At 36.9% G+C, this 115,561-nt stretch overlaps 3 protein-coding genes and 1 long non-coding RNA gene across 8 annotated transcripts; all 4 read right to left on the bottom strand.

Annotated features, from left to right (window-relative positions):
- Positions 1–3,771: 3,771 nt before the first annotated feature.
- On the bottom strand, positions 3,772–64,857 carry LOC114529923 (deleted in malignant brain tumors 1 protein-like). Its single transcript, XM_028551490.1, has 18 exons — positions 64,774–64,857; positions 57,590–57,674; positions 55,615–55,935; positions 42,970–43,323; positions 41,799–42,119; positions 40,998–41,333; positions 38,203–38,553; positions 36,798–37,130; positions 33,514–33,849; positions 32,297–32,632; positions 31,653–31,985; positions 30,948–31,283; positions 10,153–10,488; positions 9,528–9,860; positions 8,842–9,177; positions 6,741–7,067; positions 5,637–5,903; positions 3,772–5,146 (listed from the first exon to the last, which is right to left on the bottom strand). Exons 2-18 carry the CDS (start codon positions 57,657–57,659, stop codon positions 4,863–4,865), a joined length of 5,310 nt encoding a protein of 1,769 aa, XP_028407291.1. The 5' UTR covers positions 57,660–57,674; positions 64,774–64,857; the 3' UTR covers positions 3,772–4,862.
- A 4,996-nt stretch (positions 64,858–69,853) lies between these two features.
- On the bottom strand, positions 69,854–85,031 carry LOC114529972 (deleted in malignant brain tumors 1 protein-like). 3 transcript variants are annotated; one of them, XM_028551546.1, is made up of 11 exons: positions 84,442–85,031; positions 84,274–84,316; positions 80,625–80,711; positions 79,569–79,889; positions 78,877–79,212; positions 76,243–76,584; positions 74,770–75,105; positions 74,147–74,470; positions 73,332–73,670; positions 72,918–72,959; positions 69,854–71,463 (listed from the first exon to the last, which is right to left on the bottom strand). In XM_028551546.1, exons 3-11 carry the CDS (start codon positions 80,686–80,688, stop codon positions 71,180–71,182), a joined length of 2,388 nt encoding a protein of 795 aa, XP_028407347.1. In that variant the 5' UTR covers positions 80,689–80,711; positions 84,274–84,316; positions 84,442–85,031; the 3' UTR covers positions 69,854–71,179. The 3 variants fall into 3 exon arrangements, with proteins under 3 accessions (XP_028407347.1, XP_028407346.1, XP_028407348.1); XM_028551545.1 differs by lacking the exon at positions 84,274–84,316; XM_028551547.1 differs by lacking the exons at positions 84,274–84,316; positions 84,442–85,031 and adding an exon at positions 82,320–82,405.
- A 3,668-nt stretch (positions 85,032–88,699) lies between these two features.
- LOC114529971 (deleted in malignant brain tumors 1 protein-like) lies at positions 88,700–108,758 on the bottom strand. 2 transcript variants are annotated; one of them, XM_028551543.1, is made up of 10 exons: positions 108,422–108,758; positions 96,359–96,442; positions 95,065–95,385; positions 94,032–94,367; positions 93,059–93,400; positions 92,550–92,876; positions 91,579–91,902; positions 90,526–90,849; positions 89,716–90,054; positions 88,700–89,477 (listed from the first exon to the last, which is right to left on the bottom strand). In XM_028551543.1, the coding sequence occupies exons 2-10, from the start codon at positions 96,423–96,425 to the stop codon at positions 89,206–89,208; spliced, it is 2,652 nt and encodes an 883-aa protein (XP_028407344.1). In that variant the 5' UTR covers positions 96,426–96,442; positions 108,422–108,758; the 3' UTR covers positions 88,700–89,205. The 2 variants fall into 2 exon arrangements, with proteins under 2 accessions (XP_028407344.1, XP_028407343.1); XM_028551542.1 differs by having other exon boundaries at positions 108,490–108,758.
- Positions 108,759–108,860: 102 nt separating this feature from the next.
- Positions 108,861–110,320, bottom strand: LOC114529973. 2 transcript variants are annotated; one of them, XR_003687715.1, is made up of 4 exons: positions 110,152–110,320; positions 109,964–110,042; positions 109,411–109,571; positions 108,861–109,090 (listed from the first exon to the last, which is right to left on the bottom strand). It is a non-coding gene; the product is annotated as an uncharacterized LOC114529973 (long non-coding RNA). The 2 variants fall into 2 exon arrangements; XR_003687716.1 differs by lacking the exons at positions 109,964–110,042; positions 110,152–110,320 and adding an exon at positions 109,729–109,748.
- Positions 110,321–115,561: the final 5,241 nt, after the last annotated feature.

Here is a 115,561-nt window from a genome sequence, read left to right as displayed (position 1 = left end):
AAAGAAACATGACTAAAACCAAATATGGCGTCTTAATTGACGAAATTGTTTTATATAACATTGCAAGAGCGGCCATAACCGCCATATTGATAAAATATCTATATCAGCGTAGTAGCCTCCGTATCAGCACTATTAAGGGTTTGAGGTCTGTTGGTGCATCAAAAACACTATAATTATACTTTATGTATGATGCTCTAATACAGTCTCACTTTGACTATTGTTCGTAATGCCGTGTGGGGAAAACTTAAGCTAACCAATCCCAGAAGCTATAAGGGGCTTATTAGATGGAGTGGTTTCAGCCCGGGCTGAAACTTAGTGTTGTCGTGCATGTAATCGTATATAAACTTAAACTCGGACAAAAAAATTCGCCTTGACAATGCTTTTTCGTTTCTTTATTTCATTTATTATTACTTATTTCATTTTGTTTACAGCCTGCACTATTGCGGATATTGTTACGTTCAGGAAGTTAGTATTGTTCTGCTCAACTTTCTGGGAAATCTGTATTAATTTCTTACCCGCAGCAAATAACTGCTTTCAAGCAGTTAATCGGAAGTAAAGATAAACAAATTTAGTTTGAAATCTTGGGCAAATATTATAGCAAATATTGTGAAATAGAAATCAGGGTCTTGTCGGGCCAACGTAGAGATCTCCAATTACGGAGAAACTCAGATACCGCCATGCAAATTTGTGACATGAAAATTTGCGACTCTTATTCACTTTTAGAAAGATATAATGAATTTAAGTCTAAACGATTAACAAACGAACGAACAAATGCATAAACGTAAATATTAATATCTACTTTGAATTCCCGAATTACTGTCACAGAACCCTATCGCAAAATGTTTATAATAATTAACACATTAACACATTCTACACATTCCACGAGCAAGGACGAACTCAAAGGAAAACAACGACCAATCTATCAAGCTTCAATAGATTTTAATAACCTGGAACATGAACTAAAAAACGGTATTTCATTACCTAACTTTAAGAACCTATTGAAAAGACGGTGATCGAATATACCATTTGGCTATAGACTTTCCTTCTTCATTCCTTTCCATTTTACCATTTTCTACTCAATATCTTTCCTCCACATCATAACCCAATTTCCTCATTGTATTGCATTATATATAGTATTATATTGTATTGCGAACATGTTACAGTATTGTATTGTTTGGCATAATCATGGGATGGTACCGTTCAGTATTGTATGGTATTGTGTTGTATATATGTGTTGCTGTAAATAATGCATGTTTAAATTTTGAAATTATGTAACATAGATGCAGGACCCCTGGTTAAATATGAACTTAATAATAATAATAAATTAGGCATCATTATATTACATACTTTATTCTTCTGCACCTCTCAGCTTTTTCTTCATATAAAAACCAACAAGAAAACTAACGGAAGCGTTCGGAGAGCTTCTCAATTACCTACAACATAGAATCGATAGAAGCAGCAATTTACATGCAATATTAATAAAATAAGCCGCCCGTTCTTACAATGTTTTAGTAGGGCGCGTCTGCTGTTGTTATGATAATTAATGTATTAGCGTTGTTATAAATTCCACATACGTCCGGAAAAAGTACCTGCTCATGTTAATATTAGTTGCATTACTCTAATTCTACCAAATCGAAATGACGTACTTCCGGTTAACATGAAATTTAGATTGGCTTCAATTTTTGTGAGTGGATACTACTTTATTAGGTTTTGTCTTTAAGGATAAATGCCATTGTTGATGAGCACGTTGCAGTTGTATTTTCTAAACTCTCTGCAACTATATCTAAGGCGGGGAAAACGTATCGTATCGGCAATACGTGCTGGCTTTTTAGCCTGAGCAGGGAAGGAAGCATGAGGAAACAAAACCTATTACTTTCCCTTCGCTTAAATGAAAATGATGAATGGAAACTAATCTTACTTTCCCGACATATCGACGCTTTTAAAGACGAAAGAAAATGTAAATTATGTTGCATTTAACCTTGCACATCGCCGTGGTTGTTGACAAGTTTACCAGATTACTGAATAAATTAGCCAAATAATATTACCATAATCTTTTTTTTTTCTTTCAAACAATGAAATCAAAGAGCCGACTATAAACATGTTTGGCTTCTTTTTTTCAGTAATCCGGCAACCCTGGTTGCTGAAACGATAACGCTGGCTTACGCCAATATCACGGTGCATCACCACGCGGCAGTTAATGTGTTTTATGTTGCTTAGGGGCTGTTCACATGAGCCCGCGGTTACAGAGATTTAACGAAGCGTAAAATGTTCTGTTTCAGAAGCACTTAATCAATACTTCAAACGAAGCATAAAATGTTATGCTTCGTTAAATCTCGGTAACCGGCCTCATGTGAACAACTCTTAGTGTGCTTGAAGCAAATTTGCTGATCGACTTGAATCTTATGCCCTGAATATGTAGTTGTAAACAGAACCTATGTATTAAGGTTAAAAACATTTTGTTTGCTTGTTGAATAAAACGATAGACTTGCTCTACTTTGAACTTAACCACCGCTTAAGCTAAGCGGGCTTGATACAGCCTGCCCCTGAAGGGTGTCGCTAAACTGGATCGGATTTAACTCCAGCTGTAAAACAGGCCATGACTGGCATGATCAGCGAGATGATGGTAAATATGCATGAGAATTATAGCAAAGAAATTAGACGAACACATTATGGACAATGAGACGAATTTTGATCGTGCTGAACCACCTCCTTCACAGGGCCTTTTGGGACTGTGTATGGGGGCTGGGAGCGAGAGGAGAGAAGACGAAAGGCCCTGGGACCGTATTTTGAATAAGCATAATTTATCATAAAATTTTCCCTAACATTTTCAAAATCGCGGCGTCACGTAGAACGGATAATATTCTCGCAATAAAGCATATTAGATTTGTACTATTTCGGAATAATTACAAAATATTACGCTAAACATAAATTAGAAAAAATCATTTACTAAATCAGAAGTCAGAAGCGGCTGGCCTTTTACCCCAAACCAGAATCAAGGTAAAAGGCCCTGGGACTGAGGTACGTTGCATGTTGACACCAATGAACTCAAATAAGATCGCAAGGCTAGCTCCGCCGGAAGTTTGAAGCCAAAATGGCGGACACTGAAGCCCGTCTTGTAGGTATGATCCAGTCCTCCGACCTCCGGCGCCGGAATTTTTATTAGGTAAAATGTAGGCAATATATGACTGAATATTTAAAATTCGTCTAGGTTCAATTTACAGACATTGTCGGCCATCTTGGCTTCACTCATTAATGAGGGAAAGTCGGAGATCTAGCGTTCCAGTTTTATTTCATTGAGTTCACTGGATGACACACTTGATCAGACATCTAATGAGCTCAGTGCATGGGTCGTCTACAAATCCGTTCTCTCCAAAGGCACAGAACGATCTCGTTGACAACTATTTAATGGAGCCAGAATGTTTGCCGACTTTCTGAGACGAAGTCACCCAAGAATTTTACGAAAACGAGTCCTGCTATTGAAGAAAAAGTTGCGAAATTGGTAAATGGTCTTGTAGGCGAGAAGTTGTCAAAGACTGACGACTGATGTCATTAAATAATACCGGCAGGCAGAAAAATTTCCTCTGTTAGTAGCTCCGAGATGTAATAAAGCAGTTTGGCATCCATGCTGAAATGTCAAAGGTTGGTTATACACATATGCGCTGATTCAAGCGGCCATGCATGAAGGTCATGCATGAGAGCACAAAACCAGCTACCATGTTCTAGTTCTCGCATTATCTGCTAATGCAGAATTTAATCAGAAGCACCAATATTTCTTACGTCCGCATCTTAATGGTTGAATGCACTATTGTTACATATTTTCCACTGTTTTTAGGACTAGCTGTGATTAACAAATTAGGGTCGAGATATTATAATACAACGTGTTTGTATTTTAGCTTACAGATGATATTTTATGAGTAAAAATTAGGTATAATAATTATTGATTTTTTACCTCGTCGTCAACTAAAGTTTTTTGAAATTGGTGGCAACCTCCCATCCGGCCACCAAGCCGAAATTTACTACCCGTTTTCGAATTTTACTATACGAGTTACATAGGGCTAAATTAGGTTTGCATAATTACGTTATAATTTATGTTATTTTCCACCCCCTATCTTTAGAAAATTTGTTGTAGTCAGTTTAGTATTTAGTTTACTTAAAAAATGCTTGACATGCAGTTCTGGGAATTCGTTACCGTGAATTCTATCGTATTACTGTGACTAGTTATTTTAGAGTTTGATAAGTGTTGTCTGTAACTCTTGCCTTATCTAAAGCAGCATATCTCGAGTATCCATCGTTTACGGAGCCCTTCGGTGACTGGTAGCGGAATTTTTGCAGCACAATTTTAAGATCAATCTCTTCGTAAATTTGATTTGCATTTGTATCTTGAACACCGGTACTCGATCCACCATTTCTGTTTCCTAACCATCGTCGACGACAATACACAACAGCATATGCAACACAAAGTACAACAATAATTACAGCCACGACGATGATTAACGAAATATACCATTTAGTTCCGTTCTTCGACCTTTTCGAGTGTGATTTTTCTGAAAATAAAGTCGCATTACTGGGATTTTAATCTCGAGTATCCATCGCTTACGGAGCCCTTCGGTGACTGGTAGCAGAATTTTTGCGGCACAATTTTAAGATCAATCTCTTCGTAAATTTGATTTGCATTTGTATCTTGAACACCGGTACTCGATCCACCATTTCTGTTTCCTAACCATCGTCGACGACAATACACAACAGCATATGCAACACAAAGTACAACAATAATTACAGCCACGACGATGATTAACGAAATATACCATTTAGTTCCGTTCTTCGACCTTTTCGAGTGTGATTTTTCTGAAAATAAAGTCGCATTACTGGGATTTTAATCTCGAGTATCCATCGCTTACGGAGCCCTTCGGTGACTGGTAGCAGAATTTTTGCGGCACAATTTTAAGATCAATCTCTTCGTAAATTTGATCTGCATTTGTATCTTGAACACCGGTACTCGATCCACCATTTCTGTTTCCTAACCATCGTCGACGACAATACACAACAGCATATGCAACACAAAGTACAACAATAATTACAGCCACGACGATGATTAACGAAATATACCATTTAGTTCCGTCCTTCGACCTTTTCGAGTGTGATTTTTCTGAAAATAAAGTCGCAATATTGGGATTTTAATATCATTAAGGTAGCGCTTAGAGAATTGTGCTGTATATTAGCCATTTTCCAATCGAGCAGGGCACTGGCTCTAGTCGCGAACCGCAAAGCATCTATTAACTCTTTGGAGGGACTAATGATTACAATTACAATTTCTTGTCTCTTCAAACAGTCCATAGATACTTTACCATTCGCGACCAAACCCAGTACTCTGCTCGATTAGGAAATGGCTAGTTAATTTTGCACAGGAAATTGATAGTTTTTAAGCATATGTTTTTTAAAATCATATTTTGTATTTTACACTATATCTGCTTTGGTTGTTAACTCGTTGGTGGTTGTCATGCGCACAGCAAGTTTACTGGTCGATTTACTCTTGATGTCAATTACAAGGGCGATATTTCTTATATAGCTAAAAAATTAAGAATTATTTCGTGTTTTTCTCATAATATCGTAATACTGTATTGACCTAAATTGTTTACCGTAATTAAAATCAACCTCAATTGATTTCTCATCCGTGAGAGTGTGGCTTTTTCCAACACATGTGTATGTTCCATTATCTGTTTCACTGACATTACTGAGATTCAACACGTTTTGTTCCTGTTCTGTGTCGCCAAACTGGACGCCATCTTTATACCATGTCACATTGGCTGGAGGTTTTCCACCTTTTCCTTCACACAAGCATGTTATATCATCACCAAGATTTACTGCGATGAAACTGGAACAATTGACTGTTACATTTGGTCTCTCTGAAATGTTAGGCAATAGAAATAAGGTTTTTAATGACACGTTTTTAGACTCGAAGAAACATCGAGTAAACACGTTAAGCCCATGAATATATCATATAAATTTATAAACTTAATTACTGAGGAATTGAAAGATTTCGAAACTTATTATAATATTATTGCATGAATGCATATAATCACAATCCTTTCATTCCTTTGAAAACAGGTCACTGAAAGGCTATCATGCATAAATATGTTTAAAAGAAAATACTAAATATAAGTATAAGTACAAAGGTGATAATTGAAAGTTCTGGCCTCTGATTAGTGGAATGACCTCGGATTCATACGCGATAATCACCTAAGCGGATTTTTAAACAGGATCTATCTCGCAAAATATAGCATTATTTATTTCTTCAGTATTTAACATTTTATAAGTAGTATTTTCAGTAACACTTGAAATCGATATTCTCAAGGCAGATTTATGGTAATTTCAGGCGTTTTCAAAATTGCTTTAAGAGAAAACTAATAATAGGCTTACCAATTTCCTATTATCGAAGTTTTACTTGCACCTTACTAATAATTTTATAGGCAAAATGTCATAAATTGAATCTAAATGCAATTGCCTGTACATTTTCAGTGGATATTACAAATGAAACACCTCTAGCAACACATTTTTTAATTGTTTTTGGAGACATGTTCAGATCTCAGGAAAAATTCTTATTTGCATGGTCAGCGACGCGGAATTGTGTGAAGCGACTAAGAAACAACATGCAAAGTTTTTATCGCCATCGGATAATTTTCGGTGTCAAATTAATTCATCTGATATTCTACACTACATTTAGTTGAAATAATTTTACCTACCAGTCGCAGAACATTGTACTCCGGCGTCTTGATTATGGTGGCAAGAATGAACTCCCCAACCATTATGAAAACAACTTGCAATATTTTGTTCTTCCCCAGTGCACGAGACGGCCATCAACCATATTCTTCCTGAGCCAGAAGGAACGCTGTTCCTTTCAAGAGCCCTGACAGCATCAGGATAACCAAGCTGACGACAAGCAACCCTAGCATCTCTCAAATCCCATCCAGAATCGCAGATTGTTCCCCATTTTCCATTGTAGAATATTTCAACACGACCAATACCCTCTTTACGTGATGGCCCTTCCAACCTGATTGGCGCAGTTATAGCTGTAACAAAGATATAAGAACGCAAGCGTGTGAACAAAAAATACGTTTTTTTAGACAGTAATGGCGTACTGCCGATTGAGTTGACAATACTTTATTACTTAAATTTAGCTAATAATAAAGATTATCTAATATAACGTTTTAGATCATTTTACGCAGAAAATAGCAGAACTTTCGTAATTTAACTAATGCAGAAAATAGCAAAACTTTCATAATTAATCTAACGTTATTTCAAATTTATATTTTGATTATTTTTTATTATGTTAATTACATATTATGTTTTTATAGTATTTTTTTTCAATTAATAATGTGAAAGCTCTGCAAAATCTAATATGACAATTTTGCGAGCCCTGAGTGAAATCTGAACGCACTATTCAAGTATTTGGCAAATCAACACTTGCACTGACGTAGAGAGGACGCGCGGAAGATCATTAATGTGGCTTTCCTTCTTTAGGTAAAAACGACCAGACCGGTTTTTCAGTACAGACAGAATACTGATATTTTAAAGTTTTTCTATCACTCTCCATTCGAGTATATCTTTATTTCCATCTTCCTATAGCACAGGAAAAGCAGTTTCATCACCATATTCCTAACAAATCTTCTATTTCAATTAAAAATATGACCTTTTAGCCGCCAAAAGGAAAGCGCCCTTAGTAGAGCAAATATTCATTTATTTTGCGTCTTGAACCTGATTGTTCTTTCGTTCTGTCAATTAAGATGAAGATTTGACCTTTCTGAATACGTATGTGCCAAATTTGAAGCCTGAACTAGGAAGAAAACTTGAAGAAATCTTGATGGATAAAAACCTTTTTAAGCCCAAGAAAAGAAGCATCCCTAAATGCTAATTTTTGTAGAAATGTTGTCACGCGGAATCCTAATTTGTCCTGTCGTGGTCCGTGAACGGTGGATGGTGCATGGACGGGCGACGCTCGACCGTTTTGTTAGTTTTGCGCATGCCCGACTAACGACTGGTAATCAACAACGTTCTGATTGGCTAGGACAGAAAGTTAGCATTTCAATGAGAACGTCGACGTCAGCATTCAGCAAATAAAACTGCATGTCATTTCAGCAAACTCTTTTTTAATTAAAAAGCGCTTCATAAACTTTGGGCAAATAAAATCAGAAGAAGCAAAATAGATGATGACAGATAACATAATTCATAATCTGCAAACTTATAAGTGTTTTAAAATGGTACGTGTTTACTTTTTATTTGTATATTTGCTTCGCAGTAAGGATGCCGTTTTTTTCTATAACTTTCAGCTTTGTATGCCGTTTTGCAAAGCCATAAACCAACTGCCTAGTTGAAATTGTTCAATCTTAGAATTATCTGCAATTCTTAAAAAGACACCAGATACTCGCGTGACCTAGCTACGACAGTGAAGATGGTTTACAGTCCGTAATATAAAGATTAAATCTGTATATTTCTTCAAGAAATTTCCGAATATTTGACAGGCTTGTACGTCGCTATACTTCTAAATGAATATCAGAAAGATTTTATGTTTAGACATTCGAAACAACTAGGTTGCAGAATTGAAATCGGTTTAAGTCTATTTAAAGATTAACTACCAAAGAATGAAATTCCAATCTCAAGTTTGAAATTTCCCTTACAATCAAAGTGCGCAAAAATCCTGAACATAAACCTAAATTTTTCCCTCTTAATAACATATATTTTTAAACTATGATTATTTAAAGAGAAGTGTTTGATATGTTATGGCACACGTAATGCGCCGAATAATCTCGTTTGAGGTAATATGAATGGCGCATTTTAAGTACCGACCTGTTGTAGAACATTCCACTCCGACGTCGTTATTATGAGAGCAATAATGATCTCCCCACGGTCGATGTGAACAACTTGTTATATTTTGCTCTTTCCCAGTACAAGCGACCTGACTCAACCATATCTGTCCGGAACCTGGAGGAAATTCGTTCCTTTGAAGAGTTTTAACAGCGTCAAGATACCCAAGTTGACGACATACAACCGTAGCATCTCTCATACTCCAGCTATAATCACAGATTGTCCCCCAATATCCATGATAGAGTACTTCAACACGACCAGCTCCTTTTTCACTTACTGGGCCTTGTAACCTTAGCAACACAGGGGTAGTTGAAAAATCTAAAAGGGATATTCACAACTATAGAAGCTTTGCTACCTCACATGACTATAATTTCTAAAATCCTATATATGAAGTGAAACCTAAAAGGATAGCTGTTTAATATAATTATTTTCTATTTCCATAGTATAAAATGGAAACTGCAAGCCTTCTGTAAAATTTCGAACTAACTTAATTTAAACTGCAGCCTCGTATTCTATATTTACTGAATATTAAGCGAACTTTAATTAACTTCAACTTCAATTTCAGAAATTTTAAAGCTAAGAGTTTCCTTTCCGTTAATTGCCATTCTAGTTTGGGACTGATCAAGTAGTAGCATTGCGGAAAAACCGAAATATTCCACAACCTTTACCTATTCTACTACATTCGACTCCGACGTCTTTTGAATGTTTGCAATCATAAGATGTAACACCCCAACCACTATGAGAACACCTTGCTATATCACGCTCGGAACCTGTACAATCAACAGATTGTAACCATACTTGTCCAGAACCAGAAGGAAACTGTCCACTACGAAGTTCCCTAGCAACATCTTTAAAACCAAGTTGACGACATATAACCCTGGCATCTTTCATATCCCATCCATTATCACAAATTGTTCCCCATGTATCATTGTAAAATACCTCAACTCGACCAGTGCCGTCTTCACTTAATGGCCCTTGTAACCTGAGCGACACAGTTATAACTGAAAAAAAAAGAATGGGGAGTAGATATGTCGTATGAATATACATAGATTTAGATTTAGAATGGTATGCTGTTTTTCTAATTTTTCAATATTTTTCATAGATTCAATATACATGCTATGATGACGTTTGGGATGCGTATTTTTAAAGTGAGCGTTTCTTTTAATTCATTTTTTTTTCTTCCCAAGTGTAATTCAAATAGCTACATTAAGCAGTTCGCCTTTTTCACTCAACCAGAATTTCGGTAAGCCTTTTTTCGAATTGAAGTTGATGTCGTACGGCTAGAGATAATACCTGTCCTTGAACATTCTACTCCGGCGTCTTGATAATGAGAGCAAGAGCTCTTCCCCCAATTGTTATTTGGGCAGCTTGTAATATTCGGTTCTTTCCCAGTGCAAGCGACGTGAGCTAGCCATATTCGTCCAGAACCAGAGGGGACCAGATTTTTTTGAAGAGTCCTAACAGTATCCGGAAAACCAAGTTGACGACATACAACCTTGGCATCATTCATGTCCCATCCATCATCGCAGATTGTCCCCCAATATCCATGATAGAATACTTCAACACGACCTATACCATTTTTACTCAATGGTCCTTGCAGCCTTACCGCCACAGATGTAGTTGAAATATCTATAAAAAAATACATACTATATAAATTCTTATGATTCTTATGATAAGTCGTTCAACTCTATGTAATGAATGGTTGACTTGGTTGTTTTTTTTGGTTATGCGCATGACTCGTGCAAGACTCGTGCTGAACGCAAAAGGAGAAAAGTTGTTATTTCAACGAGAACGTCAGCAAATTGTCATGATTTTACTACGAGAATGTAATAAATATTTTAAGTCTTTAAACATATTTTTAATATTATAATCAGTTAATAAAAATCATACTTTAGAAATCTGTAAATACCTCGCGTAGAGTATTACACGAACATTTAGTTAAGTGTCCCATACCCCACAGTTGAAAACTTCATAACATGTCATGAGAAAAGGGCTGATTTATAAAAACTGGAAGCGGAACAGCTTCAATAAAAAACAATTTTAAAATGCTGCTGTTGCATATTCAAATATTGATTTCCATTTGGCTGTATCATTTTATACCTATGATAACGCACATATGCATGCTCTTTACGTGGAAACAAAGTTGTGTCTCCTACTTGCATTGCAGTTTACATTACACTCGGGATTTCGGCACGCACAGTTAAAATTGGTACCCATTGGTCGTGTTCAGGCTATGAATACAAAAGCCTAGCACAGATGAAATTTGCACGGGTATCCATCTTAGGGGCTGTTTACATGAGCCCGGTTACCCAAGATTCAACGAGGCGTGAGATGATTTTGAGATATCAAAATGAGCAGATAATTATTATGATCCTGGCAGTCGTATAATCACCACAACAATAGCATGTGCTTGTTTGGTGTCATAAAGACTTATTTCAATACCTCAAAGTCCTCTCACGCTTCGTTGAATCTCGGGTAACCGGGCTCATGTAAACAGCCCCTTAGGCGAGCTGATAACCGATTGAAGAGAAACGGAGCTTTAGTCTGTTTGGTAAACGGTTTTAGGACCAAATGATTTCCAAAATAAGCCTGGAACAGACGAACTAATGACTGAATTGCAACCACATAGTAACTTTAAAAAAATGTACGTTTCGTTGAATACAGCAACTGCATGTTCATATTCTATTTCAAGAAATTATATCCTTAAAATACTGGCATTTTCTAACATTCATAAGACGACTTTCTGTATGATGAATTTCAAATACCTGTTGTAGAACATTCCACTCCGACGTCATTATGATGAGAGCAATAATGTTTTCCCCAAGGACTGTGAGAACAACTAGTTATATTTTGTTCTTCGCCAGAACAGTCTACAAGATTCAACCATATCTGTCCAGAACCTGAAACAACCTCGTCCCTTCGAAGAGTTCTAACAGCATCGAGATAGCCAAGTTGACGGCATAGAACCATAGCATCCTTTATATCCCAGCCGTGCTCGCAGATCGTTCCCCAAATTCCATGAAAAAATACTTCAACACGTCCAGTACCATTAGAGCTTTGTGGTCCCTGCAACCTGACTAACACGGGCGTAGCTGAAAAATCTTTGAAAAGAATATAGTATAATGAAAATACGGCTAAAAATATATAGCCTATGTATAAACTCGCGTGAAGAACAACGGCGAAATAGTATTGTTGAAAATTATGCTTGCGAGTTGCGAGAAAAGATACAAACAGATTTTACTTTTTAGGAAAATCTTTTAAATAAAAAATCTTGTTGGCTGCTGCGCCTTTAATGTCTGCTTTAGACGTGGAACTTAAAAAAAGATTTTAGCTGATTAACATCAGGTTCGGCAGATGAAATATTCGACGTCTGAAACGGGCCTAATTTTAGCATGCGCCGAGCTAGGGTACTGATTCGACTGGGAGATTTGAATTAGCAGCATACGCGTATGCCATGAGGCATGCATGGGCCTTGTTTACGCTGCACTCAATATATTGCCAACGCACGACAAGCTATAGGTGCTCGGCCATATTAATGTCGATTGTGCTCGGGTTTTTTAGTAGTAGCCTGCACTCTAATAAAATTGAGACTGTCTACAGCTTCGTAATATATGCCATGCACAATGAGACTGCGGTAGTTTAATTAGAAAATTAATTTTGATCTTATAAACTTAAAATTTCGAATGTGATTCACGCAATGTTTACGTCAGCTGAGTGTTACTTTAAATATTCTGTTTTACTATTTTTTTCCATCATCCTAAAAAATTGTCTAAATGGAAACAGGTCTATTTTTCGTATTTATATTATTATATTTTGTATTCTTGTTCATGGGAATTTATCCCCGAGCCGGTGCGGAACACCGTGCGAGGGTACTAATTCCGCTCGGAGATTATGACTACACCCCGGTATTCTACAGAACATTGCGGAATCCGAAGTTGTTCAAATTCTATGTCATGGACCTTGGATGGTTTTGTAAGTTTTTAAGAAATTTAAGTGAATGAGTGGAAACCGTCGATCAGAAACTAACTGATTGGCTGAGTCGGAAATTTGTATTTATACCACATTAAATACGATGTTACTTAAAGTATTGTTATTTGCAAGGAAACATGCATCATGATAAATTATGGAGTCAAAAATATTCTGGAATACAAATAGCAAGTTGTTTAAAAAGCTTCGGAGGAAATCACTGAAAGGTATACCTTCTGTAGAACATTCAACACCGGCGTCCCTGTCGTGATTGCAAAAAAAGTGAATAAACCACGATGGCCCATCGTGAGGACAGCTTAAAATACTCTGCTCTTTCCCAGTACATGCGACGCTAGATAACCATGTAATTCCAAAACCAGAAGGTGTCTCGAATCCTTTAAAAGCCCTAGCAGCATCTTTGTAACCAAGCTGACGACAGATAACCCTAGCATCTCTCAAGTCCCATCCAAAATCACAAATCGTTCCCCAACGTCCTTTGTAGAATACTTCGACGCGTCCAGTACCATTTGAACTTAATGGTCCTTGCAACCTTACCAATACAGCTGTAAGATATTAATAGATTTTCTCACTCAGCTAGAATCATATATAAAGTCCCACACACATTTAAACACATGTATTGATCATTTCAGATATAAATATATATAAAAAATATATAAAAATTATATTTATAACAAGAAATTTTACATTGCCAACTATTTCGGTCTATTCTGTGTCTGTACATATGGCAGCAGAATTACAGCGCCGGAATTTGCATATGAAAATTAGCTTAAAAATTGCCAGCTTACTAGTAAATGAGGCGAAAATGAACATATTTTACTTGCTTTAGGGAGAGGGTTATTCCTCGAATTTCTTCTTCATATTTTGGGTATATTTCAAGAAGTATTTATAATTTTGTACATGATTTTGGAAAAGGTTGGTAGATTTTCAATGAGAATTAATGTTGAGATGAGAATTAATGTTCCAGTGAACTTCAGTGTTTATAGCATACACGTCTACAGTGCTTACGCTGGAAGAACCAATCCTTAAAAGGAAAGGTAAATTAAATTCATTAGCACCTAATTTTTAAAGAAGGCCATATAGATCTTCATATCAGCAACATGGTCCTATTTTGGCAAACGTAAAGAGGAACGCTTATTTTATGAATTTCACCATTTTTATTTTTTACAATTATGCTATATAAGTTTATATTGCAAGGTAGTTTGTGTTCATTGGTGCATCCACTATCTAACAGTAACGTATATCGCGGTCGCATTGACCAAAATAGTTGGCGATGCCTCAAGATACTGTCCTTCGTTATAGGGACGTTAAGCATGTAGGACGCGAACGGGCAGACGGCGGCTATCAATACAATGGGTCATTGAAAAGAAATGAATAATTAAAGACCCATCTTGACTAGTCCTCTAATTTTCAGTTTTTAAAAATCGATAAGATTGATGTTGTTTTGAACGTGAACAAACAAGACTTCTCAATTGTGGGTTGCAGAGAAAGCAAATTTTAATAATAACCTTTTAAATTAGCGCTAAATCACGCATGCTTGGCATCCATAATGGCCTGCATTTCTTGCCAAGATTGTATTACACGAAAAATTTTGCGAAATATATAGTGTAATATACCTTTCGAATTACATTTTACTCCAGCGTCTTGATTATGAGAACAAGAATGATCCCCCCAACCACCATGAGAACAACTTGTTAGATTTTGCTCATCACCAGCACAAACTATGTTCGCTAGCCATATCTGACCAGAACCAGAAGGAAACGAGTTCCTCTGAAGTGTGCGTACATGTAAATTATCAGGATCATAACCAAGTTGACGACAAACAACCCTAGCATCTCTCATATCCCATCCATTATCGCAAATTGTTCCCCAATATCCATGATAGAATACTTCAACACGACCTGCACCATTTGCACTGTGAGGTCCTTGTAATCTTAGTTTCACGGACTTAATATCATCTGGGTAATCTTTAAAAAAGTTGTGTCAGTCTGTTTTTAAAATTAGGCTGGGCCATATGTAATAAGTATCATCTAATTTTGAAAATAGCCCATGCAGGCCGTACAAAGGGAGTCAGTCGATCATGGGACGAATATATGAATATGAACACCCGCCCTAATTCAATTAAGTTTCTAAAAAAACATGCAAGACATGTAAATTAGCAATTAGTCAAAAACAGAGATATATTTCTCTATATATATATATATGAATATTTAAAAAAATAGATAACATTTAACTCTTGTCTGTTCAGCTATAGAGACACGGTACGGTCATTTGCGATAAGAAAAAAAACGTCTCATCACAAATAACTTAATACCGCGTATCTTTAACTGAACGGACAAGGGTTAAATGTTATCTATTTATTTTATAAATAAAATCGAAAAGTTCCCAAATTAAACGTTCAAATAGTTTTTTTTGTTTCTCCCAAGACACGTACGAAAATATAATTGGCTGACAAAATAAACAAGCGATGATTGACAAAATTCGGTAAAATTTTCTGTGACGTTTTCCGTGCGTCTATCCTCTTAAAGATCATGGTTCTCGATCAATGAAATTGGTTGGATTCTTTTAACCCTAAAACGTTATATTATATAAATTAATTGGGGCATCAAGGAGATTAGGACATCCATACCGGTTTTGGAACATTTCACTCCAGCGTCTTGATAATGAGAGCAATAATCAACTCCCCAAGGGCTGTGGGAACAACTTGCGATATTTTGTTCCTCCCCCTTACAAGCGACATAAGCTAACCATATTTGTCCAGAGCCAGAAGGAAAAGTGTATCTTTGAAGTGGTCTGAAAGCATCTCTATACCCTAGTTGACGACAGGCTACCCTAGCATCCCTCAAATCCCATCCATCATCACAGATTGTTCCCCAATGGCCGTTGTAAAATACTTCAACACGACCAGTACCATTTTCACTTAATGGGCCTTGTAACCGGAGCGACACAGGTGAAGCTGGCATATCTTAAAAGAACATCGTCGCGCGATTAACGTTTGTATTACTAATCTGTTCCCATATCATGTGATATCTTCCCAGATAAAGTCAATGAGACAATGACACGTTCGTTTTATAGAGGGTCATAAATTATGGACAAATTTTTCCGAATATTGAGTCAAAGCTTTTGGATGGTCTGTACTAGTCGACAGTGATGTTGGGCCTGTTTACATGGAGCAAGTTATCCCGGCTAGGCCAGGTGAGAACTACATAAAAATTATAATGAAAGACAAATCAGTTTATGCCATTGATGTGATGCGCCTTCGCTCTATGTAAATAGGCCCTTCGGCTTATGTAAACACGAAATATGAAATAAATTTATCTTATTTACTCTTTTTCAATCCTAATCTTGGGACAACCAGACCTAATCAATGTCCACCAATTCTGCTTTGTCTTTGTTGTACTGACGCCATTTTCGAACGCCAAAGTTCTCAGCTGAGTCACGCGGGACGAAAGATAACATTATTTTGAGGTTTAGTCTGTTTTGAAGATTTTGTACTATTCTGATGGTTTCAAGCTTGGATTTTAAACATTTATTCAAGCTTCAAGAGTCCACCAACAGCTTCCTTTATGGCATAATGCAGCAAAGAAGCCAGCAATGTACACTTTTCTGTCTACTTTTGTATCGAATGACAGAAACATTATTGAGCTTTGAGTCATTTGATAACATAAGTTCCGATTGGGCTAATTCAGGAAATTGGGTGTTTGCTTTTAAATAGCGAGTCGTTGCATCATGCATCTAGTTGTCGTATTAGTACGGCTTTTTTCAAGACGCGCGGTCGACGAAAAGAAGTGAATATCCTTGTTCTCAGCGCAATTTAAAGTGAAATTTAAAGTCGGTTATAAATACAATAAGTCTGAAATGAATTTCATCGGGAACTCTGTCATACCTGTTGTAGTACATTCAACTCCAGCGTCTTCTCTGTGAGAACAATAATTAACTCCCCATCCTCTGTGATGACAACTTGTTATATTTTGTTCCTTTCCATTGCAATCGACGTAACCCAGCCATATCTGTCCAGAACCAGAAGGAACCTGCCCACCATGAAGTGCCCTAGCAGCATCTTTATAACCAAGTTGACGGCATACAACCTGGGCATCTCTTATGTCCCACCGATTATCACAAATCGTTCCCCATTCATTATTGTAGAATACTTCCACACGACCAGTACCATTAGCACTTATCGGTCCTTGCAATCTTATCAATACCTCTTGAAGGTAATGAAAATAGTATTTCAATTACAATAATAAAGAGTTATTTTATAATATGAGTTCTATCTTTTAACAATCTAGCACTTTTCCCGTCCAATCCTGGGGGATTTTTATTTTCTCGCGAGGGTACTAATTTGCCTTAATAGTATAATAAAGTGAAGGGCAATTTTGTTATGTAGTGCTACCATGATAATGATATTACCTGTGCTTGAACACTCCACTCCGGCGTCTTGAGAATGAGAGCAATAATTAACTCCCCAACCATTATGAGAGCAACCTGTAATATTATATTCCTTTCCATTACAAGCGACGTGGGCTAACCATATCTGTCTAGAACTTGATGGAACAGATGGGACCAGGTTTCGGTAAAGCGTTCTGGCATGTACACGATTTAAATCATAACCAAGTTCACGACAAACAACCCTAGCATCTCTGATATCCCATCCATAATCACAAATTGTTCCCCAATATCCATGAAAGAGAATTTCAACACGGCCGATGCCATTCCGGCTTAATGGTCCTTGTAACCGCACTCGTATGGGGTTAGTGTCGAAATCTAAAAGGAATTTCGGATGCCATACGAGAACCAATGGGTTAGACCCTAATTAATTCTTGGCGTATAGCACAATATAATATAATAATATATTTCCCAACCGCACTTAGTGGAGTAAATTATTCTGGGAGTTGTTATGTTATAACAATATATATTATACATTATAATTATCAGCGGCCTTTATTTCTGTATATTGAGGTGGCTGTCTAGAGTTTTAATTAGGTTGCACACATAATATTCTTATAAGTTTCATTAGTGTCCTCGAATAAGTAAATTTGCGTAATAATTTAATCAATTGCACTGATGAAGGCCCGGGATAACGTACCGAAAGCTTTGCAGTATTTGCATATTAGTTTAAATTATAGCATGTAAAAAAATCGTAAGAGCACTTAATTTGTAATCCTCAAAAGAAACTTTTTTAGGACAAATAATAATTTTATTGTGCGAAAACACGTGTGTATGGCTATCTAACCACGTTTTGGTGCAAAAATACTTTATTGGAATTCGGATTTTAATTCCTGCAGGGGCGGATCTGCGCTAAGTCCAGTCAGTCGCGCGGCTTACGTATTTTTGGCAATAAAATGACAATCAAATATGCAAATCTATCCGCCCCTGATTCCTGCCCCAAAATGTTGCTAACATAAACACTAACATTATTTCATTTAATAATGATTTTGTAACATAAAACTGTAGAGAGCCACCTTAAGCAAGTGTGCGTGTTAAAATTTCATTCCAAGCTTCGAAATTAAATTATTAAAATATATTAATACTCATAGGTACACCGCGTAAGTATTTAATAATGCAACACTTTTGGTCCGTTAACCCAAGCTGCAATAGGCCCGTGTTAACAGACCGAAAGCTTTACGATATTAAATACCAACGTGGTCTACCTACAAAGTAATTTACTTATTTATTGTTGTCATAATGAAAAATTACAAAAATATTATTATATTTATACCCGTTGTAGAACATTTCATTCCAGCATCTTGAGTATGGTAGGAGCAAGAATGAATCCCCCATCCATTATGATAACAGCTTGTAATATTTTCTTCCTCTCCAGTACAAGCGAGAGCAACTACCCAAATATTTCCAGAACCAGAAGGAACCTCGTTCCTCTGAAGAGTTCTTGCAACATCTTTATAACCAAGTTGACGACATGCGACTTTAGCATCTTTCATATCCCATCCATCATCACAGATTGTTCCCCAGTGTCCTTTGTGCAATACTTCGACACGGCCAGCACCATTTCCACTTGATGGCCCTTGTAACCTTAGCGACCCATCTATAGGAATTAATATGAACTTTTGGAATGCATTTGCGCCATTACACATTTTGTTTGCGATGTTTTAAGCCAAAGGATATTCCTACTTCGCAGCATAAAACGTGTTATACATACAAAAAATTAGTCGCTATAGCCGGCCTAGCGACCAGTTTCCACTCACCGAGCATGCGCCAAATTAGCCGCACTGACAGTACGTGGAAGGTATTATTTCCAAAAACGTCTTTTTGTGATTGTGTAAATCAGGCGTTGTAATCCGTATCTCTTCCTCTTATTTTAAATTTTTCTTTCTTTGAATGTGTATTCCAGTGTGTATAACCCTGTACTTATTACCCGAAGCCTGCCGCACACGAGAGCTTTGTGCTGAGTTAAAAGTCAAGCGTGAAGATTAGCTTAAGCTAGGGCCTTTACAGACCGCGGTGCGATGACGCGAATTTTCAGTTTTCAGAAGTATATAAATAAAGTTCTGGAAGCAAAATTTGGTGTCATCAAATTTTAATGTCAAAAATGAAGGACCAGTTTGGTATTCGTGAAAATGAATTGAACTGGTTTACCTCCTACTTAACTGCATGATCGTCAGCAAGTTTGCTGAGTGAGTCCTACTTAACAGATCGTCAGCAAGTTTGCTGTGTAAATGACTGTATATCGGCTTCTTAATCTATAAAAAGTGGTGTCATCGGCCGCAGGAGTCCATTCTTGGTCCCTTGATGTTTTTATTATACATTATTATGATTTGCCGCAATACTTAAAATCCACAACTCTGGGTCTGATAATATAATATGCAAATTTGTAAAACATTTGCAAATTATTCAATGTGTCTAATATTATAGGCGTAAATGGCGCGCGTGAACAAAAACTCGCAAAACGTTGCCGCACACTGCATGGAAGAACTCGAGTGACTTTTAGTTCGGCATGTATATTTCTGCCACCGGCTTTAGTTTCGAGGCCTTTTATCGTAATCTCGCTAATGCTTTACCTTGACATTGATGTGGTACAAATTGATTTAAAAGGAAAATCGCGCCAGTTATAAAGGAAAAGCTCGTCATCTTGTAAACAGGTAACTGAAACAAAAAAATATACTGAGTTGGTTACCATGATAGTTTCAAGGCTTAATAGAGTGTTTATGTGAATAATCCACGCGTTGTTTATTATTTAGTGTTCTTTATATTGAATTTCTAGTTGCTTTCCACTTGTCGAAATATTCGCGAATTAAGGAGTGTCATTTTTCTTCTTACTATTATAGCTTTGTCTGAGCGCTAAAAATTTAGATTTAAGTAAAACAGAAACAGAAATGAAATGTACTAAGTCAAATTTGACATCAGCAGCAATTCATTACCTATAGCTAGTGCAATGGGATATTCTTCCTCGCGAGAAATATTCTTGTTCACAGCAAGGCTAACAGATTTTCTGAACTGAACCCATGCAATTTTTGTCACTCGTATGTATGCAAAAAATACTTTTTTTCTGACAAGAAGCAAGGATATTTTCTTATTTTTACGATTTGCTATATCTGAAAAATATACCATTACTTACGATCACGATTAATAACATAATATACAACCATAGTTAATAGAATATACATGGTTTAAAGACTACATAAAAGGACAATAGAACTCATTAACTATGTCGGAGAACATTTATGCAAAAAATTGTTCCTTATTCGTCACGTGTCTACAGAGACATCAGGAAGACTGTGGATGTTTGTTTGCGAAAGCTCTGTGGTTCTTATCCCATGATTATCCCATTGTGATCGAAATTCAGTTAATGAAGCATTTATACGTGGAAGGTAGATGTAATGAAGTGCACACAAGTCAACCTCGCTTTAAGAATCAAGAAGCCCAGAGTTTTCCATAAACTGAAATAAGTCAATACATGAATGTATCACAAATCTTTGTGATATTAATTTGTGGTTGAAGTCAATGTGCCAGAGATGATTAGGACCTTGCACATTATAAACTCTTCGACAAATTGCATAACGTCTCCTAATGCTTCTTCCAATAGGATCAACACGATACATGCTTTGTCTTATCCGCTCTCCTTGAACAAATACACGCCTAACTCTTGAACCTCCTCTAACATAGCTTTCACCACTGTACGAGGTTAGGCAAAGAGTTTATCTTACTTGCTCATCTAAACCCTCATTACTGACTTTGGAAAACATTGGATGTATTCCATATTCGTCTCTTCTTCTAAGTAGAGTTCTCTCTGAAACAGCCAGAAAATTTGAGGTTGCTTTCCAATTTATACCAGTATCTCTCAGTGCTTCAATTTGGTCTTTTCAGTCATATATCGAAAGCAGGTCTTCCCCCTGGGCTTCGCATAGTCCTACACATGTTCACATCACTCGGGTTTTTTACAGGGAGTGAACCTGTAACGCCTGTCAGTTTTACAAGCTCTTGTTCCATTGCTGTTAGTAATTCATTAAGCAAACGCAATAACCTGCCTTCGTTGTGTTCTTGGAATGCCGCCGATGGTGTTTTAGACAAAGCAGAACACATAGCCGTCACAATTGAAATATAGTTTTTCCACTTTATTTTGCAGTATTCTGCTCCCATTGTGTCATTATCTTCTATGATTTGTTGAGTACGGTCAGACAGTGTCTCACAATCAAGAAAAAAGGCTCTCAGTTAATCTGTGTGATTCGCCATTTTGAAAAATGAGACTGAATGAGCATTGTGATTTTGAAGAGTTACATGAAGTGTCTCGCAATTTTAAATCAACCGCTGTACATTTGTACTGTCAAAAATCTCGACCCGATATATAATTCTCGACTGTAAATGAAATATTCGAGCACAGTGTGAAATTCTCAACCTGTGTAGTTAATTTATCTCGAATATCGGTTGATATTCTCATACGTAGGTTAATATTCTCGACTACCGCTTTGTATTCTCGATACAATTTTGTCACGTTTCGCTTGCCATAAAAAAGTCGATATATTAAACAAATAATACGAATAAAATGAATTTGATTAGCGAATCCTTACAGTCGCCCACCATACGTACGCTACAATAAATCACTTCCTGATATCCTCTCACTGAATTGTATCGCATTTTTATCAAAGTAAGTACCTTACATAATACGTACTTTCATTCTTCGACACCTTTCAGCTATGGTTCAAACGATACCCAACGCCAAACTCTCAAAATCTTTAAAGATAGATCATTATATGATACGCGGATTGCAGTATCAAGTTCGATATACGTCTTTGAATACTGCTTTTGAATAAACATAACACCGGCTGTTGTTATGATAATGTACCCCTTGTCCCCTGGTGTTGTTATGCATTCGTTATAATTATTTAGCATCGAAAAACAAGCAAACATATGCCACTATCCACTGCAAATACTTATCGTCACTGCAAAATACAGCCGGCAAGAAAGCGTTTGTGTTCTGCGATTTAGAGATATTGGTGGCATTGATCAACCTTGTATAATTGTATAGGACATACATGTACGCAAATGTAAAGAAATAGCGACTTTTCGGCTATGGTTTCACTCGTCACAAGGGATGAACTAGCTAGGTTATACATCAAATCCTTTTTATACCAAGAGATTAGTGATTTATAGTAAAGCCGGAATACCTAATTCTTTGGAAGCTTCAATTCCATGATTAAGCTGTAAATCTCTGAGGGCGAAAGGCATAATATAGACTTATGTGTATCAGACATTGCTGAACGGTCGAATAGTTTAACTTCCTGATCGGCTAAGTTATTGCTCAATCATAAAACAATAATAAATATCAAAGAAACATGACTAAAACCAAATAATTATGGCGTCTTAATTGACGAAATTGTTTTATATAACATTGCTAGAGCGGCCATAACCGCCATATTGATAAAATATCTGTATCTGTATCAGCGTAGTAGCCTCTGTATCAGCGCTATTAAGCGTTTCAGGTCTGTTGGTGCATCAAAAACACTGTAACAATAATTATACTTTATGTATGATGCTCTAATACAGTCTCACTTTGACTATTATACGTAATGCCGTGTGGGGAAAACTTAAGCTAACCAATCCCAGAAGCTATAAGGGGCTTATTATATGGAGTGTTTTCAGCCCGGCATGAAATTTAGTGTTGTTTTAATGCATGTAATTGTAAATAAACTTAAACCCGGACAGAAAAATTCGCCTTGACAATGCTTTTTCGTTTCTTTATTTCATTTATTATTACTTATTTCATTTCGTTTACAGCCTGCACTATTGCGGAAATTGTTACGTTCAGGGGTCGGTTGTATCAAGCCCGTTTAGCTTAAACGGTGGTTAAGTTCAAAACAGAAAGCAATTAGTCTATCGTTTTACTCAACAAGCAAACTAAATGTTTTTAACCTTAATACAAAGCTACTGTTTACAACTGCATATTCAGTGCATAATATTCAAGTTCACTCATTCAGGAGAGATGTAAGAGTGTTATTTAATTTTGACTTATTCACCGTTTAAGCTAAACGGGCTTGATACAACCGGCCCCAGGAAGTTAGTATTGTTCTGCTCAACTAATAATAATTAAACTCCAACACAACACATGTTCAAAACGTAAGTACTTTCTGGGAAATCTGTATTAATTTCTTACCCGCAGCAAATAAATGCTTTCAAGCAGTTGATCGGAAGTAAAGATAAACACATTTAGTTTGAAATCTTGGGCAAATATTATAGCAAAGATTGTGAAATAGAAATCAGGGTCTTGTCGGGCCAACGTAGAGATCTCCAATTACGGAGATACCGCCATGCAAATTTGTGACATGAAAATTTACGACTCTTATTCACTTTTAGAGGGATATAATCCATTTAAATCTAAACGATTAACAAACGAACAAACAAGTGCATGAACGTAAGTATTAATAGCTACTTTGAATCCCCGAATTACTGTCACAGAACCTTATCGCAAAATGTTTATAATAATTAGGCATCATTATATTACATACTTTATTCTTCTGCACCTCTCAGCTTTTTCTTCATATAAAATCCAGCAAAAAAACTAACGGAAGCGTTCGGAGAGCTTCTCAATTACCTACAACATAGAATCGATAGAAGCAGCAATTTACATGCAATATTAATAAAATAAGCCGCCCGTTCTTACATATTATTACATATGTTCTTACGTATTAGAGTTGTTATGAATTCCACATACATCCGGAAAAAGTACCTGCTCATGTTAATATTTGTTGCATTACTCTAATTCTACCAAATCGAAATGACGTACTTCCGGTTAACATGAAATTTAGATTGGCTTCAATTTTTGTGAGTGGATACTACTTTATTAGGTTTTGTCTTTAAGGATCAATCCCATTGTTGATTAGCACGTTGCAGTTGTATTTTCTAAACTCTCTGCTACTATATCGGCGGGGAAAACGTATCGTATCAACAAAACGTGCTGGCTTTTTAGCCTGAACAGGGAAGGAAGCATGAGGAAACAAAACCTATTACTTTCCCTTCGCTTTAATGAAAATGATGAAGGGAAACTAATCTTACTTTCCCGACATATCGACGTTTTTAAAGACGAAAGAAAATGTAAATTATGTTGCATTTAACCTTGCACATCTCCGTGGTTGTTGACAAGTTTACCAGATTACTGAATAAATTAGCCAAATAATATTACCATAATCTTTTTTTTTTCTTTCAAACAATGAAATCAAAGAGCCGACTATAAACATGTTTGGCTTCTTTTTTTCAGTAATCCGGCAACCTGGTTGCTGAAACGATGACGCTGTATATATCACGGTGCATCACCACGCAGCAGTTAATGTGTTCTATGTTGCTTAGGGGCGGTTCACATGAGCCCCTTTATTTATCATAAAATTTTCCCTAATATTTTCAAAATGGCGGCGTCGCGTAGAACAGATAATATTCTCGCAATAAAGCATATTAGATTTGTACTATTTCGGAATAATTACAAAATATTACGCTAAACATAAATTAGAAAAAATCATTTAATCAATCAGAAGTCAGAAGCGGCTGGCCTTTTACCCCAACCCAGAATCAAGGTAAAAGGCCCTGGGACTGAGGTTGCATGTTGACACCAATGAACTAAAATAAGATCGCAAGGCTAGCTCCGCCGGAAGTTTGAAGCCAAAATGGCGGACACTGAAGCCCGTCTTGTAGGTATGATCCAGTCCTCCGGCGCCGGAATTTTTAGGTAAAATGTAGGCAATATCTGAATGAATATTTAAAATTCGTCTAGATTATATTTACAGACATTTTCGACCATCTTGGCTTCACTCTTTAATGAGGGAAAGTCAGAGAGCTAGAGTTCCAGTCTTATTTCATTGAGTTCACTGGTTGACACACTTGATCAGACATCTAATGAGCTCATTGGGTCTTTTACAAATCCGGTCTCTCCGAAGGCACAGAACAATCTCGTTGACAACTATTTAATGGAGCCAGAATGTTCGCCGACTTTCTGAGTCACCCAAGAATTTTACGAAAACGAGTCCTGCTATTGAGGAAAAAGTTGCGAAATTGGTAAATGGTCTTGTAGGCGAGAAGTTGTCAAAGACTGACGACTGACGTCATTAAATAATACCGGCAGGCAGATAATTTGCGCGCTTCTGTTAGTAGCTCCGAGATGTAATAAAGCAGTTTGGCATCCATGCTGAAATGTCAAAGGTTGGTTATACTGATATGCGCTGATTCAAGCAGCCATGCATGAAGGTCATGCATGAGAGCACAAAACCAGCTACCATGCTCTAATTCTCGCATCATCTGATAATGCGGAATTTAATCAGAAGCGCCAATATTTCTTACGTCCGCATCTTAATGGTTGAATGCACTATTGGTCGAGGTATTATAATACAACGTGTTTGTATTTTAACTTACAGATGATATTTTATGAGTAAAAATTAGGTATATTAATTATTGATTTTTTACCTCGTCGTCAAGTAAAGTGTTTGGAAATTAGTGGCAATCTCCCATCCGGCCACCATGCCGAAATTTACTACCCATTTTAAAATTTACTATACGAGTTATATAGGGCTAAATTACCTTTGCATCATTACGTTATAGCTAATTTATGTTATTTTCCACCCCCTATCTTTAGAAAATTTGTTGTATTCACGTATGCTGAGTATTATGTGATGAGCAAGTTTACTTAAAAAGTGCTTGACATGCAGTTCTGGGAAATCGTTACCGTGAATTCTATCGTATTACCGTGACTAGTTATTTTAGAGTTTGATAAGTGTTGTCTGCATCTCTTGCCTTATCTAAAGTAGCATAACTTGAGTATCCATCGTTTACGGCGCCTTTCGGTGACTGGTAGCGGTTTTGCGGCACAATTTTAAGATCAACCTCTTCGTAAATTTGATCTGCATTTGTATCTTGAACACCGGTACTCGATCCAGCATTTCTGTTACCTAACCATCGTCGACGATAATACACCACAGCAGATGCAACACAAAGTACAACAATAAATACAGCCACGACAATGATGAAAGGAATATACCATTTAGCTCCGCCCCTCGACCCTTTGGATGGTGTTTTTTCTGAAAATAAAAGCCGCATTATTGTGATTTTAATATAATTAAGGTAGCGTTTAGAGAATTGTGCTGTATATTAGCCATTTTCCAATCGACCAGAGTACTAGGTCTATTTGCGAACTGCAAAGCATTTATATGGACTGCAAGTTAGGCTTAACCAATCGGTGGTCATAATTATTTATAGCCCTCCTTGCATTTTTACGAAGAATTATTTCGTGTTTTTCTCATAATATCATAATTTGACCTAACTTGTTTACCGTAATTAAAATCAACCTCAATTGATTTCTCATCCGTGAGAGTGTAGCTTCTTCCAACACATATGTATGTTCCATTATCTGTTTCATTGACATTACTGAGAGTCAACACGTTTTGTTCCTGTTCTGTGTCACCAAACTGGACGCCATCTTTATACCATGTCACATTGGCTGGAGGTTTTCCACCTTTTCCTTTACACAAGCATGTTATATCATCACCAAGATTTACTACGATGAAACTGGAACAATTGACTGTTACATTTGGTCTCTCTGAAATGTTAGGCAATAGAAATAAGGTTTTAAATGACACGTTTTTAGACTCGAAGAGACATCGAGTAAACACGTTAAGCCCATGATCATGAATATCATATAAATTCATAAGCTTAATTATTGGGGATTGAATCATTTCGAAACTTTCTTTAATTTTTTATAGTACGAATGCGTATAAATCGCGATTCTTTGAAATTTATTTGCTATTTGGAAGTTTCTCAGGTTTTGGCAAAAGTAGACAATATTTTATTAACAAAGCTTGCCAACCTCGCCACGAGAACGAAACTATTTATGGGCAGCCTAAGGTGCATACTTATGTTTCAGTTCTGCCCGACGATTGAAACTGCATCTACATGCGACCAAGAAAAGTATCGGATAGAACTGAATACATGAATATCAGACATCTAATTATTGCAGTGTTTAAATAATCACCTGTCGGAGAACATTCTACTCCAGCGTCTCGATCATGAGAACACCAAGTACTTCTAACACCCCAACCATCATGTGAACAACTTTCAATATTTCGTTCTTCCCCAGTACAATCAACGTTGTTTAACCATATTGGTCCAGAGCCAGGAATAACCTCACTCCTCTGAAGAGTCCTCACAACGTTGTGGTAACCAAGCTGACGACATACAACCCTGGCATCTTGCAAACCCCATCCATTGTCACAGATTGTTCCCCATTGCCCGTTGTAGAATACCTCAACACGACCAGTGCCATCTTCGCTCAGTGGTCCTTGGAGCCTGAGTGACACAGTTATAGCTGTAAAGGTGTGAAATAATTTATAAACGAATAAATATCTTGGTGATACATTGTTCTGCCTCTGCAAACCAAACGCAAACTTATACACTATTGTGCATGCTTATTATTTTTATATAAAGATTGGCAGATAAGTCTTATTAAAGTATTGGCGCTTGATTTCTTATGCTCATTTCTTTAGTTATACGAACGTAGCTAACTAAATTAGGTCCAATTTTGTTTCAAATTAAATATGACATCTTTTATTCCAGCGCATAAGATTTGTAGGACTTCCTTGGAATCTCTTGAGCGCAAGAAAAGGAAATCAAAAGATGTAATTTTAATCAGAAGATGTAAAACACAGGAGATGCGTATCGAATCACCATTAGGCATATTTTCAGGTTGTACCCAACCTCGTTCCCAGGGGCTTTTGGGACTTACTCCAACCCAGAATCAAAGTAAAAAGCCCTGGAAACGAGGTTAAGGTTGTACCAAGAAACCTCAGTAAGGCTATTGAGATCACGCGTTATATAATAATTATATATAACGTTGCAATGTAGCATTTGGAGTTTGAATGTCTAAGCACCTATTAGGACAAACAGGCGTATAAATGTTTTACTTTTACAGAAGCTATTTTATGCATGATGACAGTAAAATTTGTTTCTACCCACAAATGCATTAATTTATTAAGAATATTTACTATTTACAAATATGGACAGTAATATCTAAATTTACTGCTGAAGCACAATGACCTTCGACATGTCCCCTATTTTGCAAAATATAGCATTATTCATTTTTTTAGTATTTAACATTGTATAAGTTCTATTTTCAGTAACACATCAACTCGATATTCTCAAGACAGATTTATGGTAATTTCAGGCGTTTTCAAAATTGCTTTAAGAGAAAACTAATGATAGGCTTACCAATTTCCTTTTATCAAAGTTTTACTTACAACGTACTAATAAAATTTTATAAGCAAAATGTCATAAACAACATGCAAAGTTTTTATCGCCATCAGATAATTTTCTGTGTCAAATAAATTAATCTGATATTCTATACTACATTTAGTTGAAATAATTTTACCTACCAGTCAAAGAACATTGCACTCCGGCGTCTTGATTATGGTGGCAAGAATGAACTCCCCAACCATTATGAAAACAACTTGCAATATTTTGTTCGCCCCCAGTGCACGAGACGTCCGTCAACCATATTTTTCCTGAGCCAGAAGGAACGCTGTTCCTTTCAAGAGTCCTGGCAGAATCAGGATAACCAAGCTGACGGCAAGCAACCCTAGCATCTCTCAAATCCCATCCAGAATCACAGATTGTTCCCCATTGTCCATTGTAGAATATTTCAACACGACCAATACCATCTTTACTTGATGGCCCTTGTAACCTGATTGGCGCAGTTATAACTGTAAAAAAGATGTAAAGCGTGTGAACACTAAATACGTTTTCTTAGACAGTAATGGGTTACTGCCAATTTAGTTGACAATAGTTTCTTACTTAAAATTCGCTAACAATAAAGAATATCTAATAGAAAATTTTAGATCATTTTTAGCAGAGCTTTCGTAATTTCACTAATGCAGAAAATAGCAGAACTTTCATTTCTTGATTTCTAATCTAACGGTATTTCAAATCAATATTTTCTACTTTTAAGGATCTCAGACAACAACTTTATCTCCATATATTGATCGGTCAACAGATCGAAAAGTATTTTAGTGATGTTGCCATAGACCTATTAAAGGAAGAGCAACATATCTGTAGCGAGTTACACAACGAGTTTTCTTCTGTCAAAATAAGTCCAAAAATATTTGTTTATTTCTGGGTTTTGATTGAAAGAAACATCGCTTTTGCAGCTTCTGAGAGTCCAGCTGAGAAATGAAAGTAAGCATGCATGATTTTGAGAACCTCGCCACAGGCTTCATAATTGCTCTTTTTCGAATAGGTCTATGGTTGTTCTTTTCACCGGTAAAGGAGAAGCATGGAGGAGGGGGGGGGGGGTTAGTGCGGATAGTTTATTAACTCCGAGGTTTTATTGACGTACAGTGATACAGCGATTGCATACAGCATGAAAATAAGTTTTTATAGTAAATTTTATCAATTAACATTGTGAAAGTGTCTGCAAAGTGTTATGTAACAATTTTGCGAGCCTTGAATGAAACCTGAACGCACCATTAAAGTATTTGGCAATTTAACACTTGCATGCACTGACGTAGAGGGGATGCGGAAGATCATTAAGGTGCTTTCCTATTTTAGGTAAAAACGGCCAGACCGGTTTTTCAGTACACACAAAATACTGATATTTTGAAGTTAGTTTCTTATAACTCTCCATTTGAGTATATCTTTATTTACATCTTCCTAGCACAGGAAAAGAAGTTTCATCACCATATTCCTAACAAATCTTGTATTTCAATACAAAATATGACCTTTTAGCCGCCAAAAGGAAATCGCCCTTAGTAGAGCAAATATTCGTTTATTTAGCGTCTTGCACCTGATTGTTCCTTCGTTCTGTCAATTAACATGAAGATATGACCTTTCTGAATACGTATGTGCCAAGTTTGAAGCCTGAACTAGAAAGAAAACTTGAAGAAATCTTGATGGATAAAAAACCTTTTTTAGCCTAACAAAAGAAGCATGCCTAAATGCTATTTTTTTGTAGAAATGTTGTCACACGGAATCCCAAATTGTTCTGTCGTGGTTCGTGAACGGTGGACGGTGCATGAACGGTCGACGCTCGACCGTTTTTTTAGTTTTGCGCATGCCCGACTAACGACTAGTAATCAACAACGTTCTGATTGGCTAGGACGGAAAGTTTGCATTTCAATGAGAACGTCGACGTCAGCATTCAGCAAATAAAACTGCATGTCACTTCGTAAACTTTGGGCAAATAAAATTATCTGCAATTCATAAAGACAACAGATACTCGCGTGACCTAGCTACGACAGTGAAGTTGGTGTACAGTCCGTACTATAAAGATTGAATCTGTGTATTTCTCAAGAAAAATCCGAATATTTGACAGGCTTGTACGTCGCTATACTTTAAATGAATATCAGAAAGATTTTATGTCCAGACATTCGAAACAACTAGGTTGCAGAATTGAAATCGGTTAAGTCTATTTAAAGATTAACTACCAAAAAATGAAATTCCAATCCCAAGTTTGAAATTTCTCTTACAATCAAAGTGCGCAAAAATCCTGAACATGCCCTCTTAATAACATATATTTTCCAACTATAATTATTTAAAGAGAAGTGTTTGATATGTTTTGGCACACGTAATGCGCCGAATAATCTCGTTTGAGGTAATATGAATGACGCATTTTATTAAGTACCGACCTGTTGTAGAACATTCCACTCCGACGTCGTTATTATGAGAGCAATAATGATCTCCCCACGGTTGATGTGAACAACTTGTTATATTTTGCTCTTTCCCAGTGCAAGTTATCTGACTCAACCATATCTGTCCGGAACCTGGAGGAAATTCGTTCCTTTGAAGAGTTTTAACAGCGTCAAGATACCCAAGTTGACGACATACAACCGTAGCATCTCTCATACTCCAGCTATAACCACAGATTGTCCCCCAATATCCATGATAGAGTACTTCAACACGACCAGCTCCTTTTTCACTTACTGGGCCTTGTAACCTTAGCAACACAGGGGTAGTTGAAAAATCTAAAAGGAATGAATGACTATAATTTCAAAAATCCAATGATTATATGAAGTAAAGCCTAAAAGGATAGCTTTTTAATATATTTTTTATTTCCATAGTATAAATTTTAGAGAATAAATAGAAAAACAAAAGTAAAAAGACGACAAGCTGTTTTAAATAAAATGGAACTGCGAGCCCTCTGTAAAACTTCAAACTAACTCTGAACTGCAGCCTCGTACTCTATATTTACTGAATATTAAGCCAACTCTAATTTCAACTTGAATTTCAGAAATTTTTAAGCTGAGATTTTCCTTTCCGTAAATTGCCATTCCAGTTTGGGATTGATCAAGTAGTAGCATTGCGGAAAGACCGAAATATTCGACAATCTTTACCTGTTCTACTACATTCGACTCCGACGTCTTTTGAATGTTGGCAATAATAAGATGTAACACCCCAACCACTATGAGAACACCTTGCTATATCACGCTCTGAACCTGTACAATCAACAGATTGTAACCATACTTGGCCAGAACCAGAAGGAAACTGTCCACTACGAAGCTCCCTAGCAACATCTTTAAAACCAAGTTGACGACATAAAACCCTAGCATCTTTCATATCCCATCCATTATCACAAATTGTTCCCCATGTTCCATTGTAGAATATCTCAACTCGACCAGTGCCGTCTTCACTTAATGGCCCTTGTAACCTGGGCGACACAGTTATAACTAAAATATTATTATAAGTGAAATATTATTTACGCCAGTTATGGTCAGAAAGCTCAATTTAGATTTAGAATGGTATGCTGTTTCTATAATTTTTCAATATTTTCCATAAATTCAATATACGTGCTATGATGACGTTTGGGATGCGTATTTTTGCAGTGCTAAACAATGAACGTTGATTTTATTTCAATTTTTTTCCTTAATAAGTATAATTCAAAAAGCTCCATTCAGCAGTTCGCATTTTAACTCAAAAAGAATTTCGGTATATTCCATTCTTCGAATTGAAGTTGATCTCGTACAGCTAAAGACATTACCTGACCGTGAACATTCTACTCCGGCGTCTTGATAATGAGAGCAAGAAGTCTTCCCCCAATTGTTATTTGGGCAGCTTGTAATATTCTGTTCTTTCCCAGTGCAAGCGACGTAAGCTAGCCATATTTGTGCAGAACCAGAGGGGACCAGATTTCTTGGAAGAGTCCTAACAGTATCCGGAAAACCAAGTTGACGACATACAACCTTAGCATCATTTATGTCCCATCCATAATCGCAGATTGTCCCCCAATATCCATTATAGAATACTTCAACACGACCTATACCATTTTTACTCAATGGTCCTTGCAGCCTGACCGCCACAGGTGTAGTTGAAATATCTAAGAAAATTATATAATTATATATAGTATAATTATATATACTACTCATTATATTTCAACTCTATGTAATGAACAGTCGACGTTGGCTGCTTTTTTGTTATGCGCATGCCAAAATTTTTACGAGTAAAGACTCGTACTGAACGCAAAAGGAGAAAAATTGGTATTTCAGGCGAGAACGTTAGCAAACTGTCATGATTTTACTACGAGAATGTAATAAATATTTTAAGTCTTTAAACATATTTTTTAAGATTATCATTAGTTAATAAAAATCATATTTTAGAGATTTGTAAATACCTCGCGTATAGAGTATTACGAACATTTAGTTAAGTGTCCCATACCCCACCTTGAAAACTTCATAACATGTCACGAGAAAAGGGCTGATTTATAAAACCTGGAAGCGGAACAGCTTCAAAAAAAACAATGTTAGAATGCTGCTGTTGCATGAATCTCCTATATCGTCTTTTAAGTATATTCAAATATCGATTTCCATTTGGCTGTATCATTTTATACTTTATTTCAAGAAGCTATGGATTAAAACGAGTCTCTATTGGTCGTGTTCAAGCTATCAATACAAAAGCCTAGCACAGATGAAATTTGCACGGGTACCCATTTTAGGCGAGCTGATAACCGAGTGAAGGGAAACGGAGCTTTAGTCTGTTTGGTATACGGTTTTGGGACCAAATGATGCCCTAAATATAAGGCTGGAACAGACGAACTGATGACTGGGATGCAACCGCATAATAACTTTCAAAAAATGTACGTTTTGTTAAATACAGCAACTGCATGTTCATATTCTATTTCAAGAAATTATGTCCTAATAATATTGTCATTTTCTAACATTCATATGACGACTTTCTGTATCATGAATTTCAAATACCGACCTGTTGTAGAACATTCCACTCCGACGTCATAATAATGAGAGCAATAATTATCTCCCCAAGGACTATGAGAACAACTAGTTATATTCTGTTCTTCGCCAGTACAATCTACGAAATTTAACCATATCTGTCCAGAACCTGAAGCAACTTCGTTCCTTCGAAGAGTTCTAACAGCATCGAGATAGCCAAGTTGACGACATAGAACCCTAGCGTCCCTTATATCCCAGCCGTTCTCGCAGATTGTTCCCCAAATTCCATGAAAGAATACTTCAACACGTCCAGTACCATTAGAACTTTGTGGTCCCTGCAACCTGACTAACACGGGCGTAGCTGAAAAATCTATGAAAAGAATACAGTATAATGAAAATACGGCTAAAAATATATAGCCTATATAAACTCGCTTGAAAAAGAACGGCGAAATAGTATTGTCGAAAATTATGCTTGCGAGTGGCGAGAAAAGATACATACAGATTTTACTTTTCAGGAAAATCTTTTCAATAAAAAATCTTGTTGTCTGCTTAAGACGTGGAACTTTTCATGCGCCGAATCGAATGCAAATGAACTTAAACAAAGATTTTAGCTGATTAACATCAGGTTCGGCACATGAAATATTCGACGTATGAGACGGGCCTAATTTTAGCATGCGCCAAGCTAGGGTACTAATTCCACTGGGAGATTTGAATTAGCATACGCGTATGACGTATGCCATGAGGCATGCATGGGCCTTGTTCACGCTACACTCAATATATTGTCAACGCACGACTAAAATATAGGTTCCCGGCCGTATTAATTTCGATTGTGCTCGGGTTTTTTAGTAGTAGCCGGCACTCTAATAAAATTGGGCACAGGTACCAATTTAGCCGTGCATGCATGCCAAGAGATCGAGTGTATACTGTCTATAGCTCCGTAATATATGTCATGCACAAGTTCAAGGCAAATGAGACTGCAGTAGTGTAATCAGAAAATTAAATTTGATCTTATAAACCTAAAATTTCGAATAAAGTTAAATTTAAATTTTGTTTCTTTTAAGTTGCGTATTTACCTCAGTTAAGTGCTATTTTAAAAATTTTGTTTTATTAATTTTTTTTCCATTATTCTAAAAAATTGTCTAAATGGGAAATGGTCTATTTCTCGTATTTATAAATATATATTTTGTATTCTTAAGCACCTAGGTATATTTTTGTTCATGGGAATTTATCCCAGAGCCGGTGCGGAACACCGTGCGAGGGTACTAATTCCGCCCGGAGATTATGATTAAACCCGGGTATATATTGTGACAGAACATAGCGGAATCCAAAGTTGTTCAAATTCTATGTTATGGATCTTTGATGGGCTTGTGAGTTATGCGCATGCACGAAATTCAAGTGAGTGGAAACCGTTAATCAGCAACTAACTGATTGGCTAAGTCAGAAATTTGTATTTAAATATAAATAACGCGTGAGCAATTTAATTGGACTGAAATTCTCTATCTTTTTTCCTCAAACAGTTTTTAAAAGTTACACCAATTAAAAAAAGAAACGATTTATACTCAATAAATATAGCTTTCAAATGTGTTAAAACTGTACGTGTCTAGACTAAATTACAGCTGTTTAAGGATGCAGTTTATTAATTTATATATGAGCTTGATACATAGTTTTCATAGTTATAGTTAAACTTTGAAAGGCTAAATATCATCCCTATAGCTTTAAAAACGGTTTTTGAAAGCGTAAATTTGTATTTTAATGTAAACTGTGACTTCAAAATCAAAGCTGAAGTCTTAAATATTGAAATTTTAACAGTTACTTAAGCTGGTAGGGTCTAGTATAAAACGCCTGTAGAAAACAGGTGACATCAACTTCAATGTTATCACTATATTTTGCAGCAAATGGTAAAAATATTAGCAGCGTGGCAGCGTCTTCAAACAAATTCGCGCATCACTGTTGTGGTATAATAATATATCTGCCTAAAATAGAGAAAAAAGAACCTCTCGATGCTTCTATCCTTCGTCAGGAGAGTAATCATATGTATACATATATAGAAATACATGCATGCAGCAACCCCTCGCTATTTCAAACCAAGTACACAATTTCCTGAGTTAACCTGACCTAAACTTATATTATGAAATGACACAAAACTCAAATCAGTCTTATTATATTTTAGCGAGCATATTATAGCTAATGTTTCCATCATTCAATACAAAAATATTCAAAAGCTAGTGTAAACATTGCCCGTTCAATTTTGCTGCATTATACCATGCCAGCAATTAAGTAACGGTTTAAAATCGAAGTTTCAAACGATTAAAACAGTACAAAATTTTCACAGACAAAGAAAAAACTTCAAATGTTATTTTATTCTGTATTTTGCAGTCGACTCCGGCGGCTAAAAGTTTTATACTTTATAAATATAGTGTGTATTTTTTATACCAAAATTCAAATTACACTTTCAAAAACACTTTTTGAAGTTAAAGCAAAGGTGTAATAGCCTTTCACAGGTTTATGCGTTTGCATAAAAAGCTGAAAATTTAACAAATAAACGGCATACAAAGCTGAAAAGTATAGAAATACGGCTCATTCTTATCGCGAAACAAATATGAAATAAACAAAGTAAACACGTACCCTTTGTCTTTGAGAACATTTATAAGTTTGCAGATTATGAATTATTCCTGTTACACGGCTTTGTCTTGACCGTATCCACGTTCATCTTTGCTAACTGTCATGCTTCATATATCTTGTTTCTTCTCGTTTTACTTTCTTTGCACAAGTTTATGAAACGCTTAGCTTTTACAAAAATGTTTACGAAATGACAGTTAATATAAATTGCTCATTGAAATACAAACTTTCTGTCTTAGCCAATCAGAACGTTCGTTGATTACCAGACGTCACTCGCGCATGCGCATAACTTACAAAACCACCCAACGTCGACCGTCCATGACAAAGAATTTGGACAACTTTGGAGTCGCCTATGTTCTACCGAGTTCCGGGTGTAATTCCTAATCTCCGAGCGGAATTAGTACCCTCGTAGGCGCTCCGCGCCCGCTCGGGGATAAAGGGTTGGTATCACTGCATACAAGTGTTAGTATAGAAAGTTAGTAGCTATGTATAAAGTACTGATTTATAGAGTTAATATTATATCGAAGTATCGAGAATTTCTTTGTGTCTTTTAGGCTGTTCGTATACCACATTAGATGCGATGTCACTTCAAGTATTGTTATATGCAAGAAAAACATCGTGATATGGAGTGAAAAACATTCTGGAAAACAAATAGCGAGTTGTTTAAACAGCTTTGGAGGAAATCACTGAAAGGTATACCTTCTGTGGAACATTCAACACCGGCGTCCCTGTAGTAATAGCAAAGATAGTGAATATGCCACCATGGCCGATTATTGTGAGGACAGCTTAGAATACTCTGCTCTTCCCCAGTACATGCGACGCCAGATAACCATGTTCTTCCAAAACGAGGAGGTGTCTCCCAACCTTTGAGGGCCCTAACAGCATCTGGATAACCAAATTGACGACATACAACCCTGGCATCTGTTATATCCCATCCACGATCGCAAATTGTTCCCCAAATTCCATTTAAGAATACTTCAACACGACCAGTACCATTTGAACTTAATGGTCCTTGCAACCTTACCAATACAGCTGTAAGATATTGAAAGATTTTCTTACTCAGCTCTGTATCATATATAAAGTCCCACACACATTTAAACACATGTGTTGATCATTTTAAATATAAATATATATAGAAAAAATATTTATAACTGGAAATCTTGCATTGCCAACTATTACATTCTATTGCGTGTCTCGGATTGCATATGGAAATTAGCTTGAAAATTGCCAGCTCATTAGTAAATGAGGAGAAAATGAAAAGATTTTACTTGCTTTAAGGAGAGAGTTATTCTTCGAATTTCTTAATTCTTCATATTTTGGGTATGTTTCAAAAAGTATTTATAATTTGGTACACGATTTTGGCTAAGGCTAATCGTTAGTAGATTTTCAGTGAAAATTTATGTTGAGATGAGAATTAATGTTCCTGTAGATTTCAGTGTTTATAGCATACCCGTCTACAGTGCTTACGCTGGAAGAACCATATCCTCAAAAGGAAAGCTAAATTAAATTCATTAGCACCTAATTTTTAAAGAAGGCCATATAGATCTTCATATCAGCAACACGGCCCTATTTTGGCAAACGTAAAGAGGAACGCTTATTTTATGAATTCACCATTGTTATTTCTACAATTATGCTATATAAGTTTATATTGCAAGGTAGTTTCTGTTCATTGGTGCATCCACTATTTAACAGCAACGTTTATCGCGGTCTCATTGACCAAAATAGTTGGCGATGATTCAAGATCTAGATACTGTCCTTCGTATTCGTAATGTAAATGTTTCAGTATATACCTCGTATATACCTATATATTACTCGTTAAATAAGAACGATACAGTAATATAAACAAAGATCAAAGATGAATAAATATAATATTCACATGTACCAAATAGTGTTCTTCTTCGTCCATTCTCCGTCGATATTTTTCGTGTCAAAAATAAAAGTGTAAGCTTGTTTTTGTTCAAAAATATGAGAGTTGGACCGTTACCACGGCAACGGTCTAATACTGGGGGATTCCAGACCGGCAAAGAACCAATCAGCGCACGCCATTTTAGTCACGAGACCGCGTGCCATATAATAAATAGTATATAATTATGACACTTTATACCTTTCGAAATACATTCTACTCCGGCGTCTTGATAATGGGAACAAGAATGATCCCCCCAACCATCATGAGAACAGCTTGTTAAATTTTGTTCATCACCAGTACAAACTATGTTCGCCAGCCATATCTGACCAGAACCAGAAGGAAACGAGTATCTTTGAAGTGTCCTTACATGTACATTATCAGGATCATAACCAAGTTGACGACAAACAACCCTAGCATCTCTCATATCCCATCCATAATCGCAAATTGTTCCCCAATATCCATGATAGAATACTTCAACACGACCTGTACCATTTGCACTGTGAGGTCCTTGTAATCTTAGTTTCACGGACTTGATATCAGCTGGGTAATCTTTAAAAAAAGTTGTGTCAGTCTGTTTTTGAAACTGGGCTGGGCCATATGTAATAAGTTTCATCTAATTTTGAAAATAGCCCAGGCCGTAACTATACATTTGATGTAGTTTAATTGGGGGGAGTGTATGTGGGCATATGAACAATAGCGTAGAAAACGAATCAGTCGATCATGAGACGAATAATTATATGAATATGAATTCAATTGAGTTTCTAAAAACATTATGCAAGACATGCACATTAGCAATTAGTCAAAAACAGAGATACAGATAACAACATGCAGTAGCATAGCAAAGCTAGCCTGACCATCATTACCAGAAATTTAGGACATTAATTATCATAATGCCAGGATTTCGCAATCAAATATGGCTGCCTTGTCATAATAGAAATATATAAGACACGAGATAAAATTTGAAATTAAAGCAACTTCTATCTTACATATTGCAGTTGAGAGCTTCGATTTAAGACGGTCTGAAACTCAGTACTTTTATGAAAATTTTTTTATATATCCATTTTTACATTATTATATATACATGCAATATAATGGTTAGTTGCTGAAATGACATTACTGGGGAACCTCTTAAAGGTATTATAGAAATATGAAAAAAAAATTATAAAAATGCTGAGTTTCTTCCCTTCTTAAATCGAAGTCCGCAACTGCTATATGTAAGACCGAAGTTGTTTTAATTTCAAATTTTGTCTCGTGCCTTATACAGGGTGTATCAAAAAAAATGTCCCAAATGTAAAAATTCCGTTTTTCAGGATATTTTGCAGAATTTGGCAAATTTTTGTGTTCCTAGAGATAGTTAAGACTTATCTGGTATACCTAGGCCAAGTTTGGTTTTTCAGTAACAAAATTATGTTACCGGGGGGGTGGTTCCTTTCCACTGATATTGAGAGGGCTTGCGCGCGATGTGAAGCTGAAATTGAGATATTATTTAGCTGTCTAAAAGTAGGAAAGCTTTTTAATAAACTGTCAAAGTTTCAGGAGAAATAATGCAAATTGGGAGCAACACGCGACCCCTAAATGTGACAAATATTTCATTGCGCGCAGTGGATTAAATGCATCGTTGATTTTAGCGTGACCGATCTCATACAAGGTGGGCAAATGAATAAATTAAAGCGAAAAACTGAACACAAAAACAAAGCGATTTATTCGTGATGTTAATCCTCAGCATGTCCACCATGTCATTCTAAGCAAATTGCGGCTTGTCTGAGCATACTAAACACTGAACAGCGAACCATTTGTCTGTCCATTCGCCTAGATTTGCCGGTAGTAGCGTAGGCGATTTGCAAGAAAGAATTTCGAACGAAATGGATAATTTGAGGCAGGACAGACAAATGTGGTTCGCCGTTCAGTGTTTACCATGCTCAGACGAGCCGCAGTTTGCTTAAAAAGAAATGGTAGAAATGTTGAGGATTAACATCAAGAATAAAAATCTTGTTATCAAACCGCTTCGTCTTCTTGTTCAGTTTCTCACTTATTACTCACTAATTTCTCACTAATTTATTCATTTGCACAGCCTTGCACGAGATCGGTCACGCTAAAATCAACCATGCATTTAATCCACTGCGCGCAATGAAATATTTGTCACTTTTAGGGGTCGCGCGTTGCTCCCAGTTTGCATTATTTTTCCTGAAACTTTGACAGCTTATTAAAAAGCTTTCCTACTTTTAGACAGCTAAATAATATCTCAATTTCAGCTTCATATTTTCGCGCGCAAGCCATCTCAATATCAGTGGAAAGGAACCACCCCCCCGGTAACATAATTTTGTAAATGAAAAACCAAACTTGGCCTAGGTATACCAGATAAGTCTTAACTATCTCTAGGGACACAAAAAATTGCCAAATTCTGCAAAGTATCCTGAAAAACGGAAATTTTACATTTGGGACATTTTTTTTGATACACCCTGTATAATTCTGTTATAACAATGCAACCATCTTTGGTTGCGAAATGCTGGCATTATGAACTTTCATGGTAATTAATGTACTGAATTTCTGGTTATGTTTATTTTCTAAGAATATTTAAAAAAAAAGATAACATTTAACTCTCGTCTGTTCAGCTATAGAGACACGGTACGAAGTCATTTGCCATAAGAACAAAAACGTCTCATCGCAAATAACGTAATACCGCGTGTCTTTAACTGAACGGACAACGGTTAAATGTTATCTATTTGTTTTATATTAATAGAATCGAAAAGCTCCTAAATTAAACGTTCAAATATTTTTTTTCTCTCCAAGACACGTACGAAAATGTAATTGGCTGACAAAATAAGCAAGCGATGATTGACAAAATTCGTTAAAATTTTCTGTGACGTTTTCCGTGCGTCTGTCCTCTTTAAGATCATGGTTCTCGACCAATGAAATTGGTTGGATTCTTTTAAGCCTAAAACGTTATATTATATAAATTAATTGGGGTATCAGGGAGATTAGGACATCCATACCGGTTTTGGAACATTTCACTCCAGCGTCTTGATAATGAGAGCAATAATCAACTCCCCAAGGGCTGTGTGTACAACTTGCGATATTTTGTTCCTCCCCCTTACAAGCGACATAAGCTAACCATATTTGTCCAGAGCCAGAAGGAAAAGTGTATCTTTGAAGTGGTCTGAAAGCATCTCTGTACCCCAGTTGACGACAGGCTACCCTAGCATCCCTCAAATCCCATCCATCATCACAGATTGTTCCCCAATAGCCGTTGTAAAATACTTCAACACGACCAGTACCATTTTCACTTAATGGGCCTTGTAATCTTAGTCTCACAGGTATAGGTGAGAAATCTTAAAAGAACATCGTCGCGCGATTAACGTTTGTATTATTGTCTCTTTCCATATCATGTGATATCATCCCAGATAAAGTCAATGAGACAATGACACGTTCGTATTATAGAGGGTCATAATTTATGGACAAATTTTTTCGAATATTGAGTCTAGACTTTTGGATGGTCTGCACTAGTCGACAGTGATTTAGGGCCTGTTTACATGGAGCAAGTTATCCCGGCTAGGCCAGGTGACAACTACATAAAAATCATAATAAAAGACAAATCAGTTTATGCCATTGATGTGATTCGCCTTCGCTCTATGTAAATAGGCCCTTCGTTGTCGTATTAGTACGGCTTTATTCAAGACGCGCGGTCGACAAAAAGAAGTGAATATCCTTGTTCTCAGCGCAATTTAAAGTGAAATTTGAAGTCGGTTATAAATACAATATGTCTGAAATGAAGTTCATCGGGAACTCAGTCATACCTGTTGTAGTACATTCAACTCCAGCGTCTTCACTATGAGAGCAATATTGAACTCCCCAACCTCTGTGATGACAACTTGTTATATTTTGTTCCTTTCCATTGCAATCGACATAACCCAGCCATATCCGTCCAGAACCAGAAGGAACCTGCCCACCATGAAGTGCCCTAGCAGCATCTTTATAACCAAGTTGACGACATACAACCTGAGCATCTCTTATGTCCCACCGATTATCACAAATCGTTCCCCATTCATTATTGTAGAATACTTCCACACGACCAGTACCATTAGCACTTATCGGTCCTTGCAATCTTATCAATACCTCTTGAAGGTAATGAAAATAGTATTTCAATTACAATAATAAAGAGTTATTTTCGCCAGGAGACAAGTGTTTTGTCCGTTTTAGGCAGTAATATTAAATATATATATATATACACCCATTTGCAAAAACGTTGGCCGCAGATAGATAGATAGATAGATACTCCAAGTCTAATTAGAATTACATATGATTATATTTGCATGGGATTTCAATTATATTACACAACATATGCATTTCTAATTAGATTTCGAGTATCTATCTATTATCTATCTATCTATCTATTAATATATATATATATATATATATATATATATATATATATATATATATGATCTAGGAAAGGTTGCCTCAAAGCCTGTCTCATGATGACGAATATGCCACCATTTTTGGGGTACTTTCCCTCAAAACCGCAAGCATGAGACCTCATAACGGCATATGATCAGAACTGACAGATAATAGTTATATCGTTATATCATATTCTTATGCATTTACTATAGGGAGATTGACGTAAAAACTATAATTATGTCACTGATATCTGTTTCTATCCTGCTGCAGAGATTTAAGATGGCAGCATGCAAGGTTGTTTTGACAACCAAAATCTCGGTTAAATTTTTTTTCCACAAAACGATGTTTTCAGTTCACAGTTTATGGTTGAAATTGGTATTGAAAACTTAGATTAAAAACGTCAGTAGCAGAATAACCAACAACATTTTCGCGTGCCATTTAAATTGTAAACTTTTTTACAGGATGGGCCCAAAAGGCCGAGCTACTTTTTTTATAGACGCACCTTCACACTGTATAGTATAATAAAGTGAAGGGCAATTTTGTTATGTAATGCCACCATGATAAGTTTACCTGTGCTTGAACACTCCACTCCGGCGTCTTGAGAATGAGAGCAATAATTAACTCCCCAACCATTATGAGAGCAACCTCTAATATTATTTTCCTTTCCATTACATGCGACGTGGGCTAACCATATCTGTCTAGAGCTAGATGGATCAGATGGGACCAGGTTTCGGTAAAGCGTTCTGGCATGTACAAGATTTAAATCATAACCAAGTTCACGACAAACAACCCTAGCATCTCTGATATCCCATCCATAATCGCAAATTGTTCCCCAATATCCATGATAGAGAATTTCAACACGGCCGATACCATTCCCGCTTAATGGTCCTTGTAAACGCACTCGGATAGGGTTAGTGTCGAAACCTAAAAGGAATTTCGGATGCCATACGAGAAATAATGGGCTAGTCATTAATTAATTCCGTTGTAGCACAATAATATTATATAATAATATATTTCCCAATCACACTTAGTGGAGTACAGTATGTTATAAGGTTTCTTTAATTGATACGCGAGGTACGAGATCTTTACAATAGTTTTAACTAAAGTTCGCTAATGTTCTCTTCTTTCTCCGTTCTTCTCTTCTCTACTTCTCTATCTTCGTCGTTTTGCGTTCTTGTCTTTGGTCGTCTGTCCTGTAGGTTGAGCTTCTTAACGTTTCATAAGTTAATCTTTACTCCGCTAGTCCACTGAAGGTTCAGGTGCTGTGCACGCCCTTTTATAATGAGGGTTCAGTGACTCTTGCATACGTCATCAACCATAGTGGGCTGATCCTTATCCAGCCAATCAGCGTTGTACATGTAACCAGTGGGTTGGTCTTAGAAGCTCGTTCCAGCTCTCATATCTTGTTTATTTAAGGCGTTGTCGCACTAGTCGAGTTGGTCTTCTGCTCAATCGATCAATACTTAAAAATGTTCACAACTTAAAATATTCATCATCAACAACTAGTAAAATATACCAACAATACGTCTGTGAACAATATCTTTTAACTTAAACTATTTTCACTCTTATTTTATCGAATTGAACTTGTGATGACGTAATCTATTACATGCTTGACCGAGCAACATTTTTAACACAATTGATTGACATATGAACTTGAATGGCCTACAGCGCGCACACTTTTTTTAAAGAATGCGACCATTAAGATAAGTGACGACTTACGAATGTTTATCCAGGTATTAATTCTGAGAGGATTATATTTATTTTCACCTTATTACTTATTTAATCCCACGATATGTCATACATGAAAGGGAAAGGCGATTAATGGTTGCGAATGGGCCGAAATTATATTTACTCAGGCGTCTTGCGGCAAAAATTAATCACTAATCCCTGTCATGCTCTTGTTATTCCTATTTTTGCAGCTGTTTTTATACTATTTTTGTATGCATATAACTAAACATAATAAAGCCTTGCGTAACAATCCTCCTCACCTAGAATAAGCTGTCCCCAGCTTCGTGTGAGCTATAACGAACTTAAGTTAAATATATACCATACATATATGTGTCTACAATTTCCCAACTATTTTAATTTTCTTTTGAGCTCGGCGTGGCTATCACGGGCATATTACCAAATGCCTAATAACTGAGACTATACACATAGTACGTGTTGTTAAACTACGACAACACTACATACATAACTTAATTATGCCTATATGTACCTCAGGGGTAATCTACAATTTAGAATATTCCGTTTACTAAGCGTAGCACAATATAGACGAAAACAACTATTTACATGAAGGCAGGGGCGAAACTGCTTGCCTTCCTAAACGGATGACTCCTGGGACAAGTTGTTAGAAACGGATGGGCATCGGGGCAACCCACAGTCAACACATTCGTTCTGCATTGTCATGTCCTGTAACTCATATTGATCGTTGTTTATCTCAACGTCAACGTCACCTTGGTTAATGTCAGTTTGATCAACGTCAGCTGATGTATCAGATTTTTGAAAACAGTTCCGTTGTTTCAGTATGTATTGATAAAGGCAGAATACTGTCAAAAGTACGAGCGCACCCCAGAGTAGGGAACCACTTAAACCTCCCAAAACATCATGAAAGAGATCCACCTGCGCCACGGGCAGCGTGCTCAAATGCGCGACCGGATGAATCTATAACGTTTCTGTGGCTTGCCTAAGCTGGTAATGACTTTTTCATCGAGATTGCCAAGGCCCGTTAATCCGTCATGTAACGCTGATCCTACAGCCTTTATGATATGACTTCCACCGGAAGATATGCCTGATAGAGTAATACCGATTATTATTTTGCCTATTCCTAATGCGACGTTATTATCCTCGTCTGCTGCTCGAATGTTGTCTAGTTGTTCTATTGTTTCCTGAGTCTGCGCAAGAATATCAAGGAGCGAGAATGTTTCAAATGGCTCTGGAATATATCGTAGTAATCGTGGATTAAGATCGCCAAGTTTTAGTATGGAATTGGAGAAGGCCGGTAAATAAGTCTTGGTATAATTAGTTTTAAACGCAGTGCCATTGCGGTTGATATACCACAAAGTTCCTGAATGATCAGCAATATATGTGGCGTCCGGAATATTATCACATGGTATTGACTTAGAATGGCTATAAAGTCGACGTTCGGTAAGTGAGAGATACTGAATCTGATTGTTTGCATGAAGATAAACTGGAAACTTCGAATAACATGTACCGTTATAAGTCCGATTTAAAAATAAAGTGTAAGTTGGTTTCATTATAACATCGACTCAACAGATATGCATCTCCATTTGGGCTTATTGTGTGACCTTCTCTGCTAGAGAACCATCGGGAGCTACTGTGGGGGAAGTTTTCAATTGCCCACCTGTATATCCTAGACATTTGTTGGCGTTGGCGACATATGTTTCCCATGAACGAATCATATTTATACGTTCCTGTTCAGACAAGGCAGCTAAATGACTAACGAATAAGTTAACTTGTACGGAGAACACGCGTGCAAGACTTCTAGTAGCCTGACCAGCCATTTTAAGGTGCACATCCCTAACTTTTAATGACTTCAGTTTGTTTTCGAGTTGGGCTAGTGTGCCGTTACGATGTGCTAAATTAATAATATATCCGGTATCAAGAACCATAATTGTTTTTTCGCGGGTTTCTACAACTGTGCCGCTAATGCTCAGAGATGGAATGAGTATGTAATTATCAATGCGATGCGCTGTAAATTTACCAAGCGAATGATACAACCGGGTATCATGGTGCCTGAGTTTTTTCCAAACAATCGAACTTTTAGGTTTTTCGCGGGGTCGACAGTAATATCGAGAATAACGACAATGAGTATGTGTCAAGTGCTGTTGAATATACCTATCCTTTCCTGTAAGTCGTGCTAAATATTGAATCACTCGAAAATGAATATAAGTATTCGTCCTAGTTTTCAGCCACTTACAGCTATATGAATCAGGGGTATGAGTTCGCCATTCTCCATGTGAATGCTGTTTCAGTTTTCCATAGCGTGTCTTATGATGAATTACCGCTTTAATACATTCGCGATTAGAAACCGAAATTGTATGCAAGGTATGATGTCTGCTTTTGTGACCGAAAAAACTTCAGAACACGTCATCCGTAATCGTTGGGCAGTGCAATGAAAAATAGGCAAACTGGAGCTCCTTGGCGAATATTGCAAAACATCAGCTTCGAAATATTTAACTTTAGAATCACTTAGGTGCATATCATGTTCACAATGTGAATAATCGGTAAACTTATATAGTGCGGTATGGTATACGCGTGAACAGTCGTAAAGAGGTCCAAGATTAATGGGGTGAGCAGACCCTATTGTGATACATGTTACTAGTAATATCAATATTGCGACCAGATGATATACTGATCTGAAAATGCGTTGTGCTAACTTGGAATTCCGCTGCTGGTTCGATGTCAAGGTCAAGGAGTTGATAGAGGGTTGTTCTTGTGTTACCATATCAGATTCTGTCACCCACGAATTTTGTTCACTCGGAAAACCTAACCATTTTACTAGGTATTCTTTCTGACCCTTTCTTAAGCGTGTCTTTAAAACTTTTTCAATTTGGTATATTTCATCGTCATTAGAATGATCTGGCTGATTAGGCACATTTGAGGCATGCGTTTTCAACGTTATTTCTTGCGTTTCCTCGTCAGGGTGTGATTCAGTGTCGCTTGTGGTCTCAAAGCTGTCAAGTGGAATATCGTCTTCGCGCATACTAAAATCATCATCAACTAAGTCATTAGGAGGCTCAATTGGTCGCTCATTTGCGTCATAAAAGAGTTTCATACGATTGACATGTACTGGTGTCGCGATTAGGCGATTTGCTAAATTCCTCAACTTAAAGTTGACAGGTGATACTTTCTCCGCAATGCGATAAGGACCATGCCAACAATGTAACAATTTCTTTGACAAACCCTTTTGGGTCTTTGGGGTAAATACCCAGACTCGTTGTCCGATTCTATAGGTATCTGGTTTCGACTTTAAATCATAGCGGGCTTTCATTTGTTGTTGTGTTCGTTCTGTGTTTGCTTTAGCTAATCGCTGCGCTTCCTCTAACTGAGAGACGATACGGGCCCTGTGCTCCGCAATGGATGTCGAGAGCTTATCAGTTTGCGGCGGTAATATATTGACATCTATAGGTAAGCGTGGTTCGCGCCCATATAGGAGATAGAATGGGGAATCCCCAGTTGTCGCCTGTGGTGAGGTCCTATACGCGAACAATATTGATGGTAAAAACTCATCCCAGTCTTTTTGATTTGCCGACACATACATTGATAATGATTGTGAAATAATGCTATTAAATCGTTCGACAAGCCCGTCCGTTTGTGGATGATAGGCGGTTGTGTTCAGTTTCTTAATATCTAAGAGACCGCATACTTCACGGATTAACTTTGACAGAAAATTTTTACCTCTATCTGAAAGCAACGTTTTTGGCGCTCCATGTCGACAAAATATTTCATTCACAAGCAATTTAGCTATTACTGAGGCTTCAATTGTCGAAACTGCAAATGCCTCTGGCCAACGTGTAAGGTAATCTGAAAACACTACAACATATCGGTTGCCTGAATACGATTCCGGATATGGCCCTAAGCAATCCACAGCGACTCTATCAAACGCTCCGTCGACAGGAATTGGTAATAAAGGAGCCTTAATCCTATTTCGCGGTGTCTTACGCGTTTGACAATCAATACACGACCTTACCCAATGCTGTATGTCAGTGAACATACCGGACCAATAATAGTGCGTCCTAATTTTCTCGTACGTCTTTTCTAAGCCTAAATGTCCGCCTAGCGGGCTATCATGAAATGATTTTAATATTTCGAAACGCAAGGGAGTGGGTATGACTAGTTGAATTTTAGTATCGGGACGATTTCGCCCCGCCGGAGTCAACAAATGATGCAGTAAGCCATGTTCGTCTAATAGAAATTGGTCCGCTTGATGTAAAATAGTTCTGGAACTTTTCTCATCGCCTGGCAGTGTTTTTGTTTCTAGATATGTAATAAGTGGTGCCAAATCCGCATCTTTTCGTTGCATTTCATGAATTCGTGCTAGCTCAGTTGGGACAGGCTTTAAAGCAGCTAAGGTATCAGTGCTTGGATAAGCGCGTCGCGAAAGACCATCAGCATTGCCATTAGCTATGCCTGGGCGGTGTTTTATTTCAAAATCGAATTGCTGGATAAATAACGACCAACGCGCTAATCTTCCGGTGACATCTTTGACACTCATAAGCCATTTTAAAGCGTTATGATCTGTGTGAACCGTGAACTTATGCCCATACAAATACGGTTGGAATTTCTTTATACCGTCGATTACTGCCAACGCTTCTTTCTCTGTAGCGGAATACGAGAGCTCTGCCGAATTTAAACTGCGCCCTGCGTATGCAATGACAACTTCCCGGTGGTTTTGTATTTGTCCTAGAGTCATGCCTAATCCGTCTAAACTTGCATCCACATAAAGATCGAATGGTTTTGTGAAATCAGGGTAACACAGAATTGGAGCTGATATTAATGCCGTTTTTAAGATATCGAAAGCTAGTTGACAAGCATCGGTCCATTGGAATTTTACATTCTTATGGAGTAACTGCGTCAGTGGTTTGGCAATTTTTGAGAAGTCTTTCACAAAGCGACGATAATAATTAGCTAAGCCAAGAAAACTACGAATATCCTTAATCTTTTTTGGAACAGGAAAATCTTTTACTGCGCTGATTTTATCTGGGTCTGGCTGAATTCCTTCTCTCGAAACAATGTGGCCTAAGTATTTGACTTTAGAAAATGCAAAATGGCATTTAGTAGACTTAAGTTTAATGTTTGCTTGTCTTAGGCGCGAAAATACCAAATTCAAATGTTGTAGATGCTCTTGAAAGGAATGCGAGAATATAATTATGTCATCGATGTATATCAGACATATTTTCCAGTTTAGTCCGCGTAAAACGTTTTCCATCAACCGCTGGAACGTAGACGGGGCGTTACATAATCCAAAAGGCAGTACATTGAATTGGTATAGGCCATCATAAGTGGTGAATGCAGTTAATTCTTTGGACGATTCGTCCATTTCTACTTGCCAATAGCCAGAAAACAAATCTAAGGTGGTAAAGAATTGTGTTTGGCCTAATAAGTCCAATGATTCTTGAATGTGTGGTAAAGGATAAGAGTCCTTTTTTGTTACAGCATTCAGTTTCCTGTAATCAACACAAAAACGAGTTGAACCGTCTTTTTTCTTTACAAGCACTACTGGACTTGCCCATGGGCTGACTGAAGGTTCAATAATGTTGGCCTCAAGCATTGTCTGAATATGTTCGGTTATCGTATCACGTTGTGTTGGTGCAGTGCGATATGGTCTCTGTCGTATAGGTGGAGAACCATCAGTAAAAATTTGATGTCTAACAATGGAAGTTCTTCCTAAATCGTGTGTGCCTTGCGAAAAAATATCTGCATTATCTGATAAAAAGCCATGTAATGCATTCAATTGATCAGTCGTCAGGTCTGGTGAAATGTCAAATTCATCATCTGTTTGTTCAGCTAAAGAATTCTGCTCAGTGGATAAATCATGGTTATATGTTTGTTCTGCTGATAAAGACATAATATTGCTAATCTCACTTTGTTTAAAAAACGTGCCCAACGTAGTATACCTATAAATTTTAACCGGTTTTTCAGTAGGGTTTACCAACCGAAAGGGGACAAGACCTGATGGGGATACGTACACAAGCGCTGCGCGCCACAAATCATTAAATCGCTTCGGTAAATTTGAGTTAACCTCAATCAAACCCGTTATTTCAGTTATATAATTGTCCTTAAATGTTGCTGGGATGACACATTCTGAATTTGGAGGAATAACATGAGTATCAGCTGCATAAATGATATATCCTGAATTCTCATGAGGTTCAGTTTCTACATCTGCGAATGGTAATGGGTCTTTCGTTATTTCGACTGTTGGTTCGTGGTCGGTAGTCTCAATTTGACGCGTACTAGGTGTATTAAGCATAACAATATTGTCACGATCAATTTTGAAATACCCAGATTTAAAATCTATGATACAATCAAAGCGCTCAAGAAAATCCTTTCCTAAAATAGCGATGTAATGAAGCTTAGGTAAAACACATGTTTTTACCATATAACTAGTGTTGCCTATATGAAATTCCAGATTTACATCACCTAAAACCTGAACTATTTCACCACTCGCGGTCTGCGCTGTTTTACATTGCCCAGATGTTCCTAAAGCCAATCTCGAATTTTGTCGAATTTTCTCCCAGAAAGCTTGATTAATAACGGTAATAGCCGAACCCGTATCAATGAGAATATTAGTATCAATGCCTTCGATTTTTCCAGCCACAGTCAAATAATATGTTTTGCGAAGTTTCTGACAAATATATGTATTATTTGGATTTGGACGTTTCCGTGCAAAGAGAAAACAGGGTTCGTCGTGGTATGGATTAGAGGTATATGCAGCTTCTTGCTGTAATACATTCATCGGCGGTGGGGGTGGGGGAGGTGGTGGCAATGCTGGAAAGCGGGTAGGCCTTGCTGAATAAAGGTTTGATTTTGGGTGGTTTTGAAAGTTGTTTCTTACAGTTTGTCCCTGTGTGTAATGTTGCGGCTGAAATAATGAGCCTCTGGGCGCATTAAGATTTGTTCGGCCCTGTGAGAAATTTGGGCGGTTCAAATTTACAAAACATCGATTTGCAATATGCCCGACTCTATTACAACGATTACAAATTGGTCGCCCATCCGTAGTGCGACGATTACGTGAAGTATTGTAAGCATTTGAAACTAATTGTGCCGGTCCTACTCTCGATCTTGGAATCGGCGAAGTAGCCTGAACTTGATTTTGTAACCTCGTAAATTCTTCACGAGTAACGTAATTCGGAAACTGATCAGAATGGCTATGAGGATTACGTGTTGTTTGAACGTGTGCTGTTGAGTGCGACGAAACAAAATCTATAGGCGTTAAGGTACGCGAACTTGGGCTTGTTAGAGCTGCAGTTATTGGATGCGAAAGCGAATTTTTCAAACGCGCGGCATCAACAGCGGCGGCATATGTATCTGGTAGCTGCAAAATAACATGCTCTTTCAGATCTTGACGTAGTCCTTGAACAAAACATTGCATAGTTTCTGCATCTGTAAGCTGTAATCGCGCTGCTCTAGCGTCAACATCATCAAGGTAACTTTCAAGCGGCTCTACTGGACCTTGCGTGCGGTTATTTAGTTCTTGGCGCCGGAGGAACTGTTGATGTGGTGATACAAATACTTGTCTTAAAGCATCTTGTAACGCTTCTAAATCTGCGCGAACTTCATCAGTTTGACGCTGACAAACGCGTAGCGCGCTACCACCAAGAAACATTATAAACCCATTTAACTGTTGCTCAGGGGTCCACCCATTAAATGTAGCATAACTGTTAAATTTTTGTAACCATTCATCGTAGTCTTCAGTGGGGGAACCACGAAAAACTGGCGGTGGAAGACCACTAGCTCTGGGAGGCGCCCCTACAATTTGATTTTGTTGTTCCTGTAGTCTGTCGGTCATTTGTTGTAGTAATTCGAGGAGACCCTGTGGTAAGGCTTGGGCATGCTCATCCATTATTGGGGCCCTGGGAAAAGCAGGAAATTCGGTTTCTAAGTATGACAATGAAGAGAGGGAAGTATCTGAATCAGAAGTATCCAAAAGAACAGAAGGCTCGTTCCCACCCAAAGATGTACAGTTTCGTGTACACCAACGCGCAGGGTCCAACCCGAGAGAACTTAATGTTATGAGATCGCGTTCGCCTAGCAATTGGCTCGTCGTTTTCAGAACTAGATTCTGCTACGCTCATTAAACTGTAAAACTCTCTTTTATATGTAAAACATATTACTAGACTAGATATAGAGCAACGTTATTATATAGAGAAGAATATAAAGTATGTAAATTGATCGATTTAGTCAATATGCCAACTTACGACCAGCTCAACACTGGGAGTAGTTCGTCTTCCGAATCGTCTTCGTATCCAGCTGGAACTATACGATATTCTGGCTCACAGTAGCGGGACTTTGGAACTTCGAGTCGCAATTTTCGCATATACTCCCCAAATTCCAAACTTAACGGACTCTCCGTTTGGGTCGCCGCGTCTTTTGTTGTTGTCGTTGCTGTTTGGGTGGCGGCGGTTGTTACCGGGTTCGTTTCGGTTGGCGTTGGCACAAATACTACAGGGATGTATCGAACGTACGGTTCCTGCGGGTTGCTCATGAGGCCGTTCCTCCACCAAGTTGTTATAAGGTTTCTTTAATTGATACGCGAGGTACGAGATCTTTACAATAGTTTTAACTAAAGTTCGCTAATGTTCTCTTCTTTCTCCGTTCTTCTCTTCTCTACTTCTCTATCTTCGTCGTTTTGCGTTCTTGTCTTTGGTCGTCTGTCCTGTAGGTTGAGCTTCTTAACGTTTCATAAGTTAATCTTTACTCCGCTAGTCCACTGAAGGTTCAGGTGCTGTGCACGCCCTTTTATAATGAGGGTTCAGTGACTCTTGCATACGTCATCAACCATAGTGGGCTGATCCTTATCCAGCCAATCAGCGTTGTACATGTAACCAGTGGGTTGGTCTTAGAAGCTCGTTCCAGCTCTCATATCTTGTTTATTTAAGGCGTTGTCGCACTAGTCGAGTTGGTCTTCTGCTCAATCGATCAATACTTAAAAATGTTCACAACTTAAAATATTCATCATCAACAACTAGTAAAATATACCAACAATACGTCTGTGAACAATATCTTTTAACTTAAACTATTTTCACTCTTATTTTATCGAATTGAACTTGTGATGACGTAATCTATTACATGCTTGACCGAGCAACATTTTTAACACAATTGATTGACATATGAACTTGAATGGCCTACAGCGCGCACACTTTTTTTAAAGAATGCGACCATTAAGATAAGTGACGACTTACGAATGTTTATCCAGGTATTAATTCTGAGAGGATTATATTTATTTTCACCTTATTACTTATTTAATCCCACGATATGTCATACATGAAAGGGAAAGGCGATTAATGGTTGCGAATGGGCCGAAATTATATTTACTCAGGCGTCTTGCGGCAAAAATTAATCACTAATCCCTGTCATGCTCTTGTTATTCCTATTTTTGCAGCTGTTTTTATACTATTTTTGTATGCATATAACTAAACATAATAAAGCCTTGCGTAACAAGTATACAGGGAATAGTTATGTTATAACAATATATATTATACTGTATATATATATATATATATATATATATATATATATATATATATTATACTGTATATATATATATATATATATATATATATATATATATATTAATATATATATATATACACACCCATTTGCAAAAATGTTGGCCGCAGATAGATAGATAGATAGATACTCAAAGTCTAATTAGAATTGCATATGATTACATTTTCATGGGATTTCAATCATATTACACAACATATGCAATTCTAATTAGATTTCGAGTATCTATTTATATATCTATCTGCGGCCAACGTTTTTGCAAACGGGTGTATATATATATATATATATTGTTTTACACATGTTGTATATATATATATATATAAATATATATATATATAATATATATATATAATAATATATATATAATATAAAATATTATATATACTTGTATATATATATTATATATATATTATATATATATATATATAATATATATATAAATAAAAAAATTAAGTAAAAAACGTGATCACAATCACACAAACTTTAACTGCTGTAGAGTAATCATTCGCTTGATGATCGTTTCAGAAGAAACGTGAAACACAGAGTGTAGCGAACAATATATTCAAAATTTTGTAATATTTCATTGATTTTATTTTATATATATATATATATATTAATATATATATATATATATATATATATTTTCTGCATAGTTAAGGTGGCTGTCTAGAGTTTTAATTAGGTTGCACACTTGCACACATAATTTTATTGTAAGTTTGATAAGTGTCCTCAGATACGTAAATTTCTTAATAAATTAATTAATTGCACTGATGAAGGCCCGGGATAACGTACCGAAAGCTTTGCAGTATTTGCATATTAGTTTAAATGATAGCATTTAAAATATTGGTACGAGCACTTGATTTGTAATCCTGAAAAAAACTTTTTTAGGAAAAAACAAATCGGCTTGTACGATTTTCCTAAAACTGGCATATTTTACGCACCTCGATATTATAGAGGGAAGTCAGAGAAGTTTTAAAAATATTTACCGAAGGAAACACGAAAAATATACGATTATTTTTATATTCATGACATCACAAAAAATGAGGATTTTAATTTCATTGCGCGAAAACACGTGTGTATGGCTATCTAACCACGTTTTGGTGCAAAAATATTTTATTGGAATTCGGTGATTACAATTCCTGCAGGGGCGGATCTGGGGTAAGTCCAGTCAGTCGCGCGGCTTACGTATTTTTAGGCAATAAAATGAGAATTAAATATGCAAATCAATCCGCCCCTGATTCCTGCCCCAAAATGTTGCTGATATAAACAATAACATTATTTCATTTATTAATGATTTTGTAACATAAAACTGTAGAGAGCCACCTTAAGCAAGTGTGCGTGTTAAAATTTCATTCCAAGCATCGAAATTATTGAAATATATCAATACTTATATAGGTACAATGCTTAAGTATTTAATACTGCAACGCTTTTGGTCCGTTAACCCAAGCCTTTATCAATGCAATAGGTCCGTGTTAACAGACCGAAAGCTTTACGATATTAAATACTTACGTGGTCTAATGGACCTTTTGCATAATAGACCAACTTGTGATCTAGGTAACAAGAAGGAAATAAATCACCTCAGCTAAAAAGAGCATACCGAAATTATAGCATAATTGCCAAGTTTGGCCGCAAAATGTCAAGTATTCCGGAAAATATAGCCATGCAAAGTAGCCGATTTTGTATACTTTTTTACTACGGCCGGAAGCGTTTAACTAATTTAGTTACAAACTTCCGGCCATAGTAAAAAAGTATACAAAATTGGCAACTTCGCATGGCTATATTTTCCGTACTTTACAATATTTTGCAGCCAAACTTGGTAATTTTACTAAATTTAGTACGCACTTTTCGGAAATTTCCTTTTTGTTGCCTAAATCAAAAGTTGGTTTATTATGCAAAAGGTCCATTACTAGCTAATTTACTTATTTGTTGTCATCTTGGAAAATTACAAGAATATTATTATATTTATACCCGTTGTAGAACATTTCATTCCAGCATCTTGAGTATGAGAGCAAGAATGAATCCCCCATCCATTATGATAACAGCTTGTAATATTTTCTTCATCTCCAGTACAATCAAGAGCAACTAGCCAAATATTTCCAGAGCCTGAAGGAACCTCGTTCCTCTGAAGAGTTCTTGCAACATCTTTATAACCAAGGTGACGACATGCGACTTTAGCATCTTTCATATCCCATCCATCATCACAGATTGTTCCCCAGTGTCCTTTGTGCAATACTTCGATACGGCCAGCACCATTCCAACTTGATGGCCCTTGTAACCTTAGCGACCCATCTAGGAATTAAATTGAAACTTTTGGAATGCATTTGCGCCATTACACATTTTGTTTGCGATGTTCTAAGCCAAAGGACATTCCCATTTCATAAAGCCTTGGTCAAACGGCCGCAACATTTTGTTGCAACATCATGCAACATGGTTGGCACATGTTGCGGCTTGTTGTCATCATATTCGACCAGACTGGTCAAACCGTACCAACCTTCGTCATCTTTCACATGTTGCCAATCCCGGCATATGTTGCAAATCCCGGCATATGTTGCCTAGGTGAGCAACATGGCCGCCATCTTGTATTCAAATTTTATGCCAAGAACGTCTGATGCGCATGCCCAACGACAACAATGTTGTTTGCAAGTGGTCAAACGATCGCAACTCCAGAAATTGTGACAAAATGTTGCGTTAAAATTTCACTGGAGTCAAACTCAACGCAACATGTTCTAACATCATGCAACATTCTGTAAAAGGGTGGTCAAACGACCGCAACATTTTGCTGCAACATTGTTGGACGATGTTGCAACAAAATGTTGCGGCCGTTTGACCAAGGCTTAACAATAAACGTGTTATACGTACAAAGACGGCCAGCTTAGCGACCAGTTTCGAGTCACCGAGTGTGATTATGTAAATCAGGCGTTGTAAGCGTATCTCTTTCTCTTATTCGAATTTTCTTTTCTCCTTTGAATGTGTATTCCAGTGTGTATAACTCTATACTTATAACCCCAAACCTGCTGCACACGAGAGCATTCTGCTGAGTTAAAAGTCACGCGTGAAGATTAGCTTAAGCTAGGGCCTTTACAGACCACGGCGCAAAGCGGCAACGCGACGCGAATTTTCAGTTTTCAGAAGCATATAAATGAAATTCTGGAAGCAAAATTTGGAGTCATCAAATTTTAACAAGCAACGGTCTGTAAGAATAAATCATTAAAATGGTATAGATCTATAAAATGTTTAGGAGTTGAGTAAGATGAATACTTTAGTTGGGAAGTTGATATTAATGCAATCTGTGCAAAGGTTGGCGCTGCATGGTATAGGATTATATACGTACGCGAATCGCACGTTCCGGCGTTGACGGGCCGCCTTGAAAGTAGACTACAATTCTACTGTCGGCATCAGCGACCAGTTTCGAGTCACCCAGAATGCGCCAAATCGGCCGCACTGACAGTACGTGCATGTGGAGGCTAGGCTTAAGCAAGTGCCCCCAGTGTGCGGAGACGTTTTGCTGTCCGTGAATATTCAACGTTCAATAAGTGCGTAGAGTGTGGGTGCAGAGAGCAAATTTTTGTCATAGCAAGCTAATATGCATAGAAAAATGTTCAAATGTTATACAAATTTTGCATATGTTCATTATTTTTTTTCTGCAGGAATCTGTTATCTTTTCGTGCACACGTGGGGTAAGTGCGCACTCTTGCACCAATTTATTCCATGCGCCCAAAGAGAGCAAATCCCTGCAGTAAAAAAGAACATAATATGCAAATTTGTAAGACATTGCAAGTTATTCAACGTGTTGAACATTCGGCGTAAATGGTGCGCGTGAACAAAAACTCGCAAAACGTCACCGCACACTGGAAGGACTCGAGTGACTTTTAGTTCAGAATGTATATTACTGCGACCGGCTTTAGTTTCGAGGCCTCATATCTTAATTTCGCTAATGCTTTACCTTGACATTGATGTGGTACAAATTGATTTAAAAGGAAAATCGCGCCAGTCATGAAGGCAAAGCTCGTCATCTTGTAGACAGGTAGCTGTAACGAAAAAGTATACTGAGTTGGTTACCATAAGAGTTTCAAGGCTTAATAGAGTGTATATGTGAATATTCCACGCGTTGTTTATTTAGTGTTCCTTATACTGAATTTTCAGTTACTTTCCACTTGTCGAAATTTTCGCGAAGGGAGTGTCATTTTTCTTCTTACTTCTATAGCTTTGTCTGAGCATTAAAAATTTAGATTTAAGTAAAACAGAAACAGAAATGAAATCTACTAAGTCAAATTTGACATCAGCAACAATTCATTACGTATAGCTCGTGCAATGAGATATTCTTCCTCGCGAGAAATATTCTTTTTCACAGCAAGGCTAACACATTTTCTGAACTGAAGCCATGCAATTTTTGTCACTCGTATGTATGCAAAAATACAAGTTTTCCTGATCAAAGAAGCAAGGATATTTTCTTGCTTTTTATGATTAGCTATATCTGAAAAATATACCATTACTTACGATCACGATTGATAACATAATGAATTATACAACACAAAGTCCTTCATGCAAATTAAGTTTATTTATAGGTTACCCCTGGTATTAGCGAGGAATTAATACTTTTTGTCCTTTTCCAAACCGACGCACAAACGGTTAGTAAATTTTTCCTATTCGCCAAAGTGCACTTGCAACTAACAGATGATATGATTCACTTATAAAAAATTGCCTGTTAGCGAAAAAACAGCTTCTTTCGATTCTTTTAGATGCGATACTTTAATTCTATACTAACTATGTCAAAGTTTGTTTACTAACTATATTAATTTTCCTCTACTTTGCATAAACAGAAAGAGTCCTGATATGAATCAATATTTTGATATTCTTGAGCTGATAGTGAAAGCGAATCAAATTAATTTTACTGATCTAGGTAATTTCTTATCCGCTTAGTCCGCAAAGTCATTTGGACATCACGGCCAGTAGTGAAAATTTTGTTATCTTAAAACTGATGAGGAGAATAGCTGAGTGACGACGAATAACTTTCCTTAATAATAGCTAGACTTTCCTTAATAATAACTAGTTCCTGTGATTTAAGGATTAACCTGTGAATATGACTATTTATGTTGTACCTCCAGTTACAATTCTGTCATGACCGCTCAATATGTGACCTTCCACGGGAAAACATACGTTAACGCTATTTCGTTCGTTCGAAAATATCGTTCGTTATCCGTTCGTTTGCCGTTCAAACGCTTGAAGCGTTCGTTGAAACGATTTTCGAGATCGTTCATCGTTCGAAATTGCCCGTTCGAACGCTTAGGAAAAAACGTTTGAAAATTGGTCTAAAAGCGTTCAACCGTTTGATTTACCGTTCGTTGAAACGTTTGCCGGAATTTCGTTCAATCGCATTGGATTTGGTTCAACATATTAGATTAAACATTTGCAATGTTACAACTTTGTAGAAGAAGCGCAGAATGTGCTACACAGAAATACTCCCAGAAACGTATTCAGTTCCTTAGTAAAAGGCTTGTAAAGGAAATAGTGAGGTTATATCGTTTTAGCCTAATCGAATGCTATTTTGTGCGCTTCATGTTATGGTTTATGCTTAGCGTCATGCAGACAGAAGGCTATTAATATTCAGTGCATGCAATTATTCCATTAGCGTCAAATTTCACGTCGTAAGCTTTCTTTCAAAAATTTATCGTTTTTTGAATTCGGTAATGCACTAAATGGTTAGAATTTGTGCTTTACTATACTTCTGTAGCTTCCATAAGCGAAGTTTCACCGCGCATCCAAACAACGTCGCAAGCCATATATTAGCGTTTATACGAGCCATAATATGCCTTGGCAAGGTGCTAATTAAGTTGCATAATAGTCGGAAGTCTCTAAATGTATGTAAACAGACAAAACCAGATTTTAAAATGAATTGAGGGATTTTGCGTGTTACATATTAATATCGTACTTGTAAACCATGTGTATATAGCTAATTTATTTACATCTGATAAACTTATATAGCTGGGCCTCCGTACGAAGCAGCTACTGATTAAAATCTATTCAAAATTAAAGACCGCATCCTTGGACGGACATTTCAGCTTGAAATTCGTTGTCTTTAATGCAGTCTGACATAGCTACAAATTATACAACAAAATACCCTAGCTAATATTTGAAGACATAAATACAGTGACATAACGCGCGTTCGGTAGGGTTACGACAAGAACTAAGGGATCCCAATTTATTGGGGGCCAGGATAGATAACGAAACATCATAGTATAAGCAAAACGTGATTTATGACAAACAGCGAATTAAGGGACCCCGCAGTACCAAGTATACCTCAAGACCCCATCCTCGGCTCTGTTCGTTACGCCACTGCATGAATATCATAGCAATTTAAATATGTACGCGTGCATCTAGTCTAAAACTGGAGCCGGAGCAACAAGATCCTCAGTGCCCCGCTTACAAAATCACTAGATCTAAGCCATCTGGCTCGATCGTCGCTGGCATGTTGAAAGGTGGCAATTGCATAAATATAACTTATGGCATAAATATAACTCATGCATTGTAAATATTTATTTAGACTCTTAATTCACAAAAAAAAAACTTCATATATATTGATATATGCACATTTCAGCACAATTCACTCTCCATGTATATTTTGGTTGTAATTTGATTTCTCTCGACTTGCTCCTCGAATCGGAAACGTGGAACGCGGAAAAGGCTCAAATCGTATAAATGATAGAGACTGTATGAAAGTTATGAACCTATATCAATGATGTTCATTGTGTGACATTGTTTATTACAAAAAAATTCCGTGTTTTTGTGAGGTTGAGTTTTGCGCTATGTTTTAAAGTGCCTGCAGTCCTTCCTTGCGCACCACTGGGCTGACACAAGCCCAAAGGGCAAGTTGCCAAGCTAACGTTTACAAACATTTAAGTTTGACCTTTCAGATATTTTGCTACATATATTTCGCTATATATAATTCATCAGAAAAGGAGCATTGGAATTTATCTTGCTTGGACAACATATCAGCTGTTGGGCAACAGGAAAACTTTCACTAATTTTGATTTGGGTTCCCTTGATTAGAAATTACATTCCGGATATCAAATTGCAATTATGCATGGTCATTGCACCTTGACGCCTGCCAGCTAGAGCGGCAAAATGAGCAAATTTCAAATGGCGTCTATCAACTGTTTATGCGTACATGTGCACGCGGGTAAAGATCTTTACCAATAATTTCGCGAAGACTATCCCAAATATTTGCTGGATATTAAGATCAATGGAGAAGTCAAGGCGTTTTAACACGTGCATATAAAGGTATGAATACTAAATGAAACATTAGCTATGATACAAGGAAAGTCATGACTGGGCCACTTTATTAGGGGCGCTTGCAATTATTTTCCTCCAAGCCTTGAAATCAGGCTTATCGATGAAATCATCAACAGAATTCGTATAACGGTTGTCTCGATACAAACTAAAGTTTTTTTTCCCTTGAGTGTATTTGCTTGGCTAAACTGTAGCTCTCTATTGACCATGCATATATATCGAAATATGACACGCATTCGAAGTAAGATTTCATATAGATGATCATGCAATTGTATATAACAAGACGTTCTCAATTGCATTTTATGTATTGTTAACGCGAGTAAAATTATTCGGATATATTAAATGCGCACAGCAATATAACCCTTTAGATTGCTTATCATGGCCGGTGAAATCAAGTTGGGCCACGATCATCCAATCATTCCGAATAAACATGACATGAAAGGTTGCCAGACCTTCAAAATGGCTTGGCTGAGGTTAGAAAGTTGTTAGCTTGGGCCGTGGTGGTTAATACAATTTATAGGATGCATTTACTTACATTGAAAAAGCAATTGTTTACAAACTTTGCTGACATTTTTCATAAAAAAAGGGTAGATGCTACCTCGAAATATATATAATTATATGATGTAAAAAGATTTCGCCAGACAAAATGGATTAATGCTTTCATGCATGTCTTAATTAATCTTGATTAGTTAATTTTACTGTAAGCAGGAGGCACAAATTGTGTCACAAGTAGATGTCTCGAAGATGTTGAGATCGTTTGTTTCTTAAAATGGTGAGTATAAACTCCCCTGTGCATGCATTTGGCATTGTCGTTTCTATATGGGCGGCAGCATTGCTATATGCTTTGCAGAAAAAATTATTTGCACTCTGTGATTTAAAAACCCGGTTTCTATATGGGCCGTCTGCTATTGCTATATGCTTTAGTGAAAATACTGTGCAATCTCTTCTTGCTGCCGGGGTTGAGTATTAAGTTGTTTTGCAGGGCGGAACTGAATTCGGACCTTCGGGATTGCGGATTGCCGCGGTGGTTTGAAATGAAGATTTCGAAAATTATCCCATTAATTTACGCGTTCTATTTCTTTAGGTCACTATTGTTAGGCTCATGCAGGTAGCATAGGTATATTTACGCAGTTAACTATGTAAATGGTCGAATATTTGGGGGGGAAAAATATTTCCTGATGAATATAGTGTCCACCAAGAATTTAGTTAGCTAATTTAATATCACAAGTATTGATTAGCGATATACTGGTTCATAAGTCATAACACATGCATATGTGATCGTATGGTCACAAAACATATCACTTATATGAAAAAATATGGCGGCAGAAATAAGAACATTGCAGCTTTAGCTTTGCGAAGAAAATATGGCGATGGTGCATGCAGTCAATAAAATAGATTATTATCAAATTTTAAAATATTCTTAAGGTATAATGATGCCCATAGTTGCTACTGACAGTACTGTGTATAGGCGACATTCCGCGACAAGCTTGACCGCAGCTAGAGGCTATTGCCGCACGGAACATATTGTGTGCACTAGGTAAATATTCAAGCTTATACAGGGTGTATCAAAAAAAAGGTAATCCAACTTCAACAAGCTATTGTACGTGAACTACTCAGTGTATGAGCGAATTTTTTTCATATTCAGAAAGATCAGGCTTTTAACTATCGGGTGACATGTTTTTAATACCAAATGGTGGTGAAAAGTGAGCACATACGAGGCTGATAAAAAATGTTAGTCGCAATCGCATATTTTCACCTTTGAGCCTAATTAAAGCAGTGCATAACAAAAGAAAAAAACAATTAATCATGAACATGTCACAGCTTGCACCGGTTTTATGCCGCATTGCTTAGAATGCTCTCCTTATTCCTACTTAATATGCATATGCGGGTAGTTTATTCAAAAGCAAAATTCTTCAATTAAGTCCCAAAGAGAGTTAATTTTCAATGGTTTCAGTCCCAACTCTCAGAGGTGAAAATATGCGATTTCGACTAACACTTTTTATCAGCCTCTTATTTGCTCATTTTTTCACCATTTGGTATCAAAAACATGTCATTCGATAGTTAAAAGCATAACCTTTCGGAATGTGAAAAAAAAATCGTTAATAGAATGAGTAGTTCACGTACAATAGCGCACCAAAGTTGGATTACCTTTTTTTTGATACACCCTGTATTTTAAATATTTTATTACCGCCGCGCAATGCATTGCTAAAATTTAAATGTGGATTTTCACGTGTATAAATGGTTTGGATATTTAATGTAGTGGGCTATTTATACCAAAAAAGTTTTGACAGCATGCAAGCACACGTTACTAAGCTGGTTTGCATACAAACGAACTTTGCGTATGCGATATTCTGTATTAATGTCTGGTTATCATCTGTAAACAACTTGAACCTTGCGCTAATTAATTTAGTCGTTTGCGCGTCAAAGAGTATAAGCAATAGTGTACAATGGAATCTTGTGTTTAGTTTAACATAAAATATGTATCCAGTATATAGCTGAAACTCAACCAAACTGAGACGGTGACCAATGACATTGCCTATGATATTATTATCGAAGCCAGGCCATTTATGGCAATCTTCGTTTACTCTCGGTTTAAAGCCGTGTTAATAAAACGGATGCATGCATGATGTGTTTATATGTCCTTAACCACCCATCCATACATATAGTTTGTCCGTGGAGAGATTTACAAAATCTGTAACGTTGTTGCAAATAAACACGCGCTGAATATTTTGATGGGTATAGTTGCAGATGATGCATTGATTAATTTGACATAATGATGATAATTTGTACTAATAACTGAAGGCTTTCTAACGATTAATAAACCCGAATTTTGATGCAAAATGCAAATGTGTATATGTATATAAAGTATAAAATAATGTGATTTACGTAGTTTGGCTAATAAATTTAGTTAAACATTCAAATGAAGGCATAGGTTATATGTACACGCGCATACTTGCGCCAACACATGTTAGGTGTTTGAAAATATTTCCTATTCTTTTAATTACTCAATAATATCTTGCGTCAATCATACGCGCAACAGGCGTTCAGACTAATTTGTTAAAACCGTTCATAAACATAAATCGTTCAAACGGCTTCAGATTGAACGTTTATTTATCCGTTCGTATTCTCGACTTTAAACGTTCACATTTTTAGCTGAATTCGTCAAAACGTTTTTTGGGTTCGTTGAAACGTTATTACAGATCGTTCACTACCCGTTCGTTATCCGTTCGTTTTGCCGTTTCAACGAAATATCGTTAACGTACGTTTTCCCGTGGAAGGTCACATATAATGAGCGAATTGTACAGATTGTCAGTTAAAGCAGAGCCGCAGAAGCTAGATTGAGATTCTAAACTATCGTGCTTATTTAACTATGTTTTATAATTACGTATACCAATGAATTCTTGGATTTTGAAATGTCGTAGAAAGCGAAGTGGTAGAGCTTTACACATGTATTTTAAAAATTCGCTCGAAATTACCAAAGATAAATCACGGTGTTGCAAGTCGAACATGAATGCAGTGGCTTGTCAAGGGCGAAATCTTTTGAAAATAAAGACAACAGTCGCGTAAAAATGGTAGTCTTATTGTGATGAATATGTAACATATGAAATGTATAGGCGGTAATTAAATTTCAAAGAAAATTTTTAAATCTGATTTCCGTTTGGTAAGATAGAACTGATTAAAAACTCGATAAGTCAAACAGATAAAACAAATTAAATAAATTTGTTTAGTGAATCCTTATAGTCGCCCACCATACGTACACTACAATAAATCACTTCCTGATATCTTCTCACTGAATTGTATCGCATTTTTATCAAAGTAAGTACATTACATATTACGTACTTTTATTCTTCGACACCTTTCAGTTATGCCTTATGGTTCAAACGATACCCAATGCCCAAACTCTCAAAATCTTTAAAGATAGATCGTTATATGATACGCAGAATACGGTATCAAGTTCGATATACGTCTTTGAATACTGTTTTCAATAAACATAACCCCGGCTGTTGTTATGATAATGTAGCCCTTGTCCCCTGGTGTTGTTATGCATTCGTTACAATTATTTTGCATCAAAAAAACAAGCAAACATATGCCACTATCCACCTCAAATACTTATCGTCACTGCAAAATACAGGCAAGAAAGCGTTTGTGTTCTGCGATTTAGAGATATTGGTGGCATTGATCAACCTTGTACAATTGTACATGTATACGCAAATATAAAAAAATGGCGACTTTTCGGCTATGATTTCACTCGTCACCAGGGATGAACTAGCTAGGTTATACATCAAGTCCTTTTCATACCAAGAGATTAGTGATTAATAGTAAAGCCGGAATACCTAATAATTCTTTGGAAGCTTCAATTCCATGATTAAGCTGTAAATCTCTGAGGGCGAAAGGCATATAGACTTATGTGTATCAGACATTGCTAAACGGTCGAATAGTTTAACTTCCTGATCGGCTAAGTTATTGCTCAATCACAATAGAATAGTAAATATCAAAGAAACATGACTAAAACCGAATATGGCGTCTTAATTGACGAAATTGTTTTATATAACATTGCTAGAGCGGCCATAACCGCCAAATTGATAAAATATCTATATCAGCGTAGTAGCCTCCGTATCAGCACTATTAAGAGTTTGAGGTCTGTTGGTGCATCAAAAACACTATAATTATACTTTATGTATGATGCTCTAATACAGTCTCACTTTGACTATAGTTCGTAATGCCGTGTGGGGAAAACTTAAGCTAACCAATCCCAGAAGCTATAAGGGGCTTATTAGATGGAGTGGTTTCAGCCCGGGCTGAAACTTAGTGTTGTCGTGCATGTAATCGTATATAAACTTAAACTCGGACAAAAAAATTCGCCTTGACAATGCTTCTTCGTTTGTTTATTTCATTTTTATGTGCATGCAGTCATAGTCCCTTAAAGGCTGCTTTCCACTTACGCGTTTTTTATACACACGTGCACGTACGGAAAATTTTAAATGCTTTTAAATTTTCATTATTTAACATCTAGGTCAACTAATGCATACTAAAATAAGCAGGAAACTAAGTTCCTTCGATTCATTTACTTAGTTTTTTAAAAGATATCATGCAAAAGGATTTAGACTTTTACGTGCGTGTACGTGCGTATGAAAAACGCGTAACTGGAAAGCAGCCATAAAGGTCAAGTTATTGTCATTCGGGATTATTGGCTCATAGCTTTCAGCTCATATTTTAAAAAAAAGATATAAAATTGTTTTGCTTTATTTTCGACGTGTTACAGCCTGCACTATTGCGGATATTGTTCCGTTCGGGAAGTTAGTATTGTTCTGCTCAACTAATAAAAATTAAACTCCCACACAACACATGTTCAAAACATAAGTACTTTCTGGGAAACCTGTATTAATTTCTTACCCGCAGCAAATAACTGCTTTCAAGCAGTTGATCGGAAGTAAAGATAAACACATTTATTTTGAAATCTTGGGCCTATTGTAGCAAATACTGTGAAATAGAAATCAGAGTCTTGTCGGGCCAAGGTAGAGATCTCCAATCACGGAGATACTCAGATACCGCAATGGAAATTTGTGACATGAAAATTTGCGACTCTTATTCACTTTTAGAAGGATATAATGAATTTAAGTCTAAACGATTAACAAACGAACGAACAAATGCATGAACGTAAGTACTAGCATTAATATCTACTTTGAATCCCCGAATTACTGTCACAGAACCCTATCGGAAAATGTTTATAATAATCAGGCATCATTATATTACATACTTTATTCTTCTGCACCTCTCAGCTTTTTCTTCATATAAAATCCAACGCGAAAGCTCAGCAAGTGTTCGGAGATCATCATAATTATACAACACAGAATCGATTGAAGCAGAAATTTACATGCAATATTAAGAAAATAAACCGGTTCTTACAATGTTTTAGTAGTGCGCGTCTGCTGTTGTTATGATAATTAATGTATCACCGTTGTTATGAATTCCACGTCTTTCTAGAAACACATGCTATCAGCTAATGCAAATATTATCATTTGTCTGAAATATGAACCCAGAAAAAAGTACTAACGTGCCTGCTCATGTTAATATTAGTTGCATCGATCTAATTAAACGCGCTTTATTAAACTAAATAGGTCATACATCAAAGAGGTATGCTATTTATTTAGAGAGATTAGTGAAATGACACGTAAAGGTTTTATGTTACTGTTAACGAATTCGTAGGTGTCTTTGGATGGCAAGGGTTCCCCGTTCCCCGTGACTATACTAATTGATCGTGTCGCGTAGCGACAGCGATCTATAGTTTCGGCTTGGTTTTTTTTTTATTATTATTTTCCTCTCGGGTCGACCCCCAGCGTCGCTAGCTGCAGGCCATATCACCCTAATCGAGAACCTGCGCACAGGTAAGTTGCTAGTTATATCACGTGTTGTATTCACTTTGGGCATATTTCGTTTCACCTTCAAAGCAGTAAAGTAGAATCAATAAAGCGATAAAAATGCTAGCAAGTGCTATCTTTATCTTTACACTCATTACACATACAACTAACTGCACACGCCGAGCAGAGTAAGCCTGCACTAAAGGATTTCAAGCAGTTTCGAAATGGGCTGTTGTGTGTTTCTCCTGCTTTCAACATGCGACTATACAGGGTGTATAAAAAAAAAGTAGACAATTTTGAAATGTTAAGAAAACTATAAATTTATCAAAATATCTCATAGATTTATGCTAGTATGGGTACTTTACCATCTTCAGGTCATTCTAACACTAAAAACAAACAGAAAAATTAACATCGAAAAATGGAAGAGCGGTTTGTGAAAGCATCATTTTGAATTGCTTGTGCAAACATGAATGAGAGGTTTAAAATTCAATTTGAATTCAAGGGCTGAACGTTTGGGTATTTGTTTACAAAGAATCGAAATTTTAGAAATTTTGATGAAAATTAAGTCAGCCGCGCAACTGCGTAAACGTGGGCTTTTTTCCGTTTTAACTCGCAGCTTGAGTAACTTTTTTCATGCACGAATGATTTCATGCATGAGTGATTGCTCGGGTGATTAAACTAACAATGGTGTTGTGAAAAAAGTTACTCAAGCTGCGAGTTAAACGGAAAAAAGCCCACTTTTACGCAGTTGCGCGGTTGACTTAATTTTCATCAAAATTTCTGAAATTTCGATTCTTTGTAAACAAATACCCAAACGTTCAGCCCTTGAATTCAAATTGGATTTTAAACCTCTCATTCATGTTTGCACAAGCAATTCAAAATGATGCTTCCACAAACCGCTCTTCCATTTTTCGAGGTTAATTTTTCTGTTTGTTTTTAGTGTTAGAATGACCTGAAGATGCCAAAGTACCCATACTAGCACAAATCTATGAGATATTTTGATAAATTTATAGTTTTCTAAACATTTCAAAATTGTCTACTTTTTTTTGATACACCCTGTAGTTCGGTATATTGTTCATTTTATTATTAAGAACATTTACGACACAAAATTTGCATAGCTGGGCTGGCTACGCCGCTGTGAACGACGCGATCATATAACGCCTAGTAGGCGTCTTGTTCGAAATAGAGACCAACGGTTGGTATCAACTTGGTATTAATGAGTATTATGTTGAGCTACACAGTTTTTTTACGAAGCGCGTTTGTCGGGAAATAATTCGATGGCGAACTATTTCTCGCTGGAAATCCAGTCTAAAGAACTGATTCCACCGCCACTTTAGATAACATTAAACTTTATCTTTCCTATACAGGGTGTCTCAAAAAACCCGAAAACTATTGAAATCACTCATTGTTAAAATTTGAATGCGGTGCTCACGAATTTCAGCCCGTGGGGATTTATGCAACTTATGAAATGCTAAATGCTTTGTGTTGCAAGAGAAAGGGGACATGTCGAAGGTAATGGTCTTTGACATGTAAATGTAAATATTGTTAGTAAGTATAATTTTTGCGCAGACAAGCAAATTTTAGTGCATCATATGCCTGCATGAAAATGCGTATGGCAAACATTTATACACTTGTGGGTCCCAACAGAGTGCCTAATCTAACAATTGCATTGTTACGGGTGATTTCATAGTTGTTGTTTTTTGAGACACCCTGTATTACGTCTAAAACTCCCATAGGTATTTAATAATTCATTTCTTTTCAATAAAGCATTGAATTGATAGCTGCCGTCGTGGTGTCCCCGTCCTGCTTTAGAGTGCTAAAGGTCTCTATTAACTGTGGTCATACAAACCAGCAAGTGAACTGGTCAACGTGGTAGGCCACGTAGCCGTAACCGATAGGCCACAGGGCGTGTTGATACCAACAGTATATTATTTTGTTGTAATTTTTATTCTTGTTGCTTCATTCTTTTATTCACTGTTGTGATATTAAAATAAACTATTTTAGAAATAACGACAATTTTTGAGGATTACTATATATTATACAGGGTGAGTCAAAAAAGTGACGCCTTTCATATTCAAATTAGGCACATAATTAAACAGAAGTTGCCTAAATAACCCCAGGTTATACGAAGCATGTCAAATAAGTGAACTCTAAAAGTAATTTTAACTAATTTTTTGAGAAATAATGAAAGTGTATAAAATTTGCATGGAACTGGACGACCTTTTATTAGTCAGGCATTTTACTTGTTGGCAACACAAGATGGTTCAACCAACCACTGAACAACGAGTATTTGTTGTTGTCCCAAAATACAGAACAAAAAGATACCCAATCTGGTTAGAAAAACAGTTGAAATTCCGCAAAAATTGAGCATTTATAACTATTCGAAGCATATTAATTCTAAGTTTAAATTTGATATAGCGCGAGTTTTTTTTTACTTGGCAGAGGATTTTACTTATATATGACTTCACCGGGAGGTCCATTATTCAGGGGGGTTGGGATGAATGTATTTCTAGTTAATTAGAGAGTTTTTTTTATTTATTTATTTATATTTTTATATCAAAATTTATTGAAAAATGTTAAAACGAGAGAAATACGAATGGGACTCGAGATCCCATTCCGGGCATTCCTCCGATTCCAAAAACGTTAAGAAATAATACACAGAAGAAACAAATATAGTTACATGAATAAACATATGCCGCAAGCTCATGAATAAAAATAATTGGGTTTTTTTAAATGTTAGACAATGCTTATTACCCGAAAGTAAAAGTAGCCTGAAATAATGTAAGAAAACCTTAAAAATTAAGAATCAGGCAATAGCATATGAACAGTTTCTATACAATTCAATGACTACGTACAAAAAAAATCGACGTCGAAAAATAACTCTAATGAGCGTAAGTATGTTCTTGACAGAAAAGATTTGTGGCCAGTTGTATGAATCCACCGGATAGTGGATACCACCTGTTGTTCACTGAAACTTTGATTAAATCTTAGTATTCCTAACTTGAGTGTCCTATTTAACAATCATTCGTTTGAAAGCTTAAAATAATTTTATTGATTGAATAAATCACTATCCGGTGGATAGCACTATCCGGCGGCCTTCGTACAACCGGCACCTGAACGTTAACTTTACTTATATGATTGGAAAGTCGATTACCTTATTCATACTTAATTTAATTGGCGCGACTTTAATTTCGCGATTTTATCCAAGCCATATTTCGCGAGGTTTTATTTTCGCGATTTGGATGGACGGAAATATAAAACGGCATTAAAATTCGTAAAATATTTCTGAATAACATTTTTTTAAATTGTATACACTTTTTCAACAACTGAGATATTTTGGCAAGTAAAGTGTAGTAGTAACTGCGAACATAAAGATTCTTTTGTTTGGAGTTGTTGATCATTATTTATTGAATAATTTTTGATTTAGCAATTCTAAATTTTTGACGGGTTATTTAATTTCGCGCGGGGAAGTTTCGCGGGGTTCTGTATTCGTGCGATTTTAATTTCGGGATTTTTTTTTCAATTGCAAAAACTGCGAAACTACAGTAAAGTCGCGCGAAATTAAGTACGAGTAACTTTGACTTCTTTCGAAGATAAGTTAAAAGTTTGAAGTTCTAATTCCGTAACCGGCGGCAGGGTAATTTAAAACACCCTAGAGGTCAGATATTTTATCGAAACAACGCTAAACCAAAACGTGAAGCTCGATCGTCCAGATTCTATGTCAGCAAAGTTGGACGTTCAATGGTCTTGGTTTGTTTTGCTTAATCCAAACTTTAGTTCGCGTTAGCGTAACTGCCATTTTAAAACTTTTAGAAATTCTATTTTTGACATGTATAATTTTTTGGAAAATGTACGACCATACAATGGCCTTAACAACTCTCAACCAATCACATCGCAGTATTTTCATTAGTGACGTAACCCGCGTTATCTACAGCTCCTCCTGACCCGGAAAGGTTTTGTGCGTGACGCACACAATTCGACTCATCAAAAACTGGATTTTTTATTGTATTTTCAGGAGTGGGATCTGGTTTAACATTCTTTCTTTTTAACCATCGACTGCGATAAAATAACGCAATACAGGCAATGATAATCCCAGCGATGATGACTGCTGGTATTATCATAAATATTGGCCATTCAACGCTGTCCGATTCCTCGTCTGACTTTGATTCTTCTAAAAATTCAAATATAGACAAATTGTAGCATCTGTAGTTGATTTAGTGTAGGTATATACAGGTGGATGACAAAATTGAACCAATTCAAATTCAAATTGAAATTCAAACTAGCAGTAAGATATTGTGGTAACGTCAATGGCTAGGTAAAGGCCGTTTTTCAGCGCTAGGCCTAGCCAGAATTTTTCGATAATGTGAAATTTTTCGCCTGATTTATTTGCAATTGCAAGAAATCGACAGTAGCGGATTTCTTTCACGCTTACAATTTAATTTGAAGACAAAGGGAGAGATATTTCGTTCCAACGGAAAATGCAGCCAATAGAAAGACATCGAATTCTTACGTGAAAATGAGGATTTTTTAAACTACGGCGAGTTGTTCTTGTCAGAGTGACAGATAAAGAAATAAGTAATTTTAAAGAAAACCCTTTACTCCTATAAGATTATCACAACGGTAGAAACAACATTGTAGAAAGGTGGTTAACATTCTTTGGAAGAAAACATCTTTTAAACAATATGCAAACGTAAAAATCGCCGTAAATTTGAACATATCAGTTTTTTACAATAAATATTTTCGTAATCGTGTTTTCAATTATTGATCTTAGTAATTTCTACTTCGTCTCAGTTTTTAATCAGTGATGTTCACCTCACCTTCGCCGAATAATTGTTAATTATGATTCAGAAAATATGGCCGGTTATTTTGAAAAATATAGAAATATTTTTAAAACCCTAATAATGAAACAACTTAATGAAATACAGTAAAACGAGCATGGTTCGATGAAAATACTTTAGTATTCCATTTCACAATCTTAAACCAGGGACAAAAATTTATTTTTTAAGTAATATGTAATTGTTTCATAGGAAATGATGAAAGAGCAATTCAGAATAGAATACATGCTCGCAGAACAAAAGGCAATGCAGAAATTATATTCAATAACCATGCTTGTATAGCCAAGGTTAAAAAGCGTTAAAACAACATAAAAATTTCCTCAGAACTTGACAGGAAGAAAATTTTTCGAAATCGAGATTTTTTCCGCTGAAAAAATGTTTCAAATGAAGTACCTTTGGGGTTCTTTTAGGGCCGTAGCTAAAAGTTTAATTGGGGGGGGTGCATATTCATATATTCGTCTTATGCCCGAATGATTTCTTTTGTATGCTATTGTTCCTATGGTATATAAACATGAATATATAAATATACACCCCCCCCCCTATTAAGCGGTCTAGCTACGGCCCTGGGTTCTTTCCTTGGAACAGAAATATTTCAGAATTAAATTCCAAACGATTCTACTCGACCCGTTCTACTTCGAACTAAATTTGAAACGGTCCGCAGAAAAAAAAATTTTTCGAGGAAATATATGTTTGTTAATACAGCTTATATTAATCAACAATAAAACTACAAAGAAACTACAATGAAAAATGCTCAGCTTATAATGAACACCGCATTTCTACATCACTTTACCTGTTATGGACTCCGTTGGATTTGCTGTGGTAGTTTCTGTAACTAAAACGAGAATGTTCAGTTTAGAACAGCACATCATACGTAGTTGGAATGATGGAAATGGCAAGATGGCCGATTTTAGTAAATTCCAAGATGGCCGATTCGGTCGATTTTAGTAAATATAATGCTCAAATTTCTGGTGCAGCATCAATAACATCACCAAACAAGAAAAGTCCCCCCATTTTTTTTAAAAGCACTTGCGATAAACAGTTCATGCCAGCAACCCCCTCCTCCTAATTTCTTCTTGCTATCATCTTTCGCGACTCCAAATTCCTTTTTTTTGGCAAATTTACTATCAGGCTGGTACACTTCTTAGTACGAATTTGAGAAGTATATTGTGTACTTCTCCACGTCAGGAAATGCGGAAATTCTTACCCTGATCTGCGGTACATTCAACTCCGACGTCTTCACGATGGGAGCAAAATTGAATTCCCCAACCGCCGTGAGAGCAACCTGTTATATTTTGTTCATTTCCGGTGCACGAGAGGTCGGATAACCATATTTGTCCTGAACCAGAAGGAAACTCGCCTTCATGAAGATTTCGAACAACAGCTTTGTAACCAAGTTGACGACACACTACCCTAGCGTCTATCATATCCCACCCGTCATCACAGATTGTTCCCCATACTCCATGATATAATACTTCAACACGGCCACTACCATTTGCACTTAACGGTCCTTGCAACCTCAGTCTCACAGGTATAGGAGTAAAATCTTAAAAAAAATAGCAGAATACATGAGATTAGTCAGGTATAGTTGTAAAAGTGGAAAGAACTTAATTCAAGCATTAAAAGTTTTATCTTATATTACTTATAATCCGATATAACGTTGAAATTAAACGAAAATAAAGGAATCATTGAGGTATTTGGCTGTGGAAGCACATCAAACAAAAGTCTTTTCAATTACTGCAGCAAAATTTTAATTCATAAGTACCTGAATAACGAACGAGACATTTACCTATTAAATTTTGTATACTTTCGTATTACGTGCGGAAACATGTAACTAAATTAGTTATACACTTCTTGACATAACATAAAGTAAATAAAATTAGCTATTTCTCAAGGCACAACTTTGTCTGGCTCTGAAACGTCGTCAGTAAGTGTCAAAGAATTCGATAATATTATCTGAAAAATATAAGAATTAAAACTAAATTATTTTTACGAATATCATTTTCATCGTCAGCTTTTTACCTATTTTTGTGCATTCAACTCCAGCGACTTTTCCTTGCAAACATCGATGACCTCCCCAACCACGATGAGGACAGCTTTTTAAATTTTGCTCATCTCCAGTGCAATGGACATGCGATAACCAAATTTGGTCTGAACCTTCAGAAACCTGGCCTTCTTGAAATGTTTGAAGAACATCTTTATAGCCAAGTTGACGACATACAACTCTAGCATCTCTCATATCCCATCCATCATCACAGATTTTTCCCCATTCCCCACGATGGAATACTTCAACACGACCAGTACCATTCGCACCTGAAGGTCCATGTAACCTCACGGGGATGAAATCTTTAAAGAAAAGTGTAGTGCATGAGATCAATGCAGTTGTCGTAAGTAATTACAAGCCCCTTTTCCTAACCATTTTAAAACTTTCTCATATCGCTTCTTGTTGTTTATCGGGACCATAAAGTGCGATGTCGTCTAATAAGGTTGCAGTCTCTACAATTTTCAATCTCTGATGCTGAGCTTATCCCAAACATCAATTGTTTTTATTTGATATAATTTTATACTGATGCTCCGTTTTATGGTATTTTTAAATTTCAATAAAATTTAACTAAATTCAACAACATTCTACGACAATCTTTTACCTGTATTTTTACATTCAACTCCTGCGTCCTCGAAATTCGAACAGCTATGAGTTCCCCAACCATCGTGAGAACAACTTGATATATTTTTTTCATTTCCAGTACAGGAGACGTTGGATAACCACATTTGGCCTGAACTAAAGGGGAACTCGCCTCCCGGAAGAATTCTAACAGCACTTTGAAAACCAAGTTGGCGACAAAAAACCCTAGCGTCCCTCACATCCCATCCACGATCACAGATTGTTCCCCAATATCCATGATATAAAATCTCAACACGACCAGTTCCATATGTACTTGACGGACCTTGTAACCTCAGTTTTATAGGTATAACCGTAAAATCTAAAAAAATAAAATAAATCCGTCAATTCGGTAATTAGAAATCTAAGTCTTTACTCGAATGATCCTTCTTACCGGGGCATCTCCTTTACCTATGTTCTCGTCTGTCTTAATTTTACTAATACAATTCAAAAACTCATTAATAATTCATAAGCATTTTAGCCTATGAAATTAACCACAAAGAAGTCACGTATGGTGGCTTAATACATGGTAAAGTATTATGAATGCTAATGAGGATGGCACATCATATAATTTGTCACGTTCATTAGTATCCTTTCAGTATAATTTTAAAATGTTTTATATTGCAAATTTATTGTTCGACAACAATGCGGCATATTTGAAGCAATTTTAGAACACTCGAAGTCGATAGCTTTTAAATATTATAAAACGCTCATTCTCGTGTTGTAAATATTACTTACATTATAACTTACACACTTTTAAATACTACATGTACACTACTTACACACTTTAATTAACGAAAGCTAAAAAGAACTGTTCGGGAAGGCGCTCTTCTAATACGTGGGTTTAACCAATCCCCATAAAACACGTTATTTTGCTCTGTCATTCCGGTGTTTATTCTTCATTCAGTGTATATTTCTTTATCAATTTTATTGTGAAAGTATTCAGTATATATATAATACAGGGGAATGCAAGCTTCCTGTTTAACAAGAAAATTTTAACTAGGGAACAAAAAATCTTGGATCCGCCCATGAAGCTAAAAGCATTGAACAAGTTTTGTTGTATATCGCTTTCAGCGGCATCCATTGTAGCAATGAAGTCTCAAAGAATTTAGGAAAATCAATAAGCCAATATGTAGTCGTAAGTCGTTATAATTATTTGATTCAAAATGAAACAATGTATAATCAATTTACATTCGACATGCAAGAATAATATCGTCATTGATTGATATAAACATTAATCGAATACTTCGGATTGCGCAGAATCAAACATTATCAAACACACTGACATGCTCTTTTCCAGCTATGTATCACGCGGAGTTGGGCCTTGCCGGCGCCTCGATCTGAGTAGCCAGCTATGACGTAAACGTGTTAAAAAATTATTTGTTTCCACTGAGAATTGAATTTGAGAATATAAACAACACTTTACGACAATCGACTGGATTTCATGGCTAAGTTTTACCTGACAGTGTATTTGTGCATTCAACACCGACGTCTTCATAATGCGTGCAAAGATGATTTTCCCAACCATCATGAGAACAGCTTGTCAAATTTGGCTCATTTCCGGTGCAATAGACTTGAGATAACCATATTTTACCCGACCCAGAAGGAACATCTCTTCCCTGAAGAGTTCGAACAACATCTTTATACCCCAATTCACGACATGAAACTATAGCGTCTCTCATATCCCAGCCATAACGACAGATTGTTCCCCAATGTCCACGATACAATACTTCAAGACGACCAATACCCTTCACGCTTGATGGTCCTTGCAACCTTAGTCTCACAGGTATAGTTGTAAAATCTTTGAAAAAACAGCGAAATACATGAAATTATCAGATAGTTGTAAAACTTTTTGAGATGAAAATTAAATAAATTTTGTTTTGTGTAACCTTTAGTTCGGTTGAGCGTTAAAATTTAAAAGGCGGTGAAAGATCCAGTAAAAGTCAAAACAAATTATTGCAGCACAAAATGATTAATGTAGATTCAAAGCATCTAAATCATGACACTTTTGCTTCTCGTTTGTCAGATCCAGCAATGCATTCGTTATAAAGGCTTTTAAAAATGTTAATGCAATGTGAATTTTTACAATTTTTTAACCCAAATATGTCGTAATTCGATTTAGAAACAGCACTAAACATAATAAAATCAGCGTATATAACAATTATATATCAGCGTATTATTATTTTATGGGTTTTTTTCGAGTGATTCGAGTCGTGTGCTCATGTATATTATTATATAATAAGCTACAATTTGTCAATTTCAATTATTATTGTTTCTTTTAAATACGATTATAACGGGTTTTATTGTAAAATGACAACATGTACTTGAAAATAGCATTTCTTAATGAAAGTAACAAAATTCAATGGACACGTAAGAAAAAAACTAAACTTATTTCAATCATCTGATTCCACCAAGAATGGTCCGTCATCATTGCCCGACAAGACAGTGCGAGTTTCTGAACCCAGAGTAAACACAAATAGATTTCTAAACACTTATATAATGTCATCCGAAACTGAAATTAATGGGTTGCACGACTCGGCGGTTTTAAAACATTATGTATTAAACGTTATGTATTAAATTTTATTACGTTAGTGACACACGTTAGTGATTGTTATAAAATAGACATGTAGCTACTTCAAATTTCGAATCACTGTGTACAAAATGTGCAATTAAGCTGTATAGACTATGGCTGCGATGTTTTATAATAAACAACACAAAACATAAACCAAATGATACATGAAGACGAAACCGCATGTCAGGTGGCAACCGACCCCAATTTTTGCCTGTCTATCGACCCGACATGACATTCCAAACCGAAGGAATTTAAAACGGTTGTGAATATGACTGTTTTGTGTCTAAAAACTTCTATTTTTTATCACTTTTACTTTATCCTAAAAGCCTTGTGTTGACTTGGTTGTTCCACCGCGTGGCAGAGATGCAGGCCGGTAAGCGGTGAGGTGTGTGGGCTCATGCAGTTCAGTTTCAGTTCATTATTTCAGATCAGTGTCACATGTATCATAGCAACCGAAAAAAGAAAATAATGGTGTTAAAAAATCACTCTACGTAATCCATGTATTTCATTGCCTAGGGGGACACATTTACGCGTCTTTTTAAGTTTCTAAAATGCGGTGTAAATAAAGCAAGAGTCTTTATGAACCAGCTCTGACATGGAGATTTGCCGATCCCTGCCAACAAAAGCAGAAATTGGAGCTGCAATGTACCTAATAAGCTCGGATTCTTTTACAATGTCCTCAAATTTTCTGTGGTTAAAGATCAATAAAATTGATGATATATTGGACGTGAACAAACATGACTTCTAAATAGACCTTTTTCATAATGACGTCAAACGCGGAAAGTCTGACGTTACACGAAGTTTGATTGGCTCGATAGTTTTCGGTGGAACCCATCAAATTTCGTGTAACAGATTTTCCGCGTTCGACGTCACTATAAGAAAGTTCTATTGTATGTTACATAAAAAGCAAATTTCAATAATTCTTCACTCATTTCTTACATGGGACGCCATATTGGTTTTTTAAATAAGCGCAAAATCCAGTGGCATAGCGCGCCCGACAATTTTAGTGGCGTAGCCAGCCTGACGATTTTTTCCCGCTGTGTAAATTTCGAGTTATTATAATTATTCATGTCTTTAGAAATCTATTGTTTTCACAGTCAGTGAACACCAAAATATTAGCATAGCGGGACCAATCGACAGGCTGGCATACACTACTGCCAACAATTTTTCATGCTGTGCTAATATTTTGGTGTTCATGCATTCACTGTGAAAACAATGAATTTCTTAAGACATGAATAACTATAATAACATGAATTTTGCATAGCAAGACCAAATCACGTTTCCTTGTCATCTATATTGGCCTGCATTTCTGGCCATGTTAAACAAAAATCATATACACTCCCCGCCCCCCCCCCCCCCCCGCCCATGATGAAGTTGAAATCTGGTTAGAATTAGGATTTTTTTCCAACTTTAAAATATATCAAAAAATTTAACCACGCATTATCTCTCATCAAACTTTGACAAAAAGATGGAAACCGAACATTTTTAGACAATCGGCTCGATTTTATCGATAACTTTTACCTGTATATGTACATTCAACTCCTACATTTTGACGATGCGAACATCGATGACTTCCCCAACCACGATGAGAACAACTTCTTATATTTTGCTCATTTCCCGTGCACGAGACGTGGGATAACCATATTTGGCCTGAACCATCAGGAACCTCGCTTTTCTGAACAATTCGTACAACGTCTTTATAACCTAGTTGACGGCACACAACCCTAGCGTCTCTAATATCCCATCCATCATCACAGATTGTTCCCCATAGTCCATGATAGAATACTTCAACACGACCAGTACCATTTGCACTTGATGGTCCTTGCAACCTCAGTCTTACTGGTATACCAGTGAAATCTTAAATAGATAACGGAATACTTGAGATCAGTCAGGTTGTTTTTTGAGATGATACCAGAGACAACAAATTAATTAAAACATTTTTTTATCATTTTTATCATAAAACCGCGTTGTCTTTAAACTCAACTCACCTATAAAATTAATAATCAAATTACATACAATTCAGCTCGGTTAGTTCATTTTGACACAAAAATCAAACACATTCTCCAACCGTGAAGTAATCTCTCATACAATGCTTTAAATTTTATAGAATATACGACAACATTGCATACAACATTACTCTAAACATAGCTCTAGGAACCACGTCAATAAATATCAACGAGTTCTAAAATATCTTTTGATAAATTATCACTAACTTGTATTTGTACATTCAACTCCCGCGTCTTTATTATGCGAACAACGATGATTTCCCCAACCACCGTGAGAACAATTTGTTATATTTTGCTCATTTCCAGTGCAAGAGACGTGAGACAACCATATTTGGCCAGAACCATCAGGAACCTCATTTCTCTCAAGAGTTCGAACAGAATCATTATAACCAAGTTGACGACACACAACCCTAGCATCTCTCATATCCCATCCATCTTCACAGATTGTTCCCCATTCTCCACGATAGAATACTTCTACACGACCGGTACCATTTGCTCTTAATGGACCTTGTAACCTCACTGTTGAATCTTAGAAAACAGCGAAATACATCAGGTCAATATGGTAGTCGTGCATTTTGTATCATTTCGTAAATGAAACGCAGGGAAGAACCATCCCGCAGTCCAGTTAAAGCATTTCATACAGCGCCAAAAGTAAGCCTATTATTCATTATTCATAAGTACTCCAGTTATAAATTCCCATGCAATCGTAAGTCAGCGTACGACTAGACGAAAAAGCCACTCTCCACCAAAGATGATTTGGGGGGTTTTGAGCTTTACGTATTTCAGGTGGAGGGACAGCATTTAAAAATAAGACACTTTCAACAATGCGCGGTTCTGTAAACAAACCCGTGATCCTGTGAACACGGCCGAATCCAAGTGACGAATACCACAGAGTAAAAGATACAGAGCTGCCAACGGCGCACGCTCGGCAGATACTAGTACTGTTAATCACAGGCATTTGCTAAGCATGCGCACTAATAAGTGGGTACACGTACGCTAGTTCAAGTTCTGTATATATTACTTATTCTGTGCTGAAACGTTCATGCACAATCTCATTGGTAAATTAATATTGTTCTATAGTATTTGTGGTTTCCTTTTCAATTTTCATCTGTCATTATTCGAAAGGCATTACCCGGTCAATTGAAAACTATTTTGAATCTGTCAGGACGCATTGCACATTAATTAGTTGCAAACCGGTTAGCCGTGCATAGAACCAAAATAATGACTATGTGAATCAACGCTGTTATACTAAGAATGACTTACTTGCCCAATGAATTACGAAACATAAAACAAAAAATATGCCAGGTATGATTGCGAGACTCCTCATTTTGTGAACAGGTTAATCTAAAACTGAAACAATAAAATAACATGCATGAAATGAAGAATATATTAATGACATGAAAATTGAAATTATATAAATCATGATCAAACGAATCGTAAGCCATCGCATTTAGCAAACCTTTCATGACGTCATGAGTTGTATTGTTTATAATAATTTTATAAACGAAACTAGACGTGATAAATAAATAAACTAGCTAAATAAAACATTTCATAAAAGCTACGTTTCATTTTCACCTGAGGGTGGTACAATATGGAAAAGTTTAAGTCATTATAAATCCTACAAATTAAATGTCACTGATTGATAAATAGTAGGTGTACTTCTGTAATATAAGTGAGTATTGAAAGACACCAGTTAAATAATAATTGTGGCAGACAGCATATCCCGTGTAACAGTGATGTTTAACAGTAATGCTTATTGAAAAAGACACTGGCCATGAAGATGAAGAAATTCTGGCTGCAACGAAAGATCATACTGCATGGCAAAGTAATTTTGTAAATGTTTCACCGTGAATTTAATTGGACGACTTAAGAAGAATGTACGGTAAATTTTTATACGATTTGTAGTGGTTTGTTAAATCACGGTTAATGGAATATATATGGTTTTGAGACTAAATAAAAGTACAATTCAACTCATTAAGAATGCTATTGTCAAGGTTTATGTCATGTGTCTATTGTATTTTAGCCAAACTCACCAATGGTACTCGTCTTGCTAAACTCCTCAACCTTGACTTAAAAAATATGTTAATTAAAAGATTGCTATTGGTTTATATGTGCAAAATACAATAGACATGTGATGAAAAAGGAACAATTTTTTGCCTCAATATAGTTAATGAGTTATATTGTAGTTTTATGTGGTCTCCAAACCATGTATATTCTATTAACTGTGGCTATTTACTGAGTTTAATTTTAGGATACCGAGGATACCGTAAGCAAAAAATAAAGGAGAGTGATGAATATTGTGATGAATACTCCTAGTCGTACTCGTAGTTACTGCTAATTAAAGCTCCCTAATGATACTTCTCGAACCGCGCTATATTCCCTGTACTACCAGTAAAAATTTTGGACGCGGCAATTACAATTAGAGATACAATTAGAGATTTTCTCTGTATTATTTTTTTTCAAATTAGATGTACTCTGCATGTGTCCTATATTTTGATCTACTATATCTGCATGCATGCATGTACTATGTATGTTTAAAAAAGTGGCAAGCTATCTAAATCATTTTAAAATACTATCATGTGAAAGGGGAAGAAATAAACTTCATGGATCACACAGCCTAATACAAGCTGCCCCTAATATAAACTCATTTTATATTAAAAAGAACAAATGTATATGCGATCACGTGCTATATACCGTCCTATATTTTTGAAAGTGCCCCAAGAAATGTGCACGTGCTTAATTTAGGTCAATTCTGGACATTTTAGAATTAAAATCCTACATGAAAAATTGCGTAGGATGCATGAAGATATAATAAATAAGTGATAACAAAAAGTCGCCACACGGTAACAGAATAATCGCTCGTCGTTTTAGCAATCAATAACCGTAAGGTCCGCGGAAAGTAGAAGGTACATGCAGCCTCAGCTATAATTCTATCAGAAAGATTGTGCATGTACATACCGTATATACTACACTGCTGGTTCACGATTTAGTGATCTGTATTGAATATGATCGACTTTTCCGTCTGCACTGTCTCGCTTTACTGTTTATTGTTATTAAGTGACCAGTGGCGTTAACCCCTAGTAATGCCAATGATTTATACGATATGCATATCAGATCTCAAATACGTTTTGGCTCCAAATACCACTGAATTACATAAGATACCTATGCATGTATATATAGAGGGAGCGTAAGGTAATATGATACGAATTCATAAAAAGTGCCTTAGCAACCGCATAAGATTGGCATTTCTCGAGCCAAGCAGAAAATGTTGATTACGAAATATAACGATAGATTTTTTTTCCTGAAATTGGTTACCAATTAGTGACATTAACTGAAACTTAAATTCACATAACTGGAGACTTTTATTACCATTTGCGTTCAACTGTATATGAAGCGTGTAATTACTGAAATATCTCACGGGTTTGTTTACGTTTAAATTTAAAACACGACGTACTTTTAATCGTTGTTCGAGTTAAAAAATACACCCATGACACATTCATGTTAACCTTGAACAATATAGACAATAACTTATGCTGAACGAACGTTTGGCTACGCTAAAGGAAACGTTTCACACTTAAAACGACACGTTTCATGGTTTAAACCTGCATATAAACTAAACGTAGTTTAATAGTATAGTGCATGCCATGTAGGCATCACTAGTTACACACATGCAAGTATAATTAATTAAAATGAATGTGTTAGAAGTAAACACATTTGGAAAAAGTTACAATCCAGAGATTAAGTCAGGATTTAAGGACAGAGGTCATAGACACAATTATTGCTGAAAGAGGTGATACGACGGCAGGTTATATTCCTTATATTACAGAAGATTAAACTTTACAAATCGCATTTTGGGAATACGCCATTGTTCGAAATCATGCATTCGAAAGCAACCATTAAAACGTGTCATTTCAGTACGTGTGAAAAATTTCGCTCAGGGTTTATTAGCCTATTGGTAATAATTAACAATTGCTCTAGAAATCAATGAACCAGAACCAGTATATTAGAACGATAATCCGATCCTTACAGGCTTACTCCTTGACAAATTAAATTAAAAAATTCTTTAATAGTTAAGCATATAAAAGAGTTGCAATAAAGGAAAACTTGCCTCAGATGATTTTAGAAAATTGCATGCAATCACGCGCTGTGTGGTAGTAACCCTATATTCTGTTTTATTAGTGCTAAGACCTAAGTGGAAATGTTTGGTATGCAGTCAATTAATAAGCTCAATTTCGCAATAGGTTGCCGCTTCGTAATTTTCGTTTTTACTATCGTGCATTTCGTTTATTATGTGCTAATTATAGTCTACGTATGTTTGTCGATGAAAAGCGAAGCATGGCTAAAAATGTTGAAAAGTCAAGTCCGTATGTAAACAAACGGTTTGTTTACATTTTGAACTTCAATACTTTTTAAAATGCAATGTCTTATGTCTGTGCTAAGTGCTACACGCTTCTAAATGCAATGATCATATATTAGAGCGTACGTGCAGAAAAATGATAAACGCACGAAATTTGGAGGACCCTCCTTTGTTAGGAGCGAAACAATGACAGAACGGATTGACTTTCAATTTAATTAATTAAGGGAATTTCAAACTGGTTGTTCACTTATTCTATGTTCTGATTACCAGAAATTTACGACATGATGAGTGTCGTGCGGAGGCCTATATATATATGTACCTATACTAATTTGCAATTACAGCGGCCCTTCACATCTGTTCTGCTCATAACATTGGAGAACGGACTCCATGATTTAGAAATTAGCCAAATTTCGCATGATTTGAATTTCTTTCAACATAACTGAACTCAATCTTTTATTGCTTTATAGAAATATAGTAACTGAAATCGTAATAAATATTCCGAGGACGAGAGAATATAGCGATTCAAAATGTGAACAAAGTGTTTGTTTACATTACCGTGTCTGTAACCCACCTTTAACATAATGGCTTTTAAATTTTACTAAAAAATACATAGATTATAGTAAAGTACAAGCTGTAATATCGCCTTCACCCTGTAACTCGACCACTGTTAGTCGACCTCTGTATAAATAAATCGAACAACGTTTTGACAATCGAATTGCTTACCTTCGGTATTTCTACGCTCCGCCAATTGATTGTGTTCAAATAGACTTCGTATGGTTCAGCTGTCTGACGAGATTGTTTTGAATTTGATATTAATCTAAGTTAAAATTCCTCCAAGATCTCCTTCGTGATGCTCAATTAGATTGTTTGTTAGTTATTAACGCAACACATCTGTAACTAATTTGAAAATGTTCTCAATTGGGTGCAGGTCAGAGCTTCTTAGAGGAATTTGTAATCAGTTAAAAGTTCATAGTTTGCACGTTTTATATAGCTGCGCGGGACATCGTTGGGTTTTGACTCGGTTATCCATCCTGAAACCATACCCGACCTGGTTCTTTGTTTTGCACACTTGAAAACATTGTTTCGAAGTTGTCGTCAATTAACTTCGCAAAATAACTGCAATTGGTTTTCACATATGGTTCGCATCTAATCACACCCTTGTCGAAACTAATGGCAACCACCAACCTTCAGTAATCTTCTCTATTTAGAAATCGAGAAATACTGCTCTCAGATGCATGAAATACCACAGTTTTCCCATGAGTTTCTTGTTTGTGAGGTTCTTCCGTTGTTTGAATTGATCGCCCAAGTTTTCAATCCATAACCCCCTTCTCCCGGCCCACCCTCTTCGATAGGGATACAGAAATGCACAACCTAGAAATGAGTCTAAAAAAAGGCATATAAGCAACGAGTAACCGATTGTTTTTGAAAATGTGATGAGAGAATTTTTGGTTGAAATGCCTCAAATTTTATGCGTCTTTAGAAGTGTACATAATTATTGATTGGACATTACATGCAATCCTTCGAGAATCTCTTTTGTCCCTTAAAAACGATTTATCAAAAGACGAGGGCGATGACTTGTCAAATTATAGCACGATTATAGGATTATAGGATTTATAGTACTTTTTACCGACGCTGCTCTTACTCACCAATGTCGTCTTTCACCGACCACCTTTCCAAAACTGGGGGCGTACTGACAACACACAACTGTACGCTACGCTCCTAGGCCCGGCTCTCCTCGCAGCATTTACCCTGATTATTTTCAGCCCTCTCATAAATAGTTGTGGTATTTATTACAGTTGGCTCTCCGTGCCTTCTCATTGTGTCAATTAACACAATACTGTTAGACTAGTGATTTTTAATTTAATAGGATAAACCACAAACATGATGTAATGCATGGTTACTGTTGTTGTGATGTCTCCGCTCAAAATACCGCCACACAAATTCCTGACCCAAAATCCAAGACATAATATGAATAACAAAAAGTTATCAACTCACCGTTACTGACTGACTTATAGCCGTTTGGCGATTACGCATTGTATTGAGCTGTTAACAACACAACCACGGGGTAAGCGAATGACCACAGGGTATTTGACCTAAAGACTCTCGTTCTGAAGTTATTTTATCACACCGCAAATAATTGATATTTATCGTCGGTCCGATGTCTCAAAGAACAATTTTAGTCGGGTTTGTAAGAAACCTTATACGTATTCACAAAATGTTAGCCAAACTATAATGTAAGAAGCCGTTAGATTAAACGGTTTTACGCGGATGCGTTCCGATTAATCGACTGTCTGTTAATTTATACAAACCTTTTTGTGAGGACAATAAGGCCTGTTTCAAACGTCATATTTCTCATGTGCTGAACGCACCAAGAACAATAGATAATCACTTGAGATGCCTCATTATCTATTGTTACCGCAAACGTGGAGGAACTATGAACTCATGCACCAAATTATTCATCATGTAAATATTCAGTGCAAATAGCACGAGTGAACAAAAGCTTGCAAAATTTCCCCGCACATTTGGGGATTTGCTCACGTTTATGCTCACGAGTGACTTTTAGTTCAGCAGACAGCTCTCGCGTGCGGCCGCCTTTACTCTCGAGTCGCGTTACGTCACGTTACTCGCGTTCGGAACTGTGTATTATATAATAACGACGATGAAACACGCAATTTGATTGGTTAGTAACCGTGCAAAATGAGACAATCCGGCTCGAGCTAGACCCTCATCTCCACCTGACCTGGTCAGAAAATAGTGAATTATCAACAGAAGATGAAGAACAAGCAGACGAAAGTAGTTGTGACAGTCCTTCAGACATGGGGAATGAGACTGAAGAGAAAATTGAACTTGATGATGATGCAGATGCTATTCAAAATGAAACACACAGTAAGACTCATGTTTCTTTCATTTATAATACATATAATACACACATGATTGGGGTGATACATGGATGTTTATGTGCTTGTGTTTTTGTTTTTGTACTCATACATACATTTAGATATATATAATGTATTTGAATATAAAAAATTATTTAGAATAGATCCCATGGTGAATGTTTAGCCATAGCCATCTTTGATCAGTGCAAAAAATACTTATTTGTTTGTTTTTGTTTCTTTTAAAAAAGTTAGAAAAAAGTTACCACTTTTGAAATAGAAGGAAATGAAAGCCAGTAAAGTGGACATCACGAAATTGCCTTTCACATGTAGGTGATGCAATGGGGCCAGTAGATCATGTGAAAACAATGGATTTTTTAACATCTATCATAAAAGACCAAATCTTGACAATTATCACTGAAGAAACTGGCCAACAAATTTTCTGTTCAAGTAAAGCCTAACAAGCCTGTTCGAATAATAAAAAATGAGTTCGAGCAATCTATCGGTAAGCTGTATATTATTCTATACAGAGTTCTTTTGCATTGATGAGCAAATGTTGCCATTCAAGGGTCGCTCAAAACTGAAACAGTACAACTCAAAGAAGCCGAAGAAATAGGCAACAAATTTTACATTCCCACAGGTGAAAATGACCTTGTTTACAACTTCGTTATCCATACAGGAAAGATCGAAGTTTGCCCTGGTCAACCAGATATTGGAGCAACTGGAAACATAGTTTTCACCTCTTATATAATCTCCAAATGCAGAAGTGGCATAAGTTATTTGTTGATAATTGTTACACAGGTATATCATTAACAGTGAACAGGATATTGCTATTTTTGGTACTATAAAAACCAACCGCCTGTCTAATTACAATATGCCAACACATACCCAAATGAAGAACAAGAAGGGGCGTGCAACAAGTGTTATCCAGGTTGTCCAGTCGGATGGTGTTGAGTAACGAGGAGTGAAGTGGTTTGACAATAGGGCAGTTATCCTTCTTACCACCTATTGAGCCAGTGAAAGAAGTGAAGCGTTGGGATAAGTCAGCAGTAGCAACATATAACAAGTATCTTGGAGGAGTAGATTTGGTCGATGGATTGTTTAGTTACTACCGCATTCCAATAGAAGTGGTACATTGCCTTTTATGGTATCTTCTAGATGTCAGTGTTGTTCAAGCTTAGATACTATACAAGCAACAGAATTTGACCTCTCCACCATTACCTTTGAAATTGTTCCAATTATCTATTGCTAACAGTCTGCTTTACTGAGGGAAAACAGTAGACGGTGGAAAGAAGCGAAGAGCATCTTGTTCAATCGAAACCGCTTATTTGGAAAAGAAAAAAAAGGCCCCACAGCCCCAATTCTGAATTCCTCAGTACGCCTTGATGCGACAGGGCATTGACCAGAGTACTCTAACAAGAAGAACAGATGCAGAATTCCTGGATGCAACGGGATAACAATAGTGAAGTGCGCAAAATGCAATATCCATTTATGTTTTACTGTTACATTTCAAGTGACAAGTCATTTCACATAGAATGAAGTTATATGGGGTGAAATAGTCTTGCCTGAAATTAACTGCTGTGATTCCTGTTTGTTGAGAACCCTGTTTTCAAGTGTAAAAGTGGTAATTTATGTGGTTTTTATAAAGATATCTAAGAAGCTACACACATTTTGTCTTTGTTCCTCACTGCCCAATGTTGCCCTCAGTTAACACATCTGAAATGGCCAAAATATTGAGAGATTCTTTTTTTTCTAAGCTGAAATTTGATATGCACTTGTTTTCATACCAAAAATACATGTTATCAGCATGGATTCGTTTTCTTTGGCAGTCATGGGAAATAACATGTTGGATAATGCCTATTATCCGAAAGTAATGTAGCCTGGGATAATGTAGGGAAAACTTTATTAATTTTGAATCAGGCAATAGCATTTGTTCGCTACGCATATTAAGCTCTATGACATGAACAGGTTCTATACAATGAATCAATGATCATGTACAAGGAAAAAATAAGAGACTAATGAATGTAAGTAAAAATAACATTACCAGCAAACAATTTAATAAAATACAAGAAAAAAATCACACTCCGAAAAATCATTATCACCAGGTATTTTAACGGAACAACGCCAAATGCAAAGTTGAAGATTCTATGATACTATGTCACGGAAGTTAGACGTTCAATTCACGGAAGTTTGACGTTCGAGGAGCCTGTGCCTGGAACAATTTACCAAATGAGCTAACTTACAATCATAAGCAAATGTTGACTACTTATTTTGGAATCTCTCTAACAAATTATTGCACAAGCTTATGTACCAATTGATGTCACACTGTAAATATTTTCTATAGATATTAGTTTAATTTTTTTTATTTAACTAATGTATTATAATAGTACAAACGGCCCCTTCAAAATCAGCTCTAGCTGAAGGGCTACCGTGTTTAAATAAATTTTTAATAATACTAATAATAAAAATCGTCATGGTTTGTTTTTCGCCATCCAAATTTTTGTTTGAATCAGCGTAACTGCTATTCTAAAACTTTAAAAGTTATATTTTTCGAAATCTACAATTTTCTTGTGAAGTGTACTACCAATGAATAACCTGCGCAAATCTTAACTAATCACATCCCAGTATTGTCATTTGTGAAGTAACCCGCGTTATCTACAGCTCCTCCTGACCTGGAAAGGTTTTGTGCGTGACCCACACGATTCGACCCAACGAGGACTGGATTTCTAATTGTATTTTGAGTTGTGGAATCTGGTGCAATAGTATTTCTTTTCAACCATCGACTGCGATAAAATAACGAAATACAGGCAATGATAATCCCAGCGATGATGACTGCTGGTATTATCATAAATATTGGCCACTGAACGCTGTTCGATTTTGATCCTTCTAAAAATGTAAATAGACAAATTGTGGCATTGTTGATTTAAAGTAGCTATATACAGGTGCCTGACAAAACTGAACCTATTCAAATTCAAATTAGCAGTAACGTATTGTAGTGATGTCATTTCATTTACAACTTTATTACAAAATTTGCTCGAAACAGAGCATTTCTACTTCAATCTAACATGTTCTAGACTTACTTGGATTTTCTGTGGTAGTTTCTGTAACTTAAAAAAATTCTTACCATGATTCTCTTTACATTCAACACCGACGTCTTTATCATGCGAGCAAAAATTAGTTCCCCAACCACCGTGAGAACAACTTGTTATATTCGGTTCATTTCCTGTGCACGAGACGTGGGATAACCATATTTGGCCTGAACCAGAAGGAACCTCACTTTTCTGAAGATTTCGTACAACATTTTCGTAACCAAGTTGACGACACACAACTTTAGCATCTTTTATATCCCATCCATCATCACAGATTGTTCCCCATAGCCCATGAAATAATACTTCAACACGACCAATACCATTTTCACTTGATGGTCCTTGCAACCGCAGTCTCACTTGTATACCTGTAAAATCTTAAAAGATAGCAGAATACATGAGATTAGTCAGATAATTGTAATACTAATTGGCACAAAGCAAGTGAAAATAACCTAATAACTTAAGTATTAAAAAGGTTTATTTTGTATCACTTTGCATAATCCGGTATAACGTTGAAATTAAAAGAAAATAGAGGAATCATTGAGGTCATTGGCAGTGAAAGGACCTACAGCAAAAGTCTGATCAATTACTGCAGCAAAATTTTAATTCACATCTACCAAAATAACGATACATTTAGTGTAAAACATGCGGAAACGTGCAACTATAATATAGTTACACACTTCAGAACATGACATAGAGTAAATAAAATTTGGTGTTTCTCAAGGCACGACATTGTCTGGCTCTGAAACGTCGTCAATAAGGGTCAAATAATTCACTAATATTAACTGAAAATATATACGAATTAAAACAATATTAATTTTTATGAAAATGATTTTGATCGTTTTTACCTGTATTTGTGCATTCAACTCCTGCGTCTTCGCGATGCGAACATCGATGACTTCCCCAACCATCATGAGAACAACTTGATATATTTTGCTCACTTCCGGTACAAGCGATCCAAGATAACCATATTTTGCCTGAACCACCAGGAACCTCGTTTTCCTGAAGAGTTCGCAGAACATCTTTAAAACCAAGTTGACGACACACAACCCTGGCATCTCTCATATCCCATCCATCATCACAGATTGTCCCCCATTCTCCACGATAGAATACTTCAACACGACCAGAACCATTCGCACTTGATGGTCCCTGTAACCTCACGGGAATGAAATCTTAAAAGAAAAGTGGAGTGTATAAGATCAAAGGAGTAGTCGTAAGTGATTAGCCTTCAGACCTCTTTAGAGTATGGAGCAGGTTTTTGTTTTTTATTGCTTTTTACCCGATGTAAAGCGGGAATTTAGAAAAATCGAAGAATTTATGAGGTCAATAGTAGCCGTAGCCCAATTTTCAAAGAAAATCAGATTAAAAATTTAAACACACAAATTGTGGCATCATATAGTTGATTTATAGTTGTAGCTATATACAGGTCCCTCACAAAACTGAATTTATATTCAAATTCACATTAGCAATAACGTATTGCAGTAATATATCATTTCATTCACAACTCTTATTGCTTAATCTGTAATGGCGAACTATAACTAAGGGCGGGATTCGTACATTGCGAACAATGTATTTCTACAGCAAATCGATATTCTCAAATAATTATCTTTGCAATCGCGTTTGTAATTATCGAACTCTGTAGAGTTCACCATGTGATATGGAATAGCAAATGACCATGAAATAGCAAATAATGATCGTCCAATTTCCTTATTATCGACAGCATCAAAGATGGCGTGTGGTCTTAGAACAGTTAACCGATTAACAAAAAAATACAATTAGAAATCCAGTTCTCGTTGGGTCGAATCGTGTGGGTCACGCACAAAACCTTTCCGGGTCAGGAGGAGCTGTGGATAACGCGGGTTACGTCACTAATAAAATAAAATGTTTTTGATCGTTTTTACCTGTATTTGTACATTCAACTCCTGCGTCTTCACTATGCGAACATGGATGATTTCCCCAACCATCGTGAGAACAACTTGTTATATTTTGCTCACTTCCGGTACAAGAGATCTCAGATAACCATATTTTGCCTGAACCACCGGGAACCTCGTTTTCCTGAAGAGTTCGCAGAACATCTTTAAAACCAAGCTGACGACACACAACCCTGGCATCTCTCATATCCCATCCATCATCACAGATTGTCCCCCATTCTCCACCATAGAATACTTCAACACGACCAGAACCATTCGCACTTGATGGTCCTTGCAACCTCACGGGAATGAAATCTTAAAAGAGAAGTGGAGTACATGAGATTAATGGAGTAGTCGTAAGTGATTACAAGCCTTCAGACCTACGTAGAGTATGGGGCAGGTTTTTGTTTTTTTATTGCTTTTTACCCGGTGTAAAGCAGGAATTTAAAAAAATCGAAGAATTTATGAGGAATAGTAGCCGTAGCTCAAAGAAAATGAGATTAAAAATTCAAACACACAAATTGTGGCATCATGTGGTTGATTTAAAGTTGTAGCAATATACAGGTCCCTCACAAAACTGAACTTATATTCAAATTCACATTAGCAGTAACGTATTGCAGTGATGTCATTTCATTCACAACTCTTATTGCTTCATCTGTAATGCCGAACTATAACTAAGGGCCGGATTCGTTTAGGTTTGCGAACAATGTATTTCTACAGCAAATCGATACTCTCAAAGAATTATCTTTGCAGTCGCGTTTGTAATTATCGAACTCTGTAGTCTTGACCATGTGATATGGAATATCAAATGGCCATGAAATAGCAAATAATAATCATCCGATTTCCTTATTATTTGACAGCATCAAAGATGGCATGTGGCCTTAGAACAGTGACATCAAAATGGAAAGAAAAAGATGCAAAATTTAACGAGAATCGGTTCGATTTGACCGCTAACTTTTTACCTGTGTATGTACATTCAACTCCTGCGTCGTCAAAAGGCGAACAGTCATGAGTTCCCCAACCATCGTGAGAACAACTTGATATATTTTGCTCATTTCCAGTACAAGAGACGTTGGATAACCATATTTGGCCTGAACCAAAGGGAAACTCGCCTCCCTGAAGAGTTTTATCAACATCTTGAAAACCAAGTTGACGACAAAAAACCCTAGCGTCCCTCACATCCCATCCACGATCACAGATTGTTCCCCAATAGCCATGATATAATATCTCAACACGACCAGTACCACGCGTACTTAACGGACCTTGTAGCCTCAGTTTTATAGGTATAGCTGTAAAATTTAAAAAAAAATAATCGGTCAATCTGGTTGTCGTAAATCTAAGATTTTTCTCATTAGATTTTGCTCCTTTCTAACTATGTATCACGCGGAGTTGGGCCTTGCCAGCGCCTCGATCTGAGGGGAAATGGTCAACATTTTACGACAACCGACTGGATTTCATGGCTACGTTTTACCTGACAGTGTATTTGTGCATTCAACACCAACGTCTTCATCATGCGTGCAATAATGATTTTCCCAACCATCATGAGAACAGCTTGTCAAATTTGGCTCATTTCCTGTGCAATGGACCTCAGATAACCATATTTTACCCGACCCAAAAGGAACATCTCTTCCCTGAAGAGTTCGAACAATATCTTTATACCCCAGTTCACGACATGCAACTCTACCGTCTCTCATATCCCAGCCATAACGACAGATTGTTCCCCAATGTCCACGATACAATACTTCAAGACGACCAATACCCTTCACGCTTGATGGTCCTTGCAACCTCAGTCTCACAGGTATACTTGCAAAATCTTAAAAGTAGAGGAATGGATGAGATTATTCATGTAGTTGCAAAATTTACTGAGATGAAAGGAGTGGAAACAAATTAATAGAAGCATTAGCTGAATAAATTTTGTTTTGTATATCATTTTTAATTTGGTTTAGCGTTGAAATTTAAAAGGTAGTGAAAGATCCAGTAAAAGTCAAAACCAATTATTGCAGCAAAAAATTAATGTCGACAGATCGTCGTTCGTCAGACCCAATAATGCAATAACTATATACAGGCTTTTAAGAATAATAATCTATTCAAATGTGATTTTTTTCCCCTCTTACCTAAATATGTCGTAATTCGACATTTATGACCGCTTTTCTATCAACCCAGGATAATAAGAAAAATGGCATTCAAAACCGTTTTGTTTCTAGAAACTTCTATTTTTTATCTGTATTAGTTGCTCCACGAGAATCAAATTCTTAGAAAATCTGCATAAAACTAGGATTTTTTCAAAAAAGATATCAAAATTTTTAACCACACATTACATCTCATTAAACTTCGGCACTGAAAACGACGTTATAAACATGTAAATTATTCTTTATGGTTCATTGAGAATTGATAGTGAGAATTTCTAAGCAACATTTTTGGACAACTTTATCGCTAACTTTTACCTGTATTTGTACATTCAACTCCTACATCTTGACGATGAGAACATCGATGACTTCCCCAACCACGATGAGAACAACTTTTTATATTTTGCTCATTTCCCGTGCACGAGACGTGGGATAACCATATTTGGCCTGAACCATCAGGAACCTCGCTTTTCTGAACAATTCGTACAACGTCTTTATAACCTAGTTGACGACACACAACCCTAGCGTCTCTCGTATCCCATCCATCATCACAGATTGTTCCCCATAGTCCATGATATAATACTTCAACACGACCAGTACCATTTGCACTTAATGGTCCTTGTAATCTCAGTCTCACTGGTATACCAGTAAAATCTTAAAAAATAGCAGAATGCATGAGATCATTCGGGTCGTTTTTAAAGTTAACTAAGATTAAAACAACTGGCAACAACCTAACTGAAGCATTAAATAAGTTTTGTTGTGCATCACTTACAATTACGGTGGAAAAGAAATGAGGTAATTGGCAGTGGAAGGTCAAGATAGAAACATGATCAAGGCCTGCTTCACACTTATCTTAGGGGAATCGGGGATGCTTTTTGTTTGAATTCATGAGTGCACAAAATGCTTTGTCTATCGGAATAGATCCCTTATCCCTAGAACAAGTGTAGGTTTGATAGCCCATATGGTCGGCTTTAGGACTTCTTGCTCCGGCTTATGAGAGTCTAATATTTTAGAAAGAGTATGTAAGACCATTTAAACAAAACTACGAGGAAATTGGACGGTAATGAATTTGATTTGATTGCAAAATATTTCGATTTTTTTATTTCGATTTATTTATTTTTTTATTTCACCTAAGAAATTAATAATCAAATTACATACAAGTCAGTCGGTTAGTCATTTTTTAACAGAAAGCATACACATTCTCCAACCATGGAGTAACCTCTCATACACTGCCTTAATAAAAATCTCAAAGATTTTATAAAATTTGGGACCTTATACAACATTGCCTGGCTCTGAAAACGACGACAAAAAATCAAAAGAATATTTTACGAATATGACTTTGATTACTTACTTGTATTTGTACATTTAACTCCCGCGTCTTTATTATGTGAACAACGATGACTTCCCCAACCACCGTGAGAACAATTTGTTATATTTTGCTCATTGCCGGTACAAGAGACGTGAGATAACCATATTTGGCCTGAACCATCAGGAACCTCTTTTCTCTGAAGAGTTCGAACAACATCATTATACCCTAGTTGACGACAGGCTACCCTAGCATCCCTCAAATCCCATCCATCATCACAGATTGTTCCCCATTCTCCACGATAGAATACTTCTACACGACCGGTACCATTTGCACTTGATGGACCTTGTAACCTCACTGTTGAATCTTAGAAAACAGCGAAATACATCAGGTCAATATGGTAGTCGTACATTTTATATAATTTCATAAGAGGGCCAAATTTATTATAAAATCTGTAGTGTTTACTGACAATAACAATGAGCGATTATTCGTGGTAATAACACATTTGTGCGATTATCAGGTTTGCTCAACCACCAAGAAAGAAGGTATATGGACCCTGGTGGTTAAAACCTTTTATGAAAAGTGATTTATATTATATAATAAAAACAAAAATACATGTATGCTTGGAAAATATCGCTGGATATCGCTCTCTAGCTACACTTGAAATAAATTCCATACCTCCGCGCATCCATAATAATTATTCTCTATAGGTATAATATGAGATTAATGAGAAAACCGGTCGAGCAGTCCATGTTAAATTTAATTATAATATCCTTTAAGCAATCCTTAAGCGTATGGCTATTCAAAAAAGCCACTTTTCTCGTTTTGAGGGTAGGATAAGGGCGCCGGGCAGGGGGAGTAGACAATTGAAAACAGAAGCCTCTGTCAATTGATGCGCGGTTCTATAAACTAATGTTTACTGAAAGTCTTCGAGCTGTTTGGTTGGGATTTGCGGGGGATTAACTAATTTTCGCAACGTTCAAGCTTTCTGATTGACTAGAGAAATATACTGGTCTCTCATTGGCCTGTCTTGTTTGAATAATTCACTGCATGGCGTACTTAGCGTTCTTTAGTCAATAAGGAATGAATAATAGAATATGCTAGATGCCACAACTTGTTGAAGACTTGGAGCTATCTTTAAACTTCCTGTGCAAAATTTTAAACCATATACCCCCAAGACGACTAATTATAGGGCTAAATAAAAATAATAGTGAATAAGTCATCTTGCGCTGCTATTTCTTTTATCAAATGTATAACAATAAAAAGAGAACAAACTGGTTAGCCGTGCATAGAACCAAAATAATGTCTAAGTGAATAAACGTTATTATATCAGGCTTACTTGCGCAATGACTTGTTACGAAACATAAAACAAAAAATATGCCAGTTATGATGGCGAGACTTCTCATTTTGTGAATTGGTGAATCTGAAAATGAAATAATAAATGACATGAAATAATGAACATGTTACTTGAGATAGAAATTTGCAATTATATCTGATCAAATGAAGCGTAAAGCATTTAGCAAATCTGCCGTCATGAGTAGTAGTGTTTATATTTTAGAATCCGTAGGCCAAACTAATCGTGAAAGTACGAAGTAGCAAATTTAAAACATGCCTTAAAAGCTGCATTTACAAGCATTTTTCATGCGTGAGGGCGGTGTATATTCAGTTTAAGTCATTACAAATATTACTAATTAAATGATTCTCGTTGATAAATAGTCGATGTACCTCTGTATTATCATTTTATATACCTGTGTAAGGCATCAATAAAATAATCCATATTATTATTATTTTACTACCATACGTTCTGGAACGACGCGATTTCGATTCTGTCACAAAATCAGCGAAGTACCGTCTGTAAAAGTACTTAAATTCTCGCTTCTAGCCTGTGAAAATATATCTTTTATTTTACATGTAATCGTCCTTCTCTATCTATTCACACATAATCATATTTTTTAGTTAATTTTTGCATATAGTTAAAAAATGTCACAGTCATTAAACACACTAATTGTCAATACTGATACTAATGCTAATTAAAATATTGTTTATCACGACCCCAATCTACTTGGGGCCTTTATCACACGCCCAAAGCGGGAATACTTTACATTCTTTCCGCCTTGACACTTAGTGTCTAAATTCGGTACATTGCCTAATTTTTTTCTTTGGACAGCTTGCTTTTGAATTTTCTGATCGCATATCTCCGGGGCAATCTCTAAACTTTGACTCTGCTCTACTTTCTCCATATTTCTCAAGTCTTCCTCTACGCTGCGAGCTTCTTCCAATAAATATAACTTCTGTACCGATCGTCGCCTTTGCCCTGACTTAGTCTGTAGTGTGCTGTACGAATGAGGCCATCTTTTCCCATGTGTACCTCTTGAACAATAGCTAATGGCCAATTTCCGCGTTTGACATTGTCCTCTGACATCAACACAACATCTCCAACCTTTAACGGTGGTTTCTCTTCCAACCACTTTTGGCGAATCGTCAGTTGTGGTAAATATTCCGTCAGCCACCTCCGCCAGAAACGGTTAATTAAACTTTGTCGATACAAAAATCTTGACGATACTGGTGGTATGGGACTTGACCCAATTGTTACATCTGGGATAGCTTTCAAGCTCCGTCCTAATGCCAAGTGTGCTGGTGTGATAGCTTGACCGTCTTTAATATCATCACCGATAAACGTGAGAGGTCTCGAGTTGATAACTGCTTCAATGTCGGTTAAAACAGTATACATTTCAGTATAGGTCAACAGAGCTTTCCCCAAGATTTTTCTAAGAGGTTCTTTCAGCGAACGACAGATTCGCTCCCACCAACCACCACGATGAGGACTTCTTTCTATTATGAATTTCCACTTGATTCCTTTTGAGGATGTCTCTCTTTGTAGTTGAGAAGGGTCTAATTTCTTCCATACTTTATTCATTTTCTGACTTGAAGCTTCGAACAACCACTGGATATCTTTTTCAGCTTTCTTAAACGTAGTTTGGTTATCTGACCACAACGTATTGCATAGTCCTCGACGGTTATACATCCGACGTAAGGCTTGAAGAAATTCTTCTGTTGTCATGTCGTTCGTTAATTCCAAGTGCACCATCCGGGTGGTAGCGCAGGAAAATATACAAACGTACGCCTTTTGAAGACTTTTATCTGATTTCTTTTGTGACTTCAGAATCAAGTGTCCTGTGAAATCAATCCCCACGTGTGTGAAAGCTGGAGAATAGGTAACTCGCTCAGCAGGTAAGGGTGCCATCTGCTGCTGGACTGGTCCAATTCGGAATTTTCGGCAGATGCGACAGGTATTGATTGCTCGTTTAACTGCACGACGACCGCGAAGAATCCAAAACGTTTCTCGGAGAATAGCCAAAGTTGTTTCTGGACCTGCATGTAAGGCTTGGGTTTCGTGAGAATGAATAATTATCTTGTCCACGACTGGGTGTTTTGCGGTAAGATGATTTGATGCTTCGTCTCTTCTGGTAACTCAGAAAACTGTAGGCGACCTCCGACTCGTATTAGCTTATCGTTTTCGTCAAAATAAGGGTTCAGCTTGCGAATGGGACTCTTTGAAGGTAGTCCATCTTTCTTCTGTAATTGGCGCCATTCTTCAACAAAACTCGCCTTCTGTATCTCTTGGTACCAATACGTTTGAGCTTCTTTGATTTCTTCAGCGGTGATTTCTGGGGTTTGATTAATGGTTTTCGTCAATTCGCCCCGTTTCAATAATCCTTTGAACAAAGCTACGGCTCTAAATACGAATACTGTTATCCGGACTAGCTTAATCCAACGTCCGGATCTTTCTACATCAATGCATGGCGACGGAAAGGTGGATACCGCTGTGTTACAAACCACTTTCGGATTACTTTCTGGACATTCCGGCAATTCATTGTCGACTATATTAATGGGCCATTCACCGGGGGCCTATAAAGCCACTGTGGCCCATTCCACCAAGGGGAATAGTTTGCCAAATTTTCTAATGTCTCTCCACGCGTTACAAAATCAGCAGGATTTGTGTCTCCGGGACAAAATCGCCAACACTCTGGATCAGTGTTCTGTTGTATCGCTTGAACCCGGTTTGCCACGAATACCTTCCAGGTATAGCTGGGTCTACGGATCCAGCTCAATGTTGTTGTGCTGTCTGACCAACAGATATACTGATTGATCCTTTTTCCTAAGACTTTAAGAAGGAACGTGATCATCTTTGACAACAAATACGCCGCCATCAATTCCAATCTTGGTAATGTAATTCTTTTCGTAGGCGCAACTCTCGTCTTCGCGAATAGGAGTTGTACTTGCACATTCCCGGTAGAATCTTGAAGACGAAGATAGATAACAGCTCCGTAGGCACTCGGGCTTGCGTCGCTAAAGCCATGAAGCTGGACACTGACTATTTCAAGGCCAAGGCCTGTCAGAAACGAACGACTGATGCGAATGAGATTTAAATGTTCAAGTTCTTCTTTCCACTTTTGCCATTCATTTTTGATTTCTTCATCAAGTGAATCAACCCACGACGCACCACGAATCCATAGCTTCTGATAAAGGATTTTGGCTCGAATTGTGAAAGGACTGAGAAATCCCAGTGGGTCGAAGAGTTTGGAGGATATACTAATGACACTTCGTTTCGTCTCAGGATCAGGTGTTTGTAATAATTTATCTCCTTGGTGAAATAAGAACACGTCATCAACGGTGTCCCAGGATAGTCCGAGAGCTTTCAAAGGGTCAGAATCGTTATCAAGGCACACCAACCGACTACTCGCTCTTTGATCAGCGGGAATATAGGACAACAACGACTTAGAATTCGTTGCCCATTTTAACAGATCAAAACCTCCAATCTTCATCATCTCCACCAAATCACTATAAAGTTTACGGCCCATTGTTTCAGTTTCGCATCCGGTTAAACAATCATCCACGTACGTATCTTCTTTGATAACTCGAGCTGCTTCAGGGTATACCACTTTACATTGGTCAGCATGATGGTGCATTGTTGCTATCGCTTCATACGGGCTGCTCACGTCGCCAAACGGGAGTCTCGTCATACAATATGTTTTTATTTCTGAATTGGGATCCATATCTCTCCAAAGGAAACGATGTGCGTTCTGATCTTCGGGAGCTATTTTGATTTGTAAAAACATCTTACGAACGTCCGCCATCATTCCAATACGATGACATCTGAAGCGGATCAACAACGACACCAAATCAGGTTGCAGTGCTGGACCAGGGAGAAGGCAATCGTTTAAGGATACTCCTTCTAGCCCTTTCGCAGACGCATCAAATACGGCTCTACATTTCGTTGTAGATTTTTCCTCTCTGAATACGGGATGATGTGGGAGATAATGAATTCTATAAGCTTTGTCATCTTCTGCTGTTATTAGTCTGGCATGACCATCGTTTATATATTGATTAATAGAATCTTTATACATCCGTGCATGTTCGGGCTGTTTCTTTAGTTTCGCTTCAACATTTGCGAGTCGCTTTAGAGCAAGTCCTCGGTTGCTCGATAACTTGGGACAATCTTCCTTCCAGGGCAGCGACACTTCGTACCTTTGCCCATCAAACTTCACATTGTCCTCGAATCGTTGAGCGACGTATTTTTCCTCGGCACTTTGAATTTTAGGAGCTTCGGTCACGCCGATTGCTTCCAGGTTCCAGAATTTCTTTAAAACAAAATTGGGATCATCTTCAAGGATCTTGGTTGTGGCATGGTGGGTCGATGCATTACAAGATTTAGACCACTCGACACCAGTAGGACCTGAGAGGAGCCAACCAAAAACCGAATTCATGGCCATTGGACTCTGAGAATCTCCTCTCCTGATACCACCTTTCATAATTTGGGACCACTGGTCGGCGCCAAGTAGGATATCGATCGTCGCCCCGCTTCGTGGATCTGTATCTGCCAACGCCAAGCCTTTTAGGTGAGGGTATCGTTTCAAATCAACGGCTGCGGGTTCTGGTGGGGAGCAAACTGTGGGAACTGCCCATGCATGAAGGCTAATGTTTTTTCTTTGGTTACGTGTTGACAATTGGAAATTGGCCTTCTTCACTCTAGTTGTTCTTGACTGGCCACCGTGCATCAGTATGGTCATTGTCTTTGTAGAATCACTCGTGCCCAATCCCAACGCGTCAACAATTTCTCCCCGAATATATGACTGATCACTTCCGCTGTCGACCAAAACACGCACAGGTAATGTGACGTCTCGACAAACTAGATTGACCATCGCGGTAGGTAGTAACGTCACTTGATTATCTATCGAAGTCGACACATAACCACTAGCAATTCCTGTACGGACAGTAATTTCGTCATCTTTTGAATCTTTGTTTTGAGAATCTTTATTTTGGGAATCTTTGTTGATCGAAGAACTGCGGTGGAGTAAACTGTGATGCTTCCTTTTGCATCCTTCCATCGAACATCCAGGACGTCTACAATTCACACTATAGTGACTCGGCGACGTAGGCAACAGGCAATTAAAACAAAGTCCTGCGTCTTTAACGATATTTAATCTGTCATCGATTGAGTTTTTTGTAAATGAAAAACACTTTGCTATGTGGTGTCCCTTACCGCAGTTCGCACATTGCAGTTCGCTAGACATATTGGGAGTATCCTTTCCTTTTGAATCCGCGTTCAATGCTGTAGCTGAGAAAGGCGGTTGATTGTTCTCTTCCATCCTTTCCTCTCTTCTCTGTCTTCTCCAATTTTTGAAAACCGCATCCTTTCGGGGTCCTTTTTGATTTTTACTGGAAGACATTATTGGTTTCAATACTGACTTTTCAGTTGCTTCTTCTGACATAACATGAGATCTCAGAAAGTCAAAGAGATACTCCACAGTAACTTGGCGATCATCTTCTTCGTTTTCGAGCTTGGAAAGTTGGAACTCCCACTTTCGACGAATTTCGTCTGGAAACTTTGACTGGAGAATTGGAACCAGAATACGTTGTGCTTCCGCAAGCTTTGGTTCATACGCCTCCAAAGTACGGTATCGACTAACCATGATGTCATACAAATTTCTTAGAGACCATGCTTCGACCTTGTCTTTCTTCTCAATATTTAGTAAGGATTCTATTAGATGTTCAACTACTAGTCGCTTTCTGCCATATCTTCTTTGAAGTGCCTCGATAGCTTTAGGGTAGTTCTCTCCAGATATCTCGATATATTCGATCGCCCTTTTCGCTGTCCCTTTGACATACATTCGAAGATAATTAAAGCGATCACGATCAGTCAGTGTCTCGTTTTCGTGAATACAGATTTTATACTGATCCCACCAAGAAACCCATTGTAGGATATCTCCTGTAAACTCATTCAACGTAAACTTTGGAAGGCGTAAATGGCTTGACACAGGGTTAAAGCTGCTAGTAGTGGAAAATTGTTTCTTAGACATTTCTTCTTCCGCTTGTATGGAAATTTGTTGCTCAGCTAACATCGTAATTTCCAAAATTTCTTGTTGAAATAACTCCCACTTTCGAACTTCGTCATTCACAAAATCTTCATTCGGGAGAATAGTTATCAATTCTTGAATAATACGGCTGTATTCTTTTTCTTGAAAATCTAAACGTTCTAGTGCTTTACCCAGCCGACCTTGTGATTTCTCATCTGTCATCAACTTTTGCATTTCATGCATAAGTACTCCGATTGATGTACGGACAAATTTTTGCTTTCGTACTAACTGACTAATTCGTTCGTCATTGCAATGACTCGTCTTATTATACGGTGTAGATGTCTCTAGTTGCGGACTTTTCTCAACAACAGGGGACTTGCTTGCGTTATTTTGAGTCTCGGTCAAAACCTTCAAAAACGCTTGTTGACATTCGGCTAAATGTTTAGCTAGTCGTGTGTCTAATATTTGTTCTACACGTTGATCGATTTCTTCTGTAGATAATTTTGTTCCGTCGAGCTTCGCTTCAAATGTTTGGGTTGGTATATTTACTGTTTCTTGTGCGGCGACCTGTGTCGAAGAGGCTTCTCCTTCAATATTTTGCACCGTCGCTAATTCAGCTTGAGCTTTTGCCGCTTGCCGGGTAATCATTTTCTTCGACGAGTTTGCTTTCGATACAGATTCCATCGCCAGTTGTTGGCGTTTGTACTTAAACAGCCTTTGCGTACAAGAAGTCCTCGTGCCGGTAATAGGCAAACTATATAGCTCTAGTTCATTGCGAACGTCGGCGAATGTCATAGCATGAACCGCTTGATATAACTCTTTCTCGCCCTCGTTCATCGTCGACATCTTCTCTTAATTTCAACTATAACTTCCTTAGTCATAACCATTTCCTGCTACCATGTAAAAGTACTTAAATTCTCGCTTCTAGCCTGTGAAAATACACTGTTAATTTGAAGGTGTCAATTTAGCACCAAAAAAGGTGTTGAATGAATATGACAAAAATAACACCTGTTGAGGTGCTATTTTAACACCATAACCTGGGTTCTAAATTAACTCCAATCCCTGGTGCTAAATTAACGCCCATTCTAGTGTCAGAATAACACCTTTGGGTGTTTAAATAGCACTACATTTGGTGTTAAAGCAGCACCTTTTTACCTACTGCAATTTAATGTGCAGTTCTTACATCAGTAATCATATCTAAATCAAAATTAATGACACTTATACAAGGAAATAAAAAATCAATATATGTGACCCTCCACGGGAAAACCAACATTAACGGTTTGAAAAAACGGGCTGAAATACCGTTTGCTATCCGTTTTCTATCCGTGAAAATCAAAAACGGTTGCCGTTTAAAAATTTTAAACGCCCGTTTAAATTTTATTGCTTGGCGTTTAAACGGTTTGTTCAAAACGTGAAAACGTTTTCATCGATCCGTGAAAACGTTTTGAGCGATCCGTGAAAACATTTCGGTAGAGCTGTGAAAACGTTTTGCTTTGGCCGTAAAAACGTTTTCGTAAAACCGTGAAAACGTTTTGGTAGAGCCGTGAAAACGTTTAAATAAAACCGTGAAAATGTTTTATCACAGACGTAAACATGCAGGTTTCACCTTTCACCTATATAACCAGTGCAACGTTTCCGCTAGCGTGCAATTAAATATTTCCATCAAACAGTCGGGACGACCTTGTAAAGTTAATCGTATAAAACTATATAAAATGTAATAAAATGTTTATATATCAGAGGCAAGCAAAATGGGTCGAACACCAAAGTGAGATATCCCTATATATCACTGATTACAACAAATCTAGTTTAGGTTTATAATGCTTATTAAAGAAGTATGATTGATTATATGTCTATCTTTTAATAAAGTATTATCACAGAAGCGAAGACACAGCCGCCCTTGATGATTTGCCAAATTGCACTGCCAGAAACCCATCACCTGGGTCAACAGGCCCCAAAATGCTTTTTCGCAATTATAAATGTACCTATTTCTATAGTGCGTGTGAGAAAACATATAGTTTAAAATTTATTACAGCAATTAAATTCTATACACATACTAAGCAACATATCTGAGATGCAAATATAATTCAACTAATTATAACGAGAGATATCTGGTATTTGTTATGCAAATACTTATATAGATATAATAAATACGCACATTCACGATCCATTTTGGCAAAAACAACTAATTAATGCGTTATAGGATCGTGTGCGAGTTTCCTGTTATATTATCAACTTTTATATACGCTATATTACACATTTTCACAATATTTTCAACAAAGTGCATTTAACCAATCTTCGCCAGTGCGTGTCGAAGTTTGAAAATGGGTTGGTAAAAAATCACGCGGTATGATATATATAAAATCGCCGTTTTTCTGCCATATCGATCGCTTTTTAGACTAGTTATATATGCTTTCATTTTGAGAACACACGACTACACAGTCATAATAGCCTTATGCTGTATAATCAGATTATTCTAATCCGTACTTAAAATTGACGCAATATTTATGTATGTTATTGAAAAGATTTGACCTCTGTAGGAAAAATATGAGCTCTATGTCAAATCTTACTTAACTAAGAATTCTTGGTGGTCACAAAATATCTCTAAATATTTCATAATGAAATACTTTATCTCCTTCCATATTTTAGAGCATCTGCCAAAACTTTAACAGTAGAATATAGCTAGCATGTTATCTGAATAATATTATACGCTATCTGCGCTACACTGCATGAAAAAAAGTTTTTGTTAGTTGAATATGGGATCGAAGGCCTGCGTTCTGTAATCCAAACGTCAAGATTTCCGCCCTGAAAAGCAACTTAATACTCCATCCCGGCGCAAAGGTGCACAATTTTTTAGCCAAAACATATAGCAATTACATATACTGCCCTTATAGAAACAGCGGATCGAAACTGTCAAAAATGCGCACAATTTTTTCTGCAAAGCATATAGCAGTGCAGTCGCCCATATAGACGCGACAATCCCAAACGCACGCACAGGGGAGTTTATACTCACCATTATAACAAAAAATCAATCCACATCATCTTCGAGACATCTAATTGTGACACAATTTGTGCCCCCTGCCTACGATTACCCGGCAAGCAAGACTTCTCCAGAAACATTATGTGTTGATGCATAAAATGTATCTACTGACTCTCGTGTCTGGAAAAATCTTATTTGCCTGTCCTGCCTGTCTCAGCTTAGGAATTAATAAGGTTGCATCTACACACAAATTACTTAGGAATTTGCATGCAATTTTTGGTTAAGAAAAATTTCTGGTGTTTGAGTGCAGATGCACCTATTTATGTTATCTCAGTTTTGTGACCACCCAATTAAAGTACTCAAACCTCTTTGAACCTCTGGCAAACGATGTTCGATTTTACGATGTTCGACTGAGCCAAAGTGATCTTGACCAAACAGCAACTTTCTTTTGTCATATAGTCTACAAAAATTTCATATAAGCCTTAGTGCGCACTTAACAAATAAATATATATGCACACACTTAACAAATAAATATATATGCACACAAGGCAAAAAAAATAAAGTTTTGATCGAGCCAACAGTAATACGAAATCTGATGATTCATGATTTCATCGATAGGGCCTGATTTCAATGCTTGACGGGAATTATTTCCAAGCGCGACTGATGCATAAAGTATTTTTAATCAAACATGCCTTATATCAAACACTACAGTCTAGAAATTAATCAATATGTGTTCATACCTTTATATGCACGTGTTAAAACACCTCGACGTATCCATAGATTTGAATATCCAGCAAATATTTGGGATAGGACTTCGCGAAATTATTGGTAAAGATCTTTACCCGCGTGCTTATGAACTTGATTGGCGCCATTTCATATTTGTTCACTTCGCCGATCCCGTGCGCCGATCTATATAGCTGGCAACAGCCTTCAAAGCGCAAATGTGCAATGACCATACATGCCAAATGCATGATTACAATTTAATATCCGGAATGCAATTCCTTATAAAGAGAACCGAAATCAAAATTAGTGAATATTTTCCTATTGTCCAAGCAGCTGTTAAATAAGAATTCTAATGTTTATTTTCTGTGAGGTCAAGCTTAAATGTTTGTAAGACCTATGATAATCGAACGAAATGGGTTTCTTTTAGATATAACTTATCGCCATTCCCAATATTGTATTAGGCTTACGCTGCGGCATGTCAGCTGCCAATTTTACCAATTGGGCTTGTGCCAGTGTGCGCAAGGATTGCACAAACTTGGTAAAAACATAGCGCTAAAACTTTACCTCGTAAAACACGCAATTTGTAGACCGTGTCTTTCATTGCTTATGCTCTAGTTTAATATCCAGAAAGCTTATATATATAGTTAAATGGTATAATATCGATTATAATTTCTGGTTTGTTATATTTGTCACATGATCCTGATTATTTTGAACAATTAGTATGGCTTGTGTTTTGTGCCTATCAAAGTTTAGCTACGCTAAATTTCAGTGAGGAATATTGATGTTCATTGGGCGACTTCCTTGTGGTTCTATTTTTTTCATTACTTTCATACAATCTATATCATTTGTACAATTTGAGCTTTTCCGCGTTCCACGTTTCCGATTCGAGGAGCTAGTCGAGGGAAATCAAATTATAACCAAACATAAGATGCCTGATTATAAATGTGCTTCAGTGCTTGGTGCATCTGACTTTGCCGAAAGTTGCGAAGTGTTTTATTCGGATCGCCCTCGGCCGGTGAACATCGGCGTCCACGATCAAGCGCTTCAAAAGATCTATGTCTGTTGTTGATACAATTATTGCGATATAGTTTAATAGTTATTTACATTTATTTCATTGTTTACACAACTATATAAGGGTTTTAATCATTGCATACTATAGATATGCAGTTATCCGCGGTTTTGCTCCTATACTATCAGGCTGCTTCGTATCTATCCTAATGACTATTTAAACGACTTCCAACAACCACACAACAACTATGCAATTCTACGTAATGCTGCTTTTAAGGTATATATGGCTAGAGACGTTGCATGTTTGTGCGCGCGTTGAACTTTGGCTTTATGGAAACAACAAAAGTATTAAAGCATAGATTCTAACCATTGCATTGCCGCGGCATTAAAAAAACAATCAATTTTTGAAAGAAAGCTTTTTCAGTTTATGACTTGAAATTTGACCTTAATGACATAATTGCATGCACTGAACGCTAAGAGAAATCTTGAAGCGCACGAAATAGCATTCGATTCGGCTAAAATGATGTAACCCCTCTACAAGCCTTCTGTTAAGGAACTGAATACGTTTCTAGGAATATTATGTGTTACACATTCGTCGCTTCTTCTATAAAGTTGTAACATTGCAAATGTTTAATCTAATGTTCTACCAAATCCAATGCGATTGAACAAAATTCCAGCAAACGTTCCAACGAACGGTAAATCAAAACGGTTGAACGCTTTTGGAACGATTTTCGAACTTTTTTTCTCGAGGCGTTCAAACGGGCAATTTCGAACAATGAACGATCTCGAAAATCGTTTCAACGAACGCAAGAACGCTTGAAGTGTTTAATTGAACGGGAAACGAATGAATAATGAACAATATTTTTCAAGGAACCAAATAGCGTTAACGTATGTTTATGTGTGGAAGGCCACACATAAACAACAAAGTAAATTGCTTCGCACGAGTGGCAAATCACAACTGTATGACTGTTACTGGTCTGCTTGCTTCTACTACCTATAATTAACTTCGTTGACTAGGTACATATGACATTGATCAAGTAGCTATTTATGTGTAGCTGTCAACGGAGCGTAATTAGCCCTAAAGCTGTTGGACTGCATGTATAATAACATATGTCTGCAGTCAGTGCAGTGGCATGACTGTGGCCATGTTCTTCAGGTATATTTTGCTATTGTTTTTACAATTTTACTCCATTTTATGATTTTAATATTATCCATGCTGTACTGGATAACGAAGCAATAAAGAGTAGTGTACGTGCGGATAGCGATCGAAGCTCTCGCTCCCTCATAGCTGAACATAAACAACGTATATAATGTTACACCCGCTACTTGCGTTTACCTGTTAATCATTTCCCCCCTCCCGGTATATCAAACATGCCCATGCGACAGACAGTTGACATATTTTACCGTTGTTTGATTTAAACACCAGTATCATGGTCTGCGATCAAAGGATTCCCCAAATCGTCTGGTTTCGTCCGTGAAATTGGGTATATAAATTCGTCAAACCGTTTATACGGATGAATAGGCCCATCCAAAAAAACGGTTCATTTTTCTGTGCGTTTAAACGGTTATTCGTATCCGTGCAAACGCTTTCACCAAAGCGTAAAAACGCTTTCTTGAAAGCGTTAAATTTTTTCATCGAACCGTTTTAACGTTTTAACGAAGCGTGAAAACGCTTTACGACATCCGTTTACTAACCGTTTGTAATCCGTTTTTTTGCCCATTTAAACGGAAAAGCGTTAATGTTGGTTTTCCCGTGGAGGGTCACATATTTGGTCACAGTTGCATATTTACAATTGCTTCTGCAGGACTATTTACAAAAACAACCAGACAAATATTCACAATTTTCGATAATCAATGTCAAGTTCTTATAATGCTACATTACAATTTTCGACAAGCAATGTCAAGTTCGTATAAATTTATTGACACAAACTCACTTCCCAGCATGTTCTTTCATGGCCATTTTTTATTATTTGTATGTCCTCATTTGTATATGGAGTCATCAACCCTAAGATAAATTTATCAATAATCATTAGTATTATTAGCAAGTCAAATCAGCCCACAAGGTTTCTTAACATAAAGAGGAGAGATTCTCCTTCAGTTAGACCTAAAGCAACCACTAGCTGTGCTCTGAATGTCTGTTTTGAAAAACAAATTGTTTATCAAATATCAATAACAGAAAATCTAGTTAGGTTACCAAAACTATAATAGGTACACTAAACATTGGATAAAGACAGTCTAAATTGCAGATTGTGGGGCAATAAACTACAGGTGACACTGTAAAACACCTCCTTGGGAAAATTATAGTATATTAATTGCATGATTTACCTGATTCTCTGTGCAGCTAATCTTGTTTCTTGTTTCTATCCTGTTCGAAAGAACCAATACATACTTCTTGGCACAATTTTTGGCATTCCTAATTGAAATTTGCCAGCCATACCATGGACCAATTTGTTCTTGCACATTTCACTTCCAAATTCTGCCTTTACCTGCAACAAAATAATAGAATGTGTTCAGTGAACTTTGTTATTTGACTAAAATATAAATGTGAATTTGAAAAATGACAGGCTAAAATGGGACTCTCAGGTATAAACCTGTAGGAGATTATATTTACTTATTTGTAGGAGATTAGATTTTATTACTTACAGTAATAATTTTATCAAAAGACATACACAGGCATTGATTTTAAACAAATAACTTGCCCTCTAAAATCAAATTTATCAAAATAGAGCAAGGGTTATCGTTAATATATTAAAATAGAGCACGGACAATCGTTGATATAGGATAAAATATTTGCAAAATTATGTCAATAACATAAGAGAAAAGCGAAGTCTGCGAAGACGCATCATAAAATTACGGTAAAGTAAATATGAATAGATACCTATTATTGCAATCATATTTTCTTTGACCACAGCTTGCTGAAGAGATCGCAGTAAAGTAGAATACGTCATTTAGCTTCTCTAGAATAAAAAAATAGCACACATTTGTTTGTTCAGCGATTTGGCCGTTTGACTTTGAGCGAACATGGATACTGTGTATGTCTGTATTTGATCAAATTCAAACACTTACCAAAATATTTCTGAGATAATACCACAACCAATTGCCTTGAAATTTCCTTATGGGCGCCCGTTGTTGTTAAGGATATTTAGAAGTACCAAAATAGTTGAGTAAATACGCTCAAAACGTCTTTAACACAGCAGCATAAACATCTCGATGAATATACGATTCAAAAGAGTTTTCAAACGACGCGCTCAAAAAATTTGCATACAAGCGCTGACACGTGTCATATTTCGTTCCTTATATGGACATACATAGTATGCCTATACGCGATTGCGAAATATTTACTTTGTAGCAATCAATACATAGCACAAAATAACATAGTTTGATAAAATAAAAAGGACAATGGATCACTATCGATGTATCTCGGGGTTTTTTTTATATAGAAACGTATCTGTCGTATTCATAGCAACAAGCCGAATTTCCATGTCGTTTTTTAGATGAATAGTTGTGCGAAAACGCACGGGAATTCTTTGTTCCAAAATCATCTCATTCGAAAATACAAATTTATTTTCCAATAGCTTGAATAAAATCAAACCTGCTCTTTCCCGGCCTATCCGCCATTTGGTGTTATTTTGACACACCATATTTAACTCCCTATATGGCGTTATTTTAACACTTTCCGTCGGTAAAAGAGGTGTTATTTTGGCACCTTGCAATGGTGCTGGTAATATGGTGTCATATTAGCACTTTTAGCGCCAATCCAAGATTTGGTGGTGTTAAATTAGCACCGAAGTTGGTGCCAAAATAGCACTTTCTATTTAACACCACTGCATGGTGTTGATTTGGCACCTACGGTGGTGCTATTTTGACACTTCAAAATTAACAGTGTATATCTTTTATTTTACATGTAATCGTCCTTCTCTATCTATTCACACATAATCATATTTTTTAGTTAATTTTTGCATATAGTTAAAAAATGTCACAGTCATTAAACACACTAATTGTCAATACTAATACTAATGCTAATTAAAATATTGTTTATCACGACCCCAATCTACTTGGGGCCTTTATCACACGCCCAAAGCGGGAATACTTTACACCGTCCAAGAGGGGGTTAGGGGTAAAAGGGTCAGGTTTTAAAATCGTCTGGCTTTTGGCAGCAACTATACGAGTACTACTACGAGTACAAGACTCGTTATTTTTGCGCGAAACTCGATGCTTTTGCCAAAGCCTGGCCGATCTGACGAAACACGTATAGTCGATAGACTTTTGAATACGAAATTAGGCCACAAACTTGTACTCAAAAGCTCGACTCACTACTATACTTTTAATGGGAGCGTAAGCAAACAACACAGAAGCATAGGCGTACGGGACAGGGGGTGGGGAGGCGCACTTGCCCCTCAAAATTTCGAGAATCGTGAAATTTGAGCAAAGTTCAGACGAAAATTCGGGCAAACTGAATTTTAAGACTTATGACAAAAAAGTGACGGATCGTACTCTTAGTTAGTGCTAAAGCTCCCTTATAATACTTCTCGATCCGGCGAACCGCCCTATATACTAATATTTATACGGCAGATAATATTACAAAACGCGTAAGAAAATAAAGACTATGAACAAGTTGGTGTGATCTCAGGTATTCTTTACGTTGGAGTTAAGTTTCAGTTTGCTTTTGAATGCATGAATCGACTCTGCCAGTTTGGTGTCGATAGGGAGACGATTCCATAACTTAGCTCCACTATATTTTAAGCTCTTTTTTAAAAATTCCCTTTTGGGCTTAGGAACAGCCAGATATCTGTATGACTATATTTCTAAGTTCATAGTTAGTTTGCATATGATTGCGTCTACTATATTTCAGTCGCCTAAAAAAATTGCAAGCTGTCTAAAACGTACTAAAAAATATCTTCTTGTAATAACAGATTGAATGTAATAAATAGGTAATAACAAAAAGTCGCTGCATGGTACAGAAAAATCACCCGTTCCCTTTTAGCAATCAATGACTGGAAAGCCGAAAGTACTACCTCAACTGTCAGTAAGGTCGTGCATGTACATACCGTATATTCTACACTGCCGGTTCACGATTTTTTATCTGTTTTGAGGATAATTGACCTTTCCGTCTATTGCACTGACTCGCTTTACTGTTTATTGCAAAGTTTTCTATACCATTAATTGCTAGTAATACCAACGCACGTACGAACTGCATACCAGATCTCAAATACGTTGTGGTCCGAAATAACACTAAATTACATCAGATATATATGTATATATAATGGGGGTAAAAGGAAATATGATATGAATTCATAAAAAGTGCCCTAGCAACCGCATAAAATAGGCATTCCTCAGCACTAAGCAGAAAATGTTAATAACGAAATATAAGGATAGATCTTTTCTCTGAAATTGGTTATCACCAATAACTGACATTAACTCAAACTTAAAATAAAAAAACTGACTGTGACTTTTATTACTATTTGCGTTAAAGTATGAAACGTGAAATATCTCACTGCTTTGTTTACGTTAATTAAAACACGACGTATTTTGATTAATCGTTCGAGTTCAAGTAAAAAAAAAAGTTAAGCATGAAGAATATAGACAATAAGTTATGCTAAACGAACGTTTGGCTACGCTAAACGTTTTCACACTTAAAAGTTAAAACAACACGTTCCATGATTAAACGTAGCATAAGGGGAGTAATAGTATATTGTCATGTAGGTATGACTAGTTACACACAAGTAAATATCATGAACGTGTTACATTTCATAACCGTTTTGACGCTCCAGTTGTGAACTATGTTAAGGCCCTGTCACACTGTTGCGTATCGCATTAGCGTATGGCAGCGTATGATAAATATTACGCATACGCCAGAATACGCTGAAATATGCTGGTGGTACGTCGTGCGTAAGTTATACACGTTCCAAGCACGGTCACATACGCTGGTATACGCTGAGGAAGAAAATTTTTTTTAAGCATGCTTAAAAATCTTGTGCGTGTTTGGACGTATGGTTTATACGGTAAAGATAAGCTAGTCATACGCTGAATACGGCAGAAGGACGCTAAATGTACTGTACTAATAGGTTGAGTACGCTAATCATACGCAAATGAGTAAGTGTGCCGTGCAACTAACGTGTTGATAGCGCATCAGTAACGAAGGTCTAACTTATGTGTGACGTATGTTTAACGTCTATAGAGGCCTTAGCGTATGACTGACGATTAAGTAACGCATTTACCGTAAAATTAGCGTATACTTATCGCCTGGTCGTCGTATCCTCAGCGTATTGCAAACGTTACGAGAAAGGGTATATAAATATTATAGCATGTCATTTATTGTGTATAATATATATTTATGTTGGATGCCTTCATATCATCTTGTCCCTTCGAGAATAAAGGATGGAGTTAGCTGTTCTTGAATACCAGTTTGATCTCATAGCTTTGACGATTCGTCACATAGAAAATAACAGAAGGAAAAGCAGAAAAAGAAAAAGACGTGAGGTATGGATAAGATCATGGATCGGAAGGCGAAGGCAGTTTGGCATTTACGACCAACTTCTGGTGGAACTCCGAAGCGAGGATACGCGATGTTTCAAGAACTTTATGCGGATGGTCCCCGAGATGTTTGAAGAGCGTCTGGCAAAAGTGAGTCCCAGGATCACCAAGAAACATACCTGGTATAGGCGACCCGTGGAGCCTGGGCTGATGCTCTCTTTGACTTTGCAACACCTTGCCTCTGGGGGCACGTATTCAGCCATGAAGTAGGGATGGAGGGTTTCCTACAACATTCAGTCACTTATTGTCAGAGAGTTTTGCCAAGCCATCATCGACGAATACATGTCCGAAGTAATGACCTGCCCTACCACGCCAGAGGGATGGCGTGCCATATCTGATAAGTTCCTCAAGAGGTGGAACTTCCCCCATACACTTGGTGCCATAGATGGAAAGCACATTGCCTGGAAGTGTCCACCAAAAAGTGGATCCCAATATTTCAACTACAAGGGATTCTACTCTGTTGTACTCATGGGCCTTGTAGACGCAGATAATAAATTCATCTGGGCAGACCTCGGTGGTAAAGGGTCATCATCGGACGCACAGATCTACAGCAACTCTGAAATCAAAGAATTAACAGAAAACGGAATTATAGGATTCCCCGTCCCCGATGCTTTATCAAATGACTATCAGAGTGTCCCCTACTTCTTTGTAGGTGACGATGCCTTTGCCCTCCGAGAGACAATGATGAAGCCATACAGCCGCCGTGATCTATATCATGAAGAGAGAATATTTAACTGCAGGATTTCCCGCGCCAGAAGAGTAGTTAAAAACGTTTTCGGCATCCTGACGAATCGTTTCCAGGTTCTGTTAACTACAATGCAGCATCACCCTGCTACAGTGAAGCTCATCGTTAAAGCTTGTATTGTCCTGCAAAATCTCATGAGGATACGCTACCCTGAATTACAGAACCAGCATCTAGACCATGCAGAGAACATGAACAAAAACTTCATTCCTGGATCATGGAGACAAGACAGAAATTTGCTCGACACACATACAGTTGTTGGGAGAAACACATCCACCGACAAAGGAAAGGGGCTAAGGAATCTGTTGAAGCACTGGGTCAACTCAGAGGCAGGTGCAGTTCCATGGCAAGACAGAATGATTTAGATCAAATTATTGTAAATGAAACTAAACCACAACAAAACTTTTTGTAGATGTCGAAACACATTTCAATTATATACTCACTCCAACATTATTACTGCAAGATTTTAGAATATATACAATGTTGTCCTTTAGACAAGGGTGTAAATGCAGTGTGTATTATGAAATTATGAGAAACAAAAAATGAGAATTTAATTTTGACATGTCGATTATCGTGAGAGTTACTACAGTAACAAAATAGTCAATACTTCTTTCACGTTGGTGGTCAAAGGTTGAGAACCTCATCCTGAAATCCAAAATCATCAGTAGATTCCATGATGTCTCGAAATCCTGAAAGACTAGTAATTTTTGGGTGACTTTGCTCAAAGGCTGAGCTTGGACTGTGCGGCGTTGGGCTAGACGTTTCCGTTATTAACTCTGTTGCAGAAGCCAAAGAGGCACGAACCGGGCCAGAGGTAGGAGTGCATTGTTGCTGAATTTGCTGAAACGGTTGCTGAGCAAGTTCTTGGGCAGGAGGAATCATCTGCTGTTGTTTAGTGGTAGTCTAGTGATGATGTGGATACAGTGGCGTAGGAACCATATTTAAGTTGGGGGGGGGGGCATTAACGTCTAGGGCACTTGCCTGATGAAAAGGGCATTTAACATTGCCACGTATTATTGTTGAAAAAAGTTGAATTATATTATAATTTGTTGCGTTGGCATAGACGTTTCCACAAAGAAAAAGGGCACTTTACCTCAGCAAAAGGGCACTTTTTCTATTATTTTTGAAAGTTGGGGGGGGCCTTGGCCCCCTTGGCCCCCCCGGTTCCTACGCCCCTGTGTGGATACTGAAATAACCGCT

This window comes from Dendronephthya gigantea, unplaced genomic scaffold (genome assembly GCF_004324835.1).
Source record: "Dendronephthya gigantea isolate DGI-Jeju-01 unplaced genomic scaffold, DenGig_1.0 000058F, whole genome shotgun sequence".
NCBI classification, from domain to species: Eukaryota; Metazoa; Cnidaria; class Anthozoa; order Malacalcyonacea; family Nephtheidae; genus Dendronephthya; species Dendronephthya gigantea.
This window is presented reverse-complemented; position numbering and strand designations above follow the sequence as displayed.

Excerpts from the sequence above, each read along its gene's own strand:
- LOC114529923 (XM_028551490.1), bottom strand. The coding sequence starts at position 57,659 with ATGACGAGCTTTGCCTTCATGACTGGCGCGATTTTCCTTTTAAATCAA. Across the intron at positions 9,861-10,152 it reads AGTAGAATGTTCAAGGACAG|TTATAACTGTGTCGCTCAGG; the intron begins GTATTATCTCTA and ends TTTTTTTTTCAG. Across the intron at positions 5,147-5,636 it reads TGAGGTTGATTTTAATTACG|AAAAATCACACTCGAAAAGG; the intron begins GTAAACAATTTA and ends CTTTATTTTCAG.
- LOC114529971 (XM_028551542.1), bottom strand. The coding sequence starts at position 108,517 with ATGATACTGGTGTTTAAATCAAACAACG. Across the intron at positions 92,877-93,058 it reads ATGCACAAATACACTGTCAG|CTATACCTATAAAACTGAGG; the intron begins GTAAAACGTAGC and ends TAAATTTTACAG. Across the intron at positions 90,055-90,525 it reads AGTTGAATGCACAAATACAG|ATTTTACAGGTATACAAGTG; the intron begins GTAAAAACGATC and ends CTATCTTTTAAG.
- LOC114529972 (XM_028551546.1), bottom strand. The coding sequence starts at position 80,688 with ATGAGGAGTCTCGCAATCATACCTGGCATATTTTTTGTTTTATGTTTC. Across the intron at positions 72,960-73,331 it reads TGAATGTACCGCAGATCAGG|TTACAGAAACTACCACAGCA; the intron begins GTAAGAATTTCC and ends TTCTCGTTTTAG. Across the intron at positions 71,464-72,917 it reads TCCAACGGAGTCCATAACAG|AAGAATCAAAGTCAGACGAG; the intron begins GTAAAGTGATGT and ends TTGAATTTTTAG.